This window comes from Thalia democratica, chromosome 5, assembly GCF_965202585.1.
Source record: "Thalia democratica chromosome 5, ktThaDemo2.hap1.1, whole genome shotgun sequence".
In the NCBI taxonomy this organism is placed as follows: domain Eukaryota; kingdom Metazoa; phylum Chordata; class Thaliacea; order Salpida; family Salpidae; genus Thalia; species Thalia democratica.
In genome coordinates, this window is record NC_139169.1 from 77380742 (window position 1) to 77524920 (window position 144179).

General features: G+C 24.5%; 5 protein-coding genes across 5 annotated transcripts; all 5 read right to left on the reverse strand.

Moving 5' to 3' along the window:
• Positions 1-23259: 23259 nt before the first annotated feature.
• On the reverse strand, positions 23260-24129 carry LOC145836930 (mitochondrial inner membrane protease subunit 1-like). Its single transcript, XM_082944700.1, has one exon. The coding sequence runs from the start codon at positions 24127-24129 to the stop codon at positions 23686-23688; it is 444 nt and encodes a 147-aa protein (XP_082800826.1). The 3' UTR covers positions 23260-23685.
• Positions 24130-32255: 8126 nt separating this feature from the next.
• LOC145836931 (chitin-binding domain protein cbd-1-like) lies at positions 32256-35031 on the reverse strand. The gene is made up of 6 exons (XM_082944701.1): positions 34980-35031; positions 34321-34418; positions 33824-33898; positions 33343-33406; positions 32478-32575; positions 32256-32336 (listed from the first exon to the last, which is right to left on the reverse strand). The coding sequence occupies exons 1-6, from the start codon at positions 35029-35031 to the stop codon at positions 32256-32258; spliced, it is 468 nt and encodes a 155-aa protein (XP_082800827.1).
• Positions 35032-35416: 385 nt separating this feature from the next.
• LOC145836932 (peritrophin-1-like) lies at positions 35417-38694 on the reverse strand. Its single transcript, XM_082944702.1, has 7 exons — positions 38625-38694; positions 38130-38162; positions 37336-37433; positions 36970-37044; positions 36593-36653; positions 35873-35970; positions 35417-35503 (listed from the first exon to the last, which is right to left on the reverse strand). Exons 1-7 carry the CDS (start codon positions 38692-38694, stop codon positions 35417-35419), a joined length of 522 nt encoding a protein of 173 aa, XP_082800828.1.
• Positions 38695-50317: 11623 nt separating this feature from the next.
• LOC145835844 (uncharacterized) lies at positions 50318-62186 on the reverse strand. Its single transcript, XM_082943579.1, has 9 exons — positions 62076-62186; positions 61306-61412; positions 60290-60393; positions 59448-59552; positions 58405-58568; positions 57596-57730; positions 57178-57270; positions 56188-56244; positions 50318-50940 (listed from the first exon to the last, which is right to left on the reverse strand). The coding sequence occupies exons 1-9, from the start codon at positions 62160-62162 to the stop codon at positions 50320-50322; spliced, it is 1473 nt and encodes a 490-aa protein (XP_082799705.1). The 5' UTR covers positions 62163-62186; the 3' UTR covers positions 50318-50319.
• An 861-nt stretch (positions 62187-63047) lies between these two features.
• Positions 63048-64088, reverse strand: LOC145836933 (heme-binding protein 2-like). Its single transcript, XM_082944703.1, has 2 exons — positions 63523-64088; positions 63048-63171 (listed from the first exon to the last, which is right to left on the reverse strand). The coding sequence occupies exons 1-2, from the start codon at positions 64086-64088 to the stop codon at positions 63048-63050; spliced, it is 690 nt and encodes a 229-aa protein (XP_082800829.1).
• Between the last annotated feature and the right edge of the window lie 80091 nt (positions 64089-144179).

Below are 144179 nucleotides of genomic sequence, written 5' to 3' on the forward strand. Positions count from 1 at the left end.
TTACTTAAAGTGTGCATAAAAGATAAGTAGGAAGAGTAATCATAAAACAAAATTGTTAATAGTTTCAAAACTGTTTTAATTGTTATAAAGTTTTATTTATTCATTTTTTTACAAAAGAAAACAGTTAAACCATATCAGGATTAGGTTTGCTAGTAAACAAAATGTTCCAAAATTTTAAGTTTACACTCATATATTTACAAAGCACTTCACAGCAAGCAAAATTTAAAGGTTGTTAGTGTATGAGGTTTATTCTCACCTTTGTTTAATTTTTCTCTTCTTCTATCACTAACTTATTTCTGTTCTTTTATCTATCAATAATTTCTTTTGTTCATATGTTTGACTAATAAGCATTTATCAACAACTTGCTGTGTTGTGTTATATGTATATGACAAATGTAAAGACTCAATTTTGGTAATAGTATAAATATACAGCCATAAAGATTTCAAATGATGCAAGTATTTGACAAACTTTGAAATGAACTACAGGCTAATAAACATATGTTAATGACACAAAGTAGTATGGTTTAACTGTTTTAGTTTGTAACAATGTATTGAAATGATAAGTTCAAACACCTTTAATTTGTATGCACACTTTAAGAAACACACAATAAGTTGTCTGAGATCAGTGATTAAACAAAGCAATTAAGTAAGCATTCAAAGTTTAAGTCTATTAGTGAATATATAAAGTAAATTAAAGTATACCAGTTAATAAGTAGTGATGGTAGTAACCTTTGTATTTATGAGATTGCTAAATAATTACTTCACAATGAGACCAATTTAACTATCATGGATAAACTTTAGCTTAATAAGTTACATGACAAGTAAAGTGATATCCTTTAGTAGGAACAGTATAAAACTGAAGTTAAACAAGAATATAAAATTTTTTTTACCATTTTAAAGTTTTATTTGACAAGAATATAGTTACTACTTGAATCAAAGTAATTTTAATTGTTTAGATGAATCTCAAGTGGTTTTTTATTTTTGATTAGTTTAAATTTTATACTGTTTTTAAAAGGTTATCTAAGTAAAATCAATTTACGTAAGCAAGTTAACTGACTATTGTTTGAGTATACATAGAAAACAGTTAAATCATATAAATAGATTTGTCAGTGTACACATTTAAAAGGTCTGTTTCTTTTTATATTTGTATATTTTTATATTTTCTGTCATTAAAAAGTACACCTCTCTATGAGATTGATGAACTGTTTTCCATGTATATGTAAAACATTAGGTACTTAACCAGGATGATGTAGTATCTGTATTCATTTGTTTTTGGTTTTAACCCTAACTTAAACATGTAATTTTAACGAATTAAAGGCATCTATAATGTACGCATTCTAAGAATTAAACACTAAGTTTTTAATAACACTCTCTCTGTTATAAGTAAAGATTTTCTTTAAGTACTACGCACCCGCATAAGGTACGCACTAAATTTTTAATAACACATTATTTGCATTAATTAAATAGGTTTTCTAAAATAAGGTACGCACCCGCTTAAAGAAGTACGCACTAAATTTTTAGTAACACAATATTTGCATTGATTTAATAGGTTTTCTAAAATAAGGTACGCACCCGCTTAAAGTATGCACTAAATTTTTAGTAAAACATTATTTGCATTAGTTAAGTAGGTTTTCGAAAATAGGGTACGCACTAAATTTTTCAGGCCCCCCCACCCATATTTTTCAAAAATGGGGATTCCCCCAAACCGAAAATGTGATGAGATTTTTTGATGGAGGTTATAAAAATTTATTTTTTAAGGCATTTCGCCGGCTCGGCCGGCGAAAAAATTTTCATCTTTTCCTTTTCTCTTTTTCTTTACGGCCTTTTTTCTTGAAGGCCCTCTTTTTCTGTCAAATGGACCGTGAGTAGCGTAACTGCCAAACAAATATACGTTATTGCGTTGTATTTGTACGGTCTTTATCTGTTATCTTTTACTAACCTTGAGCTTATGTGATCTAACTTGTTGATGTGAAACCATTAAAGGCCTGACGGTAATATCAGTTATAGTTTTTCAATTATTAACTGAGTGGTTTTGTATTGATGAGTTTGATTAGTAAGTGTTGAGGTAGCGGACAAGAATTAAAAAAAAACAAAGGGCTACGGCCGGTCGATGACACGGTGCTTCGCACCTGTCATCTCTCCGGCCTGCCCTTAGTTTTTTTTTAATTCTTGTCCTTTAGGCCCGGTTACTCTGCTGGTCGGCACCTTTTTGAGTTATGACTTGGATGTACGAGTAAGTGTGCTAGTACTTCTAAGTCATAACTAAACTTTATTCTCACTAGAAGTTATAAGATACAACAGACTAGTTTCACTCTAATGTTGTATGAAAGATAACAGATATAAATTAGTCATGAGCCACTTGTTTTAAATACTTCTAAAAAATATTTACGTCTTAAATTGTCCACATAAAGTTAGGTAAATTTACAAACCACTTGCATCAATTGTACAAACTTTTTTGTAAATTCTCGGTTGAATTAATCATTTTATCTTCTTGTTGAGATACTATTTTATTTTTAGTTTATTTCCTTACTGTTTCTAAGCTTATAGGATTAGTTCTTAAACATTTTGAATTGTTTTCCAAACTTGAAATTGGTTTTCCAAACTAATTTCTAAATTTAACCCTTGGCACGAGTTAAAAAGTCCCTTTACTGTCGAATTACCCATTTACGTTTTCAATTTCTCACTGTTTTTTGCCTCCTATAAAGGGCGATATTGTCCGCTTTAGATAAACTCTGATCTAAACAACGTCCATTCCGTTTTGTTTTACTAGCTTTTCCAACGATTGGGGTTTAATTTAACTTCATTAAAGTAACTGTAATTTTAATTTTTTATCTGCTACTAAAAATCCGAAAACGATTAAATGCACTAATTTGAATTTTTATTCTTTTGTAATAATGTTTTAGTCACCAATAATGATTTAAGCGCTTAAAATAGGTCCTAAAAAAGGATGAAGAGTTATTTACACCACGCCAACTCACTTCTACTACTTTGATCTGTTTTGCTATTGTTTTTTAAGCCCCGTCACTCTGTTTGTTGGCACCCTATGACTTGGATGTACGAGTGAATGTGCTCGTACTTCTTAGCGCAACTAAACTTGATTTTAACAGGGCTGCCACTTTACCTGGAAAAACCTGGAGTTTGACAATTTAGGCAAAAACCACTAAAAATAATGTGGAATTTTTAATGGTTTATATGTGTTTAGTAGTAAAATTATGATTTTACTCAAAACATCTATCATATAAATAGAAAAGTTTTTTCATAATAAAAGTTTTAATTTATTAAAAAACATACTTAAAGTAGCTTTACAGTATCTTTTTAATATTTTTATACTACTTAACACAGTTTCTTACCTTAAACTTAACTTTAAACTAAAAATAGACCCAAACATGTGTATTTTTAAAATCCTGGAAGAAATTCGGAAAACTTTAGAAAAACGAGTGGCGACCCTGTTTTAATACTAATATTTAAATCATTGAGTATAACAGACAAATTTCACACCACGTTGTATTTATTGATAACAGATAAAGCCTGTACAAATTACTCATGAGCGTAAGTAGATTACTTACTTAGTTTTAAGCGTCGTTTGTCTTTAAAAAAAAGTGTTTGGGCAAAAAATGCTATAATTGTTAGTTAATGTAATACATTGCATTCTTAAAAGTACAAATCGTATACTTTTGTAAGTAGTATCTTTGCAATATTGTGTGTAGGATATTTATGTCACTTAGATGGAAACAAAGCTAAATTTTTCCATGTACATTTCCCGTTTACATAAGTCAATGTTTACGTCTTAATTGGTGGAAATAAATTTTGGCAATCTTTGAAAATTAGCCACTAACGAAATACAGTTTTGTCCACAATTTTTCATGTATTTTTACTTAATTATAAATGTTACGTCATAACCCGGTAGTCTTATACAGTTTAACTTAGTAATTTTTACTAACACTATATTTGTATATGTAATATGCATATTATTTGAATAATTAATATAGACACTAACAACACTAAATATATGTACATAATAACTATTAGACGAGGCGTATCTTAATTAAACTATGTATATATACATAATAGATATAAATATATATATGGCAATTAACTCTGAAATATTTCATTGCTGCAAGTAAATTAACAGATTAATACTTAATCATTAATTAACATCTTGTTGCGCTGGTTCATATGATGTTGATATCTATAAACTTAAAAGATTAACTGTCTTTTCAAGTAATAATTACAGTTCAAATATACATCCCACTTAGAGAATTTATGACTCATTGTTTAATGTTATTATTCAGCTGTAGTATATGTTGTGCCATTTAAGTTTTTGGTCTACAAGGTTGTGTATATCATACATAATTTTTGCTAATGTCTTATCTAATCATAAACTTGCTGTTAAGTCACTTTAAAAGAATTGAAACTTCTTATTTTGTATGTTTGAAAGAGCATCAATTTAATATAAATATCCTTTTTTCATATTTAAATGAACAAAAGAATTTTACCTATTATGTAATTAATTCCAATTATTAATAAATATTTTACCTTATGTTTCAAACAATAAACGGTTTGTAATAAACAAAATCGATAAGTATGACCTTATTTTACACTAATATAATGACTCTAAACCAAATACTTATAAAACTATGCCAATTAAGTAACCATTTCAATTTCGAGGTCGTATTTTATTTTAATTGTTTATAGTGCCATTTACTTCTATAAAATTTGGTTTTATTTTCTGTCAACTAGTTTGGAAATTTCCTTAGTTTTACATGTTTTAAAGCTCGTCTACTTGGTTCAAACTTTTCTGAATCTATATTTTTTTACTGTACTTTTTTTCAAATCTATATATAAAGAAAGGTTAAAAAACTGTGAAGGGGATTTATGTAGCCTTATATTCTTTAGTTTTAAATTATTTACGGGTCATCTTACCAACCAAAAACGGATCATGTTTTAGTTAATGTTGTTACTAAGTTTAATTGTTATTACTGTAGAATTACTTGAAAGTCTGTTTAAAAAAAAATTGGCTTTTCATGAGTTTGTTCTAAAGTTTGTTTATAAGTCTAATCCATTATTATATTGTAAATTTATTTTTTTCTTGATTTAATTCTACTTCGATAAATTTTGGTTTAAAAGTGAATTTTATAGTATAAAGTTTGTTTTACTCATGGTTTAGATGTATTTTTAGTTAACGCTTCATTGTTTTGTTGATGTTACTGTAAAATAACTTTACAATTTAAATACCAAGGTTTATTTAAAAACTTTTCCACGGGTTCTCTTTAGTTAATAATATTTGTAAATAGTTTTAGTTCTTTTAAGTGCAAGTAATAAAGCATTTTCTCTTAAGCGCAAATAACTTTCAGTCAAGTTCAAATTTTTCATGATAAACGTCTTAGTTTGTCCACATAAAATTGTATGCATTATTAAAGTAACGAAATATCTTTTTTTATCCATTTAGTTTAGGTGTTTTAGTTGAAATTTATTTAGTCTTATTACACACTATTATTACGTCATTATATAGTCTCATTAAATATGGTATTTTTCTTTAAACTTTAATAACATATGCTTTAAAGTGTCAAGATGTATTGATGAAGAGCTTCTTTTAATGTTTTATCATTTACGTTCTAATTTTTTCTTAGTTATTGCAAAGTTATTCGTATGTTAATTATTGTTTTTGTTTATTATTAATGATCTGTAGAACTATTTGGCTGGTTTGATTTTGGATGCAATTAAACGTTAGATTATTAGAAATTTGTGCATGTGTTTATACTTAATTTAAGTGAAGCAGTTGTTTACGGATTTAATACTGTTTTCCTTTAATTTCACTTCATAACTACAAATAATCCTGCTTTGAACTACCTTATCTACTTAGACAATTTTACTAAAAAAGTCTGTTTATTACCAATATAAAATTCAATTGAATCTTTAAATCTAGTTTTTAAATGTCTGCATCATACTTGTTTAAACAAATTCCTTACCTTACAAAGTATTCACTAAAGATTTTAGTTTTAAATGAACCCACTTTTAGTCTTTTTTGTACCAGTCTGTTATATTGAATACTCTTTTAAGTTTTATTTTAATAATTTCTGAGCGTTTTAGGTTTTCAATCTCGTTAAATATTGAAATCATATTTGTGAAAAATCAGTAAGTAAATTGTTGTTCTGTTTAAAGATTTTTGTTCTTAATTTAATTTCTAATACAACTAATTACTGCCATCATTTAATGAGCAAATGTTAAAAGTACATAAGTAACATACAAAGATCATATTTATACTGTGGTTTTTAGTATTATAAGATGGATATTTAATACAAATTATGTATATTTGTATTATATAATCCATATATTATACTCTAAGTCAAGTTCAACAAATTTATGAAACTAGTTCAGAGTGACATTCTTGTTTTATGTTGTTGCCATGGTTTTCTTGAACTAATCTTGTTTGTTCGTTGTATCGTCACCTGTTAAAATTCCATGTCTAAAACATTGTTAATTTGTCATTATTAAAAACACTTTAAATTAGATTTTTGTCCAAAATAAAACAAAGCAACTTCAAATATACCATTTAAGGACTTTTATAGCTTTTTTACTTAGTTTTTACTTTTCTAAAGCTAAGTCGTATTACTGTCATCAGCTGAAATTGCTTTATTTTTTGCTTTATTTTTAACCTTATTGTTTAAGAAAAGTTGTACTTATTTCCAGTACTTATTAAAGTTGTACTTAATATTACAAATCGTAGAATATTGTGAATAAATGTGAAGATTTTAAAGCCATTCAGTTTCTATAGCTGTAGTTGTACTACACCTGATGAGCGTGTAACTCAACAGTTTGTATTTTTATTGATTTTATTTACCTATTCATAATCATATTAAATTTTCTTGGTTTATACAAGGTTAAGAGTCATTTTTGAGTATTAAACTACAATTTCATATATTTAAGTAAACTATAACTTTAGCTGTTAGAAAGCGTTTCAAAATTATGAATCATCGTTAAAAAATATTTTTAAATCAATAGATTGACTTAAGATAGTAGTTTATAAATGATTACAATATTCTTTAAGAGTTTGTTTAATAGACTGACCTTATATTCAATTTATTTTAATTCTTATTTTAAATTGGTTGATATTGATTCAGTTTAAAAGTAAATAGTAAGGGTCAACTCATGTTTAATTTCTATGTTTAAACTTTTATGGTTTGTAGTCTAAAGTTTAAATAAGACATCATGTTGTAATGTTCGTAAGTTATTAAACTGTCCATGTTATTAGTTATTTTAATTCAAATATTTTCTTTAAACTTTACCCAAAGTCTTTTACATGTTCTTACTCTTTGAAATGACGTAACAATCAAAATATCTGATTTGAAACTTTCTTATTTTCATTTGTAATGTTAAAACATTATCAGTTCTTTTTTTTTTATATTTCCAATAAACTGTTTTGATTCTATCTTTAAAATGAGTAAACATTTTAATTTATACGACAGTCAAAAATCTGCTTAAACTTTAAATTAAATTCGAATAAATATTTTCTCACCTTTTTTGAGTTGCGTGAACGTACTTTTGATAGTTTTGTTTTCTGGGTTGCTTTAATTTATTGCCATATGATGTTGATTTTGTTTCACGCAATAAGTTCGTTGGTTTTATGTCTTTTTTACATACATGAATGACATATTTTTTTCTTAAAACAGTCATTTTAAATGTGCAGTTAGTTTTGTTCTTACCTTTGTTTTATTTTTATATGCATTCATTATTATTTTTATATCTTTCTCAGGTTTTATTGTATGTTTTTGAAAACTTTAAGTCTTGTGTTGACAATATATCAATTGTTGTCGGAGATACGTTGTACATTAAGCTTGAGTTAATTTTTTGTACATCTTAAAGCCATTTTTTAATCTTTTTTGTACCAGTCCATGATTTTAATTACTCTTAAGTTTGAATTTAAATTCTGAAATTAATTAATATTCTAAGTTTTATTCTTAGTTTTCAACCTCATTAAATATTAAGGTCATACCTGTGATAAATCAGTAATTAGTTTGTTGTGCTTTCTAAAGATTTTTGTTTTTAAATTGTTTTCTAAGTTTTTAATATATTTAATTACTACCATCATATAATGAGCAAATGTTAAAAGTACAAAAGTAACATACAAAGTTTCATATTTATACTGTGGTTTTTAGTTTTATAAGATGGATATTTAATACAATTTATGTATATTTGTATTAAATAATCCATATATTATACTCTAAATCAAGTTCAACAAATTTATGAAACTAGTTCAGAGTGACATTCTTGTTTTATGTTGTTGCCATGGTTTTCTTGAACTAATCTTGTTTGTTCGTTGTATCGTCGCCTGTTAAAATTCCATGTCTAAAACATTTTTTTTGTGTTATTTAGTTGTTGCATTGGTTTTTTGCCCTAAAGTATACCAATCATGATTAAATAATCATGATTAAATAGAAAGTGGTTGTTTCTTTTAAAAATTTTCTTAGTTTTCTGAAATTTTTCAAAGATGAGATTTCAACTTTAACTGGAATTAAAAATTCTATATTAGCTTCTGAGCGAACAATACATGAAGTCAGAGATATTCTTCTTTTGTGCTTATTTAAGATACGATAACTAATTATTTTTATAAACTTGGGTTCTAGTTTGGAAGTAAAGTTTCGATAATCTATAGCAAAATATTCAAGTATGACAATAGCTTTTAATTATTTAGTTAATAAGTGTACCAAATTAGTTACTTTGATGCAATTTTAAACCCAGGCATTAGTTTTGAAGACAAGTTTTGACAATCCTGAGCTTATGGAACTCACAAATAAAAAACAACTACAGTTTTTTATTTGTAAGTAATAATTAAATCATTTTAAAGGTTTTAGTATGAAAGATAAATTTCAACAGTCTGGAGCATAAAAGTCTTGAAAAATAAAAATTTTTAAGTTCTTTTCTTCATAAATGACAATAACTTAATTACCTTTATTTTTCTTATCAACAGGTATTAGTTTGTAAGACAAATTTCGACAATCCTGAGCACATGGAACTCACAAATAAAAAGTATTTACTAATAATTTTATTTATAACTGATAGTTTAATCATTTCAAAGGTATTAGTTTGGAAGACAAATTTCGACAATCCGGAGCAAAAGTTTTTAAATAACAAAAATTTTCAAATCAATCCCTTCATAAATGCCAATAACTTGATCATTTTTAATTTTTTAATAATAGGTATGAGTATGGAAGACAAATTCCGAAAATCCGGAGCAAAATGTTTTTAAATTATTGAACATTTACTGTTTATAAGTGATAATTTATTAACTTCAAAGGTACTTGTTTGGAAGACGAATTTCGACAATCCGGAGCACATGGAACAGTTCAGGATCGAGAAAATGACATCCGGGCATCCAGCTCCGCCCTGCGTGAGTTCCGCCCCTCCGTGCATGAGTCAGGACAGTTCCAGGTACCAGGCACCGGTTTGCTACGCCAGCAACTCCATATTAAGTTCGTTTGTTTGAAAAAGAAGCTTTCTTTGTAAAAATTAAGTGGTTTGTGTTTTTTTTTTGTTTGGCGTAACAATTTTTTTTTTCTGATTTCGATTATTTTCAACAAAAGTTTCGAAGGTTGTTGATCTTAGAGGGTCTTATAAATGAAAACAGTTCTAAAAAAAAATTAGCTGTGTAATAAATGGTGTCAGTTGTACACAAGTGAATGTTTTGGCTGTCAACTTTAAATCTAATGTTTTGACCAGCTTTAAGAAAAACACATGATGTTATTATAAGATATCTGACGACGTTTCGTCAAGTATAATATGAATTTCTTAAAAACGGTTTTCAAAGTTCAAATCTCCCTGTTTTATTTCCCTGTTTGACAAATTTCACTGTTTTAAATATCCCTGAAGAAGAAGCTGTTTATTATTAACCTAAATAATGTTCTTTGCAGAATGTAAAAATGTGGTTGTTTGTTATTTTGTACGGGTGGCAGTTTTCTCTCGCTCTTAAATATCTCTGACCCTTGGCTTTAGTGCAAGAAAACAATTATTGTAAAAGTATCACTCTCACAACGACAATGCGTTCTTGTAATAACTTACTTGTATGGGTAGGGGGAACCGCTCAGTTCCAACCCGCGATCAAATTCCACCCGATCAAATCCGAGAACCGCTTACGGACCAAGGGTAAGGGTTAGGGAAAATAGTGATAGAAAGTATAAATGAAATAAAAACAGTTTAAAAATATAAAAAAAATTGGGTGGAATTGTGCTATGGGTAGGTGTTAGATTTGCCCAGGTCGTCATTTTTGCCCTAATGCTTTAGTCTACCCTAGTTCTTAGTTTTCTGGTCTAGTGTTTCAGTCTACCCTAATACTTAGTATCTAGTATATTTTTTTCTGTCTAGGATTAGCTTTAATAATTAGACCAATGTTTTTAATCAAAAACGGGTGCACGACTATTTAAATTCCGACAATTTAAATTTTGATACTTCTGAGTTTTTTTTCAGTTATCTCTTTTAATAAAATAAATAATATTTTACCGTCAAATCTTATGATTTAGACCTATAAAAGCATTTTTTATTTTCTCAAAAAACTTTTTGAGATGTAGACCCTTTTACAATTTTTAAATAATTTGAGTTGTCAGATTTTGAATTGTCATATAATCCCTTAAAATTGTAAGCTTTAATTTAGTTCCTTACAGCAAGACTTCTAGTTACAGTTTTTATAGTAATTTTCTTTAATTTTTTATACTGTTTTACACTGTTTACACCCTTTGCAAAAAAATATCTTATTTACATTTTATTCGCTTATTGCATACTTATAAAAAAGCTAATTTTTAATTCAAAACGTTGATTTAAGCTAGAAGTTTACTTTGTTAGAATGTTGTAGAATATGAATTTGCTATGTTTATTTTATTTCTTATGTTGTAATTGACATGTGTTGTTATTAGAAGTATATCAATAGTTATTGAATTAAAACTACTTCATTTCAACTATAATTAAGTTCAAACTAATTATTATATACAAAGTTCAAGTTTTGACATTTATAAAAGGAAATTAGTACTACAAGGGTAGCCACATACTCAAGATTATTTTGAAATTAAAAAAGTTATAGTTTTTTAATAAGTTTGAAGAGATTAAATTGATTTGGTCTTTAACATTCTGTTGCATCATATTTTTATTGTCTGTTACCATACAATTTTTATTAAGTTATTATTTGTATCATTTCAATTCCTTCGTTGGTTAAACTTTTCGCCTTGCAACTAGCTTTACTATATAAAAATATTTAAGTTTTTATTTCAATGCTGAATTTTTTTATAAACGTATAAGTATAATAAATTTAGGTTAAAAATAACAAGTTTAGTGCTTCAGCTGAAAACATACTATAACTTGTTATGTTCTAGTTTAAGTTGTTTTCAATATAAATAACTAAACTTTCTTCAGTGGTTGTAGCTTCTTTTTATTTTCACAACTGGGTAGTGTTGTATGAAATTTTAAAACTATCTGGTTCTGAACAAACAGTTTTAGAGTGTTTATAAAGTTTTGTAAACTTAAAAGCTTGTATATAAGTCATGATAGCGTCGGAGGTGAAAGTTAAACAAAAAAGTATCAAAATAAACTTATTCCAACTCAGACTAGTTTGTAATTATTTATTAGGTTGTTTATTTTTTTTGCTTTCAAGTGTAGCAAGCTCTTAAGAATAAAACAAAATGTTACAAGGAAATAAACTAAACTTGAGGAATAAAATGTTTAGAGTATAATTGCAGTTTGAAATTTGATTTGTTGAGGACATAGTATAAATAAAGAAGAAACATTTAACTAGTATATAACAAAGTTGATCTTTAATTAAAGTATGATATTAATTTTTTTTTACAATAAATAGATTCCTGGTAAATATAGCTACTTAACAAGAAGTAATAAAATATTGTAAGAAGTAAATAAAATGAATAAAACTTTAACAGAAAACAATCTAATAAAACAAAACATAACAATAGGTTATAAATATAATATCATTTTCAGAAGTATGTAAAAAAAAACTTTGCAAGAAGTATTTTTTCTAACAAAATAAAGTAATTAAGAATACTTTAAGAAGTAGTAAACTTTTTTTCATTCATAAAACAAACCAAATAAGAAAACATTTAATTTAAGAAAATAAGTCCCTAATTGATTAAAAAAACATAACAACTATAATTTTTTTTCAGAAAACAAACCAATTAAGAAAACATTACAAGAAGTTGCCCACGAAGACGAACTAGCTGCAGATGAAGAAGTGTGTTTGATTTTATTAAATATTTCCTTAAAATTATTTATTTAGTATAACTTTTTTACATTTAACAACTAAGTTGAAAATTTCGCGATGATAAATTTGTGTTAACATTTTACTTAATTAATATTTGATAATAAAATCATTTTAGGTTGAACATTGTTGTTATATATTTGTTCTTCATCTGAGATTTTACACCAACTAAATACTGCATAATTTTTAACAGAGTAAACAGGAACATCATAAATATTTAAAAACACTGTAAACACATAGTTTATTTAAAAAAGTACAAAACTGCTTTTAAATGAAGCAGTTTATCAGATAAACAGTAAGTTAGCGGAAGTAACAAAATAAAAGTAAAAAAAAAATTCAAGATTCAGTTTCAACGAATAAAGCAAAATTATTTTTATAAATATAAACTAAAACTTTTGTGTAATTGTTTTTTTCCAAGGATTCAATTTCGACGATCGAGGACCTGAAGGCGTCCACGTCAACAAAAATATCCGAAGCCAGAAAGAAACTGGCCACAAAAGTAAAAAATAAAACCCCCAAAATCGGGGTGGTCACCGTGGAGTCCGCCCAGCCCCCTCCGTTGCCCCAGCAACCGCCCGAGAAAATTCCGGAAGTTTCGGGGACCCTCACCCCAGAGCCGGAACCCAGCAGGGCCGAGTCCCCGCAGGTAAATCAAGGGGCCTCAACCCCAAATGAGGGTAATCCCCAGAATAAAACCGATCAAATTTTGGAGCAGATTTTGGGACAGCTCGATTTATTGAACAGGGTTTGTTGAAATTCTAAAGTTGTTAGATTGTTTTGTTTGATATTATTTGTATTTATATAGTTTAAATTTAGGTTTTTTTTAAAAATAAATAGTTATAAGTGTTTGTTATTTATGTGACTCTTTAAATAATATTATTTTACTTAGTATAAATTGTACAATATAATTATATATATTATAAATATTTTCTTTTATTTAACTTGTTGACATGCTTTACAACCGAAATTCTGTTTATTTTTTCAGAAAATAAAGTTTTTTTTTGGTGTTTTATAAATATTAAACAGACTAAAAAACCTGCTTTAGAATAATAGTTGTATTACAAAAACTGATTACTTTAGTTATAAAATCAACTAAAGTATAAAATGGAAACTGTTCCTCTTTAACTCATTAAGTTAAAAGTTTTCTTCGCTTTTGTTACTATTATCAAAACTTATGTAACTAATCAAATAAATATATTTGTTTTACACATAAATGTTCCTCAAAGCTGTTCCTCTTTAACTCATTTTTACTCAATTAGTTACATATTTTGTTTACTTTTTTTGGTTAGACACAAAAATAATATAACTAATTAAATTTAATAGTTTTCAACGTAAATATTTTTTCAGGCGATGTGCAGTTTAGGTGAACGGATGGACCGAGTCGAAGATAAAGTCGAAGAAATAACAAAAGAAAAAGAGAATAATAAAAATAATGAAGAAAATATTCAGGAAGATGCTGTGGAGGAAATACTTGAAGTTCAGGAGGAAAATCAGGTTGAAGAAGAAATTCAGGTCGAAAATGAGGAAATTCAGGAAGAAAGCGAATTGCCTGAAAATAAGGAGGAGTGATTTTTTTTGTTTGTTTTTTAAATTGTTTTATTTTACAAACCTCAAAAACCATATTTTGTCGGTCAATTGTGTGACATCAAATAAAAGTTTTAGAAATTTAAAAAAAAAACCTAAAAGTTCAATTAAGCTTTTTGCAGAAAAAATAAATACTTTTGTCTATTTCACCTAAAGTGCTTTTACTAGCATTGTTCTTACACAAATTGAAACTTTTTTGTAATTATTGTACTAAAATGATTTTTTTTATTCATATACATATGGCAGTACTATTCTGTTTGCACATTTTTGATCATTCCTGGATTATTTAATTAATTTAACAACGTTTAAGTTGACCAAAATTTCATTAGCTTTAATTACAACTATTTTGTTGAGATTTACGCAGTTTATTAACATTCGACCAAATTTTAGTGATCTTTTATTAATTTTCGCTGCTTTTATTATGTTTTTCTATAAATTCTTTTTACAAAAAGTTTTTCTGATGTTAGAACTTTTTTAAACAAAATACTTACCTAATGTATCAAACATTTTTGTAAATTCCTATAATCTCAGTGTTTAAGTAATTTTTCTAAAAAAATATGAAACTATCTTTTACAAATTGTATAAACCTTAATGATTTGTTTTTATATTTTTTGATATGTGTAAGAATTCATTTTAGTTTTGCTTTTGACAACAGCTTATTTGTAGAAGATATTTATTTAATATTTAAACTAGATAACTAAATACGCATATGATAAATCTTTCAAAAACTCTAATCATCAACTTATGTAAACTGTTTTGTTTATTTACTCAAATCTCAGAATAAAAGTATTACAAAAATCATCAGTACACAGGGTTGCCACAAAACCTTGAATCCTGGAAAAACCTGGAATTTGACAATTTAGGCTAAAAAACCTGAAAAAAAATTGGAATTTTAAACAATCTTTACGTTTTTAGTAGTATAAATTTATATGAAACGAAAAATCTATCATATAAATATAAAAATTTTCATCATCATAAATTTTTTTATTAAAGAATACACTTAAAGTAGCTTTACAGTATCTTTTACATGTTGTTATACTACTAAAAACAGTTTTTAAAGTTCAACTTAACTTTAAACTAAAATCAGACCCAGAAATGTGTACTTTCAAAAGCTGTAAGAAATTTATCAAAAACCAGTGGCAACCATGAGCACATTAAAAAGACAAAATTTTGCTTGGCTTACATATTTTCAACAGTTTAAGATAAAATCTTAAATTAAATTTTACAATACAAAACATTTTACTAAAAATTTTTTTAACAACCTGATATATTTTCTTTGTGTATAAATCTACAATAATCTCCCTAAAATTCACAAGTTTATGTTCTTGTTCAAAATTGAAAGTTGAAAAATTATAAAAACAAAAGTTTTGAGTAAAACAATTATGTTAGAATGAAGACTAAAAAGGTGTAGGTTTGACATTAGTGAATGTGGAAAGATTAATTATAAACTATACAATTGCGGCAGGATGCTATTTTCTATTGCATGATAACTGTATTAGCAATTGCTCTTTTAAGTTAGAATTTCAAAATTAAAAGTTTCTTATTTCTGTCTATTTGGTATTTTTCTGTCTAGATCAGGACTGATCTTTAACTTTTATAGTTTTAGAAACAAAAATTATTCGAAATACGTAGCATTCTCAATTTTTTCCTTAAAAAAACGTAAGTAATAAAAGTTCTTGTTTTTAAAAACCAACAAAAATGTACCCAACTTAGATAAGTAATAAAATGGAAAAGTTTTGGTCTTATAAATTGTAATGCTATTAAACTCCAAAACTAAATGAAAGTTTCATTAAAATACATATAACAGTAAGGCAATAATACTAAAATAAACGATTACTAGTTTAAAGTTTGGAATAATTGCTCATATAATCTATAATTAAAAAAACAATTTCAAATAGGGGTGCCAACAAACCTATAATTATAAAATTTTTAACAAAATCACTATTAAACTAGGAATATTAGACAACTTTTAAAAGTAATATAATAAAGATATTATAGTATATTGAACGATTGAGAAATGCTCAAAATATTTGGCTCTAGGACCTGGTGCACGAAGATCTTTTCGGTAATCGACTCGTACACCACTTGGATACCTTTTAAATGTCTTGTCCATGACTAAACGATACGAATAATTTACATCTAATTTTTTTTTGTATTACTTAAAATTTCGTTTATATAGAACTTATCTAAAGCAGTATTATAGTACTATTTATAACGGTTTTATACTTTTAATTTTATACTAAAAACTTATTAAAAAAAACTTGTACTTTCAAAAACCTTAAAAAATTCAAAAAACTTGGAAAAACTCTCAACAAACCTTCGGCAGCCCAGTATAAAGACTGTAAAATTTATATAAATAGAGTTTGTGTCTAGCTAAATTTTTCTATGCTTATTCTTGTTAATGTTTTGTTTAACAACATAAATTCCAACAATTTAAAAAGTTATTAATTAGTAAATAAATATTTATTACAAACTAAAGAATTATGTTCATGACTTGGATATAAAAAAACTAATACAGTTATGAATAAAGAAGAATATTATTTAAGTTATCGGCTCATCACTACATCTTGAATAGCATTTTGTAAATCAAGCCGTTAGAAAGTTTAGACAGCTGTGATAATTCTTAAAATTCTCTTTTAGTCATGGTTGTTTAATTTATTAGTAAAAAATAAGTTTTGCAGTAAAGTTTCTTTTAAACATTTTACTGTAACTTTAGATTGCAGCTACTAGTTGTTTGCTAATTATTTTTCACAATAAAAACAAAGAAAACTATTCCTAAATGTTAAAACAAACGCACTACAGTGTAAACAATTCAGTTCTATAATGTGTTTTTTTAAGAAAAATAAAATGCTTTAAAGAAAAACCTTGATCTGTACCTCACAAGCTGGTACTTGGTTCCAAGTGCTTAAAGCAATCCTGCAAGCAATGTTTTGAAGCACATTATGTTTTTTAATTATCTTTTTTATTGAACGAAAATCGCTTGAGTTTTAAATCAAACTATCTCGGTTTTCAGTATACACACTATCATTTAAAAAAATACAGCAAAAATAACTGTTAAAAATAAGTATAACAAGACCTTTGGTTTAGTTTGTGCAAGCTAGTTTTTAAAAAAATAAACAGTTTTGTGTAATCTTTAAACTTAAAAGTAACAAAACTTGGTTGCATTTAAACCTACACAATTTTTGAAATACTTAAAAAAGAAAATAAACAAAACTAGTTTTCAAAACAAAAGATCTAGTTCTATCCTACTATTTTTAAACACTTTATTAGACTTTTTAGTCCGTTTGACACCCCCTCTCTTCCTTTAATCTCAATGATACCTGTAATGCCCTCTTAAAAGATTTTAGACAATAGCTAATATCACCTCGCATTTAACTGATGTACCAGAAAAACAGGTCAAATGACTTTTCATTAATCATGCTTAAATCATGTTTGTAACTGTCCTGGACAATACATTAAAAGGCATCCAAGTGGTGTGCGACTCGATAAACGAAAGTTTTTTTGTTCACCAGGTCCAAAGACAAACTATTTTGAGCGCTGTTATTTTTTCCTTTAGTAGTAGTTTTTTATACTTTATATAGCATTATGAGTAACAATTTTAAATGTTTGGTTCAAACCTTTTCAGTTTTTTTTTTTTTTGTATACTTTTTTAGTACTATAAACCATTGTTTTTCTGTTTATTACAGAGCTTAAACAAAAACAGCACATTAAATAGTATCTTGAAGTAGGGGGTAAAAAAGTTAATTAATTAAAAGTTTTACAGAAACTCTAAACTTGTTTGAAATTTGAAAAAGTTGACAAATAGAATTATTTTATAAAAACTTTTATTCAAAAATTTTCACTCAAAGTTGCAGTTTTTTTAAACTAGTCAAACTTATACACTAAAGTACTTTGTTTTTCAGTTTTATTGTATTATTAACCTTTCTTTGTAACTTAAATTAAGAAAAGTAAAATAACTGTTCAAAATATAAGTTTAATTGTTTGCTAACAAAAGATCCTAGTGAAGTAACTTGACTGGAATATAAATAAAAACAAATTATATTAAATTTCACACAGAAACATATGGTGGTAGAATAAAGGAAGATTACTGTATAATTTAAAAAATAAAATAGTAATTTGCTTGTTTTTAACCTTTGCTTACCAATAATTAAGTAAAAAAAAATTTTGTTACTTGTTAAAAAAACCACATGATAATATATATGCTAGTAATTTAACAAAAGAAAACTGCAACAAAAAATATGTTGCTAAATCTAAGGAAGTAAAACCTACATTTCTAAAGTTACTAAATTATGTGAGCTACTTAGAGTCAATAAATAAGCCGTAATTTAAATATTACTAAACTATTTGTATTTAAGTCTTAAATCAAAATATCGGTATATAACTAGTTTTACTTATAAAACAAAGTATGCTGTTAACACTATATTGATTAACGTTTTTAACCATTCAGAAATAGATTTTAAGCGCAGATGGAAAATATTTGTTTACAAATGTGTATGAAAACTGAACTTATCAAGACTAAATTTTATTTAGAAGCTATAACAATAATAACATCTTTGTAAAACAAAAATTTTGGCAAAAATAATTGTAGTTGAAATAGTTGTAATGTTTTTATTTTAAGCCTAACTCTAAATTTCTTCAACCCGAAAACAGTTATTTGAATTTTAAGTTTTTGTGCCACCTTAAATGTTAATTAAAATTAGCAGATAATAAACACTATAACTATATTTCATTTAATACTAAATCGTTTTGTATTTTGAAGCGGCGCTTATGTAATAATAATTTAGAAGTTTTCAATTCTGTGGTGAATACAAAAACTAGATAGAGGATAGTTATTGCCACTTTTACTTGGAAATGTACCCCGTAACGTACTGTTTAGCTTGAAATAAGCAAAACGAAAACATTGAGCATTTTTAGTTAAAAGAAATTTATTTTACAACACTTTTCTTTAAATTTTAAACTTCTAACAAAGATCTGCTTTAATTTAAAATACTCATAACATTTATTAGCTACTTTTTTAGAAATTTTACGAAGCTTATACTTTAAAAAACGTTTAACTAAAAAATTATTTATTTTTAATGTATACATGAGCCTTAGATTTTATTTTAATTATGAAGTTAAACCGTTCTTATAAACTTAATTATTATTAAATTAATTTGTATTTATAATTTTATATGCATCTTCTAATAAATGGAACATTTTTTCCAAGTTCCCTGAAAGTTTTTAAATAAAACTTAGTTTTTAAACAAGTAAATTTATAAACATATATTTGGTGAGAAAACTAAAATACTCTCTATATAAAGTTACCTTTAAATAAACTAATGGCTATGTTTAGGAAGTAAAACTTAAGTACATATAAATTTAGTAGAAAAACAAAATACAATATAAATAATGAGTTTTATTAGACTAATAAAGATTGAAATCATGTTTTGAGAGCTTAGAATGTGCAAGTTTGTAAACAAAGCTAATTTCATATTCTAAGAAATTTATTTTTTTAAATGGTTCTTTGTGCAACTAGGACGTATGAATACTACAAGTCAGAAAAAAGAAAGATTCATAAGCGCATTAAACTAGACGTTTATATTTTACTGTTGTATATTGAAATAAATATTTTTTTTTTATTAAAAAGGTTTGCAGAATTCCAACTATACTTGTCAGAAATAAAACTTAACTAATTATAACTTCAAAATCAGGTTAATACTATTCTGGCGAGTTTTATTTAAAAGTACCAATAGAGCCACATTGGAGGAAACAGCAGGAAAAACAGCGAGGCAAGAAAGCTGAAGAAGAAGTAGAAAACGTAGGAGAGCACACCGGCTTTTTCGGGCAAGAACACACCATTCAGAGCAAAGGGGAGGCAGCACTTCTGCAGGTGAAGCAGAAAAATGTTCTCCAAATCGGGTTCCGCCGTGAACCGGATCACCGGAACCGCGATGCGCTCCTTTATCTCAGCTCCCATCCTCTCGTTCCATCCCCTCGGTACCAGGTCGTATTTTTTAATTTTGTTCAAAATTACTTGCTTTTGTCGATAGAACTCCTCTTTGTACTCTTCGGTCCGCTGCGGCCAATCCTTGCCGGTTTTGTGGGCCTCCATACCGACTAGTATGGGCCACCAGGCCGAGTGGCTGTACTTGCTGCCTTTTGTGTTTTGTAGAATACTTTTGCATTTTGAAACGCTGCTGAGCTTTCGTAGCAAGCCGAGTGATATTTTGTTAAACATATTTTGCTGAAAAGAAAACATTAACTTTAAGCTTATTTTAATCAAAACATTTTAAGTTGTAGTCTTTTTTTTTATTTTGTTATAATTAACGAACATTTAAAAACTTGAAAAAAGTTTGGAGGACTAGAGAATTTTTACATTGACAGTAAAAAAAAGTATTTTAAATCACAAAAAAATAAAATTTGGTTTAAACACAGTAAAGAAAAGTTAAAAATCTATTTAAACACATACAAATTAGAAGGACTTAAAACTGTTTTATAATATGTAAAACTGTAATATTGTTACATACAAGAAAACTTTCTTTGTTGTTAAATTTTTTATAATTGTATAAGTTGACACTTTAAGCTGATTTACTAGACCCTCTCAAAGTTTAAAAAAACCAAACTTTTTATTACTTATAGAGAATATTTGAAGTCAAAAACTTGACATTGGTTAGTAGACTTTCCTGTGCTTTCTTACCAACAAAAAAATATTATAAGAAGTAGTCAAGTGTTTTTTAAACACTATAAGAACGGCTGAAATTTGTTCTAAATGGAAAACTTTGTATGATATCATAATTAACTTATAATTACTAACAACATATTTGAAAGGGAAACTCTGCTCTAGTATAGTTAAGTTTTAATTCAAATTGGTATTTTTCGTTCATAAGTAAAATGATGCACTATTTTTTATCAGATACTGCGTTTTTACTTTAAAAATTCCTATTTTCATAATACTAAGACTTGATTACTCTAGTTCTAGATTTACTTATAGAAAATTAGTTTATGTGCAGAAAAACTTTATTTATATAAGTATTTAGAAAATTAGGTTATACTAAAATAGTTGTTAGCAAGCAATTTTTTTAAATTAGATTTTTCAAGTTTTTCAACTTTTGAATAGTTAATGAAAATCTAACCATGTCATCTTAACTACTTGACTAGGACATTACTATTGTAAAAATTTCAAATAGCATTTAAATAAGAACTTTATATTTCAAATATGTACATTTAATTATTTATGTTTCAAAATTTCTAACTATTTTCATAGTGCTCTTTTATTACTTATATGAAAGCTAAAAAAATCTATTTACTAAATTTATCCAATGTATAAGGAGTTAACTTTTTTATTTTTACGAAACTATTCAAATGACATTTTAGAATGTCTGTAATTAGCAAATGCCTGCTATGTCAATTTTAATAACAATAACTAGGGAATTAATAAATAAAAAACATCAGGATGTTTATTGGTATGTTTTTAAGATTTGTATTTTTTGCAATATATAATTACAACTAAAGTAAAATATGATAACTTTATAATTACCTTTAAGTACATTAAAATGTTAATATTATAATGAACAAACGACTCATAGATACATGAATAAGAAAAAAATTAGATATTAAGCTTTATTTTATGCTAATTTTACTTTCAACTTAAGTAATTCTACATTTACTTATAAAAACTACAAGTTATTTAGCTCTACTAAACAACTTTGTAATAAAGTTAGTTACTTATGTTATGTTTACTGGCTAAGCTGTGTATTATTTAGTATTGGTATTTTTATCAACCATGAAGGTTTTTGAAAAGTTTCTTCCAGGTTTTCTAAATTTCCTCAAAGATTTTGAAAGTTTTCGGTTTTAGTACTACTTTTAATTTAAAATTAAATTCAAAGGAAAGAACTGTTTTAAATAGTATGACAACAATAAAATATACTGTAAAGCTACTTAAATGTTTTCTTTAATTAACAACAATAGCTTTAAGTTATTATAAATAAATTTTAAGTGAGAAAACTATTTAGAATTAAAAAATCAAACTAGGTTCAGTTTTGTAAAAAACTGAACACAAGCCTGAGATTTGATAAAAGTTTTAATTGTAAATACAATCATCTACTTTATATCAACATAAAGATTAAAAAAATAAACAATTTTCTTGTAGAATTTTAAAACTAGTGACTTTTTAAACATTTTATAACCTAATTTTGAATTTTTATACCTTCTTTTTAGACTAAGTAGATATTAAACAACTAAATTTACTGCTTAAAAATTATAATTTTATTATATATAAAGCAACAGAATTTAATTTTTATTCAAAATAATTTAAAAGTAGTACTTATACAAGTTTTGTTTAAAAAACTTTAATAAACTAAAGTACTAGGAAAAAAATATGAATGAAAATATTCTTAGTTTGCAATACACTTTTTTATATTCAAAAAAACTGTTGTACAAACTTAAATTAAGTAATCTAACATTAAAAATAACATCTAAAAATCTAAAATTTAAAGTTAGTTTAATAACTTTTTACTTAACGTGATACAAATATAAAGTATTAATACACTATTATTTAAACATAAACATCTTTTTAATGTAAAAAAAAGTGTTTTATACTCATATATTTTCTACAACTTATAACACATAAACATTTTAAATGTAACTTTGACCAAAAGTCAAATAATTTAATCTATCTTAGAACTGTTTATATTCAATGGCATAAAACATCTCAACTTGTTGACGATAGCCGAAATAAATACTGGCTATCTTAGAACGAAATATAAATAATAAACCTCACGTATAATTTAAATGCATAACTCTAAAAAGTTGATAGTTATTTGATTTTTATTAAGTTATTTTTAACTTTTAAGTGGTCACATACATACTTTAATTTCATTATAACTTTAAATCCTGAAGTTAAAAAATCCATTTGAAAGTTGTAAAAAATTAAAAAACTTACATCATTTAAATTGTTTAAACTAATAATCGTTCGTTAAATGGCAAACAAAAAAAAATCGAGCAAAATATAAACAAAACTTGTTTACAATCATAAAAAGTTTCAAAACAAAAGTTATTTGAAAATTTATATAGATCTTTATATCAATAACTAATGAATAAATTCATTAAATACAATAACGTTCAGTATTTTAAATGAAATCAAATAAATTATTTTCAGTTTACTTTTTTTTTTCACAGAAATTACTACATGAATAAAACAATAAAAGATACTTTTTTATTTATTTACAAATGTATTTTATATCTTTTCACAAACAGGGTTGTTACTCTAAAAGTCAAAAAACTGTCCTGAGTTGTTCTGAGTTTTTTTATTTAAAAAAAAGTTTCTTTTCAATTTCTTTTAAATTGATAAAAATCAAGTTCTCCAACAAAATTGGTCATAAAATAATTACATATTGAAATTAAACCAATTAAATTTTGTTTAAAATCTGAAACGAAAAGTCCAGAGTTTACTAAAAAAAACTTAAATTATACTGAGTTTTTGTAAAAAAAAACATTCTGAGTCAGCCTGAGTTCAAAATTAAAAATCAAAACATCCTGAGTTATCCTAAGATTTTCAAAAATTTAAAAGTATACTGAGTTATCCTGAGTGTGTTGCAACCCATCATAAATTAAAACAAAACATTCTGAAATTTAATTAATCAAGAATAAAAATTTTCAGTGTGCCTACTAAAACTGCTTTAATATTTACTGAGTTTTTATGTAAATATTAATATTGAGAAATGTATGTTCCAATAACTTGTATAAAACAAAGTCAATTGAAAATTTTCTCATCCAAAACTCTGACTTACTTTTAGTTTCAGCTTAACTATTAAATTGTTCTTAATATTCACAAATGTTACAACAAAACCTAATATAAACTTTTTTGAAAATAACTTAATGTTTTTTTAAAAATTTAAAAGAAAATTCCCTGAAATTAAACTTGAACCTGACCACCGAATTTACCAACCCAATAGGGACTGCCCCATAATGTCTGCTGTCCAGGGAATTTCCCTCATTGTCGCCTAGCAACCACAAATGACCAGGTTCAACATAGTTGTCCCCATTACCATGACAGACATCATTGTCCTCTGTTGCCCCAACCCTCTTGCAAATCAGGGTGTTTGGGTTGTCGGGGCTGGTTACCACAACAACGTCCCCGGTTTTTATTGACTTGTATTCGTCACGGTAACTGTCCACCTTCCAGCAGACCCCATAGTCCCCGTCACGGATGGTTGGTTCCATGGAAGATTGGGCAAAGTTGACTACTTGCAGGTTGGACACAAAACCAAACGCAAGAATAGTGGGAGTTGTGATTTTTTTAATCAGGTTTGAAAACATATTGACTGAAAAAATAAGGTTTCAATAAACAACTTTAAATAATTTGTACAAAAAAAAACTCATAAGCCAATATGTTTGAATATAAAAAAAAGTAAAAGTAGTTTGTCTGCAAAAAAAGTATGTTAAGTTTTACTAAATACTTTTTTAATTTATTGTATGTAAAAAAAACAGTTAAAGTTTTAAAATTTTCACTGAATGAAATGAAAACACCTGTGTTTTTAAAAAATAGTGTGTATTATTTTTCCTTAATATTAATATATTAATAAATTGTACCAAAAAAAAACCTAAACTATTTAAATATTAAAACAAAATATAGACAGAGTGGCTGTTACAATGTAGTTTAAAATTCATCACTAAATACTTTTTGATACATTACTACATAATACAAAATATTTAACTGTTTTAAAATAAACTGTAATAACATATACTTGAATGTAAAATTATGTCCAAAATCAAAATTGCTCTATTTAAAGAGAATTTTTTGAGTTTAATATGTTTTTGAAGAAAACAAAAAAAGACTATACTAATAGATAATGATATTAGATATTATTGATGTAAACAATACTTTTTAAATTATCATTAACTATTACTGTCAACTATTTAAATTGTACTTCTATATCTTCTGTTAAGTAGGTTAGTAATTTTCTTACTAGATACTCAACTACTTTTACAATATTTGATTGTTCTATGATTTTGAGTGTGAAAAAATGAATGTTAATTTTGTAAATAATAATATATCTGGTCAGATCCCTATAGTATGTGAATAAAAATTTTGAAATAACTTTTCACTCATTTTGACAATACACAATAACAATTCATTCAAATTTTATTGATCATAAAAACAAATAGAAGTACTTTTTGGTCATACTAATCAGTAATAAATTAGTTGTTTAAATTGCTGTAATAACATTAATTAACAAAAACTGAGTCTTTAACACAATATAAATAAAATTTAATACAAATTTAATAATTATCAAAATAAACCAAACTTAAATCTGTGATATAAAATTGTGACACAACTTTACAAACTAACTAATGAGAGCATAATATCTATCAATTTTGTAAACAATATTTCTCAACTTCCTTTCCCTTGTTTGATACCCTAATTTTTTTTATAAACTCTTTGGTAGATTTTGAATAAATCTGTTCATTAGATTGTTGATAGTTCTGTCCAGGTATGTTTGCTTACAAAAATGTATATGTTTATAGATTACATTGTTGGCGCTCAGGATAGGTAGTTTATCTTTAGCATTAATCTGGAACAATTTTCTGGTTTTGGATACTATTCTTAAATTAACAGATCTGTAAAGATTCTATATGGACTATATTGGACAGCTGGATTTTGATTGTATGATAACTTCAAATATACTGGACATTTTTAGGTCTGAATATTAACAACTCAAATCTAGATTTTGTTTTGCCAAATGTAGACTAAACGATGTCTAGTGGATATCCTAGAGCTAGAAAGATGCTTTCTACATTTGAAAACTCTAATTTTAAACATTTTTCAGAGATTTTCATTGGCCTATACCCAAGATAACTAATTAGATTAGTTTTTTTTTGTTTTCAGGGGCAATATAAGTTGTATGGGACATAATCTCCACTATAAGAACTTTTTCTCAACTAAAAGTTGTTCGTACAGAACTTGATCTGTTTTTCCCAGTGAACTTAAACATCTAAAAATGCTAGCTTGTTATCTGTTGATTTTTCCATAACAAATTCCAAATTTGCATGCATTTTGTTCAGTTTTGATAAAAATTAATTTCTATCTTTATCAAATTATAAATTTGGTAAAATTTTTATGTTTGATCTTATTATCTATCAAACATAAATGAATAAAAATTGTTTGCAAATTTTGCTGTAAAAATAATAATAGTTAAGATTTCAGTAAGCTTAACTCTACGGTCTTTCAAAAGACTATAATAAACAATGAACTTCACCATACTTTAACAACAACAGTATTTTGAATGAAACAACTTACAACCGGTTTCGTCCTCTTTAGGACTGTCATCTCAACTTTGTTGACGATGGCCTAAATAAATACTGGCCAAAGACTCTTTAGAAATAAGTTGAGGCTGTTTATAAAAAGTTATGAAATTTTTTTTGATTTTAAGTGTGTGAGCAGTTAAATAAATTTCTTCTATAGAATGATGTACAGAAAAGTAGACATCATGGCTTTGGAAAAAATACTAAAATAAATTCAGAATATTTGGATGGTGAATGAGTTTATCGTGGTTGACTAAAAAAAAATGATTCTTTAAAGATATTTAGTACATTTAAATAACAATAACAAAATAGATATATAACATTCAAAATGCAAACATCAAACGTTAAAATTGTTGTTTAAAAAAATTGTTTAAAGGATAAATATCTAATGTGACAAGTAATTTTGTTTTTATGCATAGAATTATATATATATTTGTCTTAACTAAAAAAGATTGATCAATTTAATGAAATGTAAAGAGCTTATTTAAACTAAAATGTGCAAAATAAGTATTACTTATTTCTTTTATCAACAAAAAACATCAGTGAAAGTCTGCATAGCAGAAGCCTGGACTTTTGTTTGCTGTGAGACAAGCTGAAGTTTAATAAAAGGTTGATCATACCAATACGATCGTCAGATCACAAGCTTTGGTAGACTGAGACCGGTTTCGTCCTTATTAGGACTCACCAGTCAGTCACAACGAAAAAAAAAATGTTTTTTTTTGTTTTGCTTTTTTTTTCAGCAGTTTTTTGGTTGTGACTGACTGGTGAGTCCTAATAAGAACAAAACAAGTCTCAGTCTACTGAAACTTGTGGTCTGATGATCGAATTGGTATAATTTAACCAGTTAACTATTTTATTGTTCTTGAAAAGGTCATAATTTTTTTGCCACCAAAACCTGGTAGTAAATAAAATATTTAATTTGTGCATTTTTATTCTTTTAATTTTATATGAGTAAAAAATTATAAATTTTGGAACACCTCAGGGTTTCTGATTAGCTCTGAACTTCTATCTCGTATACATTATTGGCACATTTTTGTGACAGACATTAACATGAGATAATTTGCTACTTATGTCTGATTGATTTTTGACTATATGCCTGAAGGCATATTAAATATTAAACTATGTTGTTGAAAAGGAAACCAGTGAAATTAACAAAAACTGTCTCTTCTAGTAAACTGTTTATAAACTATTCTTTAATAAAAGTATTACTTTTAGAGTTAGTTTTTAGATAAATTTTATTGGTCAAATGAAAGTATAAAATATGAGGCGCTATTTTTGATAACAAATAAACAATGATTAAAGATATTTTTAAGGTCTTTTAAGTTAAAGCTTTCATTGAGCAGTTTAAGTTTAAAATGATGTACTGCTCAGTTAAAAGTACTCTAAAAATGGAATACAATAGACTAATTATTAGTTTGTAGTATACTCGCTTGGACTGAATGTTACTTGAAACGTTTTTGTACAAAAATGGACTGTGGGTATATTTACAATGAGTTATAACCCACAAACCTCCTTTTTAAAATGTGTTTAGACTAAATGGGACATTTGGTTTAAAAGTTTGTAAGTTGATGAAACTGAATTTAATCCACAGTTAGTTTATACTTGTTTGTTCAGTTCATTACTACTAAAAAAAGTCCAAAAAACTTTTGTAACTGAATTACCTAAAAAAAAACTTGGTTGGAGTTCCTTTGGGTATATGGATCATAAGTTTCAGTTTAGTGTTAAAGAAAATGTAAGAAATTTTCAACAGATAGTTTTAAATGTTTTCATAAGAACTAATTTCTTTTTTTTATAAAAATTAATTATAAAATTTTAAGTGTTTATGATAGTCTTTTCAACATGTTGTGTTTGCTGTTTACATAAAAAATTGTTGAAAAACATTGTTCCTGAGAAAAAACAAGATTTTTTATTATGGGTCAATTTATTTTTTCTTAATATTACTCAATTTTCAACTTGTTAATATAGTACAATAGTTATTTTTCAATTGAACTAATACAATTTAAACCTGGTTGGATTTTTTCTGCTGTTTCAGTAACAAAGATGTAGAGTAGATTGTTTTTTTAAAACATAAAACTGTTTATTTTAAACTTTTATATAGGATTGCGATCTACTACGACATCAGTTTAAAATTTTGGTTTCACAGTAAATTATTGGTTTGATTTTTAATTTCCAACACCTAGCTGACTAATTTTAATGGCAGTTTGGTGTGTTTTTAAGTTAAAGTCAATGTTTACACTTTTTGTGTGCTTAATTTGAGCTTGTAGCATTATGTTTGAAATGAAAACTTAAAAAAACACACCACAAAAAAACTGTTTTATTTTTAATTGCAAACATAAAACTTATAAAAGTCTGTATATGAATTTCAAATAACGTACATAACTTTTTTTCACTTGAGCAGTAATTAAGATGTCACACTAAAAAAGTTTGACTTAAAATTAAAAGAGTAATCTTAGTTTATTCTGTTAAACTGTCTCTTTTTAAAATGTTTTATACTATCTGTTGTGAGTTAAAAATACTTTTAATTTGACAATTAAGGCTATAGGGGGGTAGGCCATGTTTTTCACAAGTTGATCTTATATATAAAGTTTTTACCAACAGGGTTGCCGCTGACTTTTGGTGAATTTTCTCCAAGTTTTCATAATTTCCTCCAGGTTTGTTAAAGTACTTGTTTTTGGTTCTATTTTTAGTTAAAACTTAAGTTTAAAATAAAATAAAAAACTGAGTTAATTAGTATAAATACATTGAAAATATTCTGTAAAGCTACTTGATACTTTTTTTTTTGATGATGGTAAAAAAATTTTGTACATATGGTAGTTTTTTTGTGTCAAATCAAAATGTTTCTACTTAAGGGCATAGGGGGGTGGTAAAACACCTTTTTCACAACTTTATGAAATTTTTACTAAGCTACAAGATGCGTTTTACAGATTTAAAAAATTAAAAACAGTTTTTGAGATATAGTCGGTCAAAGTCGGAGGTAACAATAGGTTCCTTATAGGAGGCGCAAACTAAAACAGCAAAAATAGACTATTTCACTAAAAATCTATCTTCTCCTACATTTTTTAAGATAACTACCTCAAAATTTCAGGGAGTGTTTTTTCATATGTTTAGAAAATTCTGTCAGAAATAATTTTTAAAACATTTTTTTTGTTTTTTTTATAAAATTGTTATTTTTCAATGATTTAAAATTTTGCATTGACAGAAATTTCTTAATATTGCAAGAAATAAACTTGAGGTAGCTGAGGTCGTTGAGGTAGGATTTCTAGTTATTTGCTGTTTTAGTTTGCCCCTCCCATAAAGAACCTATTATTGCCCCCAACTTTGAACAGCTACATCTCAAAAATTATTTTGAATTTTTGAAATCTGTAAAAAGCATTTTGTAGCTTGGTAAAAACTATATAAAAAAAGATCCAATTGTAAAATAAGAGTTTTATTTCTTCCGTATGCCCTTAACATGTAAAAATTGTTTAAAATTCCATATTTTTCAAGGTTTTTAAGTGATTCTTGTTCAAAATTCTATGTTTTTCCATGTTTTTTTCCGAAATTGTCAAATTTAAGGTTTCCAGGCTGTTTCCCTGATTTGTAACTTGGTGGCAAAGAAACTGGAAGAAAAACTGCATCCAGGGTTGCCACTTGTTTTTTAAAAAATATTTCCAGGTTTTTTAAATTATACATTTTTGGGTCTATTTCAAGTTTAAAGTTAATTTTTAGGTAAAAACTGTGTTAAATAGTATAAAAACATCAAAAAGATACTGTAAAGCTACTTTAAATGTGTTTTTTAATAAAAAAGTTTTTGATAATGACAAATTTTTTTAATTACTTGATAGATTTTTTGAGTCAAAACAAAATTTTACTACTGAACAACATGTTAAAATTCCAGTTTTTCTAGGTCTTTCGTTTTAAATTCCAGGTTTTTTTCAAAATGTCTCAAATTCCAGGTTTTTCAAGGTTTTTTTTAGGATTCCAGGTAAAGCAGCAACCCTTTATCAAGCTGTAAGTTGCTTTTAACTATTTCAAAATATTTAAGTTTGTTTTTTTAGATATTACCATCAACAAGTCGGGCCACATAATAGATTCCCTATAGGTAAGAAAAATTGAAACAGCAAAAAAGACTATTTTATTCAAAATCTATCTCCTCCTACATTTTTCAAGAAATTTTCTTCAAAATTTCACAGTCTAATTGTAATTCAATAGCAAAAAAAAAATTACTTAAGACTTTAAAAAATTTGAAGTAAAAATACCTTTAAAATAATACTTTTCTTAATTTTTGTCAATTTTTATATATTTTTCAAAATTATTAAAATTCATAAGTAACTTTTTTTTTCTTATAGTGTAAGGAACAATTCCTGGAAATTTGAAGAAGATTATTTGAAAATTGAGGAGGAGATAGATTTTTAGTGATTTTTTAGTTTTCCAACAATTTGACCCTTGAAAAAATTTACTGTTCATACGTTTGTATCGGAAATTTTTAGAAAAAAAATATCTCAGAATTTGAATGATATTTATAATTTCTATAAAAAACTAGCTTGTAGTTTCAGTTTGTGCTTTTATACCTTTTTTTTTTGTAACCTTTTATATAAAAGCCAAGGTCTTTTTTTTAAGTGATAGACCCTTCCTATTGTCTCAATATGATTTATTCAAAACTCAATATTTTTAACCCTTACCCTATTTTGTCCTTATGTTTTTCAATAAAAAGATTTTAAAAATTGCACTATAAAAAGAATTTTATACTTGAGATTTAGGTTTTACTACAATTTGCAATGTTTAATTTTTAACTAAAACTTTGAGTTTTTGTTTTATAATGGGCTAGTAAAGTCTTATTTATTTTAAAATTCATTTCATATGTTTACTTTTAAACATATGAAATGACTAAATTTTAATTGTTAAGGCAATAGGTTGAGTAACTTGCTTGAAAATTGCAATTAAGTATTTCATTTAGAATTAAGTGTAAGTTGTTATGTTTTCCTATTATAAAACTAATTTATAATGGCCATAGAGGGTCTAAAAACTTTTATATATACATTAACATTGGTACTTAAATAAAGCTAAAAATATAAGCGATGAAGTGGTTTTGAAAGATTTTTTTTAGTTTTTAATTTATTTTAAGTGTGTAAAAAGTTTTCAATACAAAGTGTAGAAGAAAAGTTTTTCATTGGTGATTTTTTGGAGTTATAAAAAAATATTAAAAACTTCTTTCTTTTTCATCTTTTAAACAACTAACCTTAAATTTATTTGAAAATTTCCTTGCATTATTAGAAAAATTCTATTTGTAATGTTTTAGAAATAAATCTAATAATTTTGTTATCAAATAAAATACAAAATTGACTTTTTCATTAAGAAAACTAATATTTCTTCTCATAATTTTAAAATTTTATAAAACTAAATTATTTATAGTAAAGTTGTAATTAAACTAAAAAAGTTTTAGAACAATTACTAAAAAACTGTAGGAAAAAATAAATTTTATTGAAATTGTCTTTTTACCTTGGTCCTTTAATAAAGAACATGTTGAATTATCTAACTTTGTACCCTTATAACTCAATGAAAAGTTATAATTTTACTGAGCGATAAAAAGCAACTGCTAGCAAATTCAAAGATAATTTTATATAATATCAAGTTTTTATAAAAGTGCCCTATTCCCCATATAGTCTTAACCTATATGTGAGATATAAAATAATTGTTTTTGAATCAGGGAAAATTACCTAAGCAATTATTTTTTATAATTGTTTACATTATCATCAAGAAATTAAAAAAATTATTAAGTAGTTTTATTTCTTAATTACAACCAAATAATTAATTTATTCTTTAAATAATTTATACTAATTTGCTATCCTTCTATCGTTTAAAATGTTATAGAAAAATTGTTTTACTTTTTATGATAAAACAATTAGTTCAAAAATGTTTCTGAAAAATACTGAAAAGTAAAAATAAACACCTTATTGGATCCCTCATAATCCCTATCTGTTGTCAGGTTCTTTTAAATAAAATTTACTGTTTTATTTGTCTCAACTTGTAAGGAACTTTTAATTTATTTTTAAATTTTATTTCTACATTAGTCCTGCAAATGAATTTATGAAATTTACACACACTTTTCAGCAATTTTATTATTTAAAAATCACGAGAAAAATAGTATATATCGTAATTTTTTAAGCGCTGCAGCTTGGGACGGCTTCTGGCCAGTTGCAGATTCCGAGGACTGGATCGTAGAAGAGTCCTGGTGGGCAGGTCTGTAAAAAATATTAGATTAAAAAAAACAATCTAAAATATAAAAAAAAAAAAGTTGATTTAATAAGCGACTAATTGACTAAAATAAAATAAAAAACGTTAAGACATCTAAACAAATTAAAAATAAAACAAATGTAACAAACATTTGGGCATGGTCTTTGAATTTGTGGGTCGCAGTTGTAGAAAACAGAGCAATCATTTGGGTCAGCTTGTGGGGTGGATGCTCCGTTACATTCGTATCCTTTTTTGAAAAACTATTGCTTTAGAAAATGCTAATGTGTTAAACATTTTTAATAAATTTCGGATATAGTTTTATAAAAGAAAAAATAAAACCAGATCAAGTAGTTCATCACAGTTTGTCAAATAAAAATTATTACTTTTAGTTTGAATAAGATAACATGCTACGACTATTTTACGAAAAAGTTTAGTTGATAAATTCAACAAGTTAATTCAAAACAAATTTTTTTAAAGCGTTACAAAACAGTTTATTAGTGCTACTGATGCATTAAGAAATGTTTGAATTTTAATGTATACTAAGTAAATGTTTTAATGGTTAAATCGATTTTGTTTTTAATATTTTTTGCATGTTTACTGATTTATTATAAAAAAGTTATTTTCTAAAAGGATTCGTTTAACAATTTTTAAACATATTTGTTTTCAAAATGTGTGCAATTGACATTTCTATAAATCTATATTAAAATTGTTTTATATATTTTTATTTTAATACTGTTAGTCTTAAAGAGTTGAAAAATAATTATTGTTTGTATTTAAGACATTCATATTTGTTAACAATTAATAAACTGTTTTTCTTGATTAATACAATATATGAAATTAAACTTAACACAAAATTGGATAATAAAAATACTAAATAGTTTGTTTTTTTTAACATAAAACATTAACAATTATACAGAAAAAAGTAAACATTTTCCATTTAATAAAAACTATCTTCAAATAATTTTTCAACTAGCATATTTCTATCTATGTAATCAATATAATAAACAAACAAACTTTCTTCTTCAGCGCAAGCTGGTCCTTCGATTTCTTCTCTGATTTCTCTCAACATTCTGGTTGCCTAAAAATATTTAGTTATTTATTTTTCTTAAGCATTGTTAAAATCATACCAAAAGTTTATAAAGCATGTGTGCTTCATTAAGAAAAGGAATAATACTTGATTTCAAATACATTGCTCAAAAATAAATCATAAAAATGTTTCACTTTTGTTTATTTGGTAGTAAACGGCTTTGTTGAGCCACTTTGTATCAAAAATAAAAATAAAGAATAGTAATTTATAAACAAAAGCACTCAATAACAGATCATAAAAATTTAAACAGCGTACATTTACTATCCTGTTTTATATAAGTTCAGCTTAAAAAGAAGACTTTTTCTCGTGTTAAGTAATAAAGATGCAAGTGATCAACAATAGTTTAAGGTGTATTATTATATCAACACAAGTAAAAACTAATAAAAGTCAGTTTTTATTTTCACTTACGCTGCAACTTGGAACGGCTTCTGGCCAATTGCAGATTCCGAGGACTGGGTCGTAAAAGAGTCCTGGTGGACAGTTCTGTAATAAAATTTAAATCAATTAAACAAACTAAAATTAAAATACGAGATTTAAATATTAAAAAACAAAAAGAAAATATTTCAGCATTAAGATTAAAATATTTAAATTACTAATCTAACTTAAACTCAGGAAGCTCTACTTAAACACTTAAAAAAACTTAAAATTATACTACAATTTGTAGTCATTTGAATAAATTAATATAAAATAGCCTTTTTAAGAAGTTGTAAACAAGTAAAACATCGTTGGGGCATTTAAATAGTTGAAAAAAAAACTTTTGGGTGTTCTCAATAACTAAATGAAAATAATTTGAACTAATATTCAAATTAATGAGATGAAAATATATAAAACAAACATTAGAGGATTATTTTTGAACTTGTGAGTCGCAATTGTAGAAAAATATCTAACTAAATAAATAAACAAACGTTGGGGCAAGGTCTTTGAATTTGTGGGTCGCAGTTGTAGAAAACAGAGCAATCATTTGGGTCAGCTTGTGGGGTGGATGCTCCGTTACATTCGTATCCTTTAATAAAAATTATGGTTTTAAAACAGATGTATGTACATCTATATTTAACTTATATGTATTTACTAAAAAAGTACTTTTTATATCATGTAATTAGTGATATAAAATTAGATTAGTAGTTTTGAATGAATCTATATTTATATTAAAGTTGTATGTATTTAAAAAATCAAAAAAATCCTTTTAAAAATAAAATTGTTGCAATAACTGGTACATTTATGTACAAAAACCTTTTTATTTATTTCACAATCCATTTCAAAATTTTAATAACTTCATTGGTTAAAAATAATGTGATTGAATCTATTTTAAAAACAAAAATGCTTTTATCTGCAAACGGCTTAAACTATTTCGTTCTTACAAGGAAAAATTAACACAGTTAATGAAAATATCAAAAATAAGAAAACGAATTTAGGGAAAAGTTCTAGAATTTTAGTTATACATTTCTGAGTTAAAAAATAAATCGGTACTTGTTTTTATACCACTTATGCTACTCACCAAGAATATTTTTAGTTTTAATATTATTTATACATTTATTATTTAGGTAATTATAATAAACAAACAAACTTTCTTCCTCTGCGCATGCTGGTCCTTCAATTTCTTCTCTGGTAGCTCTCATGTTTCTGGCCTAAAATTTAAAATACTAACTTTTTGTTTTTTTGCTTAACTCAAAAAAATAATGTTTAAATATTAATTGCTTTTTCTGGCGTAAAGTTGAAAAAAAAATATATAAATAATGGATATTTTTGTTGTAAGAAATAATAATGTTTATTACTGTTAAACGAAGACATTAAGTTCGTTTCTATTTTATTATTTATATTAATAAGTGTATTTAGTCATTAAAATTAAAAGCTATACCCAAAAAAAGAAAATTATTGTGTTAAAAACTCAAATAATTTTTAAGCTTTTACTTTCCTCAATAAAGTGTATTTTAGTAAATTTATTTTTTTGTTTACAAAGTCTTGTCAGTAAAAAAATTAATAAGGTAATATAAAATAAACAAATTAAATACTGACGCTGCAGCTTGGAACGGCTTCTGGCCAGTTGCAGACTCCGAGGGTTGGATCAAAATAGAGTCCTGGTGGGCAGGTCTGTAAATAAAATTACTTAAGCTTTTTTAGTCAGATTATTTGAACAAATTTATCGAGTGTTTAACAAAATTTAGGATCAGTTATGTGTGTTCATATTTGAAAACAGTAAAATGCTTCTTTTTAAAGAATAAGTTTTTTAAAGACGTTTTTAAAAAAGTAATTAATTTTGTATCAACTAAGTTAAATAGGAATAGTTTGTTTTAGGCTCTCAAAATGAAGATTTAAAAAGGCTTTTTTTGCTTATAATTGGTAGCTATGTGAAAAGTAACAAAGGCGTAAAATTACAAAGCTAATTTTTGTAAACACCTTTTTTTATTGCTGTTAATGAAAACATTTATAAAATCCCCTTAGTAAAAACTAGCAACTAACGCTTGGGCAGGGACGTTGGATGTTGGAGTCGCAGTTGTAGAAAACTGAGCAATCATTTGGGTCGGCTTGAGAGGTGGTAGCCCCGTTGCAGTTATATCCTGGGAAAAAAAATTGATAATAGCTTATAAACTAAAAAAAAATAAACTGCTTATTTAACGCTAAAAGGAAGAATTGTTGGTGACTGGTATAAAAGTTTTAACAGTTTGTAAAACATACACTGTTAAATTTTAGTTGTGATTTTTAAATAGGTAGATATATATATATATATTTATTTCAAAAAATCATTCTGTATTATTTGATCCAAATTAGTGTTTTTAAATAAATATGTATATCAAAGTTGTATGTATTTGACAATCAAAAAGAATCCTTTGAAAAACAGAACTATCGCAACAACTAATACATTTATGTACAAAAGCTCTTTTCTTTGTTGCACTATTCATTTTAACTTTGGTTAATAACTTCATTGATTAAAAATAATGTGTATAAAATTATTTTAGATGCGTAATTCTTAAACTGTTTTGTTTTTATAAGTAAAAATTAACACAGTTAATAAAAGATCAAAACAAAAAAAATAGTGCTAAAATTTCAATTATACATTTAAAAGTTAAAAAGAAAATGTTACTTATTTTTATTACATTTAAGATCATCTAAAATTTTTTTGGGTTTTCAATTTATGTCAATATTTATTATCTATGTAATTGTAAGTAAAAAAAAACAAACTTTCTTCTTCGGCGCAAGCTGGTCCTTCGATTTCTTCTCTGGTGGCTCTCATTTTTCTGGCCTAAAATTTAAAGTACTAATTTGTAGACTTTATTTGCATAAAAACTAAACCGTACCCTAAAAGTTAATAATTTCTATTTTCTGGTCAACGAGGACATTTAATCTTACTTTGTGTTTATTTTTTAATTGTACTTAATCATTAAAATCAAATGTTATATTCGTATGCAAAAAAATATTTTTGTTATAATAACTTAAATGTTTTTATGCGTTTACTTTCCAAACAAAGTATTTTCTCAATAATCATTATTTTTTGTTTACAAAGTCTTGTCAGTAAAAATAATAAAAAAGTAATATTAAATAAACAAATAAATACTGACACTGCAGCTTGGAACGGCTTCTGGCCAGTTGCAGACTCCGAGGGCTGGATCAAAATAGAGTCCTGGTGGGCAGGTCTGTAAATAATATAAGTTAAATTTAAACAGATTATCTTAGAAAATATTATATGTTTGATAAGTACTAACCAATGTCGTACGCTCTAAAAAATGCAAGGAGCTCGATTATAAAGTAGTTACTTGGTTCTTTGTGTTTTTAACTTCAAAAAAGAATCGAAAAATGATTTTTTTCGTGCATAATATTATAAAAATTGTCCTGGAGATATTTAAACTGCGTACAGTAGGTTATTCGGTGATTGTTAAAAAATGCTTTGTAACAAAAAATCCCCTTAATAGAAACTAGCAACTGACGCTTGGGCAGGGACGTTGGATGTTGGAGTCGCAGTTGTAGAAAACTGAGCAATCATTTGGGTCGGCTTGAGAGGTGGTAGCCCCGTTGCAGTTGTATCCTGAAAACAAATAAATAATTTTTATGTTGAAAAAAAAAACAGTTTAATTTATGTTTATTTCACGCTAGAAAGAAAGATTATTAGTGATTGGTAGTGAAGTTTTAACAGTTTGTAAAACTTATTCCTGTTAAATTTTTACTTGTTAATTTCTGTAAAGTGTTTCTTGGATTAAAAGTATTTTATATATACTTTATTAACAGTTCAAACTTATGTTTATATTCAGCTAAAAAGAAAGAATGTTGGTGACTGGTATGATAAAGTTTTTACAAAAACTTTTAGTAAAAATTTGATTTCTTAATACTTAACTGTGCTCTTTTCATCACTTTGTAAAGTGATGTTAGATTAGATAAAGTAAAGTACAAAAATTATATTTTACATTTTTCTACCTATTGTTTTATTTTAGTATGATTTTATTTTTGTAGCTCAGTGCGCAGAATAAATAACTTCGCTTTTGAGTTTGAAATTAAAAAATAAACTTATTTTCTTGTTACAGGCTTAAAAGTTTAATTTTATGTTTATTCATACTAGTTTTAAGGATTAATTTTTAACTACTCATTTATAAAGTTTTTAATGATAAATGTTTATTTTTTAAATATTTCGACTCCAAGTAGCTAGTTAAATGTGAATTAAGATAAGTAAATTAAATACAAAAAAAAATAAAACAAATTAATAATAAAATAAATAAAATAAAATTACTTTCACTGTCTTCACAGGCTGGTCCTTCACCTTCTGTTTGAAATATTTTTTAATACTAAATTTTATAAATAAGTTAACTAATTTAATTTTAAAAGTTATACTAAGCTTTATATATTATATATCGTAATAAATAAAAATCTAATTCTATATACAATAGATGTATCGAAATAAAACAAAACCATTGAATCTTGAGCCTCTCCGGTAAAAGCTGTGCAACTATCATATTTTAAACAACTATGTTAAGATGGTAAGACACATAGTAACGTAATTTAGTCACCAAATTTAAAAGTATTTATTTAAAAAACTTTATTTAATTTATAAACGTTCAATTAAAACCGTCGAGTAGTTATATTAGTAAATAAATTTAAATTTATTTAAAATACTATCATACTTTTAAATTGATATATTAAGAAGGTAAATCACATGCACTTAACATATTAAATTAAATATTTATTTTAATAACTTTAACTAATTTATATATACTTAAATTCAAACCGTCGAGTCTTGGAAGGTATCTTTGGGCGGAGACCGCGAGGGCAAAAGTTAAAACGATGACAAACTTCATTCGCTTGTGACAAAATTATGTGCTCTCAACAGTGTCGCTTCTGTTTTTATTAGCCAATATGCGAACCGGCCATATGCTCCCAATTAATTTCGCAATTTCAAATTGTTTGCTTGGAAGCACTAACACGTGCCGAATTTCGTTTGAGAATTTCCAAGTAGCACGTAAATGTTTGTTTTTGCGAGTAAGCATGCCTGTTTCTAAGTTTGAATATTGTTTGAAGTAATATATTGCTTGATGGCATGAGTAGTAAACACGTTTGCTCAAAAATGATCAATACCTGACTTCCTAATATTAAGTAAAGTTGAAAACAAACAAAAAACTTACAATCAACATGCCGTTTGTTCAAAAACATCACTTCAATTATTTGTTTTTATTAAATTTGTTTTTCTAACAAGCAATTAGTGTTTACAAAGTTTTTTAGTGTTTACCAAGTTAGTAAAATATTTACTTAGTTTTAATACTTGAATTGCTAATACTAAAGTAAAAACAAATAAGTTACAGTAAACAACTTACAATCAGTATTCAACATTGTCAACAAAACAGCGTCTCTTTAATCTTTAAAACGAACAAGAGATTATTCGGCTTTATTTATCATAGCCTGTAAAATCGAGCTTGATCTGTAAAAGTTTGCTACTTGCTTTAACAATTTTATTTACTTATTAAGTATCAAAAAAATAATGTTGATTTTATTAATCAAACATTCGCTAAAAACTTTTTTTTTTGGTTTTAATACAGTAGTTCACCCTTAATGGCTTAAATTTTTTAAGTCTAAAAGCTAAAACTTTAATATTAAAGTTAAATATTTTGAAATTCTATAAATTTTCTATATGTATTTTGCTAAGTAAACTTCAAAAAGTTCAAGTGTTCGGTTTAATTATGCCATAAAATTTAAATCCAAAATTCTCCGAGAATATCTTTTTTATTGTTCTATTGCGATCAAAGAAATATATAGATTTTTAGAATAAAACTGTGTTTAAAACCTATACTAGACACCTAACGAAGTACAAATTGTTACAGTTAAAAATTAGTTCAAAATATTTTCTTTAAATATGTTTCTTTTATAAAGCCATCATACTTAAATCTTATCGAACAGTTTTATGTATTTTGTGCGGGTTAACTTGTTTCTTATTAGAAAAGTGTTTATCATAGTATTTTGTATTTTATTTATAATTTATGAACAGTATAAACAAGTTGCATGAACTGTATCAACTAAAAAATGATTAAAATTAAAATTAAATTGCTTGTTGTTTTTAAACAATAAGGTAAAAACAACTTACCAGAAACATATGTTAGAAAATTTATTTAAGTCAGTTTAATAAAAAGTCAATATTTGTTCATATTAATAAACGTTTAATCTTGGTTTTAAAGTAAAACAGCTTTTAAAATCAAACAGTTTAAATGAAAGAAAATATTCAACAACTTTAAAGTTTAAATAAGTGTTGAATTTTTACTATGAACAGTTTTTCCAAACTTTTATAACAAGGCCCTCTTTGGAGATATTATGAAATTACGACCCCCCTCTCTTAAAAAACGAATGTTAATTACTCTTAAAATTAAGATTTCCAGAATATCTAGTATAATTTTTTCAAACTATGCCTCCCCCCTTTTTCAGCTTATGGCCCACTTTTGGAAACGCTGATTTAGAAGGTCACTTATTTCAGAACATTTACTAAACAAACAAAAAAGTATTAAAATGAATGTTAACATTTCTAATATAAAATTTTAACTAGAGTACTATATGAAAATACATTTTAAAAAAGGATATAAACATTTATTTTTGGCAGCTGTGTTGTTGCTGTTGGTAAGTTTTTTTGACATAAGTATTCAAAATCTAAAGTTAAACATTTGCTAGTAAAGATCCTAGCGAAACAAAGTTAGACAGTTTTTTGAATAAAACGTAAACATTTTTAAATTGATAAAATCTTTACATTTTTGATAACTTTTCATACAGTCTTTTGTATTTTTGTTAAACAGCTAAAGTTGTTTAAACTTTTGTTAACAAAAACATTAATTATTTTTTATTACTTATTCATTTCCACCAAGATAAATGCTAAACATTTTATAACTAGTATTAAGCAAAACTAATACTAACATTAACTTTGCAGTAACATTACGTTTAAAAAGCAATTTATCAACTTATATTTTACAGTTTAATCGATTTAAAGACGTATAAAAAACATGTTTCAAAAGATTTTGAGGTTCAAACAAGTATATTTTGACTGATTTTATTGATTACAAATCTACAAGTTGTTTTTTAGAGATTAATCTTACTAAATTTAAATTTGAGCATAAATAACTATATATACATGTAAGCTTCAAAAATTAATTATAAAAAGTTTTAAACTTTACGATAATCTATCAAACATAAAATATGAAACAATAATTTTTCAACATGAAATAACTTGAATTAAACTAAAATTGAACCAAAGTACTTTTCTAAAAGTTTTAAGTTTTAAATAGGTGATACAACTTCTATTAATTTTTTTTTTCAAGATTAATTGTACTTAAATAGCATTAAATTATATATTAATAAAACACTACGGTTGTTTCTGTATTGAGTGTCGATTTATTCAGAAATGTTAGCAAAAACTAAATATAAAACTGTGTAAACTGTACAAGACTGAAAATACTATTAGATTTTGAAATCATATGTATATGATATATATGTAATTTTAATACAACAAAACAATCTTTTTCTTCTTAAGCTATAATACAATTAAAGTAAAAATTTAAATAGAAAGGAATTCGAAAACGAATTTTAGGTGCCGGTATATATTGATACAACACCCCTGTTTTCTTGGAAATAATATAATAAAACTTTAGTTAAAAATAATAAAGTAATAATATAAAATAATAAAACTAAAGTAAAAGCACACATGAAGTTGAGCTAAAATTAAAGAACTGTTACGTCATTAAATTAATTAGCTTAAAAATTAGACATACTAATTTTGTACAAGCTTTGCATAATTTTTGATTGTATTATAATTGCTTAAAGTATACAGAGCACCTTTTTGTAGAACCTCAGAAAACCTCTAAAAGTTTAACTAACAAATTTAACACAGCTAAACTACAGAAATAATATATTAAACCTCAAAAAATAGAAACAAGTATACTTTTTTTCCACAAACAGATTAATCAAAAGTTGTTTTGATATTTTTTTTTTAAGAATTTTTTTGAATCATATGAAGTTGCGCTTTTTATTTTGCTTTGACTGAAATCAACTAATTAACTTTTTTTACAGAGAAAAAAATTAGATCAAGATATTCATTCCAAACTTAAAACATTACTCAAATTCTTTACATAACGTATTTTTATCTATTATATGCGGTAATGTATTTGTATTTTTATATGAGAATAATAACTTTGGCTAATGTTCGAAAACTATATTTTCACTCCGATTAAATAACTAAAATTTAAACTTTTCTTAATTACTCCTTGAACACGCTCTCAATGTTCTACCTAACTGTTTGTATATTTTACTTTTTTTAAGATAAAAACTAATTTATAAAACTTTAAAAACAAATGTTTTCTAGATGAAAAGTTCAACAAAGCATTTTATAGAAAAAAACTGGTGGAACTATATTAAAAAATCAATATTATAAAAATTTATTAATCGTTTTTTTTTTGTTTATATTTACTTTTATATAACTTTATGTTCATTGACGTAGCTCTAAACTTATTGTTGAAGCATTCTTTGTTGCTTGTTTCTATCATATTTGTGATCTAAATGTTTTTAAGTTCCTTAAGTTTTTAGACTAATTTTTAAAAATATTTCTATCTCTAGATAAATTTTGAAACCATAATAATGTTATGCTTCGAAATACTAAAAGTCCAAGCATATACCTTTACTGTACTGTTATTTGCTTAAATAGATTTTACTGATTATATTTATAAATCTTATTAATGTAACATAAAAACTGTGTAAAACTTTTAATAATGTTTAAAAACAACATTTAAATATTATTGTGTCTTGCGATCTAGATTGATTTAATATTTTTTAGGCTTCGTAATCATTTGAATATAGGTAAATAGATAAAACATTATGTTAACAACTGACTTATTGTAATTTGCTGTTAAATTTACAAATAACTGATTCATTAGAAAAGTAAGCTTGAAATTAATTTTTGTCGTATTGTTATAAAATAAAAAAGTGTTAAATAGTGAACGTAACTTTTTAGTAGTAAAATTGTATGACAATAGTTTTATTTTTTTGTAACCAGTGGCGTCGCGTGGTCTTTTTGTTTGGAGTGCTACAGATTGACATTGTCAAATCAAAAAATACCCTAGTTTGAAACATTTAGATTAAAATCATAAAGGTGATATAAAGAAATTGCAAATTCTTCAGAAAAAAAAGTTTAACATATTTGCTTAAGTAAATAATAATAAAAAAAAGTGTCATACCTATGAATATCATCACCCTTTCTAAACAACTATTGCTACTTTTATTTATGTCCATGTAAGTATTCGTATTTTCAAAATTATAAACGTATTAACTTGACTTTATGACTTGTCTAACTACTAAAGAAAAATTCTGACGTCATAATGGACAATTGAAGACGAAAAACCCGTAAAAACCGTCTAGTTACGTATACCCTAGGGCACCAAACCTTAAATTGAGGTTGTATAGTTTTAATACTTCATATATGTGTTCTTGTAAGTCGTCTAAACATGAACTTGAAATTAAAATTAAAAAAAAAACATTTCTGACGTCACAATCGACACTTGAAGACGAAAAACCCGTATCAACGTCTAGTTACGTAATCGGTTTACTGACGTTTTTCAATTAAACATCCCGAAGTGGATTACGGATCCCTTCGAAGCAGATCTTTTTGAAGTAAATGTTGACTTACAAAAACTTTCTCAGACTTACAAACTGACCTAGAACTTAAAATTAATTTTTCCAAAGAACTATATGATAGCTTTTGGACTCTACAAAAACTAAGGCAAAAGTATCCAATCATTTGGGAGGAAGATAGACTGTTGTTTATAACTTTTCCTTCTAGCTATGTTGTTGAGAAAGCTTTCAGTTCAGTTATCAACATCTTTAGCAAAAGATATATTCTAGATATTTACAAAAGAGGTGACCTGAGGCTTTACTTGACTGATTTAGAACCAGATATAGAAAAACTTGCAAGCAGTCATGAAGCTCATCCTTCACATTAGGTTAGACTTCAGTTGCAGACATTATTTTTCGTAAGGTTACAATTTTAGTTGATTTTTTAAAAGGTTTCTTATTTAGGCTGGTTTGTATTTAAGTAGTTTTTTTATAACAAAAATTTTATTAAGTTATTTATTCTACCACAGGTTTGCTTGATGAATATTAATTACGGTAGACTTCCTATTGAGTTCGCTTTTTTTTTGGGTAAAATTATTATAATTTCTTAATTTTAACTTAAATAAAGTATATAACTAACTAAGTATTTATAAAACAAAAAAAATATTATAATTAATATCTTATATAGATCAATCTTTTTAATGAATATTTATTTCATGTTTTAGTGGATTTTACGTTTATTCATAACATTATAACATATTGAAATTTGCCATTTAATAAAAAAAAATGATATTGCATATTTGAATTTGCACTTTTTGATTTTGTTTAAAGTGCAAATTCAAGCGAAAATCTACTGTATTTATTGAGTGGTTTATGTTTTAAAATTATTAATAGTTATGTTTTGACTTTGTAGTTTATATTTGTCGTTTTACATCACATTAAACGTTTTTATAGCATAGTAAATACAATACTTTTTTTAAAGAAATTCTTTTTAAAGATAAAGATAGTTTTAAGATTTGTTTGACAGATATTTGTTATTACTTGTTTAATCTGTATAAGTAAAAAAAGTAATCTTGTAAACCATTAAAGTTTTTGATTCAAAAAAATTTTTTTGACTTTAAAAGAGTATAGATTTGAGGTCTGTATTTGAAATGACTTTAACTATTTCACTAAAAAGATTCTTAAAGTCAGTTTTATTTTCTAACTTGATTCGTTTTTGTTAAAAAATCTGTATATTAAGGAACTTCAAACTATTAGTACAACTGTTTTTAGTTTTATCTTCAATAAAAATATTTTGACTGTAAACTATGTTGTTTATTTAAATATTTTAACCCTAGCTTTTGGTGTTTCACTATTTTCCCCTGTTAATTTTTTATAGTTAGATAGCTAGAAAACAAATTCTTTTTGTACAGAATTAAATAAGCCATCAAAAAAACTGCTAGTTACAAAAAAAAAAATTAACCTAATAAAAATCTTTTTTATTGTTTACTTACTGTTCACAAAATTAAATGTAAAACCTTTTATTTATTTTAAATTTAAATAAAAAAAACAGAAAATCTTTAGGATTAAGGTTCAGTTTTTTAAAGGTTATTCCAAGTCAAATACTTTTTCCATGGTGTTCTTTTACAAAACATATAGTTTAAAAATTAACTTAACAACTAAATTGCTTACAATACCTTTAGCATAGAAATTAGTAATTTTTCTGCATTAACAGAAGCTATCAATAAAACCATGTTTCATGTGAGATAATCAACCAGTCGTTCAAACTTCCTAAAACTAGATCAGCAATGGTGTTTAAATATTTATTTCATTATGTGTAAAATAAGCTGTTCATTCTTTTGTAGTTTTTTAATATATAGTAAAATAATTTTAGAATATGTGTACTTATAAATTATTTTAAGTATATTGTGCGACTTTATCAAGTTACTCAGCATTCACTTCTAAATGTCCGAAATTCGTCATATAAGAGATTGTTATAGTGCCAGGTTTCAGTTAAGATTTTCGCTGGGTAACGTACGGTCCAGATCCAGTCAAATTTGGCCCGCTAAATAACTTGAAAATTACTTGTGCAAAACAAATAAAGTTCAGCTTTTTGATATTTTGAAATACGCTTTCAATTTGGTTTTCAGTTCACAATAGTACTTCCCAGATCACAATACTAGTAAACCAATTTATTAAAAATTTGTTCGAGTTTTTTATTTTCTTATATGTTAGTTTTTTTTTATTATGCAGCCCGCAAGTACATTTTTTTAACAAGTCGACACTAGAAATGATTTTAGTAAAAATGACTCGCTGACTGCAATAGTTGTCCACAACTAACCTAAAGGCTTCATTAGTTTCAAAACAATTCATATTTAAACAGAATTGATTACAGATTACAAAAGACTTTATTGGATCTGATAATTCTTGACGGAATATTTAAGTATTATAATACACTTTTTGGGCTTTTAAGAAAATAACTGTAAATTATTTTTTCAAGCCCTGTAAATTACTTTGAATACAGCCCAAAAGTGCGTGCATAAGAAGTTCCAGACTAAATTACATTTCGAATACAACTTTTTTGGCTCAAAAATGCGTACTCAAGAAGAAAAATACTTTATTAAATAATGGGGGGCGATTTTTTTTCAAACTTCTTAAAAGGGGGCGATTTAGCAAATGAGTTTGGAAAACCCTGATTTAAAGTACTATTAAAATTTAAATTATGAATAACTACATAACTATTCCAATTTCATCTAAGGAATAGCAAACTTAATATGGAAGGTAAAAAAATTTGTTAGGTACATTTTTCATGCAAGGTAGGATACATTACAACAAAAGGAAAAAAAAAGCTAACGTTAATTTTTTTTAATATAGTTCTTTTAACAAATCAAAAGCATACGACATATATAACTTACACAGTAAAATAAATATAGTATAAATACGTTTATATTACACTTTGTTATTTATAATATATTCTTGAGGCTTTTAACTTTGCATATAAACTTGTTTAAACTATAACAGTTAATTCATTGGTCAATAGTTTTTAAACTTGGAAATTAATTGCACAAACAAAATTAAGCTCATTTTGATTTTTAATTTGGTCTTAAAAGTTTGGGAAAAGAAAAGTGCATCAAATAATCTTTATTAATAAATATGCATTCTTATTATTTACATTTCACTGTTTCAAAACAAACTTTTACCAAAATTTTCTTTGTATATCATTTTTTAACTTTTTCATCATAATCTATTTTTGTTAATTCATTGGCATAGGAATACACAACTGTTAAAAAATGAAATACAATAAAAGTCGTTAAAAAAATAAAACTATAAATCTTAAACATTAAAAATGCAACACAAGAATAACACCAACTACTATTTCACAATTTTTCATTTTTCAGCCAAAGAATTTCGTTAAAGGGGAATTTTTTCAAGTCACGGTTCAGTAATCGCCACTTCTGCGTGACTGGTACTTGTTAGTCTGTCCCTGTCTTAAAGACTGGTTGTCATGGCTACTGTTGTTGTGGGCCCCACGGTACCTAGATCCACCACCCCTATAGTACCTCTGGGTTGGACGTCTTTCCTGTGAGTGTGTTTTAAATGAGAACGAAAAATTGTGGCAGCAGAAAAACGCAATCATTTTTTTTAAGTTTACTTATCTGATTATCGAAGAATATATTGTAAATTTTAGTATACTAAACAATTTCGAAAAACAGTTTTGTTTACTATCTCTTGACTATAGTATCTTTTTTGAATATTAAGAAAAATATTTTGGGCAATTTAATAAAACAATTACACTATCAAATGTAAAAATAAACAGGTTTTTTTTGTTGAAAAGTATCTATGCCGAGATAATTTAAAGTAAATAAAGAGAAAGCCGTGACCTTTTAAGGATATGCTAGAAATTTGTATGATGAGGTATATTTTGATTCCCATTTTACTAGCTTACCAATAGCTTTCAACTATTTATTTAATTTGTGAAACATTGTCACAGTTAAACATATTTTTTAAGAAGTAAAGTTGGATAAAATTTCCCAATCAATAAAATTACAATATGTTAACTAATACTTTTTAAACTTATGTAAAATTAACACTTAATCATTATCCTTTTCTGAATTTTCAAGGATAACAAAGATTTTTAAGAGCAGTTTTAATGAAAGACTAAGAATATACTACTTCTTGATATGTGTCACATATAGAGTTGCCACTTTAAACTTTCAGAATATAAAACATTTTGCTGACGTTATAAAATATCGCTGAATTTATCAAAATATAATCCCAGTTAATTTGTTTCAAATACTTTTTACATTTTACTGTCTGTTTCTTATCTTATCATTCGAAAAACAAGTCAACATTTTCTAATGTTTGTTATATAAACTAATGTCTTTAGTTCTCAAGTAATTCTATAAACTAATTGTCTTCATAGCAAACACACTACAGTTATTTTTAATTAAATAAAATGTCTTTTTTAGTGTGACTTTATATCAGGACATAACTATATTTCATCATTGAAATAATGTTTCAACGGTAAAATGTTGTATAAAATAATTCAACTATATAAATACATAACAATGTTTAACAGTATCAAACTTAGAACTACTAATTGGTGTAATAAAATAATACCTGCACAGTTTTATTATTTTTTTTATTTTTAAGTACTTTGACTATGTTGAGTAAAATAGACTATTTTTTGACTTTATTATAAAAGAAGGTAATTGATAACCTTGGTTGTTTCAGCTTTAGGTTCACCACTAGCGGTGTCCTCGTTTTTCCAATTGTTTTTGTTAACAAAAGGTTTGTATCTCGTTTCTTTCTTATATTCGCCAGATGGCGTAGCCGGCTGTAAAAATATTTAATTTAAACTTAAAAGGGTTAGTTATTTAAGGTGTAAAAAATTTTGAACTCTCAGATTGTGACCTGATTTGATGTGATGTTTAAGTGACGTGATCTTTATCTTAAATCTTTGTTCATATAGAATTTTTAAGCAATAATGCAAATGTTTGAGAAAAAAAAAGTAAAACTATATTAATAGTTTAATAAAATTTCAAACTTAAGAACAATACCCTTGGCCATTTCATACTAATATTAAATATCACAAGAAATTAAATTTTACAAAACTTCCAACTAGTTTAAAAATAGTATTTAGGTCTAGATTTGAATCATAAACTGCAAAAAAAATGTTTTAATACTTAACCTAATATTCAATTACATTAATACAAAAAAACAAAGTTAGTGGTTACCAATGAATTTAGATTTACCATTGAATTAGAGTTACTAAATTAAATTTTAAAGTAAGCAGACAACCTAAAAAGAATTTCTAATTATGATATGATACTGTACAACCGAATATACATATTTTTGTTGCTAAATGGAACTTTTAAAATGTTTCAAACATAATCAATGTAGATTTAAGTTATACATAAAAAAAAGCATTACTTTATAAAAATTTAGAGGTCATATAAAGTAAGTTAAAAAAACAACTTTTAAATTAAAGTGACAATTTTACAAGTTTTTTATTATAAAATTCTAAATAAAACGTCTTTACTTTATTGTTATAAAAATTGTCTTGATATTTATGATAACTTATAAGTCATTAAAAAAAAAAAATTATAAGTACTGTTTCACTTAAGGAGTATCATAACCATAAAGATTTTGAAACGATGGAATAAAATTGAAAACTATTTACGATTTGCCTGATTTTTCTACCTCAATATACTGATTAATTAAGCCCACAAAACTTTAACCTTCATCAATTTGAAAAACTACCAGTTCAACTCAGTATTTTTATTATAAACTCACCTATGTGACGATGAAATTTACAAAAAAAAAACTGTTTTGGTATAATTTCAAAAGTCTTTGTACATTTGAATATATTTAATATCTTAATATATTTATTTTAATTTCTAATAAAAATCAACGCAAGTCATTTTTTTAAAACATAAACAATTCAATTATTTTTTCAACTAAATCTTCAACATCAAGTTTCCAAACAGTTTAGTTTAATTTAGGTTTATGAAAATTTACAAAAGCGTTGAGCAACAAAATGCTTAATATCTAAATTTAAAATAGTATGTACAAATAATGTAACAAAAATATTTCTTTAATTCATATCTATAAATCGTTTGTACAAATCTGTGAGGATTGAATTAAAATAATGTTAGCTTCTACTTTATATAAATTATTACAACTAAAAACATCAATGTCATAATAGTGAGTCATTTATTATCATATGCAAAGAAGTGTAACGCAATAACAAACGAATAGAAAAGAAAAATTTAAGAACTTTAAAGTCAAATGTTTAGAGATTTAGTATAACAAAATAACATAATTTTGTTCGTTTTTAGAGGTTAATATGATCAATCAGTTTTAAGTAATTACTTTATATGTACTTGTTAGGTTTTCAACTTTACAAATAAAGAAATAAGTGTTATACCATTAAAAAAGCCAATTTAATAACCAAACTTTAAACAAAATGTATATTTAATCATTAAACAAAAGTTTTTAGTAAAAGAAAAACTAAAGAAATCTAAAAAAAAAACTTTTCTAATTAAGTTTTGTTAGCCTAATTTTCAAAAATAATTTTTTTTTAATTTATTTAACATGATTTTAAAACAAGAAAAAAAAAGACACATTTCTATTAAACTGAAAAAAAATACATATAACTAGTTAAATTTTAAATATTATGTTTTCCAACAAGAGTTCATAATTACTAGTTTATGTAATGTAGTGCCAGAAACGTTCAAAAAGAAACCATAGAACAAAATCTTTAATTCAAGCAACTACCAATCAAAACTGTGAAATTTCAATGTGAATTTACAACAATCAGTTCTGTTACAACAATCAGTTCTGTTAAAATTTCTCAACTTCTTCAAATTTTAAGCATTCTCGTTTTCATTCTCCCTGCTTCTACTGAACTTGTATCTCGGCCTGCCGACACCTTCCTTTGAGTTTTTATCATCAAACTTCTTATAACCACCTTCCTTTGAGTTCTTTTCATCAAACTTCTTATAACCACCTTCCTTACTCTTGTCATCGAATTTCTTACTTTTGTCGCTCTTCGGATTGTAAAACTGCTGCGTGGGTCGCGGCTTCCTCTTCTCCGAATCTTTCCCGTATTTGGTGTTTCCCCCGGAAACTTTCTCCCTGTCTGAATCTTTCCCGCATCTGTAATTGCTTCCCGAAACTTTTACATCAGGGTTCCTGGTTTTGTTGGAGGGGAATTTCTTGCTTTCGCCGTATTTTTTGGCGCCGCCTTTGGGCGATTTGCCCCGGTACTGCTTTCTACCGCCGCCCAGCGACCTTTCCTGTCTGCCATCGCGTCCGTCACGATTGAACGGTTTTCCTTTCCGCTCGGATGATTTGGCGGGAAACTCGTCTTCGCTCGTCGAGTCGAAGAAACCCGAGCCTCTGAGGTTGGTCTTGGCTGCCAGGATGCGGTCCTTCCGGTTGGCTTGTTTGTCCTCCTGTTGGGAACTGGGCCTCTTGAGGAGCGTCACCTGGTGGTGAAAAGAGAAGGTGAGGGAAAAGAGGAAAAATTTTCATGCTGATGAGGTGAGGGCATGCAGTTTAGTGGGTGAAATAAAAATAATATAAAATCTTTTTCGCAGTACAAATTAATACGTGTGTGATGTACAATTGATGAATCTTGTTTTTGAAACTTTAGAGTATAAAAAAAAGAGTTTTGTCTTTTGAAAAATATATTTAGAAAAGTCAGTAAACTCAGTTATTAGATTTTTGAAACTTTATGCCAACGAAACCACTTTTTTTTTAAACTTTAAAATCAAGAAAGTATGTTAATCTCAGGATACAAAACAAAGATATCTTTATTTTTTTTAGCAAAACAAAACACTTAAGTTTACTGGCTTTATTTTGATTATTTAGAGAACAAGAAATGAAAGACATGCAGTTTTGTGATGAGCAGTTTGTCAGTTTTTGATAAAAAATTTTCAAAGTTTTAATATAAATTTTATAATATTTAATAATTTTAAAAGGTAGCTAGTTCTGTGATATTTGAAAAAAATATTAAAAAGTATTTAATAAAATTATGAGTTACTTTGAAATTCATATGCAACTAAAGTTACAAACAAAAGAAAAATTATCTAGAGATTCAAATATTTAATTGTTTTTTTAACTAACTTAAGGTAAAAGAAAAAAATATTGTAAATGTATACTTTTAAATCAATTTTAATAAAAAAGTTTTTCTATAAACTATAATACTCTCTTGTGTTATGTTATTTGTTTATTGAAAAAATAATTTAACTTAGGCCAGAATTGGAAATTTAAAAAGTAATTTCCAAAACCTTATCTTTAAAAAAAAAAAGGATATTCTGTAATTTTTACCAAAGTAATATTCTAGTCACAATATAAATTAAAACAAATTAAACATAAACCAACAAAGTTTACACCATTTTTAAAACTTTTTGCACGTGTTTGTAATTTAACATATTATATCAAGAATTATAAACTTGAGTTTTAGTTTTTAGGCCAAATGTGAAATGATTTTTATACTGATTGACACTTTTCAAAACCTTGAATAAAATGAGCAATACAGTAATTAATACAATTTTTTTAATTATATTTAAGAAAAACATACTAGCTTAACACTTATATTTTGAAAACGTATGAAAAAAAAACATTTTGTCCAATGTACATTGCATAAAAATATTGAAAAAAATACTACAGATAGATTTGAAAAAAAATTAGTTAGTTCTTCATAAATTAAAATGTTTATACTTTTTTAACTTCATTTTCCACAAAAGTAAAAGGAATTTTAGAATTTTCAGTAGTGTTTAAAATATGGCAAAGAAATGACAACAGTTTATATCTGGATGAAACGATAAGTTACAACAAATGTATTAATTTAAATTTAGTTTTAGCAGATACTCTAAAATTAAAATAAGAAGCAAGTGCATTGTTAACAAACTAAATGTGAGCAACCTGATAAATGAAGAAATAATAGGATCTATGTAACCTTTTCATATTTCAATTGATCAGCAATATATCTAAGACTTCTAAATGAAAAGATACTCTACAATTTGTTCCAATGGTTACATTTATCAAATTTATGATCAACTTGGAATATTAAATTTACTTTTTAAGTACTGAAGTTCTAATTCAAGAGCAAAAACAAAAACTCAAATTCCTTGTTTTACTTCTAAACTTTAATAATGAAAATATTGTTTTTACAATAAATTAGTCAGTGAACAACTAAACAGGCAAACGGACAGTCTGTGATTAATTTATATATAATAATAATATAATAATAAATTGTATAAATATATAAATAAATATATAATAATAACTTTTTTCCACGCAAATGGATTCTTTTTCCAGATTTTGAATATTAAGGAAAATTAAACAAAATAAAAAAACCAAGTGCTTCCATCGGCAGAATTTTTAAAACAAATATATATTTGTTTAATTTAGAAACAAAAAAAGTGAGTGTCAAATTTTAATTTGGTTCTGGCAAAACCTTTTTTAAATAATTTTCCGAGCTTTTTTTACGATCTCCTAGCCACTGGCTGAATTTACTTTTGCCTCTAGGCTTTGAACGAACCGGGAAAATTTTCCTTTTAATATTGGGTGAACTACCTACGCATGAGCGATGGTGTTTTTTTAATTTTTCCCCGCGAAGAACCTACAGAAGGAGAAAAACAAAAAAAAAATCGAAATTACTTTGAACTAGTTCACTTCATGATGCAACAAAACTTAAAAAAAAAACTAATTTTTTTGATTGATTTTATAATAAAAAAGCAGCTGTCGAATACTGAGTTAAAAATTGACCACTTATAATTTACAAGGTTTTTTTTTCCCTTAACATATTTTTTTTTTAAATAAGCAAAATTAACATTAACTTGTGGACTTTTTTTAGTTCAGGTTTCTGTACACAGCTGAGATTGGAAAGAAATAATAATAAAAATTTAAAATATAAGTCTTAATAATCTGATCAAATGAAGAATCCGAGCAAGTTAATTTGTACATAACAACAATTTTCAAGTGATTTAAATATCAAACCCAAAATAATATATTTCATTCAAATCAAGGCCATAGAAAACAGTTTTGTTTACAATTTGGCCTAAACAATTTGCAGATTTTCAAACAACATATATTATATTTTACATAACTTAACAAAAATCAAAAAAAAAAATTAAATTGTAGTGGATCAAACTTTGAGAGTTTTAAAATGCTCCTTTCAACAGGCGAAAATAGACTTCATCGTTTAAAATAATTTATCTCCGACAATTTTTAAGCAATACTTAAAACACCAACTTTAAAATAAGTTTCAATGTGAACTTCAAACAAAAAAATTTATGCTTTCCCCATGTGTTTTACCAAATTCCCACCACAAATTTAATAATATTTTGATAGTATAACAAGATATTCAAAAATAAATAATTCAAACATCATCTAATTCACCTGACTAAAACTAAAACTATTTTGATGACAACCCAACACGCCACTGCTGAATGCTTGAGACGTTAGCATAAAACTGCTTGAAAAAAATACAAGTTTGTATAAATTCCAAAGTTAAGTGAAAAACTAAATGTAAAAATACTTTACAAGCTAAAATCTCAGCTTAAATACTAAAACTTTTTACTGAATTTAAACTCTAGACACCGACCTTTTAGTTGTTAAGAACAGTTACAACGGAACAAAGTACATTTTTGTGCTGATTTCAAAAGTTAACATTATATCAACACTTATGCTAAAATTATTTTACAATCATACTTTCTCTCAATTACAACCTTTTCTACGAGTTTCGATAAAAACATCTGCTAAAGAGCAGCTTTATATCATATATTCTCAATATTTTTACCAACCTTTTGTTTTTGTTTATTCAGAACTGAAGCCGTCTGACTGACTGAAGTTTTATTTGCATCTGAAGACTTTGTACCAATTGGACCAGTCCTCTTCTTAATAAAAAAACAGCTTTAAATAAATTCTACAAAATCACTTCTAAACTACACCAATCTAACAGTTAGCTTCAGAGGTCAGTTTGCTAAAAAGAAAAAAGTCTGTTTTCTCTAAAAATAAAACAAACTCTGTTTTAGTGCTGAAAAAATATTAAAACTAATCTAGCAGCTAAATTTGTAAGTAAATTTAGTAAATAACATAAACTAGCTTGTTACTGAGTTTTTAATTTTTTTTTTTAAATGTATAAAAATATTTCAATGTATTTTTTTGAAAAAGATCAAATAAAGCTTACATTAGCTCTTGTTACAACTAAAACTAATCTATCAGCTAAATATAAAGAAATAAACAAGTATGCTTTGAAATCTTAAGAATCCTTGTATCAAATTGCGTCTCATGAAACTAGCACTTAAAACTAGCCAAACTATTTATCAGGATTTAAATAAATCAGGGTTGCCACTGGCTTTTGTGAAAATTCTTCCAGGTTTTTGATAGTAACCGTTTTTGGGTCTTTTCCTAGTTTAAAGTTAAATTCAATTTAAAAAACTGTGTTAAGTAATATAAAAACATTGAAAAGATACTTTCAAGCTGATTCAAATGTGTTATTTAATTTAAAAAAATTCGATGATAACAATTCTTTTATTTCATATGACAAATTTTTTGTGTCAAATTAAAATTTTTCTACTTAAAATGTAAAAATTGTTTAAAGTTCCAAGTTTTTTAGTGATTTTTTGTCGAAGTTTCAGGTTTTTCCAAGTTTTTTATGCCTAAACTGACAAATACTAGGTTTTTTCAGGATTTCTGGAAAACCAGATATATAAACACTTATAGTTGTTTGTCAACCAAAAACTATTTAAATAATTTAAGCCAAGGTTACATTTCTAAAGCAAAATAAAAAGTTTGACAACCTTCTACCATTTACTATGCTAGTTATCAAAATACAAGTTCAAGGGTCTAAACATTTGCTCAACTTAAAACATAAGTTGAAAAAAAATTAGTTCAAGTTTCTTACGCTACATTCAAGTTTGTAAAAACCGGTTCAAGACTAAAAACAATTTATAACCTTAAAAAAGAACAACTAAACAAGATTTAAAAAAATAATTCGAAAAATAAAAACAACAAACATAAACTACAAACTCTGCGGTACAACTTCCAATGTTTAAAAATGTTGAATAAATTTTTGAATAAAAAATAATGATTCACTCAAAACAAGAGACCATCAACTATGTGGTAAGTTTATTTATAACTAACTTATAGTTAGTGTATTAACCGTATTTTCAACAATAAAGTTTTGAAACATTGTCACTAATTCTAAAGTATATAATTATATTTATAAATTTTTCCTTCTTAAGTGTATGTTAGTCTGCTAATCACGCGATTGTTAGTAATGAAAAAAAAATTATCAGGGTTGCCAAACTTTTTTGGTGAACTTTCTCCAGGTTTTCAAAATCTCTTCCGGGTTTTTAAAATTACACGTTTCAGGGTCTATTTTTGGTTCAGTATTAAGTTTAACTTAAAAAACAGTGCTAAATAATACAACGACACTGAAAAAATATCTTAAAGCTTCTTTTAATATGTTTTATAACAAAAAATTTCTGATAATGACAAAAAAAATTGTATACACAATAGATTTTTTCTGTTAAATCGAAATTTTACTACTTAACATTTAAAAGTTGTTTAAAATTCCAGGTTTTTTAGTGATTATCGTTCAAAATTCCTTTTTTTTATTTAATTTCTCAAATTTCAGGTTTTTTTAGCCTAAATTGTCAAATCCCAGGTATTTTGGCAACCCTGATTTATATTACCTTTTTATAATTTCATTTATCATTTACCTTGGGTCTGGCACTTGGCGAGTTTACTTCGTTTGTAGATTTCTCTTTTTGCAGAATCTGTTTGAAAAAAATCATATGTATTATGGGAAAAGCATAACAGCTCCTAAAACTACACAAATTAAGGCTTTTTATTGAACTATAGTTGTTAAAGTTTTGACATTCAGTTTCAAAATGCTATTAAAATTTAATCTTTATTTCAGTTAAATGTAGCATTGACTGTAATAACTAAGCTTTTAACAGGGTGGCGCCACTGGTTTTTGGCCAATTTTCTCCAAAAGTGAAAGTTTTTGGTACAATTTTATAAGAAAATTAAGTTTAAGGGAAAAAAAAACTCTGTTAAATATTATAACAACATTCAAAAGATACTGTAAACCTATATTAAAATTGTTCTAAAATAAAACATTTTTTTGATGTATATGATAGATTTTTGTATCAAATCGAAATTTTTCAACTTTACATTTAAAAATTGTTTAAAATTCCAGGTTTTTTAGTGATTTTTGTTTAGAATTCTCGGTTTTTTCATGTTTTTTTTTTAATTTTCTCAAATTCCAGGTTTTTCCTGATTTCTTTTAGCTTAAATTGTCAAATTTTAGGTTTTTACAGTTTAAGTGTCCACCCAGTTTTAAAATATAGTTTTCTTTACTTTATTTCTACATACTAACTTAAACTTGTGTCTATATATTAACTTCAACTCTATTTTACATACTAAGTTCAACTATTTTCTTTTTATAATTTACATCAACTTTCTCCATAAACAAAACTTAACTTTATTTTAAAATATATACTTCATCGTTAGTTTTATATATCGGCCTCAACTTTAGTAATGTTAATTAAGATTATCCAATTTATTGTTGTTTACCTTAACTTTATTTTCCTCATCATATCTTTTATATTTAATATGTCTAGTTTCAGCCAGAAATTATTTAATTTTCTTATAAATACTTACCTCGACTTAAATTTAAGTTATTTATTTATTATTTAATTGTTTACCTTAACTTTATTTTCTTCCTCATCTCTATTATTTTTAGTGGGTCTTGTTTCAGCGAGAGTCTTTTTACCTTCGGACTCACTTCTTGAATGGCTCTGAAAAATATGAATTTGTTATGAATTTTAACTACAGATTCCAAGTTTTAGAGTTTTTGAGATAATCAACAAGATACAAGACAGTTTGACAAAAAGGTTTTGATTGAATCTGAGATAGTTGAAAGTGCCAAGTATTAAATATAAATAGCATGTATAAAACTAAAAATGTGCATGTGTCGGAAAATTCCTGTAAAAATAATAGAAAATATTTCGTTAATTTTTTAAATCCTTTGTTCAAGTATCAGAAGTACGACGGTATTTACTTGAGATTGAAATGTTGAAAGTGCAAAGTGTATTATATAAAAAACAAGTTAAATCAATTTACGTCTCTCTTCTGCCTACTAGCGGCCGCTTGTTTCTTCTTCTCCATTTCCCGCCTTTTTCTCCTTTCCTCTTCCCGCTTCATCTTCATCTCGAGCTCCTTCTTCCGTTTCTCCTCGCGGATCTTCGCCAGCTTTTTCTGAAACGTTTCCTACGCATAAGAAAAAAGAACAAACAGTTACAATATGTATTTTCACCAAATTTTGCTTGAAAGTTTCAGATGTACCCAATTTTTTTAATACGTAAACACTTTCTTTAAAAACATAGAAGGCATAATAGTAAATATTTTTCTGCAAAATTCTTTGTTTGTTAAACATATTCATGAGTATTTTATTGTACATTTTAAACCAAATACATAAGCACTACCCTCTAAATAAGAGTGATTTTCAAAGAATTTAGCACTAAGTATTATAACAAGAAAAAATAATTTTGTTTAAGACAAGATGCCAATGGTACAAAATTCACATTTTTTAATAATGCTCACGACTTTATAAATTAGTTAAAAATATATGTGTAGTAAAGTATAGCCATGATAAAGAATTTTATTGGAGTCTCGTACATTTAGTTTAAAACTAAATATTAAAAAAATAAAACACTAAAAACTGCATATTAATTTCTTATCAATAGCTTTTTGATTCATATGCAAAGTCAACAGTGTCTCCTTAATCTCATCTAAACTAACTAAAATATAACAAATGCATAAATATTTCAATTAATTAACTTTATTATAATTCTAACTACTATTGTACTGTTATTACAAAAATATATTAGAATTGTGGTTATATATGTTATATTTAAAACTGTTCAAACTACCTTCCTCTCAATAGCCTTCTGTTTCATGTAAAGCGTCAGCGGCGTCTCGTTGACTTCATTTTTCTTCTCTCGCTTCTCCAGCTCCTCAAGGTACTGCTCCACGTCCAACGCTTCCTTTTCTTCGACTTTCTCTTGCGACTCCAAGAAGGCTTTGTATGCAGCGTCTGTGTGGAAAATAATAATATTATTGTTACTATTTTGAAATATTACAATTCCAAGAACACGTTATATACTGCGTATATGTTACAATAAAATGTATATGTTATTTTATTGTGTTAATATAAATGCATTCTTATTCCAAGAACGCCTTGTATACTGCAAGTGTCACAATAAAATACTTGTAAATAATTGTTTGCTTGTAAACATGTTGGAAAATGTTAAACTTACTTCGCATAAACCAGGGTTTCCCAAAGTGGGCAGTACCAACCCCTGGGGGCGATTTTAGTAAGTTGGGGGCAATAATTAGTAAAGGGCGAAAGGGGGGGGTTATAAATACTTATAATTGTTTGTTTTGTAAATGTGTTGGATAGCCTAACTGTGAGACTTACTTTGCATAAACGAAAACAAAAAAGCTGCAAAAATCAGCACAACTATGATGCTTATGAGACAAAATCAATAGGTAGGTAGTAATATCATCTAGACCAGGGTTTCAAAAGTGGTCCCTTTGGGGGCTTCAGAAATTTATGGGGTTTCAGAATTTATCAGAAGCTGCAAAGGGTCATAATTTGAAACTAACTGTAGATATTCTAGAGGTGATGATGAACAACAAAAAAAATTATTAGGCGTATTTAGAATTAGTTTATTCAGAATCTTATTTGAGGGGGCCATATCTTTTTCAACTTCATCAAAGGGGCCATTTGAAAAAAAAAGTTTAGGAAACCCTGATCTAAACAGTACTTGAAAATAAATCTTTTACTTCAAAAAACTAATTTGTTTGCATAAATGAATCTTAGGAACAGTATGTAGTAGTTTATTAGACAAAATAATTCAAAAAATACATAACAAGCAATGATATCCTAAAAGTGTATCCAGGTATATCGTACCTTCGTAAATAGTGCCACACTTAGCGTCTTCTTTTTTCTTCTTCCTTCCAATTCCGTCCAGCTTTTGACAAGGCGCATACTCAACCAAGCACATTGAACTTACACCTAAAATATATAATAGTAATTAAAATAAATAAGTACACGACCAAGCACATCGAACTTAAACCTAAAAAATAATATTAGTTAAAATAAAACTGACAATAAGTATTAAATAAAAACTTTGCATTTAGTTATAACTATTATTAGTTCAACTAATATAAATAAAAATTAAACTAGACACTTCGAAGTAACGTCTTTAATTAATAAGTAATACAACTACTACAAACTTCTTTAAAGTTTACTATTAAATGTTTATACTATCAAATCTGATAATATTAAATGCACTCAACAGGGCACACCAAACCCACAGCTTAAGTACAAACAAATCATAACACATTTCGCCACTTTGGATACATGCTTTTTTTTCAAGTAATCGACAATTCAAAAATAAAATTTGTCAGATCAATAATAATTGCTTTACTTTAAATATCAGCTTTGAAAATGTCAGTATTAAAATTAATTTTTTATCGCGTTTATGCCTGATACTAGAAAGCAACAAAAAATAAGTAAAATTAAAAATTAATTTTATTTGAAGTTGTTTAAAAATGTTTGTTGGCATAAGGTTTTTACCTTTTTTTTAAATTTTATTCATACATAACTATAAATTTCAACTAAAATATCAACTTTTTACTTGAACATTTAATATGAAAAATTTTTTTTTTACAATTTCTCACTATTCACTTTAAATGTTATTTTACTTTTACAAAAAAATATTTTACATCACTATTTAATTAATTTCTCACCATTAATTTCAACATTAACCCCATCGAATTTGTCCCTGAACTGCAGAATTTCATTCACATTTTTGAAATCAATATAAGCTCTGCAGAAATTGTGGGGTGCCAATCTGTTAATATAAATTAAAATAAGTACATTTTTTATAATTAATTTTTTTATTTAAATTTTTTATAACTACAAACATACAACTAATTTAAATTGTGTAGTGCAAATATGTGCACTGTTAAATTAGTTATTTAACACAAGATTAAAACAAAATAAGATACAATAATCTTAAATTTTGAGTTGAAGTCATAGGACTTATAGTTTTAGAACAAATCGCAAATGAGGGTTTTTCATTAAAGGAGTAGGCAGTTAAAAAATATAATTCAAATCGAATAACTGAAGATTTGTTCAGGTAAAATTTTATATGATAAAATACAAATTTATTGTGTTATGAATAAATTTGTATTTTTCTCCATGCATGCAAGTTGAGATCTATGATAGTCATCTTCAAGTAAATTAAAATAATAAAATATATGATGATATGTTTAAATTTTTTATTTTTTTATTGATAAGTGTATGAAACTAATTTATTAAATAAAACTCATGATCTGTCACTATGTACATATCTGAAAATGTTCTTATATTTAAAAGTCTAACTAATCTAACAAGTTAAATTGAACATTATTTATAACTTACGATTTACTACTACTAATAAATAACATATTATTTTGAAAGATCTAAATCAGGGTTTCCCAAAGTGGACCAAGTGGCCCCAAAAGGGCCCATCAACAACAAGGGCTAAAGGGAGGCCATGTGCAGTTAAGGAGTCACAGGGGGCCATGAGGTCATAAGTTGAAACTTACACTAGATATTCTGGAATTGTTGATGAAAAGCAAAAAAAGGTCTTAGGTGCTTTTAATGATAGTTTTTTGAGTAATCTTGTTGAAGGGGGCCGTAGCTTTTTTAATTTATGTAAAGGGGGCCATTTGAAAAAAAAATAGGGAAATCCTGATCTCAATAAAGCTTAACAACTAACGATCTATCACCGTAGACGTATCGGAACATGTTGTGTTCCGGCAGGGGTGAAAAGAATTCCACAAAACTTTCTTCGCTCATCGTGCAAGGCAACCTTCTGACCACCACCTGGTAGTTTACAAGGTGAAGATTTTGAAATTGCACAAAAAATTTATTTGTGCAAGCATTTTTTTTATTAAATAAGGAAATGAAGCTTCATGTCAATGAAATATTCTAAACAAAAGGTTATAAAACGTTAAGGTATATAAGTAACTGTTGCAGTAACTTGTATAAGTATTTTTTAGAGTAAACTTTGTACAAATATTTTGCTAATTTCAGCACAATCAAAAATTATTTAGTTAAATTTATAAAAGTGTATAAAAATACAGAGTAAATAAAAATTTAATATTTATGTTAATTATTCATATATATTTTTTGTGAAAAAAGAAGTTGTTTAGAAAAATTAGATGTGTTTGTAAACTTATACAAAAAAAACCATATAACAAATTTATGCTGTTTTACATATATATTTAAAATAACTTTGTACTAAAATGTATATTATATAGTGTATCTATTTTGAACTTGAAAGATATTTTTCAATTTATATTGTAAAATTATTATAAAAAAAGCAAGTTTGTTTGCTTTGAAATAATACAGTAATAATTGTAATCTAAACCTACAGTACACACACAAAAAAATTATAAAAAAACCTTTTTTGGTATTTGCACTCAAAAATGTCACAATATCAATGTGTAATAATAACTTACAAAAAAATAATTTAATTTTAGTCACCTTTGTTGGTATTTGCATTGTTTTTTCTTTCTTCTTCACCTTCTTTTCAGTGCTGATGTTTTCTTTGTTTGTTTCAGTTTTTGACATTTTTAAACTTTATTACAACTTTCTAAAAGAGTATAATGTCAGAAAAATATACTGAAGTAATGGAATAACAAGAATCAAATAAGCATTTCTAAGTTTAATTTATTTTTTATAAAATTTTGGAAGAAAGTGTCATTTTATTCACGCTCTAACAAAATTAAAAACTTTTGAAAATTGATTTTTAAAATTAAAACATTTGAAAGTTACTAAAAGTATTTTTGTTATATAAAAATATTTTTACACCTTTTACAAGATACAACAAAGCTAATCTTAACAAACATTCTTAAGTTTGTTCAACCAAAAAAACAGCTAAAAATTAACTTTAGGCTATGAAAATCACTTTGTTTTTTGAAAATTTATGTACTAACACAGCTAGCATTATAGCTTGATCTTTACACAAGTCTTTTTGTTGTAAACTTGGCTTCAGCTTTGAGAAAAAAAAATTAATATTAAAAACATGATGCTCTGTTATAAGCAAACCTTTGTTTAAGTAAAAACTATTTTCAGTTTCACAACACAAAAGTCTATAACAAACACTTCGAAAAAACTATTTTTATGAATTAAACAAACAAATAATATTAGCTTAAATCATAACGAATAAACATAAATTCAAAATAAAAAAACTAATACTCTTTGTTTTCATGAATCATAAGCTAAGACTCTTGATGTTGTAGTATAAGAAACAGATAAATATTATATCAACCTGCTCAATAATTTTAAACAAAAACAAGTATGAAAAAACAAAGCTTAACCAAACAAAAAACTGCATATAAAAGTAGAACACTGTGTTACATATCATTTTGAAGTGTATGAGGAGCAATTGTGCAGAACTTAGGAAATATATACAAGTTATTATTATTATTTCAACTTGTTAAGTTGTTTCAACATCTAGGCAGCATAAGTGGTTGAATAATTGGAAGTAGTTGAGTAACTTTCAGGTGAATCACTGAACTCAGAATGCTGCCTGATCCAAACCTCGTTCAACCTTAAAAAAGGCAGCAAGCTGGAATACCTGCAATAAAATGTAATAAATTGATTCTTCATACAATATTATAAACTTATATTCTATCTTATAACTCAAAATAAGCACAATCTAAAAAAATGTTTAAAATTATTACCTGGAGTAATACACAATTACTTATTTGCTTGTACCTTTTGGTACAACCAATATGATATTATAAATTGATATTTTACCACTCAAATTAAAAACAACTAGGGTAATCTCATTAAAAATTTTAATTATTAACTGCAGTACTACATGTTATTCAGATCAGAATTATAAAATAATGTTATACAACTCAAATTAAACACAACTAGGGTATTCTCAAAAAAACTTAAATTCAAAAAAAAAAAAAATAAGTACCTGCAATAGTACAGGTTCTTCAAATCCACCATGTCAAAATGAACCCCGTCACGCTTCAAATAATTCATCAGCTTGCTCATCTGTTTACCCCATTTCTCCTGATCACATCCACCCCTGAACCTTATGACGTAATAATAACTCCTCCTTCTGTCCTCAAAATGCAGATCTTGCTCCTGTCTAGGTTGGGGTTGCGGTCTGGACTGGTACTTTAGAGGTACAAAGTAGGAAACCAGGTAGGTGTCATCATCCTTTTTTCTCCTCCACACAAACTTCTCGTCCTCCTCCATTCTCACTTTTATTACCAAGGGTTCGGGCAGCTTGATGGTCCTGTTGAAGGAGTTCTTTCCTTTTGCGTAACTTTTGAACCTCCTCACAGTTTTTTCCAAGTTCTTTTCGAAGCTCCTATCTGTGGTTTGCAAATGTGCGCACACCAGTTTTGATGCAGGGTATTTCCTGAGCTGGTAGGGCAATTCTGTTTTTGTGTCGACGGTTTCATGGGCGACCCTGATATTTCCACACAATAAATATCTACGGAAGAACTCAGCAAGGCGGTCAAGGAACTTCATTTGTACTTTTTAAACTTTACTGCTTTTTGTTAATGCTAAAATGCTGCAACTGATCAATGAAAAGCTGGTAGATCTAAATCAAAAGCTAAGTCAGTTTATGAAAACTTAATAAATTTGATTTTAAAAATCTAAATATCTGCTTAGGTTAGGCTGTCAAGAAACTTTATTTGCTCTTATAACAATTTTATGTTGAGATTTATTAAAAGCAATTACTAACTAAAATCTATCAAAAATAAATTCCATTCACTTTTCTTAGCTCACTTAAACTAACAAATAAAAAAATTGACACATTTTATTTGTTTGTATAACTCTATAGTAAACCTAAATAAAAAGAAGCCATTTATTGTTAATAAAAATGTTAAGTGAATCATTTTCAAATAACTTTGATACAATTTAATTAAAATTACAAAAATACTTTTTTATTAGTAATTATTTGCACAAGATGTTTAAGAAGGTTGCTAGAAGATTATATTTTGTCTTCAAACTTCAAAACTTTCAAATACAGCTTAAGATGATGTTGTAGTAGTATTAGTTAATAAACTTTGACCATTTGGAAAAGTAACTAAACCTGCAAAGAAAGCAAGCACAACAGAATTTTTACAAAAATTTAATATGAAAGCTTGAATTATGAACTATTAGCTGGTTTGCTACTCTTGGAGTCAAAATACTGTCTTGAGTAACCTTAAACTGTTTTGAGACACACTGAGTTTTTTTTAAATCCTCAAAAAAGGTTTTTTAAATTTCAAAACTAATAATAATAAGGTCTTAAAAAAACAGGTTATAAAATAACAAAATATTGCAACTAAATAGATCCATTTATATACAAAAATTGTCCTGAGATTTTTGAATTTTTTTTAAACTTTCATGAGTTTAAATAAAATAGAAACTATCCTGAAACAGCCTTAGTTGATAAAAAAACATCCTGAGCTAACCTGAGCTGTCTTGAATTATCCTGGGATTTTCTAAAAAATCAAAATATTCTGATTGTGTGTGGTAAACTTGTATTAGTCACTTTTTAAAGAACATGAAAATTTTTATCAAATTTTGAAATCAAGTCATATTTGTAAGAAGTTTTGAATACAAACATTTAAATTTTTTGCACAATCATATTCAATTTTCTTTGAAATTTTAAAACTTATCTAGGTAAATATTCCCTGCAATTTTTAGAAAAACTTTATGGAGCAAATATTACAAGAACCAAAGTGAAAAAATATTAACTAAAGTTGAACATATAAGTATTATAAACAAAAAAAACTTTAGAACTTCTTCTGAAATATTGTTTTTAGGTTTATTAATTTTTATACTCAGAAAATTTGACTTGATTGCTTAAAAGTTGTGGGAGATATATTTTTATAAACTTAATTTTTGTCATTTTAGTTAGGAACTTTTTTTTTGCAAAAATATTCATAATTTAACCTCTTTTTTTTATGTTTATGAGTAAAATGTTTTATGAGTCTCACAGTTTGATTGAGTAAAATTGGACTTGTAATGTTTCTTTTGAAATTTTCTAAAGAAAAATAGTCAAAATTAAAGGGGCACATTTCTTTAAAACTTGAATGTTTTAAAATTTTACTTAACATTCATTTCTATTGGAAACTTTTTACTATACCTAATACAACTATAAAGTTGTAAAAAAAAGTTGTTTCATAAAAATAACTTGTAGGTTATAATTTAATTTTTTTAATAAAATTCTGTGTTCATATTTATGAAAAATTGGTTATGATCAACTTGATTTGCAAAAATTCTTCTGTTTCTTACCTCACCTTTGTAAAAACTCTTAAAGCAGAAGGAATAAGAGGTAAAAGGATTTTTTTCTAAAAATTCAACATAAACTCAAAACACTGATGTAAGGTCATTCATTTTTCAACTATGACATTTTTTAAATTCAGTATAAATCTACGTCATTAAAGGAAGTGAGTTTGAAATAAATGGTAAAGGTTTATTTTAAGTAATTTGGCTTTTTTATTTTTTCAATATTTTCATAGGAGCTTTTTTCATCAACTTACTTTACCAGGGTTAAAAAAAGCTTTTAAATAACTAACAGCAACATTTATACAGTTAAAAAAGACATAAAACCCACCAGTTATTGTTGAGTTTATTTTAACAAAGTGTCATTTTTATGTTACATTCATAGATTCTAAGTTTACATTTTTTACAATGAATTTGGTAAAACTTTTACAAAATTTTGTAGTATCTATGATAGGTTTTGGAAAGTGAGCCATGGGGAGGCCATAAGGCCCCAATTTGAAACCTACACTGGATATTCTGGGAGTTGATGGTGAAGGGAAAAAAAAAGGTTTTAAGGGATTTTTTTTTGAAAAAAATCAAGAGAGGGGGCCATTGCTTTTTCAATTTCTTGAGTGCCCTTATGGAAAAAAAAGTAGGGGAACCCTGATTCACAAAAATTATTTTTAGAACATTGATTTTATCCACAGAAATGGTAACTTATTAACTGTAAAAAAACAAAAAATCAAAACTGAACCAGCTCTGACTCATTTTAAATCTGACAAAATACTAACTTTCTGAGTTTTTTAACTTAAAAGTTTTAAATAGCCAGAGTAAGTGGCAACCCTGGCATGACAGCAATTGTTAAATTGAACACTATTATATTTTAATATTTATTTATAAAATTACTTTTTCACGCAAGGGTGGCCACTGGGTTTTTAGAAACTACTTCCAGGTTTTTAAAGTACACATTTTCTTATTTCTTTCTAGTGAAAAAATACATATTTATGATTAATAAATGTTTTTAAATCACTTGAAAGATAATGTAAGGCTACTTTGAATGTGGTTGTAATGAAAAAAATTATAGATCATACAAAAAAAAATTAACTTAGTGGTTGAATTTATATTTGTAATCATAAGTTTGTTATATACATTTTAAAATAGTTAAAAATTTCAGTTTTTTAGTGATTTTGTTTGAAATTCTAGGTTTTTTTAGGTGTGTGTATTTTAACTTAATTGTCAAATTCTAGAATTTTTCAGGTTTTTTAGCAACCCTCTTTTAGCTCTAGTTTTTAAATTATAAAAATAACTTTATTTATATCACCTAACAAGTTTAAAAACAATAATAAGCCTTAAACATTCAATTCAATGTTTTCCTGACTGTCATGTTTCCCAATGTGAAGTTAGTTAGCACAAAAACATAGTTTAGTAGATAGAAAAGGTATAAATTCTATATTTATCAAAAACTTTGGTTATCATGTAAGTAAGGTGCACATGCTTTTAATTTCTATAATCATTAAATGCTTACTAGTGCTTAATAATTACACTTTATTACTTGTTTACATTACTTTATTATTAACCTTTGAAAGTTGTGTCTTTATTACAAAAGAATATCATGTAATTTCATATCCTAATGACATTTTAACTGCAATCCTTAAATGTTTAATAACTGTTTAAGTTACTACGTTTCTATAGTTAGCTGAATATTTGCATCCTTATATTCATATTTATATCCTAGGGCACCAAACCTTAAATTGAGGTTGTATAGTTTTAATACTTTATATATGTGTTCTTGTAAGTCGTCTTAACCTAAACTATAATTAAAATTTTTAAAAAAGCATTTCTGACTTCATAATCAACACTTTTTTAAAAATTTTAATTTGAAGTTTAGGTTCAGACAACTTACAAGAACACATATATAAAGTATTAAAACTATACAACCTCAATTTAAGGTTTGGTGCCCTAGGATATAAATATGAATATAAGGATGCAAATATTCAGCTAACTATAGAAACGTTTATCAATATCACATTAAAGCTGTATCAGATGAGATGAAAGTACTTCTACTTCACCGTCACTTAATTGAAGTTTCAAGTTTTCCAATCTTGCAAACTGTGAAAACTGATTATTTTTGAGTTTTTTTTCATACAATTTAAGTTGGTTTCTGAATCTGGTTATCTTACTTTTGACTTTTTCAAGATTCAAGTTTTTACTTTGTAAAGTTTTGTTCCGATTGTTGATCTTACCATATAAGTCTCACATGTCTATTTTTCTTTAATTAAGATTGTCTGCCAATATTTTATCCTTTTGAGAAAAAAAATCATAACTGATATAAAAAAAAGCCAAAAACTTTTCTAAACAGAATCCTTTTAGTAACCATTTCACTTCTGTGTACATTACATTATCAACTTATCAAAAGCCCCATCATTGTCATTGCACAGCTGTTTAAACAGACGACTTTGTAAAGCATGCATTTTTATTTTGTTTACATCTTTTATCACAAAGTTTAATAAGTCAATCAAACGGACGCTCAAAATTTTTGCAACTAAATGTTGGCGATGTATAACGCAATGAGTAGTAAACGTATCAGGGTTTAACTCTATGTAATATGAGATTAATTCACAATACATTCCTATCATAAACGGAGCACCATCTGTTGCAATCCTAATATGATGTTTTGAAAATATTTTATTTACTTCAAAACATTTTTATTTTTTCAAACACAAACCTTCTTGTGCTATGCGTTTCCATTGGTTGGGAGAACGCTAGTTCTTCGTATGATGTATCATCAACTATTCAACGCACGCAAACAAGAAAAAGACATTTGTTTTTCGGCAAAGTGGACTCGTTAAACTGCATCGAAAAAAATTATTGCACATCATGCGAACTAACTTTTGTTCAACACATTCTAACATTTCATCTATACGTCTTTTCACAGTGTTGTAGCTTAAAGGAATAGAACGTAAAGCATTACTAGTGTTTTTATAATGAATGACTTTTCCAGAACTGTTTTTAAGACAGGAATAAACGTTTTTCTCTCCAATGGTGTGAGGCAGTCCTTGTTTAGCAACTATGAAAGACAGATAAAAACAAGATAGTTGTCCATCTTCAATACTTTGTGTAGATTTCTTGAACAAGTTTGTAATTTTACACAGTTTTTTTTTTTGTCATCTCGACGTTTTCTGAAAAACTCTACATTCTTATCTACATGTTTAAAATGAAATCTATACTATACGTAAACAAAATGGACTTTTTTTGTTAAAGTTTTACCTCTGGACCAAATATTTAATGGCAAGCTAAAATTAGTAAACTAACAAGATAGAAAGTAAAAATTCTATGGCTGGCCAAAATTATAAAATCGCCTCCCATTCACCCCCTTACTATCTATCGCCCCCCCCCCTTTCGCCCCTTTACTAAAATTCACCCCCCGACTTACTAAAATCGCTCCAAGGGGGCGATATCGCCCACTTTGGTAAACCCAGCTTTAAATTTTATCAATTTGCACTTAAGTTAATTTATAAATCTTAAGCAAATGTTTCTTAAAACTTGATTTTTTTAGTTATTATCTGTTTAAACAATTTTAACTCATAAAAATTATTGTTGTAGTTTAAGTTTAAAACATTAATTACTAGGTTATAAATTTATTTTATTGCCAAAGTTGACAGAAGGTTTTAGAGATCACATTCCTGAACTTTAATAGTAACTAATATCAAAAAACTAAAGTGTTTAAAAAAAGAAGAAAATAATTAGTTTCATATTTATTTAAATAACTTTTTTTCACCTATGAGCAATACACAGCTGAATATCTACAGTTCATTAAAATAAATAAGAAAAAAACAACAGTAAAACCTAAAGAGAACATATATATATATAGTAAGTAAAACAAAAGTAATCATTTAACAGCTAGTAAGTAATTGTTTGCTGACAACATAAATTTAATTGTTTTTTTTTTATTACAAATAAATTATTTTTATGTTTATAATTACTCTTTCATAACTTTCGTATAACTATATTTTTTAAATTGTTTTTTTTTTAAGCTGTGTATATAAAATATGACAATAAATAAATGATAACTTAACAGTCAGCAATTAGCTATATAAATATTAAAATCATTTAATTATTAAAATATTTTTTTGTTAAACTTTATGTTGAATATGTAATAACTAATAGTTAGTGTGACAATAAAAAAGTTAAAAAGAAAAGTTTAATAGCATTTTAATTATTATCTTTACTTCCAGAACTAAGTTCTCTTACTTAATTAAGTTTTTTCGCTACCTAAGAATCAAAATGTCTATCATATTGAAATATTCTTCTAGTAAATTGGAAAAAAAAAACTTAATTTATCGATCTGCAAATAACATAAGTGATATAGAAAACTTTGACGCCAGATATCAGGTTTTAAGACCTTCTTTGTTCTCAATAAAATAAATAACTTTTGTTTCAATTTTTAGTATCTTCATTTATCATCAGGAATATTACAATTGAACAGCACAAAACAAAAAACCGTATATGTATACTATAAAAACTTATCAATTAAAAATCATAGTAAGTTTCATTAGCAAAAATTAAACTTACTACAAAATGGATTCTAACTAAGTAAGGCAACAGTGTAGTAAAATTCTTTCATTTCATATTGCTTAGGTTTGTTTGAATAAATTGGAAAAGCTTAGAGTTTAATAAAACCAAGGCTATTCAAATAATATCTTAAAATCTCCACATTTATGGTAGTTTTCTAGATGTGCTATCATTGCCTTTTTGAATGCTAAAATAATTATTTTATCTTTAATATGAGATTGAATGCATTTTGTTACATGTTCCTTGGTACATGTTTTCAGTATCTTAAGGTTTGCCTTTAATTTGTAGCTACTTAATAGTAGCATTGAAATGCTAAACTGTTCAAAACTTTTTTCTGGTAAAATCATTTGATTTTTTCGCTTAGGTTGTTTTTTTGTTTAAAAATGAAAACAATTTTGAAGTTTACTGCAAGCTATGTTTTACATAAATACTTTAACCTTTCTTTATATTTATAGAAAAAGACAATAAACTGTATCCGTGGCGTACAAATCGATGACCAAAAGATTCTTTCGTACACAAGGGCCTTAGATCGAACTTTATTAGCTTTTTTTTCGTCGCTAAAATAACAGTTCTTTAAGCCAGTTTTGAATAAATATGTTCAATCAAAAATTTTTGCCTTGATGTTTCTTATATGCTGAGTTTTATGATGTTTTGGGCTATTACGTTAGTGCAAGCAACTGCGAATAATGTAAAACAAATGTGATTTTTTTTAATAAGTACTACTAAAGTAATTGTTATTTAACAGCTACAAAAAATATCGAAACATACGAAATTATCTTTGAAAAGACAATGTTTTCAGACAGTAAAAACGTCCTTCACATTTTCGAAATCTAGTTCTCAGTACAATTGCTCAATTTTCTCAGCTAAAAGTCTATACTTTTTTACCTTTCCTTAAACCTACTTTTGTTTATGAATTATTTAATGTACTAGATCACACTACTGTGCACATTCTAGGAACTATCATACATTACTTTATTAAAAGTATAGTAAAGCAAAGTCCGATTTACGGAAACAATGTACTAAAACTTTTTTTGTTTGTTTATTATTAATTAAATAAATTATTTAAGCTTATGTAACCATAAAAATAAGTTGTAAATTAAGTACCAGTATTATAAGTAGTAGCGCTTTTTGTTAGGTTTTATCAACGAAAATCATATTTGGACATAAATAAATTCGTTACAAAATATTTAAGTCCTACCCTAAGTTTTGCTCTAATAAAGCAATACAAATATTTGATAAACTTAATATGTTTTATTAAAATCGAAAACTATAAATGAAATGATGCAAAATACTTTATTTTAATAACAAATATTTATTTTAGCATTCTCAATGTCTAGTAAACAGTAAAAACACAAAACATAAACAGTTGTATGTTGGAAAATTGTGATTAAGATAAATCTTGAAAATTAGTTTCGATAGAGTTTCTTAAGTGTTATTTTTAGCAGGTTTAATTATAAATTTATAACTTACTGTTTTTTTCGATTTGAACTGTTAAAATAAAAACAAATCATAAACTTTTACTAAATACAAAACAAAAATTTTAATATTGAACCGGTTTCATGTATAAAATATTTAGGAAAATATTTTTAGACAAAAAATTCAAATTATTACGGAGCTTTAACCGAAATAAATAAAACCTGACAAAAAATAAAATATTATTCTTAACGTTTGGAGTTTTTCAGGTCTTTCATATTACCTTTGAAGTTCTGTTTGTAAATAAAAGATAATTTTTTTAGTCATACATATTGTAATTTAGTTCTAGAATTAAACAAATGTTAAAGGCTAACTTTTTATTTAACTTAATATTAAACTGTAACACAGCAAGTTTTAAAACTTGTTAACGAAAACTACCGTCATTTAGACATGTATCTTCAAATAAAATACTTAAACTTTTAAAGTTTTAAAACTTACAAAGTATCATTAATTTTCATAAAATCATATTTAAATATTAACTTTTCAGAAAAAAAAAGAGTTTTGTTCATTTTTCAATCATTAGAAACTTTATATATTTACATTTTAAGCTAAGCTAAGAAAATAAACAATAAAATAATATATAGTGGGTAAAAACAGTTTCTTACAAATACTTTTTATAGGTAATTTCTATATCTAAAAATGATACTTACTTACTAGCTAGTTTCAATAGAAACAAAATATGGATCTCAGTCTATTGAAGATAGGTGGTATGATGATCGAATTTGTGTTATTAAACCTTAATATTAATTTTAAGAAAAAATAATTATCAAGAGGAAATATGTACTGAGAAAACAAATGTGCTACAATGTAAATCTGATGAAAGAGTTTTAGACTAATTATTTAATTTCAAAATTTTTTTAAGAATAAATATAAAAAAAAGGCTTACCAATAACTTTAAAAAAGATTTAATAATTTAGAAATAAATATGTAAAGTTTTGTATAAAACAAGTTTACTTTAGATATTGTTTAGTTATATACAAAATTAAATATTAGTTTAAAGGTTTATTTATATTTAAACTAAGTAATTTGTTTTCTACTGATTCAAAATCAATTTCGGTTGAAATAGTCCAAAATATACTATTTTAACAAACTTTCAATTTTTTTGATCACATTTACTGTTCAAATTACAATTTATTGATTGTTTGCTTGTAAAAAATAGTCTTACAAGTTTTCTATTTTATACAGCAATTAGGAGAAAGCCTTATAACTTTTTTGAGTTTTACATTCAGTTAAAATAAGTTATGTTAATTAAGCTCATAAAGTATTTTAAAGTACATTAGTTAGTATAATTAAACATTTTTTCAATTTGTGTTTCTTAATAACTCTAAGTATTGAAAATTAAGTATGATGACTATTTTGTAATTTGGAACTTTTAATTTCTTAAAAATACATAACATTTTTATTTTTTATTTTTTGTACCTACCTATTAATTTAAACCACAATAAGACTAATGATATAAGTTTATTTTTACTAGCTTTTATAGAACAAAAGTTTAAGACTGTTAGACTTTAGAAGTTCTGCTCTATAAAAATACCAAATTTATGAACCAGTTTTGAGAAATTTCTCTCAATGTTATTGTTAATTTTTACAAAGTAAGTTATAAAACAGTTATAGCTTAATTAGAAAAAAAATGTTAGATAATAGACTTAAACGGTTTTAGTTCTTTATATAAATTATTTTTATGAAGTACCTATATAAAAATTTAGTTTTCAATAGCTTTAGCATACTTTGTTTTTAAACAAAGTTATTATAAAACCAGTCTTAAGGTAAAATAAAGTATTTTTCAATATTTTGTTTCTGTTTGAAAAATATTGTTGTTTTTAGTTTGGTTTTAAATTTTTTAAGTTTTCATAGATCTTAAATAATAAAATACTTATAATTTGTGCAAGAAATATATAAACTTTCTTTTAGTAATTTTTTTTTGAAATGCATACCCTGATTGAGTTAGTAATTTTTATTATGTACTTGTTTAATTGTTATTAATAGTCAATTTTTAAGTTTTAAGTGGTTAATGGTATTAACTTTTTTGTTATGAATTTTAAAATCAAAGTATTGATAAAAGAAGTATTTTAAGTTTTTTTAATATTTAATTACTTATTTTTCATTATTATTACAAATAAAAATGGTTAAAAGACCAGCTTAAAAAAAATCATTTTTATTTTTTCGATAAGTAGATGTTATTGTTAATTAGTATAGTGTACATGATAAATAATCGATATTAAAAAACTTTAAAAAATACCTGATGTGCAGAATTAACTCTTGGTCGCTTAGTTAAACACCACTTCTGTTTGTTTTAAATTTTAAAGTTTTATTAGACTTAAAATGATGAATCATATATATGTTTTTTAGAAAATACATAGCTTTATTTGAGTTTGTTATGAGTATGAAATGTTAACCCTGATTAAGCTGCTTAAACTAGCTTTATTACTTATTTTCTTTTGTTGCGGAACTCATTTTTCTGTCATTATTCAAAACAACAAGTTGAAATAATTTTTTGAATATTAGTACAAAAAATTTGAGATACATACTGAAATAAAAAGTAGTTTACAGTAGATCTTCAATATGAATTTTTTTCTTTTGGAACTTTACTCAAAACACGTATAAATAAATTATTTTTATAGTAGAAATGTGTTCTTATATTTTTTTTTGCTGATTTTTTTTAGTAATATACAATATACTTTTATTTGAATTTTGTCACAACGAAGTTCTATAATAAAACAATATTAAATAGTTTTTGAAGCAACTTTGACTTGTGAGAAATACGTTATAAAAAGTAGTATTATTAATAAATTAAAACATCACTTTTGCATATAAACAATTCATTTACTTTTGGCTTGTAATTTAGAATTTCGAAAACCTAAATTTATTAAGATATATTCGTATTACATAAATATTTGTAACTATATTGTTTTTCAAAATAAAGCCTGTTTAACTTGTCTCTTAAATATTTTTGCTGGTACAGTTTGACTTCATTTCTAACGAAAAAAATGTTTTTAAACTAAACTGGTTACAAATAAAACTTTTTTAGTTAGTTCTTTTACTTATACCCGTTTCTTTTAGCTTGTCTAAACCGTAAATATTTTGAACATATTTCCAATTTAATTTTGAAAAGAAACATGAGAATAAGTTTGTATTGTTTTATACAGAAAGTTGGTAATAACAGAATCGGTTAATCGAAAAAAAAGCTATCAGCAACTTTTGTTTTTTGTACTTAGAATAATTAACTACAAACTATTAACAATTATTAACGACACAAATCGTTTTTAAAAAATCCAACAGGAATGGTTTTTAGCTTCGAAATGCCTAAGCTCAAACAAAAGTTGTCTTAATAAATTTGTTTTGTAAACTTTAGCTTGTTGTTTTTATAATGTGACGTCAGTAAGAAACTTCCGCATTATCAGAATGATCGAATATTGTTTCATTTTTTTACATTAGTTAGTCACATCTAAAAAACTGAAAACTGACTTAGTCTAACTTGTAAGTTTGTTATATTTTTTATTAAAAACTATTTTTTAACAATGTTTAAGCTACATTTTTTTTTTTGAACTTAAAAAATGGTTACTGACTACTTCAATATTTGTTAAAGTATTTTTAATTTAAAAGTTTTGTGTATATAGGATAAAGTCTAGTTTAATAAAGTATAAAATTTAAGGTTTTATACAAGTTTTATAAGTTTTTTTGATACAAAATAACCTCAATATAACAGTAGCTAAAAACTATATAAAATCTTACTTACTTCAAAAAATACTTTTTTATTAGAATTAGATTAAATCTTTAAATCATGTACAGTATTACTCAAAGTTAATCCTTTTTAATTTATCGTTATTTATGCTACTAATATTTTTTGCTTCTACTTTAAACGTTAAGTTGTAGACTATTTTTAAACCAAAATTAGCCTCAAGCACGTTTAAGTAAGACTTATTAAAAACTTTTACTTATATTTATTTTAAGTTCTGAGTTTTTAAGATAAAAGTTAATCATTTTTAAAAGAAATCAATCAGAAAAAACGACTAATCTTAATTTCTTGATTTTTATATTATTTTGTTTTCAATCCTAGAAAATAAGATTAGTTTTAAAGTGTTAGTAATGTTTTTAACGACCACGTAAGCCGTTTTCAAATATAGAATTAAAAGACCTTTAAACGCATTTCTGGTTAGCTGTTAATTTAAAAGTGTTCTGTAATATATATATACTTTCGAAGCTAAAGTTTGCGTTTTATTTTAATACGTCAGCAATGGATTTTATTTTAAGCGTAGCATATTGCGACAAAAATTACTACTGAGTTTTTTTGACGTCCGGACTGTAAAGTAAAATTTTGCTTAAAAATAGCTTTTGTTAAAATGTTTGAAGTCTGGCTATGACTATTTTAATAAACATTCTAAATTAGCTAAGACTTACCGCTCATTCTAAAAAGTATAATTTCTAATATAACAAACTTAAATCAAAAAATTACACTGATTATAACTATTTTTTTTAACTATAATTAGTTTCATATTTAAAAATGTTATATTGTTTTAAAATTTCAACAAAAAAAGATATAACTTTTACTGCTTTAATTAATGTTAAAAGAATTCTTTATTTCATTTAGAAAATTACTTTTTTTGGACGATTTTGAATAATATTCTTGGTTACGAGTTTAAAAAGCAAAAATTAGTATAGCTATAAAAAAGAAAAGTTTTATATTATTGAAATGTATTAACAGCAAACTTATCATATACAGTAAAAGGTATCAAAAAATTGTTCAAAATTGAAATAACACATAATTCTATTGCAATAAATATGTTTGTCATTAATTGTTTTGTACATTTTTGTATGCACAGAATAGCATTTTGATTTTCAAAAGAGTATGAAATTTTAATCATAAAACTAAACATAAACCCATTTTCGATTGTTTTGAAGAGTTTTTACATTTTACGGAATTTCCCTGAATTTTGTAAATACACTAACTAGCAAATGTAGCAAATAGTAATTAAAACTGTTAAATGTTTTAATTTTAGCTTACATTAATGTATTTTATGAAAAATACTTTGTTAATTTTTTAATACAAACATTTCAAACTTTTTAGCTGCTTTGTTAAGTGCAGTTTTGTTTTAGGTTAAACATATTTTTGTTTGCAGTTACTAAAACATAATTATTGGTATTATTTTTACTATAAGCAACAAAAACATACAGACTGCTTAAAAATTAAATTAATAAAAAGCAATGAACCTACAATATGTTTAATGTAAATTTTGTTTATAAATCAGACATTTAGTTAAATAAATCTCTACAAATTAATACCGATAGTGCAAACTATATTACTAAGTAAACAATTTATGTCTTTCTTAAAAACTTTAGTGTCTATTAATAAATTAAAAGTTTTCTTATACAGTACTATAGAATATTCTTCAAATCAGTTTTTATTTATAAAAACAGCTTACTTCGACTTAAAAACTGGTGTACACAATTTATTATAGCTATGTTATTTGTTGCAGTAATTTATTTACAAAAATAACATTATTTGTTAACGTAAAATATTGGATATATTATTTTGAAACAAAACTATTTTTAGACATAGATTTCCACCAGTAAGTGCATACTAAAAATGATTGTTGTTAATAAATGATAGAACTAAAATGCATTTACAGTTACAAACTTTACTTTGGAAAATATAAAACCAATTAGTTACCTTTTCATATAGTATAGTTTATTGAACAACAATAAAAAAAAACTCAAAATAATTGGTCCTAGGATTTAAATTATAAAAAAACCTATCGAGTCGCAAACCACGGATGCTTTTTAACGTCAAGTCAAGGACTTATAAAGCTTTATAGAAAATGAACTTTTTGTGTTATCATTTGTTTTGGGTAGTAAAATTCTTATTGAAAACTTTAAGCTTCCAACTAAAGGTTATTATTATTAACATGTCAAAGTATACCTGTAAAGTTGTTATACCAGTCAAAGTACCTCTCACTTAGTGGGTTTAAATTTTGTCATCATTGTTTTTTGGTTGTTTTAAAAATTAGGAAATTATTCTCAAAAACAAACATTTATTACTTTCATAAAGTTTAAATATCATGAGGCTATCATAACCTCCTTTGATAAAGTAAAATATTAAAAGTATCTTTTTAAAATATAACTCAAGATAAGATTATACCTTATAAACAAACATGTAACAATAATAAATAACATTTCGCGTGATAACAGCAATGTGGAACCCCAAAAAAAAAAACAAATAGTTTCTGGTAAATTTGTTAATTATATCATAAAAAGTTCAAGTTAATTAAAAAACAATGTTATGATAAAGTAAAATGGTGTAACTTTACTGTAAATTCCTTGTCGTCTTGAACCTTTTTAGATTTTTTATCTCTTTCACTCAGTTTTTTATAAAAAAAAGCATTAAATATTGTGCTCATCAATTACCTTTTCTCACACACATTTGCTGCAACTAAGTATTTATTTATTTTATTAAATGGTTGTAAAATAACCTACATTTTTAAAACAAACTAAGGCAGTAAAAATCTAAAAAAAGCTTACTACTTAAAGTAGGATAACTTCGTATTTTTATTTGTTTCTTAGTTTTAGAAGTACAAAATCATGTTAAATGGCAATCAGAAGCATCCTGAGAACTGCAGCCGACTTGACCAACTTTGTTTTATGTCAATAAATTTATTAATTTGATTAAACTTATTTGTTTAGTTTACCTTAATAAAGCATATTATACACCGCTTAAAAATAAAAGAATATATTAATTATTTTATACCAAAATGAAAAATACTAAACTAAAGTTACTAGAATTAAAAAAAAATTTAAAACCGTAATGTTTTCAAACTTATAAACCTTGGGTAAATATGTCACAATAATAATTAAAATATTCCTGAAGTGAATTTAATGCGGAGAAAGTTGTTTTACTTTTCTTTTCAACTTTTACCTTACATCAGAAAGTTTTATTGCAAACACACTTAAGTATTAATTAAAGTGATGTTTTATATTGAAAAAATCAACCATTTAAAGTTTGAGTGCAAAAATGTTAGTAGTTCAATATTTTTTTAATAAAAACTAGTCTTTTTACAAAGTAGTTTGTGAAAATTTATAATACGTTTTATGAAGGTTTAACAACACTTTTGGTTGTTTTTAAGTATTTGTAAATATTCTATATATAATATTATCAATAATATTCGAACCTGTATTAGTAATATATATTTATTGAAAACTGCAATTCACGATTTTTTTAATGACGTAAGTAGTGGATTTTGTTCATTTTGCTGTAAAGTTATTTATGTTGTAATTTGATGTGTAGTTATTTCATTTCTATGCATGTATATTACATGCTCAATCAAATTAAACAAACAACTTTATATTTTGTGTTTATAGTCGAAATAAATTATTTAAACGTTTAAAATTATCTAAACCTTAGATTGAAATTAGAAATATTGTTGTTTTTCCTATTCTTAATGATTTACTTAAATATAAGTGTTTAAAATCAAATTAATGATACTTTTTTCCTGACTTGATTAAACAAAATTTTGGAGTTTTAATCATGGGTTTCTATAACTTTGAAATAAATTAGAGTCTCGTATTTTATTTGACTAAAACTCCTAACTTTTAAACTAGTACAAAAAAACATTTACTGCTATTGCTATTAAAAAACAACTTAAACATAACAAAGCAACTACTAGAAGATAAACCTAAAAGTTATTTTAAAAGTACTTAAAGTACAAACAAACATTTTTATCGACTAGTTTTCTAACTTGGTTAATGATAATTTGGACAACTTTCCATATATAGTGTTTTTAGAATCTATCCTGAGCTATACATATAAAAAAAGGTTTAAAAACAAAACATAACATGTTTAAATTAGCTTTTGAAATTAAAAAAATACAATAAAATATATGCCAATTATTTAAAACTTAAACCTAAGAAAAATAATTGTTTGATTTTTTTTAATACAATTAAAATAAAAGTTGTTGCGTTTAAGTGACGTCACAAATAGTGAAAAAAGTTCAAAAAAATGTTTTTAATCATTTTCTAACTGTTTAACAGCAAATTAATATTCCTTTGTTTTAAACAACTTGAAGGCTAATTAAAATTCACTTTGAAATATTATAATTTTAATTTTTTGCAGGTATAATTTAATAAAAAATCACCATAAAGAAAGTTTAAGCATTTCAAATGACTTAATTTCCTTATAGACAAAAATTAATAAAGTGAGTATTTTATTTTACACTCATTTATTTTCATTATTTTTTACTGCTGAAAATTGTTTAAAATGTAGGAAGAGTTGTACATATAAAAATTCTTTTAATTTAATATTTTTGTTATTTTTAATTCTAAACGTTTCACTAAAATTTTATTTTACAAATAAAAATTAGGTGTTTATATATTTTTTTGTATTGGCATATGTACAACTTTCTAATATGGATTTTTACATTTTTAGTAAAACAAGTATTACAATGATTTAATGAAAGATGTTAGATAATCATTAATGCATAAAAATACATTTCAATGAATTTGTTAAAAAATAAATGTTCTTTTACTACTTTTATAATTTGTTTATTCTTAAAAAGCAGGTTCTACAAAGCGAAAAAAGTCAAAACTTTTAAATGTTTTATTAAAAATACTTATTGGTACAACTAAACATTTAAAACTTAATTTTCAAACCTACTAATGTCAAGTAATCCAAAACCGCAACAAGCTTTCAAGTTATATTTCTGTTGCATTTTAATAAATGAAGCAATTGTTACAAGTTTTTATGAAAATTTTAACACTTTGGTGACGTCACTACCGCGCACACAAGTTTCAGCTTCCAGTAGAAACATATTAATAAATAATTTTCGCTTTTTAATACTAATGGTTAATTGCTTAGCACTAGAACTATTTTAAACGATCTCAATGGTCGTAAAAAAAATTATATTAAATTTAAATTTTTGTCCAATAATATTTTTAGTATTATATGTTTACAAGCTTTGAAACTAAATACAAAAATCTCAACTCTTAGAAAAGAATTAATTTAATTTTTTCAAGTCTTAATTTATTATCTTAAGTTTCATTAAAAGACCTCATCAGTACTTATGAAAAAGCTTATTCAGAATGAATAAAGTTTTCAATATGTTAATTAATGATATAAAAAAGTTTTATTGATTCATTAAAAAACAGACTACCCACTAAACATGACATTTCAAATTTACCAATAGTATCTACAGCAGGCTCTCCCCTTTGGGGCTATGACAGATACTCAGGGGGCCACGAGCAGCAAAGGGGTAAGAGGGGGGCCATGAGGTCATATTTTGAAACTTACACTAGATATTCTTGAGTTGCATATGAAGAGTAAGAAAAAAAAGTCTCAAGTGAATTTTATGGTAATTTAGAAACTTACACTAGATATTCTTAAGTTGCAGATAAAGAGCAAGAAAAAAAAGGTCTTATGCGTTTTTCATGATAAATTTTTGAGTAATCTTGTTGAAAGGGGCCATAGCTTTTAAAGATTCTTTAAAGGCGGCCATTTGCAAAAAAGTTTGGGAAACCCTGATCTACAGCCTTAAGTATTCTATGACTTCTAATTAGGCAGAAAAAAAGGTCACATTTTCACTTTTTTCACTTTAATATAACATAAAACAAAAGTGTACAGATAGCAAATGAATTTTTTTTTGCAGATTTATTTAAGTTTATTTAAAGCAAAACCATCAATCTCGGTAAAGAAAGCAATGTAGCTTCCAGGACTACTAATATGTTTTACTTGAAACACGAGGTTAGTATTTAAAGTTTAATTTAATTTTTTTTTTATGCTGAAAAACTTAAAAAAGTATATGGCAAGAAAAAATGTTCCATTTATGTTCTACTTGTGATAAATGTTTGTTGTTGTAATATTGCTTCTAAGTTTTATTTATTTTTCTATTTTGTGATATTAACATTCAAGATTCATTAGTATGTTTGTACTTGTTGTTTGTTTAACAACAAAGTCCTAAAATGGTTTAAATACTTTGTATTTAGCACCTCATTTCAAGTTATTACATCAGAGTTTTAAAATATGCATTGAATACCAATTACCATTTTTTGTGAAAATAGCTTGCTAGAAAACCTTATTGCAATTAGAAATATGTTTTTTAATCTTTAGTTTGTGTAGATATTTTGGTGAAATTCAATTTTGCAATAGATAATATTTTTATTAATTGTTGGTTTTCTCAAATAATCTGCTGATACCAAAAACTTTTAAGAAAAAAAACATGTATTTTGTTTTCACACAAGTTGGAGGGTGATGATATGGCTTTTGACCTTTTCATGATTATGTTAAATAATATTGAAAGTCATATTATAAATTGAATTGTTGTAATGATACGATTCCTAAATACTTGTATAAAGTATTTACTTATATAAATTTTTAACACGCAATTCAAAAAATGAGTTGTTATTAAATAATAAAATAACCATAAGAGGTTGATACAGTACAGATAAATAGTAAAATAAGTTTGTAATATTATTAATAAGCTCTTGAAACTTTTTATTTGTATTGTATGCATTAGTTATCAAAACTGATGTTAATAAAATTAATATTAATATTAAGCAATATTTTAATGGCATAAAATACAACTAAAATAACATCATAGTCGTTATTTTTAGTGATATTGCAATTTTAATAAAAATATTATAATAATATTGTTTTCTATACATAAAAAACAACCTATAGTTATTTGATAAACAAATAAAAAAAACAACAAGTTTTAATTTAAAGAATGACTAAATTTAACTACTTTAAAAATCTGTTTTTTTTTAGTCCTGTTCATTTTCTTGTTGAAAACCATCTGTGTAATATTTTAATTTATAATTTCAACAGTTGTTATACTTTTGCCTTATTTTTTAATTTACTTTATTATTTTTTAGATTTTTAATCAATTAAACCAGGTCTAAAATGTTTTTTAATATTTTTAGTTTTTAGAAAATATAGTTTACACAAAGCTTGTAAAAATAGTTTTAGAAAATTTAATTCATACTGATGTTAAAAAACACTGTTTTTCATTCTAATGTCTTAGCACCTTAAAGGAAAAATATTTGTTAAACGTCTTAAGTATTTAAATAATTATAAATTTGATGTTTTTTAAATGTCTTCAAAACTTTTTTGTATCATATCAGTCCTGGACATGACGCTGTGTGTGATTCGATAACCGAAAGGTTTTTCGTGCACCAGGTCCTCGGACCAAGTATTTTGAGCTTTTCTTTTTCGTTCAACAAACTATAATATAAGGCTTGTATTATTTGCAAAGCTATTTCTTAACATTTTATTTTAATTAAGCTTTTTTTTTAAAAATATCTTTGAGCTTAGTTTAAGTTTAAATTTATGAATATTTTCGGTTTTTAAAAACAAACAGTATAATTCTTACCTTGAATTTTAAAAGATTGTCAAAAAGATTTGTTGTTTTTTAGTTTGTTGAAGCCATTTTTCATTTTAATTGAGTTACAATAAAATTTTGTTTGCTCATCAGCTATACACTATAAAACCAGGCTTACTTTTGATAAGATTTCAATATCAAAGTCCTAAATAATGTTGTTTTTTCTTGTTTTATCTTGAAATTTAATGCCTCTAAAATAACATCATAAGAGTCTGTCAATATGACAATTCTTTTTCAACTGGACAAGAAAATAACTTGATAAAGCTAAATTCAACATTTAATACCAAAAATTATTGAACTTTATTTATTGCTTAATTCAGATAACAGTTTTGTACTAAAAACACTTCACAACTCATAAAATTTTGTGTGGAAATATACATTTTTTAATACCTATAAGCTATATTTATGAAATTCAAATTCAAAATCGACTTATTATTAGTAAACCATTAAGCTACATAAATAAATTAAATTTGTAGGAAATATAATAAAATATGAAAAATTAAAGAGTTAGCAGTAATAATACATTTGCTGTTTTTTAAGCATAGTATTTATCTATACAGTATATATCAGTTTGTTTATGTTATTTATCTTTTAATAAAAAAAAAATTATATATACCATCTCATTGTTTTATAATGAAAAGCAAAAAAGAAAATATTACAGATCAATTTTTTTTGCAATTCCATAACTTAACTCCACGCAGCAAAACAAAACAGTTCATAGATGAACTCTCAAGTTAAACATTTTCTGTTGCATTTTTCTAACTTGAGCGCGCAAAATAAAGTTATTTCATAAAAAATCAGATAATTGAATTCGAATGACGTCACGACACAAACTCTTAACTTCAAACAAAAATATATTAACGAGACGTTTTATGAAATAATTGAAAATATTTCAACATAAGATCAACTTCTGTTTCAAACGACCTGGATGGTCGTATAAACATTGAAATACTAAATCTGCTTGTTATACAATTATTAAACAATATAAAAAGTCTTATATGTATATGATAAGCTGACCAGTTCTTAATAATAGAAGCAGACTACCACTTTAACTAGTTCTAAAAAAAACATTATGGTTATAAAGTTTTTGAAACTTATATTTTTAACAAAAATAAACAGTTTATTATATTTCTTATTACTTTTTTAGCTATAAGTAAAAAACTTAAAATAAGTCGAAAACGTCTAATAAATTTTAACTAAGCAAAATTTAATAACCAAAAAGTTCTTTGTGCATCAGGTCCTAAAACCAAATACTTTGAGCATCTTTTATTTTTGGTAGTTCAATAAACTATGATATTTTTATTGATATATCGAAAATAATGTCTTTAGAAACATATATTTAAAAAAAAACTTAAAAACTATTAGTTGTTCACTCGGGGCTTTAAATTACCAATTTGTAAAAAGTTTTCAAAACTATTGCAATATTCCTCAATATATTTTTAAACAAACATTACTAAAGCTTGAATTTTTTTTTTATGGAAATACTAAGAATTTTAGTATATTTTAAATCTGATTAAAAAGAAGGGAAGATACTTATCAAACTAAAAAATCAATAATTTTTATTCTTAAATTTGTAGTCAACTAATGATATATTTCTCTATATATTTACTTATTTATATTTTCTATATATTTACTTATTGATAATTTAATATATAACATTTTAATGTGTTCATAACATATTTTTTTGCAGATAAATCTAAATAAGATAAGAATAATAATAATGGAAACCTTTATAATTTCAAAGATAAAGTTTCTAAAAGGGAACAAAATTACTTTCAAAAATGAGGTAGTTTGTGAAACTTACTCTTTTTTTATTTGATGATGAAAGTTTAACATAAGGCAAGAATTAATTTTATACTGAAAAAACATTTTTATGTTGTTGTTTATTTTAGTAATGTTTGTCTTTTATGAAATTATATAAATACATAATTAATATATTATAAAGTATAGTTTTTAATGTTTTATACATTTTTCATTTTGCTTTAAATTCAATAAATGTTAATATATATTGTTATATGTTTGATAAATGGTTGTGAGTTTATATTTTTTGTTTAAACTATTGTAAGTAGCAATCCTTTGAAAAAAGATAATTAAACATGCAATTTTTATGTCTATTTTAACATTTTAAATTCAAGGTGCTTCTGATTGGCTAAATTGATAAAGTAGGTTGAAAAATATACAACTCAATGTATTTAAAAAAATTGTTTAATAACAATTTAATCTTTGGTTCAGGGTTTTAAAAAAACATGGAAATTGACAATTTAGGCTAAAAAAACTGAAACTTGATAAATTATGAAAATAAAACAGTGTTTTGTACAATAATCACTAACACCTGAAATTTAAAACAATTTTTACATGTAGAGTAATTACATTTTGAATTGACAAAAAAATCTGTAAAGATAATTTTTGGTCTTTTTATTAAAAAGTTTCATATTAAAAAACACATTTAGTAGCTCTACAGTACCTTTTAAACGTTGTTATTCTTTTTAAAACAGTTTTCTACTTTACACTTGATTTTAAGCTTATATAAGACCTAAAACTTACAAAAAACTGGAAGATCTTCAAAAACGCTGGAAGAAATTTCTCAAAAACCTTCGGTAATCTTTTAAGATTTTGATTAGGTTTTTAAGTTATAAAGGTAAACATATTTTTAAGAAAATTGAAACAGCTACTCAAACAATTAAGCCACTAAAAAAATTTAAAAAAGAGTTAAAAAAAAATGTAACAAAACAAAACTTACTTGATTTAATTAAATTTTACATGCAAGAGAATACATAACTTTATCTCTAAACTAAATCAAATTAAGATATTGAACTTGAAATACTTTTACAACTAATAAATATTTTTGTTCACCCTTAATTTAGTATTGGTAAAAATTTTGACTTTTGACATTTTTAAACATTTTCATGATTAAATAAAATCTTCTTAATGACATCCTTTTTAGAAATTTTACTGTAAATTTGCGTTTGTAGTAAGTAAGCATAATAAAAGTATACATACAATTACAAATTAGTAATAAAAAAATGCCATACATATGATAAACTAGTCTATTTCCGACAGATGAAGGACAGTTCACATTAGATGGTGATTCAAGATGAATGCGAACTTTCAAACTTAATAACATTTTTTAATTGTCTTAGGAAGTATTCTTTTGGTTAGTTTTAATTAATGGTTTTATTGATTTCTTATTTGAATAATTCAACAGTATTTGTAACCCTTTTTTTTAATTCTATTGTTTGACCATTTTCTCTAACTCAAAAATGCTTTGGTATTTTTGCTAGTATTAATCAGAATCATTATTTAGTTTTCAACCTTTATAGAAATATATTTAGTCATTTGAAAGTATCATTGAAATTTCTAATTAGCACGAATTTTTACTTTTTTATCTGTTCTGCTGTGATCTGTAATTTGTCGTAATACTTGTCATGATAATTCTATAATATAGGAGATGATCTGATCTGCAGAGTAGGTGTATTTGTAAATACCATTTTCGTGAAACACTTAATAATAACGTTGTGTCTTTGAAATATAGATGCTAATTGTTTTTTGAATCGTAATAAACGACTATAATTGTAAATTGTTATGAAATAAGAGCAATTTTCGATTTTGGTTTTATTTTCATTTTGTGTAAATCTTTTGGTTTTGGTTGAATGTTAAGTTTTTTATTTTATTAATTTCAAGGAATTTTATAATTTTCCATTCCTTTAGGTTTTTTGAATACTGTATCTTTAGCAATAAGTTTTTTTAGTTATTCTAAAAACGACTTAAGTAAATACGCATTAATTAGAACAGCGAAGCTATTAAAAATCTTTTAATTAACATATCGTTACTTAAGCTTTACTTGCTAAACTTTAAAATTTGTATCACTTGAGTTATTGATACGTCATGTTTTTAATTTATTTTTTTGCTAAGAAAACAAAAGTTTTATTCAAATATTAAATTGAAATATAAGTAGCAAGTAGCTAGTTTTTTAAATGTTAAATTTTTGATAAAATCTTAGGCACTTCTACTGTTGTAATTTCACTTAATTTTTTTTTTTGCATATATCTTAAGTCTAATTTAATAAGTTTATTTATAATTTTTTAATATTTTTACATAAAGCACAAATACAGTTTTTCATCGATTCTTGATTAAATATTTTTGCAAGCTCAGTTTGATGTTCAAAATTTATAAACTAATTATTAAACATAGTTTGATGTAAATTGAAATTTAATAAAGCGAATAATAGATAGAAATTTTTTATAGTATTTAAAATAAATTGAAAACATTCTTAAAAAAAGCTTATAGTGCAAAAAACGTCTAACTTTAAATTATATTTTTTAGTTTTTAAACTTCTTTCATATTGCAAAGATTTTGAAAGGAATATTAAGTTTTTTATATCTACCTCTTCAATTTCAAACTAGAAAACTCAAGTTAATTTTAATAATATTTTAATATTAAATTTATAATTGTTTCATATTGATATTTACCTTAATGATAAAGCTACTAAATAGAAAAATACAAATAGGCTTAAAAATATCATTATTGAAATAAAGTTAATAATTTAAGTATACTTTAAAATACTAATTTTTTATAAAGTTAAAAGGAAAATCATAGTTTTTATTTTGCTGAATCTATATAGAAACTGAATATTTTATTCTTTTTCAGGACCTTGTACATCAAACTGTAATTGAAATTAAAAAAGCTCTTTATTTAAAAAATATATCAGTTTACACTAAATAGTTACTTGATAAAAGTTAAAGGTATTAGAAATTGTGAAAATGAGTTTTTTTATCTTTTGTAGTAATAATAATGAAAATATTCTATTAGTTTTTGAACTATGATATTTTATTTCAAGTTATCTTTGAATTTTAGAGTTCTTTATGCTTTAACGTTGAACAGTGCAAAGAAAATAAAATACTCAAGTTTAAAAATTTTCGTTTCATTTTTTTAAGTTGAGCATGAATTTTTGTCGCATTTTAAATTACAATAAAAATCAAACAATTAGAATTTGCTGACGTCACTAAAACATTACAAAATAATATATTTCAACCGAATTTCTATAAATTATAAATTGAGTAGTTATTTTTATTTATTTCAAACGATCTGGATGATCGATACAAATATTGTCAATAATTTAGGGTTCATTGCAATTTTTTTTTAATGTTGTTTTATGAAATTTAACTGCCATATTGACCAAAGCTTATTTATATTAATAAGAAAACCAAATGTTTAACATAAAATACAGGCTACTCACTATAGCTGTCATTCCAAGTTCTTGAATTTTGCTAAAAAACTTTTTTTGCAATTAGAAATATATTTATTTATCCTAAGTTTGTGTAGATTATTTTGCAATTAAAAATGTTTTTATAAATTTGATTTTTTGTGGATAACTCAAGATTGATAAGTTTACAAAAAAAAAATTTAATAAATTTTAAGTTTTAACAAGAAATATTGATGTTAATGTTAGGTGTTCCAGATAATTTGCAGAAACTTGTTTTTTGCAATAAAAAATGTTCTTACCAATTATTATATTGTGTGAGAAAAACTGAAAATGATAATTTTGCAATGAAATTTTATTTTCAATTGTTAAATTTTGTGTAGTTAGCTTGGTAAAATAACTTTTTGCACTAAAAATATTTATATAAATTAGTATTTTAGGTTAGAAAAATTGCTTTAAACTTATAGCTAGTTTTATTTAAGTTTGTTCCTTGCTAGAACACAAATTCTGTATTTGGCTTCGAGTAGTGAAATCATTCACTTATAGTTAGTTTGATTTAAATTTGTTGCTTATCTGAACACAAATTGTTTATTTGGCTTTGAGGAGTGAAACCAGTTCGCTTACAACTAGTTTTATTTGAACTTTTTGCTTGTTGGAGCACAAATTCTGTGTTTGGCTTCGCACTGTTGAATTGGAACACAGCAGTTAGTTTTCTGTTCAAAATAAAATAACAGTTTTAACTGCTGATTTCTACAGCTTTATTAGGGCTGAGACTAATTTAAACTATTACACTGCTAAGTTGTTATACTTGACCAATTTGTCAGTTTTCTAGACTTATAATTATTTGTATTGATTTTAAAGCTCAATATTTTTTTTATTTTACAATGCTTTGACTTTACTTAATAATTGACTTTAAAGTATACCTAACATGGACCCTAATTTCAAACCTCCCTCTAGTCTAGATGTAACAAAGCTTACCACTAGATAACCTTTCCCACCTTTAGCATGGCCACTAATGTGGCCACCACTCCGGGGAACTCCCCTTGTAAAATACATAGCAATGAAAAATAACCCTAACAATTGTTAAGTTTTTTATAGGACAAACACTTTTTTCCAAGGAAATTTAGTACTTAGTCAAAAGTGCCTTACAACTTAGAGTATTAGTTAATTTGAAACTCATGTTGGAAACAGGTGGTTTCTCAGCAGATAGCCAAAGAAGAAGAATCTACAGGCAACAGATGTCCAACAAATGAATTGCTGAGGAATAGTTTCGTTCGAGAGTAATATTCTTGTCAATATTGGGACTCATCTAATCATACTACTTGGCTCTTGGTTAGCTTTAAAGTTTATTTAATAATTTTAACGGGTTTTATCTTAGACTATCTTATTTAAGTAATAAAAAGATTTTGAGTGTTTTAGTTCGTTTAATTCAAACATTAGTTTAGTTCAAAACTTTTCAAAAATTATATAAGATCATATATTTGTAATACTATAATGTTACTACTTATAAAAATGCTATGTAATGTTATTTTAATGAAGTAGTTTAATTAAATAGTTCATTTTATAACTGTTTAATACTAACGGTTAGTTCTTTTGTTATCATTAAAATAAAATTTCCTTTATTTGATTACAGTTCAACAAAACTTATATAAATAAACAGTTAATAAAGTATATTGAGCCTTAATTTACACAAATTAACTGTAATTTATGTCCGCAAATTTTATTTTAAGGCTATAAAGTGTTAAAATACTTTTTAAAATAAATCATATTCAGTTATTTTTTTTATAGACTTGAAGCATTTATTGTAACATACGTTATAAAGAGTTTATTAACTTTATTAAAATTTTGAGAAGTAATTATATACAGTCTTTTGATGTGTTTCTATTGCATTTAATAATGATTTCAGTTTTGTAGTTTAAAAATATTTTAAGAAGTTTATCATATGAATTTGTATAGATTAACAAAGCTCAAATGAATATATAATTTTGAATTAAAAAATATTGTTTTTACAGTTTGATTAATTACTTTCTTCACATAGTAACAAAATATTTGTTGTTTGCTTTTAAAAGATGATTAATCGTAAAAATTTTCTGACTCAATAGTTTTTGTACAATAAGTCAAAACAAAGCAGTTGTATATATCTATGATAAGTTAATATTTTAAGGAGTTTTTTTTCAAATCTTATTTTTGTTACATATTGTTTTTTAATTGTCAACATGTGAATTCTGACAATTAAGTTTAATGCTTGTATTTTACTCTGATTTTTTTATAAATACAACGTTGTAATTTTTGATAGAGAGTTATAGCTTAAAAAAACCTTTACAATTCTATCTTGCTACTTATTTAAGTCAAACTGAAATTTAAAAATAATAGATAACAAATAGTTAGTTTTATATTTTTACAAGCTTTTAAATTATTTAGAAATACAACTAAAATTTTAAAATATATTGTTTTATGATAGAAATTACAACTTATAAAAACTATTTTTCGAAACTACCAAAACTTAATTAAAGCTTTATTTAGTAGATTGACTGATTGCTTTTATTATTCAAAAAAAGTTGATATATTATATTGAATTAGTGAATTACTTAAAAAATTACTAACAATAGCATTTAGTTTTTAACAAAAACAATTTTACTTTTTTAAAATGTTTAGCTTAAAAAGCTTTGTTTGATTTATAAAAATTTAATGTAATTAAAACTTATTGAAGAGGTTTTAAATTTTATTAGCATAATTAAGATTATGATACTATTAAATCACAAAACAAAAAGAAGTCTAAAAAAAAGTATGTAGTAAACTCAACTTTTGATAACAAGTTTTGCAACAACTTTGTTTTAATTTAACTACAAAATATCATGGAAATTGTTTTTGAATCTTAAAACTTTTTTTTCTGAAAATATCCTTAACCACTTTTGAATTTCTAGATCAATTTGGTCTAGACCTTTACAACTGAGGTTTTCAAAATACCAAAAGTTATTGGAATATGGTAAAACTCTTATAATACATTATAGTGAAAATATAAATACTCAGAAAGACTTAACTTTTAAGAATAACCTTTAAAATAAAATTTAGTATCAAGGATCAATTTTTTTTTACAAAATCATTTTTAAATAGGATATACGTCCAACAAAGAGATGCTAAAGGGGCAGGAGTCAAGAATTCGTGGGGTCCACAGTAACCATGACAACCAGTCAACTGGACATCGCGCCTCCAAGAAGCTCCGCAGAAGTGGTGATTACCCAACAGTAAAAAAATACCCTTCAATGAAACTTAAACACTAATTAAAAGTGAAAATGGTGTAAAATAACATGGTTTTGTTTTGTTGCACTCTCATTTTTTGATGTATTTAATTTGTTGTTCTATTTTTAAAAGTATTACGTTCTGACAACTCTGTTGCCATTTGATGATAAATTATGTATTTAACTATCAAGAAAATTTAAAAGTTTGTTAATGAATAAAATAATTGGTGGAAAGTAATAACTGTTTGAAAAATTATATACAGAATTTATTATAAAACACTGCATCAATAAATACACTTTTTTTTCCAGATTTAAGACAAAGTAATGTAATAACATATACTTTCACTTAATATTAATACTTTTTTTTTAATCCTGCAATTATTTTTTAAAGTTAAAACGCTTTATAACCTTAAACTTGTGTTAGTTATATTAAATTCGTAGAACATTTAAACCATCAAAAATATATTTAGAACTATTAAGTGTAGTATACATGTTTATATAGTAAATTAACTAATGATTGATATTTTCATTGTCTCAAGCTTGTAATAAAACTTAAAGTAAATAAGGTTTTTCTTTTTTTTTTTTGTGCTCTTAAAATTTTAATGCATTTAAACAACTAACTATGTTTATGTTCTCCAATTGACGAAAATTAATTGTAAAAACCATCGTTTTTCATATTTACAAGTTTTTGTTTGCTTTTTGGTTTAAAGTATACTAACGTTTTGAATTCGTACAATGTATAAAATATCTTAAAAACAAAACTTAGTTTACAATTTCTGTTTAATAAAGACAAAATAAACGTGAAATAAATTAAAAAAAAGAAGTTATTTTATAAATTGCAACTAATTACTTTTATGATACAACAACAATAAAGTGTATTGCAGTAAAAAATATGATATAAGATTAGTAATAATAAATAATAAAAAAGTTTGAATCACACACTTTCATTAAAATTCCTTTTCTTTGGTTTTAAGTGTGATATTTTATTGTTTTCTTTTTAGTCTCAATTCAACTTTGTTTTAGTATCAACAACAAACGTGTTTTTCAACTATATTTATATGAAAAATAATTTTCTGTACTTACAACTTATTTTACTTGTATTTATTGCATTTAGACTGTAATCATTCTCTTTTTATTGACATAAGTTTTGAAAAATACTCTCAATTTTTAAGAATTAGTTAATAAATGCTTCAGCTTTTCAAATTTAAAAAACAAATTGTATAATGTTACATTTTTATATAAACAAATAAATGTTATATAAATGAACTTTATTATCCACAACTTGCGGTTTTTTAGATTGACATCAGTAGTAGGTTTTTTATTTAAAGATGTATTAAACGAATTATTGAAAATTCAATACACTCTATTTGAAAAAAAAAAACTGTTTTTTTTCAAGGTGTATACTTATTCAAGATTTTGATTATCAATTTTGGTTGTGTAGTTTTATATAGAAAAACATTTCTTATTTTATACCCTTTATTCATATATTAAACATGTTTTAAAACTTCGTATTTTTCTATTTATCTAATACTTATTAGTTTACATCCCTAATATTTGTTTTGAATATTTAAGTTTCATAAATTTATAATTATGATATAATTTTAGGCCTTTTATTTATACAGCTTTGTTTAAGTTTATTATGAATTTGAAGTAATCCTAATTAAGCTTACAACTAGCTTTATTATTAATTCCTTGTGTTGTTGAAGTCGTTTTTTGTCATTACTTAAAACAACAAGTTAAAAAAAATGTCATTGTGAAATTTTGGTACAGAAAACTTAAGATACACACTGAAATCGAAAGTAGTTTACAGAAAACCAGAAGTTTTTCCTTAAAAGCTTGACTCAAAACAGTTTTCTATGAATTGTTACAATAGCAAAAACATATTTCAAAATACTGTTTTTTGTTGACCTTTGTAGTAGAATTACAAACTACCTAGGTTTGATTCTTTTTACAACAAAATTCTATAAAATAGCATGATTAAAAAGTTTTTGTACAAACATTGATATATAGGACAAACATAATAAAAATTATTGTTTTTTATAAATTAAACTACCAGTTTTTCATATAAATATTTTATTCCTGTTTTTTAGTTTTTGGTTTCCAAAACCTAAATATTTGTTTTGTTTTACATAAAAATCTCTAATTACATAAAAGTTCTTCAAAATTTCTTGTTTCTAAGATATTTTTGCTGTAGCTATTCGATTTCACTCCCAATTGTGAAATTGTTTTCAAACCATACTTGTTCAAGACAAAATTTTTCTACTTGCACTTATCTTGTAAACTCCCTTCATTTTTCCAAAATGTTTAAAATTTGATTTTAAACAGAAAAATAAAAATAAATTTGTATTATTTTATACAAAAAGCAGGTAATCACACAATCGGATAATCGAAAAAATAACTTTCACCAATTTGCATTACTTACGACTTACTACAAACTTAAAACAATTATTAACGACTCAAATCGTTTTTAAAAAATCCAACAGGAATGGTATTCTGCTACGAGATGCCGTAGTTCAAACAAAAGTTGTGTTAATAAACTTGTTTTGTAAATTTTAGCTTGTTGTTTTTATTATGTGACGTCAGTAAGAAACTTAAACATTGACAGAATATTTTTTCAGTGTTTTTACATTAATTGGTCACATCTAAAAAACTAAAAACTTTTTTTTTCTAACCTGCCAGTTTATTAAATTTATTTTAACACTATTTAAGGTGCATTTTTCATTTGAAGTTAAAAAACGGTTACTGACTACTTAAGTAAATGCTAAACTACTTTCAATTGAAAAGTCTTTGTTTAATGAGCACAAAATCTAGTTTTGTAAAGTATAATATCAAAAATTTTATACAAGTTTAATAAGTTTTTTTGATACAAAACAATCTAAATGAGACAGTAGCTAAATACCAAAAAAGATCTTAATTATTTAAAAAAATACTTCTTTATTAGAGTTAGCTTACATTTTTAAATCATTTACAATATTACTCAAAGTTAATCCTTTTTAATTTATCGTTATTTATGCAACTAATATTTTTTGCTTCTACTTTAAACGTTCTAGTTGTAAACTATTTTTTAATCAAAATAAGCCTCAAGCACGTTTAAATTAGACTTAATAAAACTTTTAGTTAAATATATACCAAGTTTTGAACTTTTAAGACAAATGTTAATCATGTTTAAAAAACCGAAAAAAAATACTATTTTAAATTCCTTTTCACACATTATCTAATTTTTTGACAAACTTTCAATCCTAGAAAAAATATTATTTTTAGAATATTAGTAATGTTTTTAACGACCACGTAAGCCGTTTTCAAATATAGAATTAAAAGACCTTTAAACGCATTTCTGGTAAGTTTTTAACTTAAAAGTGTTCTGTAATATATATCTGCTTTCGAAGGTTAAGTTTGCGTTTTATTTTAATACGTCAGCAATGGATTTTATTTTAAGCGTAGCATATTGCGACAAAAATTAATATTGAGTTTTTTAGACGTCGCAAAATTTAAATTAAAATTCGCTTAAAAATAGCTTTTGTTAAAATGTTCGAAATGTTTAATAAACATTTTAAACTATCTAGGACGTATCTGCTCATTCTAAAAAGTGTAATTTCTAATATAATAAGCTTAAAACAAAAAATTACAATGATTATAACTCATTTTTTAATTATTTGGTATATACAGTTTTGTGTTAAAAAATGCTATATTGTTTAAAAATTTCAACAAAAAAAGGATACAATTTTTACTGCTTTAATGAATGTTAAAAGCATTCTTAATTTCATTTTGAAAATTAACTTTGTTGACTTTTTGACGATTTTGAATAATATTTTATGTTACGAGTTTAAAAATAAAAAAATAATATAGCTATAAAAAATAAGAGTTTTACATGAAGAAAAGGTATTAACAGTAAACTTGTATGTTTGTCGTTATTTGTTTTGTACATTTTTATACGCAAAGAATCACATTTTTACTTACAAAGAGGTATGTAATTTAAATCTTAAACTTAGCATAAACCCATTTTCGATTGTTTTGAAGAGTTTTTACATTTAACGGAATTTCCCTGAATTTTGTAAATACACCAAGTAGCAAATGTAGTCAATAGTAATTAAAACTATTAAATGTTTTATTTTTAGTTAACATTAATATATTTTATGAAAAATACTATGTTATTTTGTTAACACAAACAGTTCAAACTTTTTAGCTGCTTTGTAAAGTGCAGTTTTGTTTAGGTCCAACATATTTTTGTTGGCAGTTACTAAAAAACAATTTTTAGTATGATTTTTACTGTTAGCAACAAAAACATACAGACTATCTCAAAAATTAAATTAATAAAAAGTAATGAACCTACATTATGTTTTATGTAAGTTTTGTTTATAAATCAGACATTTAGTTGAATAAATCTCTACAAATTAATACCGATAGTGCAAACTAAGTAAACAACTTATGTCTTTCTTAATAACTCTAGTGTCTATTAATAAATTTAACATTTTCTTATTGTACTGTAGAATATTCTTCAAACCAGTTTTTATATATAAAAGCAGCTTATTTCGACTTAAAAACTGGTGTACACAAGTTTATATTGGTATGTTAACTTTTAAATAAATTAAAATAATAGACAAACTTTATTATAGCTATGTAATTTGTTGCAGTAATTAATTTACAAAAATAACAACATTTGTTAACGTAAAAGTTTGGATATATTATTTTGAAACAAAACTATTTTCAGACATAGATTTCCACCAGTGAGTGCAAACTAAAAATGATTCTTGTTAATAAATGATAACACTAAAACGCATTTAAAGTTACAAACTTTACTTTGGAAAATATAAAACCAATTAGTTACCCTTTTCATAAAGTATAGTTTATTGAACAACAATAAAAAAAAAACTCAAAATAATTGGTCCTAGGACTTAAATTATAAAAAACCTATCAAGTCGCAAACCCTTTTAACGTCTTGTCCATGACTTGTATAACGTTATAAAAAATTAACTTTTTGTGTTATCATTTTTTTTTGGGTAGTAATAATCTCATTTAAAATTCAATTTCTCCATTCTAAAATTAATATATACCATATGACAATTAATATTTTTCCTCATTTAGTGGATTTAAATTTTTCACTACTAATTATTGTTTTATTTTATAAGGAATCATGCTAAATGACAAACATTTATTATAGTTCATTAAGTCAAAATATCATGAGCTTGTCATAACCTCCTTTGATAAGATATAATATTAAAAGTACCTTATTAAAATATAGCTTATAAACACATACATTACAAACGAACATTTAATAATAAATTACATTTTGCATACTGGTAGTAATGAAAACTGCAATATATATTCAAAAAAACAGAGTAAATCTGGCAAAGTTTTTTTTGTATCATAAAAAGTTCAAACTAGTTAAACAACCTTTGTAATGATAAAGTAAAATGGATTAACTTTACCGTAATTTCTTCATCGTCTTGAATCTTTAAAGATCTCTTTCACTCCGTTTTTTTATGAAAAAGCATTAAGTATTGTGATCATCAGTTAGCTTTTCTCACACACATTTCATACAACTAAGTATTTATTTATCTTTTTAATAGTTGTACAATAACCTACTTTTTTTATAACAAATTTATGCAGTATAATTCTAAAAAAAGCTTACTACTTAAAGTAGGATAACTTTGTTTTTTTTTTGTATTTGTTTTTAGTTTTAAAAGTTATATTGGTGTAACTTTGGGCTACATTGAAATAAAAAAATTTGAAAAATTTAAAATAATTGATTTTAAACTAATTTATTAAGCACAGAGCAATTCTGGCCCACTTGGGCTCGCTGTTGTTGTAAGGTTTCTGTTGTTCCATTCATACAATTTTTAAAATTAGGTAAATTGTCAATACAGCTGTATACTAAGAACATCTATACTCATATCCCTAGCCGACTTTACCCAAGTATCTAAAAAATAAATAGAAAAAAAAAGTTTTATAATTTAAAACTTAAAACAAAATCATGTTAAATGCCAATCAGAAGCAACCTTAGAACTGCAGCCAACCTGACCAATTTTGTTTTATGTCAATAAAATTATTAATTTAGTTAAACTTATTTGTTTAGTTTACCTTAATAAAGTATTATATAAACCGCTTAAAAATAAAAGAATATATTAATAAAATGCGGAGAAAGTTGTTTTACTTTTCTTTTTAACTTTTACTTTACATCAGAAAGTTTTATTGCAAAAACACTTGAGTTTTAGTTTTATACTGAAATAATCAACCATTTATAGTTAGAGTGCAAATTGTTAGTGGTTCAAAAAATGTTTTAGAAAAACTACTCTTTTTTCAAAGTAGTTTGATAAAACTTATAATATGTTTTATGATGGTTTAACAACACTTTTGGTTGTTTCTAAATATATTACAAAATATAACAAGTTTATCAATAATAACGTTAGATCCAGTTCTAATAATGTATATATATTAAAAACTGCAATTCGCAATTTTTTTTAATGACGTAAGCAGTGGATTTTGTTCGTTTTGCTGTAAGAATATTCATGTTATAATTTACAGTGCTGTAATTTTATTTCTATGCGTGCATAATACACAACGCTCAATTAAATTAAACAAAAAAAAAATATTTTGTATTTATAGTACAAATAAATTATTTAAACGCTTATTATTACTTAAACCTCAAATTGAAATTAAAAATATTGTTGTTTTTTCCATTCTTAATGATTTACTAAAATACAAGTGTTTCAAATCAAATTAATGAAATTTTTCTCTGACTTGATTAAATAAAATTTTGGAGTTTTTATCATGGGTTTCTATAACTTTAAAATAAATTAGAATCTCGCATTTTATTTGACTCAAACTCCTCACTATCAAATTAGTACAAAAAAACATGTACTGCTATTTCTATTAAAAAACAAGTTAAACATAACAAAGCAACTACTGGAAGACAAATCTTAAAGTTATTTTAAAATTACTTAAAGTACAAACAAACATTTTTAATGACTAGTTTTCTAACTTGGTTAATGGTAATTTGGACAACATTCCATTTATAGTTTTTTATTCCTGAGTTAGACATAAAAAAATTTAGTTTAAAAACAAAACATAAGATGTTTAAATTAGATTTTTAAATTAAAAAAATACAATAAAATTGATGCCAATTATTTAAAACTGAAACCTAAAAAAAATAATTTTTTGAATTTTTTTTAAAATTAAAATTAAAATATAAATTGTTGCATTTAAGTGACGTCACAAATAGTAACAAATTTCAAATTTTTTTTAAATCATTTTTTCACTGTTTAACAACAAATTAATATTCCTTCGTTTTATTTAACTTGAAGGCTAATTATAATTAACTTTGAAATATTATAATTTTTACGGTTTTTTGCAGGTTTAATTTAATAAAAAATCACCATAAAGAAAGTTTAATCATTTCAAATGACTTGATTTCCTTATTGAAAAAATAATGAAGTGAGTATTTTATTTTACACTCAATTATTTTCATTTTAATCTACTTTTGAAAATTGTCTAAAATGTATGAGAGTTGTACATCAAACATAAATTTTTCATTTAGTTTTTTTTTTGTTCAAATTTTAAATGTTTCACTAAAACTTGGTTTTACAACAAAACATTGATGTTTATGTTTTTTTTTGTATTGGCATGTTTAAATTTTCTAAGTTGGATTTATACATTTTGATAAAAACAAGTATTACAATGATTTGATGAAAGATGTTAAATGATTTTTAATGCATAAAAAATAATAAAATATATGAAATACATTTCAATGAATTTGTTAAAAAATAAATGTTCATGTTCTTTAACTACTTATATAATTTGTTTATAAACAAGGTTTTACAAAGCGAAAAACATTTACATAATTAAATTTTTTACAAAAAATACTTACTGGTACAACTGAACATTAAAAATCTAATTTTCAAACCTAATAATGTCGAGTAATCCAAAACCGCGATAAGCTTTCAAGTTATATTTCTGTTGCATTTTAATGAATGAAGCAATTATTACAAGTTTTTATGAATAGTTTTTAAAAACTTGCTGACGTCACTACCACCGAGCACACTAGTTTTAGCTTCCAGTAGAAACATATTAATAAATATTTTTCACTTCTAAACATTGCTTGTTCAACGTTGCTTGCAACTTTCAACTATTTGAACGATCTGGATGGTCGTAAAAAATTATAATCAGTTCTAAATATTTTACAATTATTTTTAATAGTATTTGTTTAAAACTTTAGAAACTAAAAACAAAAACCTCAACTCTTAGAGAAGAATTAATATAATTTTTTCAAGTCTTGATTTATTAGGTTAAACTTCATTAAAAGACCTCGTCAGAACTTATAAAACAAGCTGATTAAAAAAGAATAAAGTTTTCAATATGTAATTTAATAATATAAACAAGTCTTATCGATTCATTAAAAAAGCAGACTACCCACTAAACATAAAATTTCAAATTTACCAATAGTATCTACAGCAGGTTCTTCCTTTAGGGCCATGACAGATATTTAGGGGTCACGAGCAGCAAAGGGGTAGGAAGGGTTGGGGGACATGAGTTCATAGTTTGAAACTTACACTAGATATTCTTGAGTTGCAGATGAAGAGCAAAAAAAAAAATTCTTAGGTGTTTTTTATGATAGTTTAGAAACTTACAGTAGTATTCTTGAGTTGCAGATAAAGAGCAAAAATAAAGGTTTTAATAGTTTTTCATGGTAGTTTTTTGAGTAATCTTGTTGAAGGGGGGCATAGATTTTAACGATTCTTCAAAGTGGGCCATTTGCAAAAAAGTTTGGGAGCCAGTTATCTACAGTATAAGTTTTCTTTGGCTTGTAATTCACCCGAATAAAAGGTCCAATTTTTTGTTTTTTTATTTCAGCAAAATAAAATACCTTAAGCTGTATTGCTACTTTAGTTGTAAACTTGAAAATTCAAAATATTATGATAAACAATGTAAGGACAAAAAAAGTAAATACTTTAAAAATATTGTTGCTGCTAACTAATACTATTTAGATTAGTTATCAAGTTGAAAAAAACTCAGGCTGAAAAAAATAAAATAAAATATGCTTTAGTTATGATAAAAGTCCAGAGATAAGTAAAGATATTTTTAGATAATTGTATTGTGTTCATTTATTCAAAACTTTACTACAAAAAAATTTTTACTCAAAAACAAAGGTGATACAAAAATAATAATGAGAACAAAGTGCTTTAATGTTTACAGGCTACAAGTTTATTCAAATAAAACATTTTTTATAATATATAATAAGATAACGAACTAAAAGTTGTTTGATTGTATCATTAATAATTTTTTACCTATTCAGTATTGTAACAAAACCTGTATCATGGAAAAAACTAGAATTTGGCAATTGAGGCTAAAAACCTGGGATATAAGAATTTGGAAAGAAACCTGGATAAACCTGGAATCGTGAATAACTTTTGTACGTTATGTAGTTAAACTTTGATTTTAAAAAATATCATATAGATATAATTTTTTTTTTTTTATAAAAAGCTATTTTTATTAAAAAATATATTTAAAGTATCTTCAAAGTATCTTTTCAATGTTGTTATAAGATTTTAGACATTTTTTACCTTGAACTAAATTTCAAACTAAAAATAGACCTAAAAAAACTTTTAAGAATCTAGAGGAAATTTTAAAAACCTAGAGAAAGTTTTTCGTAATTAAAGTATACTTGCATATTGTATTGAATGTCTAAAGAGAAATATCCAAAAATAATATTCAAAATAGTTTTCTGATTTAAAATTCTCTTACTTAACAAGGTCTATCACGTTTCTATTAGTAATGTAAAACGATATATGTTTAGAATTGTATAACATAAGCCATTAAAGTCTTTTCAATTTTTTGTAAACATTGGGAACCTTTTTATGTACTTAAAAGCTGAAGAAATATTAAAATAGGAGCTTTTGTTATTTTGAAAGTAGTTAATTATAATCTTCGAAATTGAACTAGGCAGTCAAGTAGTGTTTGGTTCCTAAATTTTTTTGTTTATTTTAATAGTTACTTTAAAATAGTAAAATAAGTCAGTACAAAGCATATAATGTATGTAAAACATTGGAATATTTTGCAGATATATTTAAACTAAATATATCATAATAATTATGGAAATTGAAAACCTGTATACTTTTAAAGACTTAAGTTTTATATGGCATTCAAATTTAAGGTAAGTTTGTTTTTGAATTGGATACAAATAACATCTATTTTCTTTTTTGATAGTATATTTAATAAGTTTAAAAATTCAACTTTATTTAAAAAATTGTAATAAAAACAAATTATACAGTACTTCTTTTATTATACCGACATATGTTTCTGTGTGTCAACTAATTCACTTCAAATGGATTCTTTCTTTCATTCATAACCCAGAAACATATGTCGGTATAATAAAAGAATATTACTGTTTAATTTGTTTTTATTATATAGTCCAGTGAACTTGTTTCACCAGGATCTTTTGTAAACAAACACTTAAATTTTATATTTTGAATAGTTATAAAAAATCATATAAATTCTATACTTTATCAATGATTGTACATGTATTTGTTAACAAAAAACACTTGTAAATTGTGTTATATTAAAAAAATTTAATTGCTGTTTTTTTTCTACAAACATTTATATACTGTTTTACATTATTTAAACATTTGTGTTGTGTTTCATTTTTGAAAGAAAACAATCGATAATGTTTTTTATTTGATAGCTATTTTTACTAGTTTCAAATTTGCTAAATATTTCCGAATTTTGTGTGATTTTTCACTTAAACTTTTCATTGCAGCAAAACTCTAAAAGGAAATTAAATGAACATGTTACTTTTTTTGTTTTTTCTCACACGTGTTAAACTGTCAGCTTTGAATTCAAGGTTCTTCTGATTGGCTTATATTTGACTTTTGTTTATTTTAAATTTTATGTTTAAGGTTGTAAATGGACTTTTGAAATTATTATATTAAACTGATTTTCAAAAACATATCAAGTAAAACTTTGAACAGAATAACTTTCATTGTATTTCAACATTTTGTAAATGACTATTTAATATTATATTCGGGGATAAAAAACATGATATCTTGGAATACTTGAATTTTGCCAAATTAAGCTTAAGAAACTTGAAATTTGATAACTTAAGAAAAAAAAAACTACAACTTTGTAAAATATCTTTAACATCTGGAATCTGAAACAATTTTTACCTGTAGAGTAGTTACATTATTTTGAGCTGACATAAAAACCTGTCATATAGATAAATTTTTGGTGTTATTATTAAAATAGTTTATACTGAAAAACACATTTAGTAGCTTTATAGTACCTTTTCAATGTTGTTATTCAAGACATTTTTTAATTTTTAACTAAATTTTATGCTTTTAATAGACCTAAAAACTTCTACTTCATAACAACTGGAAGAAATTCAAAATTTCTAGAAGATATTTCTTAAAAACGTTAAGTAATCCTGTTAGATTTTAATTAGGTATTAATGTAATAACTGTAAACTTTTTCTTAATTAAATTGAAACAGCTACTCAAATAATAAAGCTACCAAAAAATAATAAATAAAGGTTAAGATAAACAAGACTCAACTAAACAAAAATAATTAAAAAAAAGTTACTTGAAAAATTATATTTGTCATGCAAGAAGCATAGAAAACATTATCTCTATACTGACTTCGAATTGAGGTTTTGTACTTGAAACATTTTTAAAACTAATAAAAATTTGTGTTCAGCCTTTTTTAATAATAATAGACAATTCGTTTTTTTACATTTAAGAACATTTTTGTAATTAAAAAAAAAATTGTTAATAATATTCTTTTGAAAAGTTAATTGACTATTTGTGTTTGTAAAAATAAGCATAATAAAAGAAAAGAAGTTTTATAACTACATAGTATAAAAAAAAAATTTGCAATTTTAAGAAAAATTAGTCTATTTTATATTACTAATATAAATACATTTCCTTTCTTTAATTACAGTATTCTATCTTATACTAATAACTATATACATACTTTTTTTGTTAAATACTTGAAAGCAACAAAAAAAATTTCAAACCAAATATTTCTATTGCATTTTAAACTACCTAAGTACTTTCAAGCACAAAAATTTATTTAAAATGAGCCAATTTTGTTTTTCGAGCAGCTAAATGTTCAGCTGTCGTCAGAAAACAAAACACATTTTATATCTTGCAACGATAATATATTAGAAAAACGTTAAATGATCGTTTAACTGCTTTTCTTAAGTTGTTGCTTACTAATTTTTTTAATGACCTCTAGACGGTCGTTTAAACTTTGAAATAAGTCAGTTTTTCAGTAATTGCAACAAAGTATTTCACTTCTCTTTGTATATTATTTAAAAAGTTAACAACTTGTTATATATTTTTACTATAATTTTTCTTATTGCGTTTAAAAATTGGAGAAGATTTCCTATATTAGTTGTCGAAATAGTCTGAATCTCCAAAAATCTGTAGGAAATTAAATAAAGTCTTAAATAATAAATGAAAAACTGTGGTCACTATTTATTCAAACTACTTTGGTTGTAATATTTTTATTATTATTTCAAAATGCAAAAAAATAACAGTGATAATAAAACTAATAAAAGTACAGACATATCTTGATAATAGTCATTTGATATCTATTAGATATAAGTTTTTTTACTAATCTAGTTCACAATTAATTAGTTTACTCAACAGTTAATTACATAATTTTAATATTTTTTTTGTACTTAAAACTTTAAATTTTTAACCAAATTTGCTTCAGTAGTTGTAAAAAATGGTTTATGTGTCCAAAAAATTATTAAACAAAATTTTACAAGGTTCCTATGGGTCAAGCTAAATAAGGCTTACTCAGCTTTTTTTGGTCAAAATGTCAAAACTTTTCATTTCTAGTTTAGAAATTGTCTTAATTTTTAAAGCCTTGAGTAAAAAATGTACTACAATTATTCAATGTCAGACTACAATTTACAAAATTTCAAGTGTCAACCCTGCTTACAGAAATTGTTGTTACTGAGGATATTGAGGTTATAATTATATTGTTTATCAAAATTGTTTAAAACTAAGAAAGAAAATGGGGCTGTCTTAAAACTAGTTATAACAAATCTATGATTTAACAAAAAAAAATCTAAATGATAAAACAAAGAGAAAATATGTTGTGTTAAGAGATCTAAGTTTTTTGAAATCCTAAAGTTGAAAATAATTTTAAAACCTAAAATCTATATTAAAAAGAAAATCAAAACTTTATTTTTTTAAGTTTACTAAATATGCAACATTTTAAAATATAATGTATTTTTGTAGAAATAAAAATAAAACATTTATTGAGCAGATGTTTCAAAATAATACTAAAAATTTTTATATTTAATTGAGTGTAAAAAGTTACAATTTATACAAAAGAATGATTAGCTTTCTGCTTAGTGTTTTCATTTGATTTATTTGTAACACTTGTTTAGATAAAAATATTTTTCAAAAGTTGTTTAGCTGACAAAAACATACTTTTTTTAATGAGAAATTTAAATATAATCAAATGTTGAAAAATGTAAGACTAGTGTTAGCTATAACTTTATTGTAAATCTTATTGTAAATTTAAATGTAAGTATCGTATCAATTACATAATTTTCTAACCAACTAGTTTTTGGTCGCTGTTAATTTTATTTTGGACTTTTTTAAGTAATTTTACTTAAACTTCAACATAAAACAGTACATTAATATAGCATCAAAGAAAAGTGTTTAAAAAGGTAATTAACATATTTTTACAGATTTATTTAAGTTAATTTAAGCTAAAACCAACAATTTCCTTAAAGAAATCAATTAATCTTCCCGGACTCAAGTTTATTTTATCTGAAATCATAAGGTAAGTATATAAAGGTTTATTTTTTTTTGTTTAATGCTGGAAAAAAGTAAAAAAGTATATGGCAAGAAAAATTCTTCGATTTATGTTCTACTTGTAATAAATGTTTATTGTTTTAGTATTTGTATTAAGTTTTTTTTGATATTAATAAAAGAGATTTATTAGTAAATTTATACTTGTTGTTTGTTTAACAAGAAAGTCCTAATATATATTTAATACTTTGAATATAGCTTAATGATTTCAAGTAATTACATAAGAGTTTTAAAACATGCATTGAATACCAATTACTATGTTTTGTGAAAACAACATGCTTAAAAACTTTTTTGCAATTAGAAATATGCTTGTCAATTTTGAGTTTGCGTTGATATTTTGGTAAAATTCAATTTTGCAATAAATAATATCTTTATTAAATGTTCGTTTTTCTCAAATAATCTGCTGATTTTTTATTTCAAAAAATGTTCTTATCAATTATTATGTTATAAAAATAACTTGCTAAAAATAACATGTTTTAATGAAGTTTTAATCATTAATTTTTTTTGTGAATAACTTTTTAAGGACAAATTTCTTGCAATAAGAAATGTTTTTATAAATTGTTACCTTTATAGTAGGCTAAAAACTCTTTTTGCAATGAAGTTTTGTTCTTTGTCCAAAGTGGCTGTTTTTTGTAATTAATTTACAAAAATTATTCAAAACTCATACTTTTAATTTGTATTAAACAATGCAAAACATGTAATTGTTTTAGATTTGATAAGTTTTGATATAAAACGGTTGTACAAAAATTGTTATGAGGATTTTCATCAAATTAGTAATATCAAGACATGGTTAATAAAAAAAATCATTTGTTAAGTCATAAAAAAATGAAAAAATAATTATATTTACAACAATTTTTTTGTTTTAAAAAATTTAAATATCTAACGAGACTGTCAGCTTTTTGAAGGATAGTAAATAAATAAATATACTAAACAATTTTAGTGAGGTGATAGTACTTTTTCTAATTTGCAAATTATAATGGATTTATAAAACTTATTTTGTTTTTTTCACAATATTTTATTATTTTTAGGACTATATAGTTAAATAAAATATTTAAAGTATTTTAACCAAAATTAAAAAAATAAAGTAAAATCAGTAGGTTCTAGATTCCATCATGTTTATATTAAGTTATAGCTATATCATTCAAAAAATCAAATAATAATTTAATGAAATAGTTTAACAAGAGTTAATATAAATTAACATGATAACACGTTAAAACTAAGAAAAAAATTAAGAAGACTATTAGCTATTTGTATTAAACCAACATAACGGCTTTTGAACATCTTAGAAGAATTCAGTACAAGTTCCAACATAATAAAATAAACTTAAATACTTACAGTAACTCTGAAGTAATTTATATCTTTTGAATAGCAATTTTTTAACTAAATAATAACTTACTACTAAAAATTACCAAAAAAATTTATGCTTTCAAAAACCTGGATAAAATCTGAAAAACCTGGAAGAAATTTGGAAAACTGGAAAAAATTTGGAAAAAACGAGTGACGACCCTGTAAGTTATAAAATCTTCTTTAATTGTTTAATTACATAGTTTTTTTTTTCTTAATAAAATAAAGATTGCTCAATTTACTGTAATGTAAAGAGGTTATTAAATAATGTTATTTTAATGCTAATTATTAAAACCTTTACATTTCTATCGTACTGCTTTGATTAAAATAGATTATTTTTTTAAAGCCCATAATGTTAGGGTTCTTGGTTTCAACAGCAAAGTAAGCTCTAATTAGGCTCTCTGTAAACATTATTTGTAAACAACTTAACCTTTATTTATGAAAATTATATTAAATTTATTTTATATACTAAAATTATAATTTTGGCTGTAAAATATAATTATGCTTTTTATATAATAATAATACTTCTTAAAAAAGTTATATTCGTTTGAAGAACTAAATAAAATACCTAAAAAAGATTTCACCAGTTGAATTTTTTTGAGGAACTATTTATTGAAAAAGCTACTGACTGTTCTCTACTCTGGCACATAAACAATTATAGTGTGAGATCACATAGTTTTTTCTTAAACTCATTTTTGAACAAAAAATACGTCAAAAATTGTAATTCAAAGACTGAATTGCAAAACTACAGAATTTCGGGAAGACGCCTATACCATTTTCAAAGACAATTTTTTACTTTTAAATAGGATAATTCTTCAAAAATAGTTTTATAAAGTGATAAGTTATTTTTATGTGAGTTATTTTTGATCAAAAAAAGTCAAAAATTAAAACATTTTAGACTGAATTGCAAAACTTTAGACTTTTGGAAAGACATTTAATACACTATTTAAAAAATCATTTTCAATATTTTATAAGAGATATTTTAAATATCAAATAATCATTTAATTAAATAGTTTAATGTGAGTTAACAAGATAACACGTTGATACTTAGAAAAAATTTTAGAAGACTCTTAGCTATTTGTATTAAACCAACATAACGGCTTTTGAACATCTTAAAAGAATTTAGTACAGCTTTCAACTTAATAAAATAAACTGCAATGCTTATAGTAACTCTTAAGTAATTTATACCTTTTGAATAGCAGTTTTTTAACTAAATAATAACTTACTACTTAAAATTATCAAAGAAATATACGCTTTCAAAAACCTGGAAGAAAATCCGAAAGGTCTGGAAGAAATTTAAAAACATAGAAAAAAATTGGAAAGAACGAGTGACAACCCTGTAAGTTATAAAATCTTCTTTAATTGTTTAATTACATAGTTTTTTTTTCTTAATAAAATAAAGATCGCTCAATTTACTGTAATGTAAAGAGCTTATTAAATAATGTTATTTTAATGCTAATTACTTTTACCTTTACATTTCTATCGTACTGCTTTGATTAAAATAGATTATTTTTTAAAGCCCATTATGTTAGGGTTCTTGGTTTCCACAGCAAAGTAAGCTTTAATTATGCTCTCTGTAAACATTATTTGTAAACAGCTTAACCTTTATTTATGAAAATTATAACACAATTCTTTTGTATACTAAAAGTAAATTTTTGGCTGTAAAATGTAATTATGCTTTTTATGTAATATTAATACTTGTTAATAAATGTTTTAATCATTTTAAGAACTAAATGATATGCATAAAGAAAAATTTTACCACTCGAACTTTTGTTGAAAAACTATTTATTAAAACAGCTATTAGCTGTTCTCTACTCTGGCACATAAACAATTATAGTGTGAGACCGCATAATTTATTTTATGATGTCATTTTGGAACAAAATACGTCAAATATTAAAATTCAAAGACTGATTGTAAAGCTACAGACCTTGGGGAAGACGCCTATACCATTTTTTACTTTTAATAGGAGAATTTTTCAAAACAAGTTTTTTATAACTATAACTGATTTTTTTTTGTGTTATTTGTAAACAAAATAGATCAAAAATTAAAACATAAAAGATTTTTACAAAACTTAAGACCTTTGGAAAGACGGTCACCACACTATTTAAAATATAATTTTTGATATTTTATAGGAGAATTATCTGATACAAGATTACATCGAGTACTTGGCGTATACTGCACTAAATGCTACAACTAATTATTTTATTTAAAAATATTGATAAAAAACAAGTTTTTCACATTTTAGTGGCATATCAATAATTACTTTATTTCTATACTATTTTATTGTATACTTTTAAATTGATTACTTAAATGATATAGCTGTGATTTTGTTGGTATGAATAAAACTACAACTAATAAACTGATAAAATATTATTGTTTCTATTTTAATAGTTTTGATTTTCAAAATGCCTAAAATTTATGAAGAACTTAACCAAAAAAGTTCTGATACTTTTGAAAAATAAAGTTAGCATTAATTAAAATAATATTTTGTTTTAGAAGTTGTCTTGATAAATCATGCTACTGTTCTCTAACAATTTTGAAGTTAAATTGTTTAAAAATCAGTAAAATAATCAAAAAGTAAAAAAAAATATTTGAAACAGAAATAGTAGTAGTATAAATTTTTTTAACTGTACTATTAGCTCATTCTAAGTATAGAAAATCCTGTTAGATTGCAACAAAACTCTTACAGTAGTTGTCAATAAGAGTCAAAACTCTAAAATTAAAAAAAAAAACATTAAAATAAAATAAGAATTTCTAAAAACTGCTGTTATTCAGTATATTTATGTCAGAAAGTTTAGCAAACTTCTGGTTTATGTTGAGTATAATTTTAAAACGAACTTAATTAAAAATATCATGGTTGTTATAGTTTGCACTAGTCTATTTGTTTTTGCTTACTTTTTTACTCAAATTTTTATAAAAGCTACTTAAAAAACTACAGTATTGTAGCAGAAAAAAAATGTTGAAAAAAAATAAAACAATTTTTGCAGACTTATTAAACCTTGATTAAACTAGAAATATTAAATTCAATATAGAATCCTGAATATTTCAAAGGACTAATTTTTATCTTGGCAAAAACCCATGATGTCATTTTTTAATGTTTATTTTAATTATTTACTTTTTTGATTTCTTGATATTTTTTGTAGTGTTCTATTCTAAAAAGATGTTTGCCATTCTGTTTGTTTTTATTTTTAATATTTACAGAAGAGATAAATAAATTAGTTAGTATATTTAAACTTATTTTTGTGCTTTACACCCAAGTCTAATTGGTCTTTTATGAAAATTTTGGAATTAGCATTCTCATTAAAAGTATTATATCAGAGTGCTAAAAAATGTATTAAATATCATTTGTAAGTATAATTAAAAAATAAATTGGAAGTAAAAATAACAATATGGTATTTTATCGCATTTTATCTTTGAATTTTAAAGTTTTTTATATTTTAAAGTTGAGCAGTACAAAAAAAAAAAAATAAAACTCAAGTTGAACATTTTTCGTTGCATTTTTTAATTTGAGCATGATTTCTGGTCGCATTTTAATTTACAAAAAAATTAAAATTTAGATTATTCCCTGCTGACGTCACAAAAACATAACAAATTAGAATTTCCAACAAAAATATATATTACTATATCATTTTTATAAATTTTAAGGTTGACTGCGTAGTCGAATGAGTTATTTCAAACGATCTGAATGATCGTTACAAATATTGTAAAACAATTTTAGGGTTTATTTTATTTTTAAATGTTATTTTATGATATTAAGCTGCCATATTGATTTTTAAAAAGCTATCAAAGTGTTCCACATAAAATGCAGACTACTCACTATACCTGTAATTCCAAGTTCTTTCAGAATAAAATTTCAGTTTTAAATTATCTTTGGCTTCTAACTTATATCAAAATACTTTTTTTTGGTAAAAAACCGTAATGTCAGTTTTTCATGTTTAGTTTAAATATTTTTTTGTTTTCTTTCTGGAAAAAGTTAAAAAAATATAGATGACAAGTAAAAATGTTCTTTTATAATAAAAATTTATCATTTTATTTCCTTAAAAATTTATTCATTTTTATTTTGTGACATTAAAAATAAAGATTAATGAGTATATTTACACTTATTATTTGTACACCATTGCTTTAACATTGAGCAGTGCAAAGTAAATAAAATACTCAAGTTTAGCATATTTCGTTGCATTTTTTTAACTTGAGCACAAACTTTTGTCGCATTTTAATTAACAAAAAAAAAATTAAATATTAGATTTTGCTGACGTCACTAAAACATTAGAAAATAAAATTACCAACAATAATATATATAAATATTTCTACAACATTATTATAAATATAAATTGAGTAGTTATTTTTATTTATTTCAAACGATGTGGATGATCGTTACAAATATTGTAAATAATTTTAGGGTTAATTGCAACTTTTGCAGTGAACATTGATTGATTGCATTTTTTTTCAAATTTCAAAAATATCAATTAACTATGTTTATTTTTATAAAAATCAATCCAACCTCCAACATAAAATGCAGACTGCAGACTTCACTTGTCATCCAAGTTCTTTCAATATATAATTTCGGTTTTAGATTTTCTTTGCTTCTAACTTATATAAAATTCAAGTTTTTTTTGGTAAAAACCATAATGTCAGTTTTTCATATTTAGTTTAGTAATTTACTTTTATATTTTCTCCTTAAGAAATTACATAAAAATAAGGGCAAGTAAAATGTTCTTTTATGATAAAAGTTTATCTTTTTTTTTAAGTTTATTTATTTCAATTTTGTGATATTAACAAAAAGTTTTAATAAGTAAGTTTATATTTATTTTTTTTTACACAAGATCTTAATATGGCTTTTATTTTGAAAACTTAACTTGAAAACTTAACTTTCTCATTTAAGGAATTACATCAAAATCTTGAAATATGCATTGTATATCAATTGTTATGTTTTGTTATAACACTTTTCTATTAAACTTTTCTGCAATTAGAAATATAACTATTTATCCTGAGTTTGTGTAGGTTATTTTGCAATAACGAATATTTTATAAATCTTGATTTTATGTGTATAACTCAAGATTGATAAGTTTTAACAATCAATATTCTTGTTAATGTTATGTGTTCCAGATAATTTACAGAAACTTGTTTTTTGCAACAAAAAATGTTCTTACCAATTATTATGTTGTGTGAGAATAACTTGCTAATAACTGAAAATGATAATTTTGTAATAGAATTTTATTTTCAATTGTTAGATTTTGTGTAGTTAGCGTGGTAAAATAACTTTTTGCACTAAAAATGTTCATATCAATTAGTATATTAGGTTGGAAAAATTGATTTGAACTTATAACTGGTTTGATTTGAATTTGTTGCTTATTTGAACACAAATTCAGTATTTAACTTTGAGTAGTGAAATTAGTTTAGTTATAGCTAGTTTTATGTGTACTTTTTGCTTGTGGGAACACAAATTCTTTATTCGGCTTCGCACTTTTAAATTGGGAACCAGCAGTTAGTTTCTCGTTCAAAAAAAAAACAGTTTTAACTGCTGATTTCTATAACTATATTTGGGCTTATACTAATCTAAACTATTACACAGCTAAGTTTTTATATTTGATTAATTAACATATTTTCTAGATTTGTATTTCTTTTAAAGCTCAATAAATTCAATATTTTACATTGCCTTGTCTTGATTTTTTTTAATTATTGACTTAAAAGTACACCTCACAGCCCATAATTATAAACCTCTCTCCAGTCTAGATGTAACAAAACTACCCTCTAGAAAACCTTCCCCATGGTTTTGCATGACCACTAACATGACATACACTCCGGGAACCCCCCTGTAAATTTCAGTGCAATAAAAAAATCCTAACAACTGCTAAGTTTTTTAAGGCTAAAAACTTTTTGCAAGGAAATTTTGTACTCGATCAAATATGCCTTGCAACTCAATAATGTTAGTAAATTTTAAAACTTATGTTGGAAACAGGTGACTCCGCAGCTGACAGCCAAGAAAGAAGCTTTTACACGCAACAGATGTCCAATAAACGAAATTCTGAGGGAAAATTTCATCCGAGGGTCATAATCTTGTCAAAAATCGTATTGATACTCGTTTAATCATACTACTTGGCTCATTTGGTTAGTTTCACAGTTTGGTTATTGTTATTAATGGGTTTTGAATAAATTTATCTATCTATTTAATAAATAGTTTGTCAGTGTTTTAGTTTGTTTAATTCAATCATTAATTTAGTTTAAAACTTTTTAAAAATTGAAATAAGATCATTTAGTTGAAACAATATAATTTTCACTAGTTATAAAAAAGTTATATAATGTTAATTAATTGAAATACTTCAAGTAAATAGTTGATTTTATAATTCTTTGATATTAACGGTTAGTTCTTTTGTAATCATTAAAATTAAAGTTCTTTTAATTGACTACAATTGAAACTTATATTAAAAAATGATTATATAAGTATATTGAGCCTTAATTTTCTTAAATTTACAGTAATTAATGTAAAAATTTAAGGCAATTTAGTGTCAAAATGCTTTTTAAAATAATTCTTAATTATTTAATTTTGTCAAAAACTTGAAATATTTATTGTAAAGCAAGTTTTATAGAGTTTACTAACATTATTTAAAACTTGAGAAGTAATTATATACAGTTTTTGATGTGTTTCTATTATATTTAAAAAGGATTTTATTTTTAAAGTTTACATATGTTTTAAGTAGTTAAACTTGCTTTGTATAGATTATATAGCTACAAATATGAAAATTAATGGTTTTACAGTTCGTTTAAGTACTTTTTTTACATTTAATCTTTAATTACAAAATATTAATTTATTGCCTATAATATTGGTTTATCGTATGACTTTTCTGATTAAATAAGTTTTGTACAATAAGTCAAACAAAGCAGTTAGATATAGCTATGATATCTTAATACTTAAAGGAGTTTTTTTAATCGAGTTTTATTTTTATTACATATTTGTTTATTTGTTCTTAAAATCTGAATGCTGAAAAATAAGTTTACTCAGTATTTTTTCGATTAAAAAGCAATGTTGTAATTTTTGATGTAGAGCTTTTAGCTAAAAAAGTATTTTCAATTGTATCTTCCATCTTATTTTTACCATACTTAAAGTTAGAGATAATAGTTAGTTATATGTTTTCACAAACTGTTACAAAATTTTAAATTAAACTTACAGGATTAAAATTTAACATTTTTTACTTCAGATAGAAATTACAATTTATAAAAACAATTTTTGGAAACTAGTAAAATTTAATTAAAGTGTTATATATTTTTAAGTAGATTAAGTGATTGCTTTTAGTATTAAAGCAAAAGTTAATATCTAGTTTTATTTTAATAAACCTGAAAGCTTAAGTTTATATCCTACTTAATTAATGAATTAGTTTAAGAATTAAAAATAAAAGAGTTTTATTTTTAACAATAACAGCTTTATAATTTTTCTAACATCAAACTAAAATAGATTTTATAACTTTCATTGTTATTAAAAATTAGTGAAAATATTTTTCGTTTAATTATGATATTTATGTTATGATACTATAAACTCACAAAAAAAAAGTCAAAAAAGGAAATGAAGTAAACTGAGTTTTTAACATCTATTTTTTTTTTAATTTTTTACTCTTATTAAATTGACCAAAATTTCAAATTAGTATTAAAAGGTGATAAAATTTTTTATTTAATGTCTTAGAATTTTGATTTAAAAAAAATTTAATCAAAAACTTGAAATATTTATTGTAAAGCAAGTTTTATAGAGTTTACTAACATTATTTAAAACTTGAGAAGTAATTATATACAGTTTTTGATGTGTTTCTATTATATTTAAAAAGGATTTTATTTTTAAAGTTTACATATGTTTTAAGTAGTTAAACTTGCTTTGTATAGATTATATAGCTACAAATATGAAAATTAATGGTTTTACAGTTCGTTTAAGTACTTTTTTTACATTTAATTAAAATTAAATTGAACTTAATTAAAATTGAGTTTAAACCGCTTTCGAGACTTCAGACTTATGTCACTCTCAACCTTTAAAAATTTCGTAGAAGTACAAAAATTCTGTGAACAAGATCAATTTCCAATAAAACACTAAACTGGAAATATAAAAACTCAGAATAATATAACTTATATTGATTTCTCTTAAAATAACTTTATGAGCAGTTGTTTGATTTTTTTATAACTTTTCACAAAAATATTCTAACAGAAAAGACGACCTTGTAGAGGTACTACAGGGGCATTTTGAATTTTCTCAAAGTAGGTTTGAAATTTCTCGGGGCCCAAAACAGCAACCATGACAACCAAGACAGACAACAGGCTATTACTATCACTACTAGTCCTATAGAAGCAGTAATTGCCGATCTTAGGAAAAATCCACTTTGTTGAAACTTTACGAATGATAAAAAATGTGAAATATTTTAAAACTGAAATTGTTGTTAATCTTGCTGTAATTTGGATATTTAATTTTTTCTTTAGTTTTATTGTACCTTGGAACTTTTCATTGTAGTTCAATAGTTTCCTAGCCTTGTGCAAATAATTTGTTTTTAATAATAGTTTATAATACATTTTTAAAACAAATTAAAGTAAAAACATATTATATAAAATAATGTTTGTTTAAATTATTTAAATATGAAAAAAGTTTCGAAAATCATTTGCCAATAAATGCACTTTCCCAGGTTTAAGATCTAATTTAAAAAGTTTAGATTTTTCTTTATGTTAGTTCTAATCTTTAATTACAATTAATTTTAATACTTAAAATGTTTTACAACTATTAAATTTATTGTTAATTTAAAGAAAATTTTACAATAAGTTAAACCCCTTGAAAGAACATTTTTTAAAAAGTGAAGTACTTTTGTATTTATAGTTTTTTTTTTTGCAAAGTATTATATTTGTTGTATACATTCTTTTATTAAAATTAAACTGCAAATTTTGATACTAGAACTTTATAGTAAATATTTTTTTAATTTTGGTTTTAAATGTTTTAATCTTTGTGGACATTTCAGGTTGTAGTAAGTTATTAATTTCATTTAAAACATGTTTTTAAAATATTAAAAAACAAAGCTTAGTTTGAATTTTCTTAAAGAATAAAACATATAAAGTTTTTAAAAACACATAAGTTATATAAAAGATATGATAAGTCTTTTTGTAATAGTTGCCTAATCTGGTTTCGAAAAAACTTTTTGAAATTTTTGTACTGAAACAAAGTTTTTTTTAAAGTAACAACTCCTTAATTTTATGATATAATAACAATATAAAGCTTTATATTTTTTAAAAACATATTTGTCTATAGTTATATAAGATAATGTATAACTTTTGTTGACTGTAAAAGAAAATAAGTCACAAAATTTCATGAAAATAATTTTTAATTAGTTTTCTGTGTAAGTTTTTTAGATAGAAATCCCTCAATACAACTTTGTTATGTTTTAGTTATTTTATCTGTAATAACAAAATCCTAATAATCTTTATTACTTGAAATTTCACAAATATGTTGATTTGAATTTATAACTTATCCTTAGTACCAACTCAAAACTTTATTTTGAATCAGACTTTATACCAGGGGTCGGCAGGCAGTTGGTGGTCGCGGGCCAAATTTCAAGTTTATAAAGTCTTCGCGGGCCGCAGTTTTAGTTTTAGTGACATTTGAATAATCTTTTACTTTTAGTCACACTAGAGAAAAGTTTTACTTTTATTCACCTTATCATTTTAAATAACTTTTAGCTATACATAGAATGACTATTTAAATTAAATAAAATTAAATAAAATTAGAATAAAATTTACATTGACTAATATACTTAAGTGTTAATAAACTATGTACTTTCATAAGCAGTTACTAAGTTAAATTTAATACTTTTGTAATTTTACATACACATAAACCAAACTTGAAAGACAATTTATTAGTTACTTTTATATATTGTTATATTATCAACCCCTTTTTTCATATTTTTAAGAATAATAACTTCAAAAAAAAGTTTTTGCGTGTTAAATAGTTTACATTCATTAAAATATTTAGTATTTAGTTAATTTAATAGAATTAATACGAATTTGTATTAAAGAAAGCTAGAACAAATTCTTTAACATTATTAATTCTCGAATACTTAAATAAAATATCTTATTAGTAACTAGTCTTTTACATGGTTGTCACTTAAAAAGCAAAAATGTCTGAGTTGTATCAAACCAGCCTAAGTTCATTAAAAGTTTTAAAAGCTAGTAAATCGTTGTAAATCAAGCTTAAGTACCTAGTAAAAATATCATTATCATTAAAAAGTACACAAATTGTAAAAAAATAAGAAAAAACTACAATTAATAAACTACACTACAGTCATAAAAACTATTCTGGGAATTCTAAGATTTATTTAAAGTGTTTGAAATAAAAGTTTCACACACATCTGAGTTTTCAAGCTTTTAAAAAAGCCTGTTTGAGTAGCAACCCAGTTAAAACAAAGTTCACAACATAAAGAAATAATGAAACTTATTAACAGTTAACAAATTACATGCCAAAAAAATATAAGTCAGCTGGAAAAGACAATTAACTTTCTTAAACATTTTTAACAAAAGTATAAAACTTAATAGAATCATAAGCGAAGAGAAAAACCTCTTTTTTATTAAGCATTACAGCAATTCTTTATCTGCAATAAGAATTTAAAAATATTAGTTGTAAAATAAAAGACGAGCAACAAAAAAAAAACGTTAGTTAGGAGTTATTGCGAGAAACGATAAAAAAACAAATCACCAAAGTCAGTTCCAACAAAGCACATGATTGTCTTCAGTAACTACAGAATTATCAGAAAAAAGTTGTTAAGGCAAGTTATAAAGTAGCAAAATTTATTATTAATAATGAGATACCGTTTATAATTGAAAACTTTTTTAAAGAATTTTTGTTGGCAGTAATGAAAAACTTTTGTTTATTTCTTCAATGACAACAAAAAGTCCTATTTAGGAAATGCATTAAGGTTATAAAGTCGCATAAATCAAATTATGACTTTAATCAATATGTTTAGATGAGAGCACTGATAGAAAAACTATTGCTCATCTGAAAATTTTTATTAGAGATGTTTTTTTAACTTTGACACTTTAGTATAATTTCTTGGTTTAGTTCAAACACGAAGCACAACAATCGGTGAAATTTTACAAGTAAAGGTGCAATGCACCAAAAGTTTTTAGAAGTACAATTCCTTCTTTTATTTTTAGTATAAATTTTAATTAAAGTTTAAAAAGTGTCTTAAAAGGTATATAAATATTAAAAAACACTGTTAAGCTACTTTAGTATATTTTTAAATAAAGAAATGTTTATTTGCTAAAATTTTTCTGTAAAATCGAAATTTCACTACTTTACATGTAAAAATTGTTTGAAACTCCAGGTTTTTTCAAAAATTCTCAAATTCAAGTTTTTTTCCAAAATTTCTAAGCATAAATTTTCAAGTTCAAAGCTCGAACTTTATATATTATAACATATATTATAACTGAAACTAACACTTTGGGTTGAGCAAAACTTACATCATAAGTTTAATTTAGCAAACCACTTAACCTTTTAGAAAACCATTTAACTCTTTTTAGCAAAAAAGCCAGCCTTAATTAACAAAAACATTCCTGATATTTTTGTATACAAAAAACAATTCTAGCCAAAAACTTACAAAATGACTTAGTTGGCCTGAGATTTGAAGTCTTCAAATAGTGATAGTCTGAGTGTGTGTCAATGTTTATAAACTATCCCTAAGTCTAGTTTGTATTAAATAGGTAGCTCCAAAAAACAGCAAATGTGCGTATTGATATGCAAAGCATAAAAGTTAACTTAGTTTGACAAAATCTATGTTTGAAAAATGAAAATGTATACCTAACAAAAACTATATTAGTTTATGTCATATATATTGTTTTAATTGTGTCTGTACAAATTTAGATATTACATGTAGAAAAAACAAACTTAGAAAATTATACATAAACTAAACTTTAACTAACTAACGTATTTTATAAAAAGTGGTTTAAAATGTGAGCATTTTTTTAAGTTGGTGTGCATATAAATTACTTTAAGTGCAAAGAAAACTTCTAAAAAATTAAAATGTGTCAAAACAAAACTTAAATAAACCTTTTTTTCTTATTACTATGTTATTTTAAATGACTTACACTAAAACATAACATTTACAAATAAAAAATATATAAAAGAAACTTAGGTATAAAAAATATTGGAAAGAATATCTAAGCTATAAAGAAATGACACTTTAGTTAATTACTGTTCATTACTTTTGTACAAAATGGAAAACATTTGCATTTAGTTTATTTGATAAATAGGTATAATATAACTAACTTATTAAATTCAAGCACTCTTTTTTCAGATAATTACTTGCTGTTGTAAAATAGAAGTTATTATAAAACTCAGAAAAGTATCCTGTTAGAATGATAATCTGTCTTTTTCACATTTTTAAATTAAAGTAATAACTTCTTCTAATTATTTTTAAATGTTATACAGAGACTTAAAACCAAACTAAACAAATTAAATCGAATTACCGAAAAAAATTTAACTTGAAATATATTTTTGCTCAGCGGGCCACTTTTACATGCTCGCGGGCCACAAAATTTTCTTTCGCGGGCCGCATTCCATTCAAAAAACTAACATGCTCGCGGGCCGCAGGTTTACCCTTCGCGGGCCGCAATTGGCCCGCGGGCCGCAGTTTGCCGACCCCTGCTTTATACGAATAAAACTTTTATATACTTACAAGTCCTACTTGTATTTATTGTATTTGAACAGTCACCATTATCTTTTTTATTGATATAAGTTTTGAAAAATACTCTCAATTTTTAAGGCATAGTTAATAAATGCTTTAGCTTTTCAAATTTAAAGAACAAATTGTATTAATGTAAAGTTTTTATGAAAACAAATAAATGTTATATAAGTGAACTTAATAATCTGCAACTTGCGATTTTTTAAGTTGACATCAATAAGAAGGTTTGTCATATAGATTTGTAACTTAAATTAGAAATTTTATAACTTAAATTGGAACTACATAAACAACTAAAACAGCTTTTATCTTTGTTGTATAATTACTAAAGCTTTGATTTAACAACATTGTTTTTAAAAAAAAAAAATCTATTATAAAGTATGTTTTATTTATTTTAATATAATAATTTTTTCTAACGCTACTCTATTTATCTAATACTTGTTTATCTTTTGTTATATTTTTAATTTGGTATTTTTAATTTAAAGTATTGGTTTTAGAAAACAGTTCTTTAATTTTAATTGTATTAAAATTTGTTAAAAAAACAATTATATTAAGTTATTTAAGAAACTCACTCAACCCATGGACAAATTAAATTACTTAAATAGTAAAATTTAGTGTGTTATAAGTTTAGAAGAAACAGTTTAAAATTTGTTTATATTAGGCTTACTTTTAAATAAATATATTAAAATCTTACAATTGCCTATCATATTTAGAAGAAATTTTGTTATATTAACTTTCTATCAAAATTATTTAAGTTGCAAATTTGTTTTAAGTTAATTAGTTGATTTCGCATAAATGAAAATTATTTTTTCACTATACTATAGTAATCTTTAAAAGTAGTGTTGATTTGTTAAGTATATATATATAAAAAGTTACTAAAATAGATAGTTATAATTAATGGTTAAGTTGTGTATAAAATACATTATTATTAGTTTTGAAATAGCTTTCCTTTGAATATGTGAATAAATAACAAAATCATTAAAAAATAATTTTATAATTGCTACTTGCAATTTTATGCTATGAACTCAAAAAGAAGTTACAATTGTTAAGTAACTGGAAATGTTTATAAAACACTTGAGTTTTTTTTCTATTCGAGTAAAATTTTTAATTTAAGAAGATGTTTTTATTTATATTAGTATTAAAAATGTCCTGACTTTGAGACGTCTTAGTAGCTTTTTGACCGACAGAACCTAAAAAATACTATGTTTACTTTAGTATTTATAAAAAGTTTCATATATTTTGCGTCTAAAAGCATATATTTAAGTTTTATAAAGTAAAAAGTCATAGACTTTTGGGAGTGCATTTGTATTTTTACATTTAAACAAATATTAATCTATTTAAAATTTTATAGTTTATATGTCCTTAACAAGACGTTAAAAGGTATCTAAGAGGTGCCCGACTCGATAACCGAAAGGTTTTTCGTGCCCCAGGTCTAAATAACTTGAGCTTCTACTAGAAAAATTTTCGAAACTAGATCTACAACAAAATTGTTTAATACTTTAAAAGTATATAAGTTATTTTATTTAAAAATAAACGTTTTTTTATTAAAAAGTTAACCTTAATTATGCAAATAAATTATTTTATTCTTATTTAAGACATTGATACTAGAGTATAAGTTTAATCAAGATTAGCCATAGATACGTTTCAGTAAGACTCATTAGAGTTTTAATTTTCTGTAAAAAATTCTTAAGGTTTTTGATAAAACTTGGTAATTTATAAAATTAAATACTAATACATTTAACTATTTTAATTTTTATTTATTTAAACTTCAATTTAAATCAAGGTAAAAATATCATTTTTAAAGAGAACGAGTAATATTATTAACGACCACTTAAGTCGTTTTCAAATAATTGTAAAATGTGACCAGTAAATTTTTACTGAAATTAAATTGTGCTCACTGCTTATATATTTACTTCTTAAACTGAAGTTTCCTTTTCTGCTCTAATACGTCAGCAATGGATTTTTGCGCTGCTCAAAAATTATTATTTGAATTATGTTTAAAGAATTTTGCGACATAATTTTATATTGAGCTCAATTTTGTCGTCGCAAAAACAAAAATTTGTTTGAGACAGTTTTGAGTAAAATGTTTGAAAAGTAACTAATACTGTTTTTATTTATTTTCAATAGTATAAAAATATACTATTTAAAAGTTGTATTAACACAATAAAAAAAAACTATAACAATTATTTTTCTTTATTTAAACTATTTAAGAAGTATACTTCTCCTAATCAAATTATCAATTTAAATAGTTTTATTTATTTGAAATGAAAATATTTTAGATTTTTACAGCTTGAAAAACTATAAATAAAGAAATTCTTTATTTTTAAAAGTAAATTAATTTGAATATTTAGATATATATAGATAATTGTAAACAAAAAAAAAAAAGAAAAATAATAATATTACTGTAACCAAACATTATGTTCAGTCAAACTTCGTGATAAAATTATTTAAATTTTGTGTTAAACTTTCAATTTTTGTTATATAAGCGTTAATATAAGATTTTTTGTAAAAAAATTAATAAACAAAATAAAAATTTGAAGTTATCAAATCGTTTAAACTTTATATAAATCAATTTTCGATTGTTATGGTGAGTTTTTACATTTTACGGAAATTCCCTATGAAAAAATTAAATCAGCAGAAGTAGAAAATAATAATGGTAACCTGATTGATTTGTTTTATTTTTAAAGCTAGTTAGTTTTTAATTGTTTTGATAATTGTGTAGACAAATTGTTAATTCTAAACAACTTAATCTGCGTTGCTAAGCTTTTTTTGCATTTTATTTATGTTCAGTATATTTTTGTTTGTAATTACTAAAAGATACTGCTTTTGTTTAAAACTTTGTTCTATATAAAATATAGTTCTAAATTATTATGATTATGTTCTAACAAATTATGTTCTAAATACACAACTTCATACAATAACAATAAGTTAGATAATAGTATTGTAGTTTAGTTTTTTTCACTGAATTTCTAAAAATTAACTCAATTTATCAATGAGTAAATTGTATAATTTAAAAAATAACATATAGTTCTTTATAACATTAGTATAACCGTACATAAAAAGATTTTTTTAATAACTAGTTATTTTTGAAAACATGTTATAATATACTAATATAACAGTGCAATTTCTATTTTGATAACTAGATGGAAAATTTAAATTGGTAGGTTTCAAACTTGCAGGGGGGACACTTTTTCTTAAAGCGTCTTCTGTTTTGCACGTGTTGTAACTTTTGTTTTTTATCTTTCTTTTCTTTATTATTGTATGTATACTTTTTATTATTATCACCGTTACACTAAAACCTAAACCTTACCCTTGGTCAATAAATTTCTGTTTTTTTTATTAATTCTTTATTTATTTTTTTTTCTAACTATTTTTGTTACCCTTACCCTTGGTCGGTAGTTTGTATTTTAAAATTACTAACTGCAAAGATGAGCAGTCTTATTAGGCAAAAGTATCTTAGTGCATATTTGATCTATGCCAATTTTATATCGGGAAAATTTTACATTGAAAAAAAAACAACAATTAAATTGATAATGTGGTCTCTTGATATGCAATGATACAGGTAACTGTTTAAACACTTGAGTTTAGAAAAACTTGCACTTGATTTTGATGATTTTATCAAAATACACATCACATTTACAATTACAAACCTTCTATGCAGTTTTTTCAACTAAAAGGAGTTTTCTTATAATTTTGTTATACCAAACCAAAGTTGTTTTAAGAAAAACATAAATTTGCCTAGTAAACATTTTATCATTCTAAAGCGTGTGAATAATTATGGATTTTTTTTTATTCAAAATAGAAATTCACTAAGCTTTCTTAAAACAGTTTTCCCAATATTCATAACAATGTAGTTTATTTGAAGGACTTAATTTTTTATCAATGAATACAGAAGAAAAAAAAAAAATATTTGCTTTTATCATAGAATAGACAACATATTGAAATTTTTATTATTCGGCATTAATCAGTATAGGTGATGTGCTTTAGCATGTTGCACTACAAACACATTACGTTTAGTAAGTTTCTTAGTCTCAAGTTCTAAGATACTTTACTTATAAATGTTCTTTAATCGTTTGTTTTTAAATGTAGATTTATTATAGTGTGATGTAGGTATTATCTTTAAAATTATGTTGTTATACTTTAAATCATATATTTTTTATTTATAACGAAAAAGTTATGGCATACAATTTCGATACTTAAAACATATATCATGATAAAATAATTAAAAAAAAAAATTGCCTACACAATGTTAACTTAATTTATAATCAAAAAAATATTTAAGCTATGTTTTTCCTTACTTTATAATTTTATGAACATTTTAAATTGAGGTTTTATAAATTGCAATTGTTTAGATAAATATTTAAATCTGCAATCATTGAGAAAAACTTTAAGTGATGCAATATAAACAAAACGACTACTTTCAGTTTTTAAAGAAAATGTATAATCTCTTTGTTGTTTTAAGATTAAAACAACCATATTGTAATAGAATTACTGCCTTTATTTAAAAACCACAATTGTTGTGGTTATATTGTTTGAAATATAATCTTTAAATATTGGTTGAACTTTTAATAATTATTTATTTTTCAAGGTGATTCTGTTCAGTAGCATTAAATAAAAAATATCTTGGTTAAAATTTTTAAAAACTGAAAGAACATTGGTTTTATCGGTCTTAAAAAAAATTAATATATAACTTGCCGTTTTTTAAATTGGTTTGTTACATTCTATGCAATAATATTTTAAAAAAGGCTTAAGTTTGTCCTATTAAGAAAGAAATACTTATGTTATTCAGTTAAAAATATTTTAGAAACTACAACACTTTTACGATAAAACTTTGATTTAATAAATATTTTTTAATTAGTTAATGAACAAGTATTACTGGTATCAATTTAGTAGCTTATATCTTATCATATGTTTTAAAACTTATGAAGACTTTATATCATAAAAAATCTTATCTTTATTAAAAGATAAAAAGTTTTTTTTTCTCTATGCTTATATTTTGTTTAACTACTTTTCTTGACAAACTATGTTGTTATTATTTAACAAAAAACTTTTGATTTATTTTTAATTTGTCTTTTAATCACGAAGTTAGTTTAAAAATACAAAATTTATATCTCAGAACGAAAAAAAGTAACATATAACTTTATTGGTTCATATAATTAATGTTAAGATTTATAAAAATGTTTAAAACTTAAATTTAAGAACTTGGTTACTAATTATCAAATTCAAATTATGTGATACTTTTAAAGTAATTTAAATTCCAAGACATATTTTGGAAAGTTTTTTATTTGAGTTATATTACTTTATTTAAGCATAATACACATTACACACTTCAGTATAAAAAAAAGAAAGTAACAATAAAATTTCACTTGTGTTATAATGTAAAATATTTTATTTTTGAGATTTAAACTGATGCACTGTTTTATGTTACAAATTGCAAACGAACAAAACATATTCAAGTTGATTTTTTTGTTGCATTTTTCAACGCATAGACGCTTAGTAAAATAATTAATTTGTAGTAATTCAGATAAATTGTTCTCAATTGTATGCGTTGAACTGACGTCACTAAAAATCACACAAGTGCAAGTTTTTAAACAAAATATATTTACAAAAAAATTTTCTACAGGCTTGTTCTCCCTCACATTGTTGTAAGTCTCACATTTTTGTATCGACCTGTGTGGTCGCCAAAATAATTTTGATCTTCTCTCTTTACATTTTTTTTAAGGAATCAATTTTTTTCCAAAGTGATTTCACTTCAAATGTCACTCCAATTAATTAAATAAAAAACACCTTTTTTCTTTGGGTGCCTACAATTTACACTACAATAAATAGTGTTTATTTACATCTTTTGTTTATTTTTTTTGTGAAAGCAAGCTAAAAATCTTTGCCAGGTCACCACTGTGGTTCTTTAAAAAGGTGTGAACTTTTAATATATCAATATAGATAAAAGTGGTGGCAAAAAAAAACGTGTTAAAAAATATTTTATTTAAACTGCCGTTGATGATGTTATTACTTATGAAAACTAAGGTTAAACTCAAGTTTTAACTATTTAGAATCTTGGCTAGCTTAAGTTTCTAGAATAGTTTAAAATTATAAAAGATAACTAGGTTATATCAAGTTAGTTACAATTAGATTTAACTTTTGATAATACTAAAAAAAAAATTGAAATATAAGTCAAAAAAAGTAAAACATTGATGTTTCCATGTTGTCTGTAATTTAAAAACACAATAGTTTCAAGATAATACTTTTGAAATAATTTAAATATAAAAAATATATAGAACTTTTTAATTTAATATTGTTTAAAGAAGTCTTTTTAAATTTAAAACTATTTTGTATGATCAAAGATAAATATTGTAAAGTAAAAGGCGAGATTTTTTGATCAAATAAAAAAAAAAAAAAAATTGACATAGTTAATAATGTCCTTAGAGAATGTTTATTAACGAGAAAATAAAAACTAAAACAAGTTTTTATTAAGACCTTTTCTTTGATCAGTTGTAAAACTTGTTAAATATCAGTTCAATTATGTGTATAATATATATTTGTATAGCACTCGTTAATACTAGTACTTCAAAATGTATCTAAAATCAGAAATAAAATTAGGGTTGCTCCTAAAAATGTATTCTTAAGAATTAACAAAAGTATAAAAACTTTCAAAATAAAGCAAGTAGTCAACTAAAAGTTAGGTTTATAAGCTTTTATGAATTTTAGTGATAATTTCTTTATTATAGTCAAGTAAATAAGCATAAATATTAGATATGCATATCGTATATAATATTTTTTTTTTTGCAGATAAGTTAAAATAACTTTACACAAATAAAAACATTTTGTTCTTACAAAGACTAGAGTTAATTCAAGCAAACATAATCTTTTCAATATGAGGTATGATTTTTATATTATATTTAAATAACCATTAAGTTTTTATCTGATGATAAAAGTTTAGCAGGTAGTAATAATTAGTTTTATAATAAAAAATTGTTTGTTCTTTTATATAGGAAAAGTAATTTTGATTTTTTTTATATTTGATATTCTTTTTAAATGGGTTTAAAAAATCATGTTTAAAAAACTTATTCTACAGACTATGTCAAAGTTCAGTTTTAATAAGAAAAAAAATTGATGAAGTAGACTCAAAATAAATATCTCTTAATGTATCTAAAAAATTTGTAAGTGACTATTTTTTAACTCTCTTTTTATTATTAATATTTTTGACTGTTATTTTTACCTTAACCCTTAGCATTGGTCGGTTTTTTACTAATAATGTATTTCTTTATTTAAATACCACTGTTACCCTACACCTCACCTTCGGTGTATAATTTTTCTAAAACTTTTTTTGAAACTTCTTCTTTACTTTTGTGCACAACTGTCACTCGTGCAAAATTGATACTCTGTACAAAAGTTTCTTCGAGCAATAGTGTCTTCGTGCAAAAGTGTCTTCATGCAATAGTGTACTGATGCAACAGTGTATTCGTGCAATAGTGTCCCTTAGTACAAAAGTGTCTTCATGCATATCACTATCTAATACAGTTTGAAGAAAAATAAATAAAAACTTTAATTAAAGTGATGTTTGTTTACAAATTTTCAAATCAAAAATATATATTTTAAAAATATATAAAAAGTGTTCAAAATATTTTGTATTTTAATAATACTCGACAAAAACCAAAAAAAAAAAAAACTTATATATGGAAAAAATTGTATACTCAAAAAAACTTATGATCACTTTTAACTTAAATAGTACATTCAAAAACATTATTGAGATCTTTAATTATATAAGCTCTTCTTTTCTTTCTCAATTTCACAAAGTTTCTTTGATAATGAAAGAGCACCAACGTTTATCAGCTAGCTTTTCCAACACATAGTTTGTATCACAAACTATTAAATACGATTTTCAGTTTGAAAGTTTGTTTTCAATTATTTCATTTGTTATTGGTCTTGAAACTTCGTGCATTTGTAAGTTTTGGGAAGTGTTTTTTTTCATAATTTTATGCAAATGAAGTCAATTGATAATACTGCAAAATATTAAGAACATTTATACCTTTATCCTTAACCCACCTTACTAAAATAAATAGAAAAAAAAACCAAAAAAAAGTTTTATTACTTAAAACTTAAAATAAATATAAATAACATCATAGCCACCAAGAAGCAACCTTAGAATTGTAGCTGACGAAAAGGTCCGTTTGTGGAGATTTTGTCTTCTTGCACAATTGACACTTGTTGCCTTGAGCATACACAAATTTGTTACACAGTTGAGTCTGTGCTGAATATGTGTTATAAGTATTAAAAACTCTTGCATACAGTAAACCAGAAAACCTTGAAACTTGCACATTCAATTTTCAGTATTCCTATGCTTCTAGGTCAGAGCTAATGCTTAATGAGTAAACTATTAGACAAAAAGATATGAAGATAAGTCTTGAAGTAGGATAGATAAAACTTTTTACATTCAGTAACTTATCTATTGTTGACTTGCAATAGGTATTAATTTTGAAATTAGAACCGCTTATGCTTATTAGCCTGTCAATATACTAAGTGTCATTTGAGCATTCTGTACGATGATAAAAAGTCTCGATCTGATCTGCTGAACTGTTGAGTTATTTATCATCGTGGAGAGCAAAACCCTGCTGAAAGTTCAATATTTTATTTTTCACAAATTTATGCCCACACTTTGTGCTTTTAATAAGTGATTCAAACTGCACAAGCACATCAATAAAAATACTTCTACTTAATTTGTATTTTTTATGCAAAAAAAAGACTCAAAGGTTACTTTTCTTCGTATTTAAATGAAAGGCTGTAAGAAATGTGTATATTTATAAAAGGGTTCAAACTTGAACTACCTGTTATTAGCTAAAATTGTTGTTTTTGTACCGATAAAAAAGTATGGTATTTTTAATATGGTCCAAAGGTTTGACTATTTATTAAAAAAAACCTTCATTTGATATTTAAAAAAGTTATTAAAATAAGACAAAAATTATATAATTACAACAAAATATTTGTAAACAACATTTTCTCTGAAAATATCGATTACAAAATTATTATTAAAAAAATCTAATATTAGGATAAAGTTTCATTACAGGTATTACAAATTGTATAACTTAAAATAAAATAAAGTTTTTAAGATCATTTTTACAATGCTCAAGAATCTACTAAAACTCATATATTTAAATCTTCAAAGTTAAAAACTGTTTGAATGAATTAGAGTGAATGATAAGTTTTATGGTGTTAAGATACAAATGAAGTTATTTATTAAATAGGTTTAAAGACCTTATCTTTATAAATCTTTAAAATATTAATTTAGTTAAAACTACAACTGTATTTAAATCAGTTCTCATATAAAACATTAACTTCAAAAATAAGTAATTAACGAGCTAATGTAAATTAGTTTTTTAAAAATTAACATAGTAGTTACACATTTGTTTATTACTTTAATATATTTTATAATTAAATATAAAACAGTAGATAAAAAAGTAATTTTAATCTTATTTGCAGACTGATTAAAAATAGTTTCAATATTTTTTTTTAAATCTCATCTGTTTGAAAAAAAATTGTTTTGGTCAACAAAACCATACTGTTAGTTTGTTTAAAATCATATATATTTTTTAATTGGTTAGAACTGTTTGAATAGTGCAAAAGTTCTAGTTTTTAATCAAAATTTTTAATATATACAATTTATATTATTCAAAATTTTTAGTTTTTCATCACTACTTATTTCACAACAGAATTATAAAACTTGTTTATATTTTATGTTTGTATTCACAAAAATGTTTAAGGTGCTAATGTGAATTTTCACTATTTTATTAAGGTCAGGTCAATGATTTTTCAAATCATATTATAAAAATCACTTAAGTGTTTATATATTTGTAACATACAGCATGTTTAATGGGTATTTGTTGGAATATTTGACTTTTATACATTATTGTAATTTGTTTTTACTGACAAGCTAAGCTATTATTAAATATAATAATTAGACATTTTAAAACTTTGATTAACAAAACTTGATAGGTCTTTTTTAGAATGTAAGATTATATATGCATTAAAGTGGAATTATTAAAAAGTTATACATGCGTTAGTGGAATTTTTTATGTATTCATTGTATTTTATAATAAATTATGTAAAAAATAGTATTATCATAATTCTAAATAATTCGTTTAATTGTTTTAAAGCTAAACAAACATTTGTTTTATTAAACACTTACAAACTAATGAAACATACAAGAAAAACTAAATTAAGTTTATAATAAATATATGAGATAAACAGTTTTTAATACAGTATACTACCGCTTAAGTACGCACTTTTTTTGGTACGCATCACGCCTTAAGTACGCACTTATCAAGAAAGGTAGAATGGCCAACCTGCTGAGTTAGCCTAAGACTTTTACAAATTTTAAATTAGGGTGAGTAATCCTGAGTAGTCTAAGTGGCCAATTGTGACAGTCCTGTTGATAAATGTTAATAAATTAAATACTTATGTAGTGGTTGCACAAAAGTGAAAAGAATAATGATATTTAAGCTGTAATGCTATTAAATTAATAAATCTAGATGACAAAGCTAAAAAACCTACAAATACAACATAGTTAAGTCATAACTTAATTTAAATGTACAAACATTGATGTTTTCAAAATGTTTGGTAAACACAATGTAGTTTGGTACTTTACTTCTAACAAAACAAAATATGGCTTAATGTTCTTTTTTATACCATTGACTGACATTGACTTTCTATATTAATAGTATGTATTTATTATGTAGAAACTTTTTATAGACAAAATAATGTTTTTTAAATCTAATAAAAAGTTTTGCAGATTAGAATTATGTATTAAATGTTATTTAAAATAAAAAGACTTGTTTATTTGGCTTAATTATTTGGTGGCTAGTTTTAAGAAAGAAAACAAACAACTAAAGTTTATATTATACTATGTCTTTAAAAAGTACGCACTACCCGTGCTAAGTACGCACTTTTTGGTCGGGTTCAATTTGCGTACTTAAGCGGTAGTGTACTGTATTAAATTTATGTCTTTGATAAATTAGCGAAAAAATCACCTGTGTGGCATAAGTAAAAAAAATGTTTATTAACTGTTTTCAAATTGTTCAAAATTTTTTTGTAATTTTTCAAATGTTTAAGTTTAAAATTTTTTATTAAAAATTTTAACTTTTAAATAAATATTTGTTACTAAACTATTAAAAGCTGTTTTATAAACAAACACTTTGTTGATTTTTTAAGTTGTTTAGTGGAATTCTTTTTGTTATTAAACTTTAAAAAAAATCTTATAAGTAATTGATTAAATTTTTAACATTGAGATAATTGTAAAAGCATTATGTACTTTAATATTTAATCTTATTTAAAAAAGATTAACCACAGAGTTTTTAAATTTAATTAATTTAATTAGCTCAATTTTCTTTATTTAATTAAATTTTTCGTTATTTTTTACTTAAACATTAATTTATAATTTTCAACTTTCAGCTTAGTTAATAATATATTTTTAGCTTACTAAATATAATTCATTAAACTTTTCAAACAAACCAAGTTTATAATTTCACTTTAAGGTTATGAACTTCAAATCAAATATAAATATTTTATTTTATGATCTTCTAAATTTACTAATTTAGTATAAAAATTCTAGCTATTTATAACTTTTTAACGACTATAATGACAAAAAAATTTTGTAAAAGAAAGAGTGCATTTTAACAACTTTTTATTCAAATGACTAGTATAAAATCATTTTATATAGTTTTAGAAAAAAATATTTTTTTTTTAACTTTTTACTGTATTTAAAATAGTATTTTTTTTCATTTTACCACAGTGTTTAACTTTTAAGTATTTAGATTGTAAATACATTTTATATAGAATGACTCAACGTAGCAAACTTGTTCGATTCAAGTATTTTTGTTGCATTTTATTTAATGGAGCACAGAGCAATGCAAAAGTTAGCAAATTACTTTTGAGCGGGAAAATGTCTCTGCTTGCGTCACTACCATGTGCACACAAGTTCCAATTACAAACGCAAACATATTAACATAATCACATCTAACCATACACTTTTTATTGCATTGAGTGCAACTGTATTAATTTTTAAAACGATCTGGATGGTCGTTAAAAAATATAAATTTTAAAGTTTGTTGTACTTTATAGTATACTGTTTAAAAGAATTAATATAAGTTTTGTTAATCTACTATAACCTGTTTAAGTGTTTGTTGTAAAAAAGACTACTAATTCATCAAATTCTTTTATAATAAAGTATACAGCCTTAAAATTTCTTTTACTCATAATTCACAGAGAACTTTTTCTAGGATTTAAGATAAAAGTATTTACTCCTATAAGTAGATTTTAATATTTTTTGTAGTAGTGAATTGAAAAGCCTAAACAGCTAACTCTAGTTTCCAAAAAAGAGTAAAATATTGAACCAACAAAAAAATTGCAAAACAAAGTTTAGAGATTTGGACTGAAACTAACTGAGGCTACTTAAATTAATTATTAAGTTTTTTATTATCAAGTTTTCAGAAATCTATGTTGGCGAATAAATTTAACTCTTTTATTATTGTCTAATACAAAAGTTTGTATATTATATAATGAAAGTTAACATAAAATTGAAAGTATAATAACAAAATGGATTGTCTTTACATACATTAAATTTTGAAATAAGAAATCTGAGACAAAAACAAAAACAGTAAAAATTAATAATAATAAAGTTGTGCTTGGAAATTTGTAAATTGTATATTTTTTGATTAAATCATTATTTTGTGTAGTCTGTATGAATTGTAATAATCTTATAAATTTACTTATTTATTATATTAACGTTTGATTTTTATATCTTTATATATCTAAGTAATGTATACTTTTTGATAGCTTTGAACATTAAAAAATTATAGATAACATAAATGTTTTTCAGATATATTTAATTTGAAATTTATCATTATCATCAAAAGGCTTTTAAACTTTCCAAGACTAAATATCTTTCAGCCAAAAAAATGGATTTCAAATATAGGGTTAGTTATTTCAACTTACTTTTTTTTTCTCATGATAAATGTTTGATGATTGTCAATAGTTAGTTTTTGTTAAAAAAATGTGTATGTTGTTGTAAATTAAGAAAACTTAAGTATATTGTGGGATAATTGATTAGTTTTTCTATTGTATTTTAGTTTAAAAAAGTTGTTTTGTGTTTGATAAGTTCTTGTGAACTTGTTTGTGTTTTTACTCAACTATTGAGTGTAACGGTTCTTTAACAACATAATAGTGTAAACTTTTTTTTTATTCTGTTCTTATATCTTTAAAAACATTCAGCTTTAAATTAAAAGTGCTTCTGATTAACTATGATTTGATTTATTTTTATTTTAAGTTATGTGAAAAAAGATGCTACATGGGTTTTAAAATTTAAGGAAAATCTTATTTTATAAATTATGTCAAGGTAAAGTTTTACTTACAATAAATTTTGATGGTGTTGGTTTAAAAATATATCACTCAATATTTTTCTAAATGGCTGTTTAGTCGTTGGTCAAGAGTTTTAAAAAAGTATGAAATGCTGGAAAACCTGGAATTTGATAATTTAGGCTAAAAACCCTTAAAAGTATGTGAGATTTAGAAAAAAAGCCTAGAATTTTGTAAAAAAAATCATTTAAACCTGAAATTTTAAACAGTTTTTATATTTAGAATGATTACATTTTGTTTTGACACAAAAAATCTATCATATAAATATTTTTTTTGTTATTTATAGTTTTTTATAATAAAAAACACACATAAAGTGACTTTAAAATATTTTAACTTTGATATTATACTGTTAAGACAGTTATTTTTTTCTTTAAGCTTTAATCTTTACGGAAATTAGACCCAAAAGAATCTAATTTTTTAAAATTGAAAAAAAAATCTAAAAAATCACTTAAAAACTTTTGAGCACCCTGTTAGCTTTTTATTACATCTTAAAATTGGGAAAAGGTCAAATATGCACAAAGAAAAATTTACAAGAAGGGTCTCTTTTGTAGGAATAGTTATTTCTTCTCCGAGTTACCAAACTTAAAAAGAAAAAGAAAATATATTGATAAGATACATAAATAATTATTGACAATTGGTAAGGAGTATCAGTGATAGTAAGACAAAAAAAAAAACAACAACATAATTGATCTTGACCAAGGTCAAGGGTTTGCCATTAGGTGTAACAGTGAATGTAAAATATAAAAATATAAGTTTGCATTTAAGCATATATGACATTTACCATTTAAAATTGTAATGTATACATTTTCTATGATAAGTTGAAATAGCTACTAAAATGATAAAGCCACTAACAAAAATAAAAAGAAGTTATGATAAAAAAGGATTCAACTAAACAAAAAGTTATTTAATAAAATTTAGTTTGGTTAACTTAAAAATATAACTTTTTTATCTTTGTTAAATTTAAATAAAAATTTTGTACTAAAAACGCTTTCAAAACTAATACATTTTTATGCACACTCTATTTTTCTTGACCCGTATTTAAAAATTAAACTTGTAATGAAATAATTTTTCAATTTTTTTATTTAAAACCAATTTTGTTAATAGTAGAGAAAAAAAATTGCTGTAACTATAATATATGTTCTTAAACGTTGTTAAAAAGCTTAGTAAAATATTTTAGCAATTTTCAACCATAATATTTTATTTTATTTTATCACTAAATATAGAACTGCTTATGTTTTTACAATAATAGATGCTACAAAAGCAACAACAGCAAACTCAAGTCATCTTTTTTTGTCGCATTTTAAAAACTTGAGCAAAGTTGTTTAAACGAAAAAAACTCAGCTAATTAATTTTGATCAGCATAAAATTCTCTTTCTGACGTCAGCAACCCAAAACACGAACGTTATTTTCCAACATGAACATATTAACAAAGCAATTTTTAACATTAGAACGATTTTATTCAACATTTTACTATTTAATGTTTTTTAAACGACCTATATGGTCGCAATAACATTTAAAAATCTACTTTTAACTTCTTGCAAGTTGTATTAATAATGAGTTACAGAACTTGAATTAGTTTGAAACCTAATGCACACAAAAAATATTAATTGATTCTATTTTTACTCCTTTTTATAGTTATCAAGATTAAAATGTTAAACAGGGTTGCCAAAGTAGTTTTTAAAAAAAAGTTTAAATGTCCTAAACGTTGTAACAAAACAAACACAAAAGAAAAATAAACGATGCTAAAACTATTAAAACTTCAGTTTAAACTCACTACGCTCTTACTAGTTTAAAAAGTTTAAAATCATTAGAAATAATTAGATAAAAACAAATCAAACAGTAATCTTCTTTTATGGTACCAACATGTGTTTCTGTGTGTTAACAAATCAACGCACTTCAACTGGGTTCTGTAAAAAATAATTACAGTAATGAAAGAATAGAAGAATAGAATAAAGTAGGTGTATACATGTTTCCATAAAATAAATATTAAATCAGACCTAAACCTACATTTTTGAACAGTTAAAAATAATTAAGCCTATTTACAGTTTGTTTTAACTTATAATGTTATCAAACTTTTTTCATTTGTGTGTTTGTAGCGGTTGGAGTCAACAAAAAAATTCTTGAGAACAATTTTTCTATACTGACATTATTGTTATATTTTACTTTTGAAAGTATTATAGAGTGCAATTGTTGATGATTTAAATAAAGGTTTTCAAATTCTTTTACTTAAAGACACCTTGAATTTTTAACTATATGCAATTTTGTCAACTAGTGGTTACATTTATTATTTTTTGATTTCTTATTTTCCTGGCATTTATTTTGAAACTGTACAACAGTTTAGCACAAGACAATATACAAAAATAAATAAATATTACTGTTACCCATAACTGTTAACCTTGGTCGGTGGGTAGGTGTCAGAAAAGCACAGCGTCACTTTGGCACGGGGTGACACTTTAGCATGGGGTGACACTTTAGCATAAGTAATTGTAAGTATTGGTTCCAATTTTTTTTTACTTAAATTAAATACACTTTTGTACAGGAAAGAAGACTAACATAGAGGAACTACGGACGCGGTAAGTGAAGATTCCGCGAAGGTAGCCAAAATAGTAACTATGACAACTAATATCTACAACAACCCTCTTACCATTTTTGTAGGAGCAGTGATTACTGAACAGTATAAAAAATCCCCTCTTTGAAACTCAGCGGCCGAATGTAGCCATAGTAACCAATCGGAACAACAGGGTCCACAGACCAACAAAAATAATTTTCTTAGAAGTGGTGATAGCTGAGCAGTAGAAAAATCCCCTTTAACGATACTCTTCGGCGGAAAAAAAAGAAACATTGTGAGGAAGTGTGATGTACTTTAAATATTTTGAAATTTTTAAGTTCAACTCATTTATTTGTTTTTTCTCGACTAAAACTTATAAACGTTCACAGGAAAGAAAACCAACACAGAGGTAATACAGGGGCGGAGATACGAGACTCTGAGGGGCCAGCAGTAACCATGACAACCAAACAGACAACTTCTTCAAACAAGTAGCAGTTCTGCATGTGATTACTGAGCCGTGACGAAAAAATTACTCTTTGTTTAAACTAAAGAAGTTTTTCGCTGCGGTGTGTAACACTTTGTTGTTTTGTTTTCAACTTTGTCATTTACAAAATATTGTCATTTTACAAAGGAGACAACCAACACAGAGGGATAATCGGGAGATTCCGAGAAGTGCTCGAGATTTTGTTGTAACATTCATTCCACCAAAGTACTTATCAGAAGTGGTGCGCACTGAACCGTAAGGTGGTGATCACTGAACCGTAAAGTGGTGCGCACTGAACCGTGGTAATGACGTCTTGAAATTAAGAATGTACGACTTAATTTTTTATTTTGTTCTTGTTGCTGTATTTTGAGTACTTTCTAGTGTAATTTAACAGCTATTTGGCCCAGTTATAATCGATTTTTATGTTTAAAAACTAAATTAATTTTTTTTTAAGTGTTTTTAATGCAATAAAGGATAAAATAAAGATATGTAATTATTAATCAAGTAATGCACTAAACTACCTTTTTTTTAAAGATTTTTATGATCTAGTTTTATGATGATACATACATTTTTTTAGTTTTGATATATTCTTTTTTTTCCAAAAACTTCAAAGCTTCAAAAGCTTTACGACCTTTTCAACAAACTAAATGTAAGTTTAGATAAATATTTATATAATAAATTAAACACCTCAAACGTTTATTTATAAAGTTTTAATGTTTGTACATTTTTATATAGTTGTTTTTTTTAACGCTTTTTTTAATTTTGTACAAATTGTTGTTGCATAAAAACAACTGTATTCATATTTTCAAACATGTTGAATTTAATTGTCAAGTTTATTGTGTTTTTATATTCATAATTTTTTTATGGTTTTTTAGTTTATATTAAGTCAAAATTTTTATTAAAAGAACCTTAGTTTCAATTTTTGTTTGCGTAAGACAAAGTAAATTTGAAAAAATTATAAGTTGTATAAAAGACAGGATAACTAGTTTTCAATTAAAAAAGCTCATTGAGTTTTCAAAAAAAAAGTTTTGAAAAGTAATTAAAAGATAAAAAGTTTTTTGGAAAATTATTAATTTTATTATACAAAATAAATAAAGTGCATGTTAAATTTTAAAAACTTTTCTCTGTAGTCATGTAAATAATAACATTAGTAATATCGACTAATGTTATGAATTTATTCTTTCAAGAATTAATGTTATTTAGAAGTTTAAATAACAAGTTATCATCAAATTAGGTTCATTTGATTTTTAGTGTAAATTTTTTATATCAAATTCTTTAAAAACAAATGTGTTTTCTTTAAATCGAATAATATGTAATTATAAAGTACTAAAGAATTTCATAACTTTTAATTCTACCGAAGAAGTTTTAGTTTGTTTCTATATTTAATTATTTTCCAAACTAATTTAAAACTTTTAGTTCAAATAAGATTTTTTATGAACTAAACTTTTCTACATCTACCAGTTCTTCTATTTATAATTATTGCATTTTTATTGTCACTACTGTCTTTTTAGTTTAACATGAATGATCACTTTAATAATTTGTGAACAAATATTCATTTTGTGTATGAAAAGAATTATCAGCTGCTCAAGTTCTTCCGATTAAATGAACAAATTTTGTTAATGATACATATTTTACAAACAAATAAAACGATATTTTTTTAAACTAATTTACTTGCAACTTTCTGATTTTTTAGGTAATGTCAATAAAAAAAAATTGAGATGTTTAAAAAAAAAATAAAATTTTATTACAAACATTGTAACTACAAAAGAAATTGAATTTGATTTTGTAAAAGCTATATAAATATTAAACATTTTTCAATTTTAAACATTCATTTTACATATTTGAAAATATCATTTTGTATATTGAGTAGTATTGTATTAATATGAGAAATTTTCATTTATAAAGTCACTCTGTTATACAGTTATTAAAGCAATCAAAATGAAATTAGTAAAGTGTCTTTATCTTATTGTTATTTGTTTTTTCTAATTCCTCATCAAATAATTTGTACTTCAACACCGATTTGTTAATGCTGCCATTTCAGACAAACAACTATCTTAAAAACTGTACAAGATTTTATATTTCTCTAATTATATATATTTCTAAATTGCCGTTGAAATCTGTCTGAATATAATTGAGTTCAAACAGTTGTTACATATCTATATTACAGATGCAAAACACAGTTTATTTTACTGGAGCCCGACACAGAATACTTTGCAAATACAAACAGATTGTTTATAAGTTTTTGTATAACAAAAAAGATTTTATAAATATTACTACCCATTTTAAGAACTTATAAATAATTTTGTTGTGCAACAGAGTTATTATAAATATTAAACATTTTTCAAAGATAAATGAAAATAAACTAATATAATTAAACTATACTAAGAGCTTGAAATAAAAAGTATTTCTCGATTCATGTTATAAATAAGAATAAGTTAGATAATGAATTGAATATATAAAATAGTATACAGCAAGTCTGTAATTACAAAATTCTATGAATACTTTTTATATTATTATCAAATTCTTTGAGTTTGTTATTTGAAATTCTTGCGAAACTTTTTGAATAACAATTTTGGAGCTTATTCAACGTTGCTTTCATTTGACTTATTTTTTACTCTCAAATGTTAATTTGCTTTTTAATTTTATTTACAAAATCTTTCGTAATCTACCAAAAAATGTTGTTATTATTTTTAACTTAATTAGAAAAAAACAGCCGTTTTTTTTTTGGGCGAATTTATTACTTGTCTAAAATAAATATATCAAAATTTAATAAATAATTATTAAACAAATTGCTGTTTTTTAAATGTAACTAAGACGCACGTTTTAAGCTCATGATGTTTAATTAAAGAACTAATATAGCCACCTTATAAGTTGCAGTTTGCTTGTTTTTTAATGTAATGCCAGTAAGACTTTTGACGTTTATTTTGTAAAGCCGAAGCAGTTTTTGTTGTTTCGTTAGTAAAAGAAAATTCAATGCAATATAAAGCAAGAAATTTTTTTTCTTCCATAAATTTAGACGGTTTTTGTGAATATTTTATATTATATAAAAAACTTAACATTTTGTGACCTAAAGACCTTGGTTGAAAAAAAAGCACTTGTACTAAACTGCTTTTTTCAAAGTCATCGCAGTGGAGCTGTATGAAAATTGTAAATTTAAACACATATTGAGATTAGAAATTCATAACTAATTTTTCATTCTATTATTAGTAAAATTGCAAAAATGTACCGATATTTGGTACACCTGAAGCTGATTTATAATATCTGTGATAATACCACAGTGTACTGCTGAATTCTTAACTAAATATATAAATATTTGAGTATTCTTTATATTTATATTTAAATGAATATAAACGACATAACAGTCGTTTTAAAATAAGAACAATTTTTTCATCATGAATACTTTCGATGTGAATTAATTTGATAATGTATAATGCTGTTTTATGAACTGCCGTTTGCTACTTCTTAAGTATGACGTCAGTAGAACATTTGAAAAAAAAAAATATTACTTCTAAAATTGTTTGTCAAGCCTCTGCATTCATTTTTATTTAAAGCTGTTTTCTAAAAATTATTATTTTTTCATTCCCTGTCTTTCTCTCTTTAAATACTATTAGTCAAAAGGTTTTTAAAACACTTAAAACAATTTTGAACGCACTAGATTTTTCAAATAACAATTTCTAAATTACTAAATTTTATTACATGACGTCTAAACAATACATTGAAAAAGTAATAAAGTTATGTTTTTATTACTTTAGTTTTCTAAAAGTTTTTAATGAAATTATCAAGTCTAAATAGTTTACATTCAAGTTTAATAAAATCCAATGTCTCAGATTCGTAAGATTAAGTTTACATTTGTTTAAAAGATATTAAACGAAAAATCATTGTGTACTAGTAGCTAAAATCTAAGAGTATAATCAAACTAACATTAAAAACTAAATAAATAAAAAAGCTAGCCTCTACTTTTTGAACCATTTTTAATATTAATAAAAATAAATGTTAACTGTTGATAACTATTTTATTTATACAACAAAAAGTTCTACTATTATTCAAAACTTCGATATTATACAATAATTATGATTTAAACCAAAAACAAACATTAAATAACTTCTAAAGAAAATTGATAAACATTATACTTTGAAATATGGTTTTTCAGGCTTACATTTGATAATTTTCAGATCAAATATGTCGTAATGTTTGTAAATAATTAGTAACAAACTTGACTTTTTTAATTTCTTTTTGAGATAAACATAGAAAAAATAAATTAAAAGAAAAATATAAACAATTTTAACGAATATGTAAGTCGCTTCCAAAATAAAAAGAGAAAACAATTCAAAAGCTAAAGGCTCATAAATAATGATATGATCATGATTATGAAATTACTTTTGTAACTGAAATTTGTTTTGTTTTTGTTTTAATACGCCAGTTATGAGTTTTTATACTGGTTAAAAACAATTAGCTAATTTCAACTTAAGCTATTGGTTAAGCATTTTGAAACTTAATTTTTTATCGACCTTTAATTTATAGCCGGTAATAAAATGTTTTGTTTTGTTTAAACTAGCTTTAAAAAAAAAATTTAAATGTATTAAGATGTTTATTAGGTTTTAAAATGTGTATTTGAATAGTAGTTTTTATTTTAAAATGATAAATAAGTAATAAATTGTTTAATATAAAGTTTTATGTTATCTTCAGTAACAGAGAAAAAAGATCTAGTTTTCAACTTAATGTTTGAAGTTCATACACTATCAATCTTTTACTATCATTATTTAAATTCAAATGTTTTTAACAATGTAACAAACTTATTAAAGCAACTAAAACTTTGTTTTTATACTTTAAACATTAATATTATAGACTGTTTTTTGATTTAAACTATATTTTTAAACGGTTATTTTAAGTATAAAAATACGTTTTAATAGGACTTGGTAATTTTTTGTTAAAGTTAGTTTATAAATTATTAGACAGTGTTTAAAATTTATATTTAAATTTTCTTTAAATTCGTTTTTGTAGATTATTTAGGTAAAAATGGGTCATTTTTGTAAAGTAATAGTTATAACTTTAACGACAATTTAAGCCGTTTTCTAATTCAAACGACTTTTTTATTTGAAAAGTACTATAACTGTGTTTAACTATCCTTCATTGTTGAAGAGTTTTCAAATTGAAAATTGTATAACTTTAGAAGATTAATATTTACATTTTAAACGACAACATAAGTCGTTTTCAAATAATGGTCCTAATTAACGAACAAACTTTATTTACAGATGTAAAGAAATGTATTTATAATTACCTTTGAAACTACAGTTTGCTTTTTTGTTTTAATACGTCAGCTGCGAGTTTTTGTGAGTTTAAACTTTATTAGCAATATTTTAGTTGTTTAGCTATAAATTGTGCGACATAAATTTTGACGACGCAGTATAAAAAGTATAATTTTGCTTGAATTTATTTTAATTAAAGTATTTGAAAATTATCTAAGGCTTTTTTATTTAGCAATTAATATTGTATAATTGATCTGTACTTTTAACTAAAACTTATAGAAGTATTTTAATTTTGAAACAAATATATTTTTAACTCAGCATTTTAAATTCATTTACTGTTATAAAAATCTAGAAAAAATATTCAAAAATTACTAAAAATTAATAATATCTTTATTTATAAAGGTAAATATGTAGTTATAATAGCATTTGACGCATCAAAAATTATCTTTTGGTATGAGTTAAGTAAAAAAAAACTATTATAAAAGATAGAACTTTTAATGTAATAAAACTTTTTCATCCGAAGGTATGATTATAATTATTCGAAGTCTAAACTAAAATTTTTTAGCAACAACTTTTATCTCTGTAGAAATATTATTAAATAACATTAAATTTTAACTGTGTTGATGATCATACAAAAATTAAAATTGTTAAATTTAATAAAAATCCATATTCGATTGTTTTGGTGACTTTTTACATTTTACGGACTTTCCCTATAAAATTTATCAAATATCAGAAGTAGTAAATTAGTAAATAGTAATAGTAAATTTTTCATGTTTTTTTTTAAATTAATTATTAACTAAGTATAATAGATACTAAGCTAATTCGCTAGTGCAGAAATGTTAAACTGTGTAGCTGTTTTGTTAAGTTGATTTTTTTATTTATGTGAAGTTTGTTTTGTTTAATTTGTAAGCAGATTATTTTTTTGCAGACTTTATTCTATGAGCAACAAAATCATATAGCATATCCTACAAACGAAATCTCATACATCAGTAAGTCAGCTTTTAACCTACCTTAAAATTTTATTTGAGTGCTTTTTGTAATCTGGTAATACTTTCACTTAATTTCTATAAAATTGTTGTTGGTAGAGTGAATTATATAAGTAAGGAAAGCAGCTAAAGTTTTTTGTAATAACTTTTGCAACTCTAATTTGATTACCTATAGCAATTTGTTGCTTACCATTAACTTAAAAACTCTATTGCGAAGTATTACACAATCGATGTCTTTGTTGATTTAGTTTTTTTTCGGTGCACAAATTCATATCAATAAAGTAGTTTTCCTGTTGATTAAAATCAGTTAAATTGTTTTAATATAAAACTTGAATACGGTTTTGCACAGCAATCTTTAAAAAAAACAACTTTTATTTTAATCTGCTGCATATGTTGGATCATTGATGTTTGATGTTTTCATGCATGGGTGAAACAGTGTAAATGGTTGGAAAATCATTTTAATCTTATAAAAAAGAAGATTTTCGTGTTTTAATTGTTTTGGGTACAGAAACACTTATAAAAATTTATTTTCAGCAAATTTTATCGAAGTACGTTTCACCGGTTAAGATTTTATTTTGGCTTCGTATTAATGCTATTTTCTTCTTAAAATCAAATTAAAGAAAAAGGTACAAAAAGCTTGAATTTATGAACTATATTTTAAACTATTCAAATATGTATAATCTTAAAACAACTAATAAAATTAAGTGCTATTATGAGTACTTGAAATCTTCAAATGAGTTTATTATGAATCAATCTTCTTCTTGGGTCAGTTAAAAAGTATTTTAATATGAGTCATATTAAAATAAAGTCACAGTTAAGCTTTATTACTAAACAAATCAAATTGAAAACTAAATAGAATATCAAAAATAGATTTTGTCATGTACCATATGATGAAAAGAAATCTACATACAAACACTTTTTGTGAAAATTATTAGATAAATTATTTAGTATACCAACAAGTATTTAGTATGGGATAGTACAAGTTTGCTATTAAAGTGAATTTCAAATACACAAACAGAAGCTTAATTTTAAACTAATTGACCATAACTATTTATAAACAAATATATGGAAAACTATTTTCTTTAGGCATTACTGGATTTACAACTATAATAACAATATATGTTGGCCACAACACAATTTCAAAGTCAAAAAAAAAGATACGTTTAGAAATCCAATACAAATCAAAGTTATTTAAACTACAATTAAACCAAGGGTGTTTAAAAAATATGAAGGATTATGAAATATATTATATGTTTTGGTTTTAAGAAAACAAATAGAGAGATCTCAACTGCTGGAGGAGAAGTAATATATTTATTCTTTCAAAAATTTATTTTACAAACTAAGTTTTGGTCAAAGACCTCGTCAGTGCTTAAATAAATTTAAAAAAAGATATGTGACAGTCATGGAAAATAGCATTTAAACAATTAAATTTGAATATGAAAAGGATTATGAAATATTGTTGTTAAACAGCACCGCCTATTGGTTTTAATTATTACTCTTACCAAATAACTGTGAATTTTTAATATTAAGAAAGTATAGACTCTGAAATGTTACTTTAACAATATGTAATAAAGTTATTTCCTTAAGTGTTGAAGAATTAAAAAAATTTTGAATACTATTGAAAAAACTTTTAAAAAATTATTAAATAAAGTTTTAAAAAATTGACAATTTAGTTTGTACTTTTTAGTTGCTTTAGATCAAAAAAATAAGTTTTTTTATTAAAAAAAATGGTTAAAGCTATATTTTTTTTTGAAACTATAATTTGATTTTTTTTGCATCAACATGTAACTATTTCCAATTTTTTTAAAATCAATTTGTTGTACTGTGCTTGCTAACGTCAAAAATACTTTTTTTTCCTTTGAATTTAATTTTTAAATAATTTAATTGAATATAAGACTTTTGAAAATTTAGTATACACTAAAGTTGAAAACAAAAGACTTGAAAATGTTTTAGCTTTTAGCAATTAGAAAAATTCATTTTAGTTTATAAATCAGA

Bases quoted from the DNA above. Each gene is read 5' to 3' on its own strand.
- LOC145836930 (XM_082944700.1), bottom strand. From the start codon at position 24,129: ATGTTTTCAAACCTGATTAAAAAAATCACAACTCCCACTATTCTTGCG.
- LOC145836931 (XM_082944701.1), bottom strand. From the start codon at position 35,031: ATGAGAGCTACCAGAGAAGAAATTGAAGGACCAGCATGCGCAGAGGAA. The intron at 33,407-33,823 runs GTAAGTGAAAAT...AAATATTTTTAG, and splicing joins AAGCCGTTCCAAGTTGCAGC to GCAACCAGAATGTTGAGAGA. The intron at 32,576-33,342 runs GTTTGTTTGTTT...TTTTCAAAAAAG, and splicing joins AGCTTGCGCTGAAGAAGAAA to GATACGAATGTAACGGAGCA.
- LOC145836932 (XM_082944702.1), bottom strand. From the start codon at position 38,694: ATGAAGTTTGTCATCGTTTTAACTTTTGCCCTCGCGGTCTCCGCCCAA. The intron at 36,654-36,969 runs GTCAGTATTTAT...TTTAAATTTTAG, and splicing joins AAGCCGTTCCAAGCTGCAGT to GCCAGAAAAATGAGAGCCAC. The intron at 35,504-35,872 runs GTTAGTTGCTAG...TTTTATTTACAG, and splicing joins TCCAACGTCCCTGCCCAAGC to ACCTGCCCACCAGGACTCTA.
- LOC145835844 (XM_082943579.1), bottom strand. From the start codon at position 62,162: ATGTCAAAAACTGAAACAAACAAAGAAAACATCAGCACTGAAAAGAAG. The intron at 57,731-58,404 runs GTAGTTTGAACA...GAAACGTTTCAG, and splicing joins AGAAGGCTATTGAGAGGAAG to AAAAAGCTGGCGAAGATCCG. The intron at 50,941-56,187 runs GTAAATGATAAA...TTTCACCACCAG, and splicing joins CGCCAAGTGCCAGACCCAAG to GTGACGCTCCTCAAGAGGCC.
- LOC145836933 (XM_082944703.1), bottom strand. From the start codon at position 64,088: ATGAAGTTCCTTGACCGCCTTGCTGAGTTCTTCCGTAGATATTTATTG. The intron at 63,172-63,522 runs GTACTTATTTTT...ATTTTATTGCAG, and splicing joins AAGAACCTGTACTATTGCAG to GTATTCCAGCTTGCTGCCTT.